Below are 144,179 nucleotides of genomic sequence, written 5' to 3' on the forward strand. Positions count from 1 at the left end.
GGCCTGACTGAGGTGGGCCCAGGGGTGGAGGGGCTGGAACTGGGCTGGCCCCTGCAGATGGAAGGGTGAGGGGGCCACAAGGTGCCCAGCCACCTGTGGGAGCTGGAGCCTGGGCATCGAGCCAGCCCTGGGAGTCGGGACTTTTAACCCTTCCTTGAGAAATGAAGGCTTTGTGAAATATTACTCCTCCTTGGTTTGAAGGAAAAAGAGACAGCCTGGGACCTGAGATTGTGAGGGAAAGAAGGTTGGGGGGAGATGATGGAATGGCTTTTGGCTGGACTTTTCCTTTGTAGCCACAGACTGAACCGATTTTCTCCTTCAAGAGAGACTGTATTTTAGGAGGATGCTGGTGAGCCAAAAAGACCATGCTTCAGCTAGGAAAAGACAGAAGTGGAGTGAACAGAGAAAAGTTAGGGAGGTTTGTGGTGGTGCCCCCTGTCTTCAAAGAAGAAGAGAAGAGAAGAAGATCTCTGTTCTTGGACCCTCGGCTCCAGCGGAAAATGGGGGGACTGTGGTCCCAAAAATGGAAAACTGAACTGTTGTTTTTTCCCTCTTGGCAGAGCATCCTTAAAAGGAAAAAAAGTCCTAAAAGCAGTCTGTCCATCCATGCATTCGTGGTGAGAGCACCGAGCATGGAAAGGAGAGGGTCACCATGGGAAACTTTTTCTCCGGGTGGTGCCATGCGTGACATGGAAACACAGGATGTGGCAGCTGTATTTCTTGGGGGTCTGTGGCATGGGAGGGACTCCTCTCTCCCTTGATGAACTGAGTATCAATTGTCTGGAGGGTGATTGGTGTCCAGGTTGTGTCTTGCTGTGGTTTGTTGGAGTTGGGTGGTGGGAGGAGGAGTGTTTTGAAAGGTTTTCATTTTGAATTTTGTGGTTGTTTTCCTTTCTTTTTTCTTTTATAATAGTATAGTAATAGTAGCTTAATAAAGTTTTTTCCCTTGTTATTAAGCTTGGGCCTGCTTTTGCTCTGTTCTCGATTGAATTTCACAGCATTCAATTGAGAGATTGCATTTTCATGGGGGCACTGGTATTGTGCCAGTGTCAAACCATGACACTGTCTCAAGCTTTGCACAGTGAACAGATATTGCAAAATTCATTCCAAAACAGATTCTGATTGTAAAATGCAGCTTTTTGGGTTGCAACTGTTGTAAGCCCAGAAAAACCCACCTGAACCAACATCTGGCTTGAGCAAATGCCATGAGAGAAGAGAGCACTTGGCTTGGGCGCTCCAACATTTTAAAGGGATTGGCACCACTCCCACCTGCCGTGCAATTCTGTTTCTGACTGTGGTGCTGGGCCTTAAAGCGTTAAACTATTTTAGGCACAGGCAGATCAGGAATCCACTAGCATTTTGGGTTACCCAGGACAGAGTATAGCTGTGGAAAATGAGTATTTTATGATTGGCTCTTTGCAAATATTAAATTGAATATTATATGTATTATGGAGGGTTATTTTGTAATACTGTATTAATCCTTTTTAAACAGTGTGTTAAATATAGTTTTAGGTTATAACACAATGTTAAAATAGAAACTCTGCAATGTAAGATACTTTTTACTAGCTCAAGAAAAAAGATAAGAAACTCTTTGCACAGAGATAACAGTGACACGGAACCTGAAGAGTTACGGCCTCCTTATTGGAAAAGACAAACATTCTTCCCCGTCTCTCAGTCTTAATGGAGCTACCAGGATTAAGGGGAAGAAGTTGACGAAAACCAGAAAAAAATCGTAATTTTCAAGGAATTTATGCATCATGTATGAGATATATGAATATGCAACAGGCTACTGATTTTAAGGGTTATTCCTTTGTTCACAATACATGTTTTTGGCAGCTTAGTGTCCAAAACCATCCAGACATCTGTAATTCTTTGCTTTTTATTGTCTTGTAATTGTCCTAACTCTACGTTTTTATTACTCTAATTATATGACTATTTTTATAACCATTTTATTAAACTTTTAAAATTCTAAAAACAAGTGATTGATGTTTTTCACAATAGCACAAATGTTATTTAAGTCTCAGGGAGGAATTCTCTACTTTCAAACTCCTGTTGGAATATGGCCACGTTTCTCACTTTTTTTTTTTCTGTTGCTTCTTAAGGCCAAGTCTATTTAATCAGACATTATCTTTTCAGATGTTCTGGCTGCAATGCTGACCATTTTGAAATTGATCCTACTGACTAAATTCCCTTCAGTTAATTGTGGCAAGATTTCAGCTTATATGTTTATAAAACATTTCTTCACAATACTCTCAAAAATTTCCAACCTTTTCTAACCTGTCTCTTGAGGTTCCAATAACTTATTACCATTTATTAACTTTGTGACATTTATTGACTTTGTAACTTTTAAACTTTTGCAGCCACATCCTGAAGTTTCCAAAAGACTTTTAATATTTTTGGTTGGCTTCCTAGGAAAACAGGCTTATGAAGTTATGCTGCCTGTTCCTGTGTTTGTTCACCTCAATGTCTTTGATCCTGTTTTTCAATTTCAGCCAAACCCAATGGAAAATAGAGGTCTCACAGACATTACTCCATTCAAGTGGAGTAGAAACACACAATTCAATGCTTGAAAGTTAATGGTTCTGTTAATTTAGCTTGAGAACCTTGTACTTGCCCTGAAACAAGGCACGGTGTGCTCTGTGTCTTATGCAGGGGAGTTCAATGGCGTGGGATGGGTTGGGACTTTGGGAGAATTACCTGGGCACAGGTTGTTTGGGGAAGGTGGGAATTCAGCTAGTCACTGTAGATTCCACATCCTCCAGAACAACTGGTTGTTGCTGTAAGGGTGGCAGCTGGCTTTGTCAAGTTCACGGCCTACAAACAAGGACCGTGATGACAGGTATTTTAGGGCTGACGGTGCACTCCCACACGGGAACAAACGTCCCTGCGGAGCCTGAGGGGCTGAACAGTACCACATGGTGACGGCTCAGAGACGAGACTCGAGGATGAGCAGTTGTCCCCGCTGCCTGCTGGTGTGCACCAGGGCGGCTCGGACCCGTCCCCGTCCCGGTCCCCGTCCCCGCCGGGGACTCAGCCGCAGCCCTGCCGCCGCCGCCGCCGCGGAGCCCCGCCGGGAGCGCGCCCAGCCCGCGCCGCGCCCTCCCCGCCGCGGGAGCCTCGGCACCTTCGCTCAGGCTGCCATCGGTGCGGCGAGAGGACACAGCCTCAAGCTGTGCCCAGCGAGGCTAAGGCTGGACCTAAGGAGGAATTTCTTCACAGAAAGCGTGATTAAACATTAGAATGAATTTCCTAGGCAGGTGGTAGAGTCACCGTCCCTGCGGGTGTGAGGAAAGACTGGACGTGACACTCCGGTACTGTAGACTAGCTGACATGGTGGGTTCCAGCCCGACGATGGGCTGGAACAGGACGATCCCAGATGTCTTTCTACACCAAGTTCATTCCGTGACTCTGCGGGTTTGCGCTGCCCTCTCTGAGAGCGGCGCGGCAGCGCTTGGCCTCGCCGGGCCGCCGTCGGGGGCGGGCCCGCGGCACAGCCATGGCGGCTCCCGTCGTGCCGCAGAGCAACAGGTACCGGCGCTGCGGCCGCCGGGCCGGGCCGGGCCCTGCGGAGCCAGGCGGGGCGGGGCGGGCACCGCCGGCACCGCCACGGTGCCGGGGCTCCGCGGGGCTCCGCGGGGCTCGGGTCCGTCTGACACCCCTCCCTCCTTCCTCCCAGCATCCGCAGGGCCGTGTCGCTGCTCAACGCCGTGGACCCAGGCCGGTTTCCGCGGCTCCTCTCCCGCCTTCTGCAGAAGCTGCACCTGAAGGTTGGCGGGGCGCGGGGAGTTGTCTGGGGGTTGTGTAACGCGGAGCCGGGCGGGGCGGGAGCGGGGCTTGGCGGTGCCGGAAGGACGCGGGCCCGGGCCCGGGCCCGGCCGGAGCTTGGGCAGCGCGGCTGCGCACCCTGAACACAAGCCCCGCTCCTTCTTGGGGGTTTTAGATCTGGATTTCGTTCATCACGAGATCTTCAGAGCTGTATCGGGGACGTGAAGTAAAAGCCGGTGTCGCATGTCGTGAGATCGATTGATGCTTGTTGTAGCCCGCTGCCTCCAAGTGCTGGTGCCTTCAACAGTGCTGTCAGAGGACCCGCGAGTTGCTTGGCCTTTTGCACAAAGTCCTCTTTTACGCTCACAAATGTTGTCCACAAAAATCGGATTTGATATCCGGTTTGTAAAAAGCCAGTGATTACACACTCGAGCGAGACATTGGTTATTTATTTCAGAATTGTGCAAGCCCGATTTTCAGTGGTGTTCCCCAAGGCAAGCACCCCCAGCGTCAGAACTTTTTACCGTTTATCCATTTTAGCAAACAAAGGCTTCAGTGTTAATTGACAACAAGTTACATAGTTTTTATTGGTTAATATTTTGTCTTCTACTGTTTAATGATTTTCTCACTTCCCATGCTAATTAGTCTGCATGCTCAGTCTTTCTCTTCCCTTGAGTCAGTGGGCTTCTTGGGTTTGTGGTCTGTGAGCTGGTGGTCACTGATTCCTCTGCAGGAATTACCTTTTACCCAGTTGGAGCTGATTGCAGCACAGTTGCTGAATTGGCTTTATCAGTTTCTCCCTTATCTTGTGAGTTCTGCCAAATGTCCTTGAGACCCATAAATTCTGCATTCTTTGCATTCAATATTGGTGGTACATCCTCCCCAGGTTTTGTTACCCTTCCCCTAGGTCTGAGGTCACTGATGCATGCCAAGACCAAAACCTTAACAAGGCAATTCTTCCAAGAAGTATTGTGTCTTTCTAAAATCTGCTCATCACAGCAGAGCTTGTTAGCTGCTCTCTGTTTCATGAATTAAGTCACCTTTCTTCCTGATTAGGCTTGAAAGTATACAAAGATTAACCATCAAAGAACATTCTTTCTTAAGAAAATGTTACATGTTCTGCGTTTTACAATACAAAGGAAGCACTAAATGGGTGTTTTATATATTTTTCTGCATTTGTGGATGTCCATCAATTAAAAACACCTGTGGAATTGAGGATAAAAGTTAAATCCAGAGCTCTTAGTGAATATTTCTGTCGTCTTTGCAGAAGATGATTACTGATTGCAGAATCAAAAGAAATAAAATAAATAACAAAAGAGAAAGTAAATCAGTATTCAGTTTCATTTCACAGTGCTCCAATGTCAAATGCAGGCTAACTCTAAACCTTGTACTAAATATTGAAGGGGAAACTGAAAAATGAATCTTACATCAGAAATTATTTTGTTAGTTTCATTGTCTTACAGTGTCAGATTTTGTTTATTCCATTGTTTTGTGTTTAGAAAAATGTAAGAAGAAATACAGAATCTGTTTTCTATACATATATATATAGACTAAATGGTAAAATATTACAGGAACAGCATGGAAAAACTTGCAAATATATTAAAGATTGTAAGTCTGACATTGTAAGGATTCATTTGATTCAACAGCTGAGTTTTTGTTGTTGTTGTTGTTGTTTTTTTCTAATAACATCACTAGCTTGGATGCCACTTATTGCAGAGAGTTTTCTCTGTTTTGCATGGATATTACCTGTTAGGTAATGGGAATGCATCACCAACTTTTTGTTTAGTTTGTTCTTTTTCACTACTCCATAGCATTTTAGTAGCTCTTCACAGTTTTAATTGGCATTTACATGAGCTGAAGTGTTTCTTGTAATTCAGCCCACTCAATATCATGAATAGTTTTACTTTCTAAAGTACCTAAGTAACTAGTTAAATTGCTGGAAGTTTGAAATGAACTTCATTGCCTTAACAAAGCAGACACTGGGAACTCTGTATTTCCTTTTAACAAATAATGATTCAGATAATGTTTCCATTTTGAGTCTCTTGTTATAAACGTTGTGATCGTTGAAAGTTTTGTGTAATTGCCTCATTTTTTTATTTGGACAGCTAAATTGTTTTGCTTGTCTAGCTTTGCAGTTTTGGATTACTAAGTGGTCTAAATGTGGTGTTTATTAGTAATTGGGTTTTAAAATAAGGCAATGTCTGCATTTTAAATTACTATTTAATTTGCTGTAGTATAGTAAGTACAAAAAACTGTATTTTTAAAGTACAGCACATTCTCAATTGTCTTCAGAAACTCAGGAGGCTATAGATTCAAATTTGACTTTCAAAATAAATATTCATTAGGCCTTTATTGCCTTTGCAACAACATGGGTGATTTTTTGAAGGGTATCCAGAATGGAAGCTGCATGCATGACTAACTTAACTACAGTTTTGCCTTCTGTTTTCTGGGATTTTAGTAATGCAGTTTGTATTTGCCTTATTTTTATTTATAAAAGTTTGTTGGAGATTATCTGATAATTGGAAGAATAATATTTCTGTAGTGTCTATGAGGCACAAAGAGAAAGCTTTTTCTTTTGATGTATGTCAGATAATCCTGTGGTACTGGGTTGGCTTTTAATTTTGATTTTCAGTGAGAAGAATTGCATCTGCTTTGTAATTTCTATTTAGAAACAACTGGATAGCGGTTGTGTTTATAAAGATGAGGAGAAAATTTTTACTTCGAAAATATGTTCTTGGTTCTTAAATAAAATGTTAGGACTAACCATTTTTGTGCTTCAGGCTGAAAGTACCTTCAGTGAAGAGGAGGAAGAAAAACTTCAAATAGCTTTTTCATTGGAAAAACAGGATCTTCATCTAGTTCTTGAAACTATATCATTCATTTTGGAACAGGTATTTTGTTTTCACCATTTGGCAGTAATAAATGTATTTTTTTATCCAGCTATAGATTTGAAAAATAGGACAGTGAAGTTAAAAAGGAAGTAGTGAAAATATATCTATATATATATATATATATCTGTATATTTTGTATGTTTTGGGTTTATGATTTAACTGCTTATTGTTTCTTGCCTTTCTGATTTGGATGGGACTAGGTGCCTTTGTGCAGTGATTGTACAGCTAGTGTAAATATTAATAATATAAGTGAGGTCTGCAATACTCCAAGGGAACTCTTGATAATTATGAGATATAGTATTCTCTATTATTCATTGTATCAAGCAGCCATGCATTTTTTAAGTTTTTGTGAGGAAAGTCCTAGATAACATTACTGAGCACAGTTTAACTTACGTTAGGATTCAGTTATGGAAAATTTTCATGCACAGAAGCAGTCTGTACTGAGGTGAACAGGCACAACTAATATAGGTCAAGAATTTGGAGAAGTGGATGACTGCATGGTGCAGTCATGTTGTAAACAGAGTAAGTTTTCTGATTTGGTGGTCTATCTCTACTAAAGCTGGGAAGCTTATATTAACCAGTAAATATGGTAACTTTTAAAAATTGTTAAGCTCATGCTATTATCCATCCATTTAATGCAACTATGGAAAGTTGAGTCTTGTGCAGAGGGCGTGCATAGTGGTGGTCTTTTAGAGGATTTAAATCTGGTTCTTTCTTACACGTCAGTTTACGATCAGTTCACTTAATTAACACAATCCGCTGCATTAGAAATAAAACAAACAGTCCTCCTTGTGGCTTCTATCCACCAAAAAATGAAAATGAAACCTGAGGTCACCTCCAGACTGCAATTTTTAATTTTCATCTCAGCAAAACAGGAGAATTGCTTGTTTACTCCCTTTTCCTGATTTTGTCCAACTGCTTAATTTATAATTATTGAAGATGAACAGGAAAAGCAGTTAATTCTCTTCATGCTTCTTTTGCATTAGAAAAAAAAAAGAGGGAAGAATATTAATATCTACCAAAAAAAAAGAATCCAAGATGGACTACATATTGTATGAGAACTCTTTGTTTTCCTGCTGATAGCTGGCTTCTTGGAGCAGCTGTTTATTCTGTCAGATAATAACTGTTTTAACAGCACTTTGGTCTGTAGAGGCATTATAAAGAAAAAGACTGCCATACAGTCTTTGCCTTGCATGTTGTTTGATTTTTAACCAGACTTGGTGGTGACACAGTCCTGTTTTAAAAGTGGAGAACCATATAGAATGTCTTCCACAAAAAAATTGATGGTAATAGGGAGGTAATATTGAACTCATTCAGTTTAGGCAAACTGTTCTGGTCTTCCAGAATACTACCTTGTAGTTTAGTTTTTCTTGAATAGTGTGAATTTGGAAAAGTTCTTCTTTCTTGAATGGGCTTCAAAGCCCATCTGTTTTTCATGGATAGCTGCTTTGCCATTATATACAGTGGAAACCTGTACATACATTCAGATCTGACTTGTGTCTTCCTTTTTGTTTTAGTGTCTATCTCGAGAAGAGTAATTTGTAACACTGCATTTTGAGATTGTTACAGTTTTCCATTCACCAAGTAGGAGGATTAGGATGAAAAGGATGCAGTAGTTCCCCTAACAGAGTTGCTAGTAAAAATCTTGTGTGAACACAGTGGCCATTTGTGCTAGAATGTATCTGCTATGTCCTGTAGAACAGCACCTTGCAACAGCACTTAATTTTTCCTTTAACAGGCAGTTTATCACAATTTGAAGCCTGCTTCACTGCAACAGCAGCTACAAAGCATTAACCTGGATCAAGACAAAGCTGAAGCATTTACTAGTGTGTGGGCAGCTGCAGGTCAAGATACGATTGAAAAGTTCAGGCAGAGGGTTTTAACCCCTCAGAAGGTAATGTGACTTTTCTTCTGAGAGAGAATAAAGTTATAATAGTTCAGTTTAAAGCAAAGAGTTTTAAATTAAGGTGTAAAGTTTGTGACAAGCCAGGTCAAATTTGAACAGGACAGTTGAATTCTTTTGTTTTAAAGAGATGTTACATGTTAGCTGAGCTGCTGTAACTGCTGTTACCCAGCTATATATGCACTATTAGCATCCTGCATACTTTCGGTGAACAGGCTTTACAAAATGCCCAGAGGACAATGTGTTCATGAGCATTTGTGGAGATTGAGCACATCAGGTTGGTCATTCTCTGTGCTTGTGTCTGAGCTCCTGCCATCTTTAATTGTGTAAGCTGGTTGCATAGTGAATTTTGCAAGATACTTATTATAATTTTATGGTGTTTTTCTATGATGGCATATAATCTTGCTTCCTATGTGTGTATTGCCACTTAAAACTTGCTACATGCTTTGGAAGTCTCACTGTATCTCTAGACATAGATGTCTATATCTATAACAAGGTATAATATAGTTTTGTTGACTCATAATAACCCTTCAAATGCATAAGGAATTCTATATAGAACACACCAGTGTCAGCCAGGATCAAATTTTTAGAAAGACTTGTGAAACACAACTCGGTTATTCTTACTTTATTTTTATTGTTGCGTTATATTTTGTTGAGATAAGATTCGGTTTGTTAACTAATGATTTGATGACTAAGATAAACATAGAAAATAAATTGTATCTATTAAGTATACATGATGCACAGAGAGAACTATAACAGTGTAATTTGTACCAGCCTGCTTGCTCTTAAATAAATCTAGAATTTCACTTAGGTGTAAAATTCACATTTTGAGAATTTTGAGAAGATGAGGTATATCTATGGAACAAACTAAAGATACTCTGAATTGCATCGCAATTCATTTTTTTCAAAGTATTTAAACTTGATCCTTTGTAACACTGGGTAATTTTAGACACAAAACTTACAGGATTCTGATGTGCAAAATTATAATAACTCATGAATCTAACAGAGTAAATGACTGATAGTGTAAGTATACAAAAAAAGAAAATCAAGATATTTTGTGTTTCTGTTTTGTTTTTTTTTTAAATAATATTACTGATGCCAAGTGTACAAGTCCAGAGTTTAAATGGTCAGTGGGATGGTAAGTATAGAGGCAGGTATGACTGTCCATTGAAGGAGGTAAGTAATTTGAAAACCAATTGAAATAATGAAAGATTATAAGGTAAACTTTTCAATATACAGAATATATGTACAGAGTGGAAGGCAGTTCTGAATATAGCCTACAAAGCAGATGTCTTTAAAATTTTCTTCAGGCAGACTATGAATTAATACATGTTTTACTCCTGGCTCCTCAGCCTATGAGAAACTAGTAAAAACACCTTTCATCCTGTTACATTTCCAGTTTTTACCATATTACCAAGGTCCTTCTCTGATCTGGTTTGGGAATGACATTGCTCTGTTATTTGTCTTAAGTTTTGTCAGCCCTGCAACATACAATGTTTCTGGTGTATGTTACAGTTTTGTATGGTGCAGTTTTGGAGGTTCTTTCTAGCTTCAGCACCATCTGCTAAGGCAATGGTGTTTTCCTACTGTATTACATCCCATATAAAAAAGTTTTAAATGGTCTATTTAATTGAACTTGCAGGTAGGCAACTGCAGTAATATTGTTGTGTCATTTACTTGTTTTTTAGTGTGAAAGCAGGTTTAAATACAGGTGTGTGCTGCTACATATGCTTAAACCATCATTTCCCTCCTGCCTTTTTAATTTTTTGCCCAGATAACAGGCTGAGTTTCAATTTAAGTGTAAGTTGAACTTGAACATGAATTTGCTTTCTCAGTTTGTTTTGAAAGTCTCTGAAGTATTACTCCTGTAGACTTGAAGCTTATGATAGTTTTTCTTAAAGATTAAGTTCACAAAACTAATTGCTGAATAAAGAATTAATTCTGCTAGCAAGAAGTAAAATATTTTAAAAATTGGATCATAATGGAAGAACAACTTGCCATATCCTTATAATCTTCTGAATCTCTTTGTAATATCTTACAAGTGCAGTATGTGACTGCATTGTGTTGTTCACTATTGTGTGTAATTGCATATCTGCATGTATTTTCTGTATTAACTTTCTGTACCTTGAAAAACAGTGGGCAGAATATTCTCTTGTTGTACATTGATGTACTAGCCAATTTTTTGTAAAGTTCTTTATCATCTCTTCAACTGAAGTTAGAAAAAAGTTATAATCCTGACAAATGCTTGGAGAAGGATGATTGCTTTTTTGATTACAATAATATACAATCTAAAATTTACAATTTTAGATTACAATGATAGACAATTTAAGTATTTATATTGATTTAGAGATTATATTAACTTATTTATTTGTATAAAAATATGTGTAGTCAATTATTAATACCCTCTTCAACATGTAAATATGGGTGTAACATATTAAATAATTGATCCTATAAATATGCCCTCTATATCAGTATTTATTTATGTGGGCATATGTTAATTTTCAATTTACATTGTTCACTTCTCTTCCAGAAGCAATATTCTGTACAGAAAAAGAATGACATTTATATTATCACAGGTTCCAGCAACATAGTCAGAGAATAGTTGAAGCTGGGAGGTACCTCTGTAGTGTATCTGATCCAGCCCCTCTGCTCAAGCAGGGACATCTAAACCCAGTTGTTCAGGACCATGTCTAGACAGCACCTGAACATCTGTGAGGATGCAGATTCCACATTCTTCCTGGGCACTCTTTGTCAGCTCTGGGCCGCCCTTGAAGTGCCTAAATGTTTTCCTGTGTTCTAAGGGAGCCTCCCATATTTTAGTTTGTGCCTGTTGCCAACTGTCCTCTTACTGGGCCTCACTGTAAAGAGCCTGGCTCAGTCTTTTCAGCTTTTCTTCACATAAGGAGTTAAAAAGCTTTCTTGTGGCTTCTTCTCATATGTGAGGTACTCTTCCTTATCCGTTCCCTGCCCTTCCTATCTCTTCATGATCTTGATGGCCTTTGCTATACACTTTACAGTACCTACATGACTCCTATTCTGTGAGGCCCAGTGCTGATTATGCTATTCCGGGTGAGGCCTCACCATTCCTGAGTACAGGGGAAGGATCATTTTCTTCAGCCTGAGGCAATACTCCTCCTAGAGCAGTCCAGGATGTCTCATGATCAACTTGGTGTCCACCAGGAGCCTCAGATTCTTTTTCATAAGGCTTTTTTCCAGCTGGACAGCATCCAGCTTGTACTGGTGCTTGTTCTCTCCAGTGCAGGACATTTCACCTCCTCTTGTTGAACTGAGGTGTAAAATTCACATTTTGAGTATTTTGAGAATATGAGGTATATATATGGAACAGACTAAAGATACTCTGAATTTTAAAAGGTTATAAAAATGAGTACTGTCCTTGTCTTGTGTAACCTCCTGTGTAATAAAAACCGTAATTTTTCCTCAATATGTAAAAGAGCTTTTGGAACAGGAATCTGGTTGTGATTTCCAGGCTTGAAATGACAGGTAATGTCTGACTGGAGAGGTTCCTGTCAGACCATTTCTCCAGTTTGTCCAAGTCCCTCTGGATGGCAACACAACCCTTTGGTGTACCAACCACTTCTCTCAGCTCTTCTCAGACCTGAACTGGAGTATAGCATGAGTGGCTGGCTAAGGGGCTCCCAGCACCACACAGACACATCTGTTGAAATGAGTCCACAGGAGGGCCATTGAAGTGATTCAAGGACAGGAAGACCTTTGCTGTGAAGACAAATTGAGACAGTAGGGGTTGAGCAGCCTGCAGAAGAGAAGGCTTCGGAGAAACATTGTTGTAGCTACTCAGTACTTAAAGGGGGCTAATAAGAAAGATGGAGAGGGATGTTTTACCAGGGTATGTAGTGGCAGAACAAGGGGCAATGGTTTTAAATGGAAGGATTATGGATTTAGACTGGATTTAAGGGAGAAATTCTAGATGAGAGTGGTGAGACACTGGAGCAGGTTGCCCAGAGAGGTTGTGGATGCCCTGTCATTGGAAGTGTTCAGAAGATTGCATGAGGTGTTGATCAGCATGATCTAGTGATCAACATGTTCCCAGCCCATGGTGGGGAAATTGGACTAGATAATTTTTAGAGGTCTCTTCCAATCCAAACCATTCTATGAGTCTATGAATGCTAGTTGTTGTTTGGTTTTTCTTTTCCCTTTCATGTTCTTTTAAAAATACATACCTGCTTTTTGGTTATCATTGCGTATTTGGTATGGACTGTTGCTGACCTGTTGAGGTGGTGTGCAGTACTACATATGAATTCAGAATTTAGTTCATATGTGGTTCTTTCGTACTTTTGCTTACCATGTGCTTTCTGCACATTAGTAACTCTAAAATTTCTTTATTAGAAGGTTTAGTGGGTGTTTAAAGGGTTTGATTCTGTGGATCCAAGTGCGGAATCAGGGTCATGATTAATATTACTGAGGTCTCGATAGTTCTGTACCAACACATACACAGTGTCCCTGCACACATTCACGAGACAGAGTTTATCAAATAACTAAGATAGGTTTAGAATTTTACATTGTGTTTTATTAAAAGGTGTGGGACAAAATAATGCTAAGTCTTTCCTGACACATGGTACTTAGAGGTTGTCTGTTTTGGAAGTATTGAAATGCTAACAGTACAGTATTTTCTGTCATGTACACAAGAAGGACTGAGCTGTAATCTGTTTCTTTTTCAAAACAATAAAAATGACAATTTTTTTTATTAAGGGTGTGCTTTACACATTAAGAGGACATTGGAACTTGTGTGATTAATTAGCTTGTCACAAACTAGTGGGTAACTGAGTGTTCAAGTTTATTTCATAATAAAACAAAAAATTTGACTTCTGCTATTTTTGAGAGTAGGCCAGTGCATCGTTTGGCTTTCAGAAGTGTTCAGGTTTGGACTCAAGATCACTAGTTATGATAAATAATTTCTTGCAGGTAATTTTTCTTTATTGTTGTGGTATTTCTTTTAAACTAGATTATTTTCTTGCCTGCAAACTACAAGTTGTTAAAAAGTAGTATTCTGTGTTCTGGGTCTGTTGGTTCTGTGCAAGAGGTATAGGTGGTAATGTGCTGGTTGATATCTTCATTAGGATGACAAGTCAAATTGTGTTTCTTAGAGCAGCAGAACAAGTATTTCCTAGAATTCTGATTAGATGAAGTTTTCTGTGGCACATTAAACACTATTTCAAATTGTTTGAAAAAAAATTATTTTTTGAGCATATGTTTTTGAAATTTTTTGTGCAGACTGCTTAGTAGATTGGGATACTATTCACTTGAGAAATTAATAAAAACAGTTTAAATAAAGCTGTACTGTTTAATACTATTTCTCATTCCATCTTTTAATTTTTCTTTGTTGAATTATATACAGTCTTCAGCTGCACAAGGTTATTAATTATGTAAATTCTGCTGTTGAGTTAACTGGTTCTTTAGTCCTTACTCATATGGCAGTACCTTTATTATATTATTTCTGCTGATAATACAATCCCAGTCAATTAAAATTATGGTATTTGTATAATGTTTTTCTTTGAACGTATTCTTAATCTGGCCTTTAAAATGATACGCTGGTGATAATAATTTGTATCAATCTGATCCAGTTTTTAAGTCTCTTCTTGGTAATGTATAGGTTTGGAAATGAGGGCACACTGATCAGATTAAAATGTATTTTTTTCACCCTGCAAAGAAGAGCTAGATTTTTGATAGGGTTCACTATGAGTTCTCAAGGCAGTTTTACATCAGTTTTGTTGCTTTTCTCCACTTCTCCTCCCCCTAATATCATGTTCTCTATATATGTTTTGGTATTCTGTGCAAATCTTTGTTTTAAAGGCAGATCAAGCTAAGTGCTTCATAGCTTTCTAGTTTTGGAAAATTATTCAGGGTATCCAGGCGTTAAAATATATATAATGAAAAAGATAAAAGTCCTATGTTGCCAAGCAAGAAGAGTTTTTTATAGCTTTCAGACAGCATTGCTTAATATAATGATGCGTGGGAATGCAACTAGTGAAATTATGTACCTAAAATTCTTGACAGAACTGTCAGTTCTGTATCTTAAGTGCCTATTTGAAGCCATATGGGAAAAACTCTGAAAGTCATTTTCTCAGAAACTGGCCTTCTTGCTAATGGTGTAAATGTAATGTTAATGTGCTAAACTCCCTCTGCTAAATGCTGGCACATCTACAGAAATACTCTGAAACATATGCATCCTGTGGTTATGCCAAAAAAAAAGGAAGAGAATTGGTGTGCTCCGTATGTGTATGTCGTGGCAGAAATTTTTTTTTCTAATATCAGAAGAATGCAAAATAAGGAGGAATACAGCTGAAACTGTAAGAAATAATTTTACAGTTTCTCATTAGTATCTGATGAACTAACTGTTCTTACAGTGACAAGCTGAGGTCACAAAAACAGTGTTGTACATATGGGCATTGTCACAGTGAATTGTGAACCAGCTTGTATTATATGATGCCAGTACACTCACAAAGTGTATTAATAAAATGCAAAGTAAAACCACAGTTTTATACCTAATCAGCTGCTCCAGCAAAAGTGAGTCTTATTCTTTCACTCACTCAGCTTTGTTAGTAGGAATTTTAATTGTTTAGAGTTTTTGGGTACTGCTTCTTAAGGATTTTTAATGAGTTGCTTTCTGTCCGTGCCCTCTTCTGTCTTCTACCAAGAAATAATAAGCTATGAAGGTTGGAGGAAGGTACGTTTTGAGAATGTTTAGGAAGACCTGTAAGTTTTGTTCTGTTCCTACATGCAAAATAGCATTTTAAAAGGTTATACAATTGAGTACTGTCCTTGTTTTGTGTAACTTTCTGTGTAATACAAACCATAATTTTTCCTCAATATGTAGAAGAGGTTTTGGAACAGGAGACTGGTTGTGATTTCAAGGCTTGAAATTACAGGTAACATCTGAAGGTTTTTAATGGTTACTAAAAATGTTTGCCTTATCTCTAGTTAAAAAGTGTCCAACTTAATCTTTCCTCCATTGGATCTTGTTATATTTTCTGCTAGATAAAAACAACAGTCAGCCATGGCTTAATAAAAATGGTCACAGACTGGTGTACATTTTTACTGCAGCTGTGCCAACAAATTTGCCATAGATGGAGCACAACAGCACATTTGACTTTTGCACTAAATGCTATGGTTTTTGAAACCGGAATGCTGTTTCTAATGTTTGTCATATAGTCTCTTTCTGTTTGCTTTCAAGCTAGCTGTTTATCAGTAAAAAATCAGTGAAAGATGAAAACTCGCAGTAACTTCAAATATGCTAAAGTCTTTTGTTGCTGCAGTTTATCACTAGTTTTACTCTACCAATGTCATGTCATATTATTTCTTTTGTATCCTTCCTTTTGAAGCATACTGGTTCTTTTCGGAGTGTGTCTTTTTCCTGATTTTCCTAAAGAGATGCGGGGGTTTGATTTGAATATTGAACAAAGAAGTCTGAAAATACCACTTTTCTTGGTATATATGCTAAGTAAAATTTGTTGATGAGAAAAATGATTTTATTCTTGAAGACAAAAATGGGAAATCAGAAGAAATTAATCTCCAGCAAGTCTTGGATGAAAAATCTAGTTAAACTTAAATATTCACTAATAAGGTGGATTTAGGTGCATAATTTGTGCATATTTTCCTCTTAGAGTTAAATCCTAGTTTCTCCTATTTTTAATATGCTCTTAATGTCTTCTCTGAGAGTTAAGTGAGGTACTGGCTCTTTGTTTTGCTCCTGTTGCTTTTTCAATTAATTACAAGCCAAAACTAACAGTTTACAGAGTTAAAAAAGCTTACTGCTCTTCATTTTAATTTTTTTGCTGCCTTCTTAAGTTACTGATGTTCTTTGGGAAAGTTATGCTGAGGCGTCCAAGAGTTGTGCAGCAAACACAATGTGTTTGTTCACATTAGTGGAGATTCTTCACATTCAGTGCCTCTAACTCACTTGTATGGTTTAATCACTTGACAGAGTCTTTGACCTAACTTGTTTTCAATCTCTTGATCATAACAGTGCCTTCTTTTGAGGCCAAGATACTTTTCTTCCCTTTGGCAATTATGCTCCATTTGATCAATATTTTACATGATTCTGTAAATTCACTCTCTGTCTGCCTAGCCCAGTCCAATTCTTTCCTTGCCTTTATACTACAGCTACATTTATTTCTAGCTATTCTTGTCTACTGGTGAAAAGTATAGTTTTTCCTTTCTTTTATATTTTTCTGTTTTCCTGTTGGAGATGGTCTCACAGTACCTACAAGATTAAGGCAGAATCTGGTTTAAATTGTATTCTAGTATTGTGTCTAGGTAGATAGGCTCCATTCAGTGATTCTTGCTTTCTTTTGCTTTCATGACTGAGAAGCATTGCAAAAATACCATTAAAGTTTCAAACTCCTGTCTTAAAAATTTTGTGTGAGTCACTGTAATTGACTGTGCCACTTCTGCTTAACTTGGCTGTGTGAATGTGTTATGACTAACTGTAACTACAGACTTGTAGTTCATAAAAATCTTCAGCCTATTGTACTGAATCTGTTATGTGACTGAGTAGTTGTACCTATGGTTTTGTTGACAGTTACATACCATTTTTATGGGGACTGCTCTAAGTCTTGTGTTTAATTTGAAGATTTGCATAATACTGTGAACTGAAGATGCTAGTAATTCATTTTGTAATTCATATATACAGGTAAAATATGCGTGTTACAAATTTTAAACCTGCTATGAAATAATACTTAACCACAAAATGCCTCAGTAACCTATTTATGAAATGGGAATGCTGAATTTTATTGCAGTTGAATATGTTTGTCCAGTAGAGGAACAGTTTTTTAACTACTGTATACTTTATTTTCTATTTTCTATTAAAAATATAAATCTTTTTCTATAGCTGTTAAAAATGTGGTAAAGGACTTCAGTCAGAAATTTCATGCAATCATATAAAAATCCAGCTGTTTCACTGTAGGATTCCTCACCTGAGGAGCAATTGTTCCAGTGAAACATGCTGAAAGGAAGCTGCAGCATCCAGAACTTCCTTCAAAGATATTCATGCCACCCGAGTTCAACTGATGTCAGTAGCAACAATGGAATAGAAATCATTGTGTTTGTGCAGTCGTCTCCCACACCAACAATGCTCAAGTTTCCCATCTGGAGAAAATTGTATTTGATCTGGGGCTTATCTTAAAGGAAGCACTCTCTTCCTGATTACAGATTACTTCTGTGATGAAGACCCTACCTGTGGTGGTTGGCAAATTTTGCCTTCTCTTAAAATTTTACCTCTTTTTTTCTGTTTTAATATTCATTTGCTATATTGAGTACACTTTTGGCTACGTCCTGCTTCTGTTTCCTCTGCAGTAATACTCTTTTCTTTGGATGGAGAGAGTTTTTGAAGAAGTTAATAGTCAGGCATGTTTTGTCACCCTTAAATTATTCCTAAATGATTTCCATCTCTACAGCAGGCAAAATTGGTATTTTCATGTATTTTTTTGATTTTTGATTCTGGAGTGCTGTGTTTGCTGATGAAAAGTGGAATTGGCACCTCCAGCTGCAAATTTGAGAGAGAAGAATTAAGAGTTTCCTCTGGTTTTATGCTGGTGTGATTACACAGGTATGAAGTTAGAGTAATGCGTTATAGATCAATGTTTTTTTTTTTAATATATAGTAGTCATTTAATCCTCTCCCATCATATAAAACTGATAGTTAATATATTAAAGCTATAGATACGTGTTGCAATACTTTCTTTAAGTGAAAATTATTAATTTATTTAACTGTTTCTTAGTGTATTTTGTCTAGTTGGTTACTGAAAGATGAGGGAAGAAATCCTCAAACTTTAAACATGAGTATTTTGATTTTCATTTTTTTACAATTAATTGAGGAATATTTTGTCTTCAGTGGAGGAAAAAAGTATGGCAGTTACTCTTTCAAGAATTAAAATAAGCGAAAGAATAGCCATAGTAGTTTTCTTCTAGTTATTTGCTTAGAACAATCAAAAAAATACACGTGAAAGAACTGCATAAGAAAATTTCTTACATTGTGGAGTATTTATTTCATCAAAATATTTTGTTGAGTGGAAAACATTTTAAAATGTTTTGTTGTCAGTGTGATATATACTACTGTAATAATATGAGAACAAGATTTCCTGAAGATGTCTTTCATATCCCATTGTCTCTTCACTGTTCATAACAGTTTCAGTTAGGATGGTATGGATGGCTTGAATTTCATTAACAGCTCTTTCAATTATTCCAGGAAGTGTTTCATTTTCCAAGTTCGACTGTTCCTCTCAAATTAGAGGGAAAAATAACTGAAGTTAATGAGTTAATATCGGAGATAAAATGACAAAATTCTGATTTGTTAAAATAAGATGCAGTTTCTCTCCTTTAATTGTTGTATTTCAGACATTATAGTCCCTTGCTAAAGTACATTGGGCAGAGACATCAAGTTGTTAATTTTCCCCATTACTTGAAGCAGTGAAATTATGTAGTGCACTTTTTCAGTTTGTCAGGTTTCATTTTCAAGGTATGGTTTTGCTCACACTGGGGCTATTCAAGGATAGTTCCTTTTTTATTCAGATGTGACAAATCTAATTTCTCAAGAATAGGCTTTTTGTGCACTCTTCCATGGTGTTAGTTACTCATTCTTAACACTAAAGTAATAGGTGGTTAGACTTCACAATCTTAAGATGTCAATATTTACTTTTAACTATGACTTAAGGTAGCCTATTAAGTAGGAAGCCTTGATGTTGTAAAGCTGAATTTACCTCCAGTGTAGCTGCTGTATGTAAACTGAAGATACACCACCAGATTTAGTAGAAATAGATTAAGAGTGTAACTTTGAAAAATACTCCGTGCACTTGTGCATTATTATGGTGTTTTTAATAGAAAGAGCTTCAAGCTTGTCAATTTCTTTTTCAGGCTATGAAAAGCATAATCTGATGTTCAGTAACACCAAGTTACCACAAATACCAGATCGTTTTGAACTAAATGGTCTCTCAAAATAAGGATTAAATTATTTGAAAATAAGAGGGTGAATCTATATGCCAGTGGAGCATGACACTAATTATTTATTGCTGTAACTGGCCTATTTTATCTGCAGTAGTTCATTAGGCTTGAGCCTATTGGAAGACTGTTTTTTGTGGTACCTGTAAAAAATGAGCCAGTAAGAAGTTATTGGCATTCTGTTCCTTTTATGCAGCTTTTAAAAATCTCAGAAAAAATGAAGTTAATTTCACTACTTCAGCATGTCCTCAAATTAATTAGACTGCCTGAGAATGGAAATAACTATGGATGCTCTTAAACTACCCTGAAATCAGTCTTTTGAGGATAGATGTGAAGTCAGGAGACCTGGATGTTATTTCTTAGCTACACAAGTCTACAGAAGCATTCTGTGGCGTAGAAAGCTGCTGGCAACAAAGAACAGGAGTGTTCATGTTAATCAAGTCCTTCAGCACCACCAGTACCTGGACCCCACAAGGAAAGCCTACAAGAGAGCTGGAGAAGAACTTTTTACAAGGACGTGTAGTGATGGAATGAAGGGAGCAGGCTAAAAACTAAAAAAGGACAGGTTTAATTTAGATGTTAGGAAGAAATTCTTTGTTGTGAGGGTGGTGAGGTGCAGCAACATGTGACCCAGAGGAGCTGTGGATGCCTTGTCCCTGGAAGTGTCTGAGGCCAGGCTGGATGTGGCTCTGCGTAACCTGGTCTAGTGGAAGGTGTTCAGGTGTGTGGGGGAGAGGGGAGTTGGAACTAGATAATTTTTAAGATTCCTTCCAAACCATGCTATGATTATAAGCACTTAGCACTTAGCTAAGGAATGGTAGTATTTATTTTCATTTGTGCTCATGTTATTGGCTTTTAATTCTGACTGTGGGCTACAAGCTCAGTTTGCTTTAAAATTTTCCTCAGTCATGTTAGGAGGCTTTAGCAGCTCCTTAGCAACTTTGTGGTGATGAAAACTTTTTGCTACCTAAAACGGCACATGTTGGGGAGTATTGTTGCTTTAAAAAAGTTCAAAGGACAAACTAAACATAGCCCATTGACAGTGGAAGAGATACTGAATAGAAATAATACTATTGAGAAACTGCATTATACAGCTGGTTTTCAATGACTACTATTATATGGTAATGTCATCACTTTTATTTACCAATTACCTTTAAGCTATACTGAAAACATTTGTTTGGTACTAGTAGTATACTTCTACGAATTGGATATGCTAGTTTGCCTATGCTATATGCTCCTTTCCCATTCAGGGCTTTCATAACCTTTTTTCCTTCATAAGCATAAAACTACAGGACACTTGCTGCTAGTTTAGAACTGCTTCCGCATTCTCTCCTCACCAGGCTTGTTAAGCAGTTCAGCCCAGAATTGTGTTTTTCTCCCTTTTTTAGGTTTTAAGATGAAACTGTGTCTGAGCATTCTTCTTGCCCTTTGCTAACTGCTAATCAGCATTTATTGCTCTGCCAGTAAAAATGCTCATGGTCATTTACTTGCCAGAGAGGCTAATACTGAATATGACAGGACCTTTATATCATTTTCCTGTAGCCTGGTTATCTGTAGTGGATTGTTAAGTAGCATTTAACCTGTAATGCTGATTAATTGTCCATGTATTTTGAATCAAGTGTGTTTTGTGAATGTAACATTTTATTCTATTTAGTGAAAGCTAGGTGTTCTAAAAACAGCAAATCTTGCCAAGAAAAGGGAGAGCAAGAACCTGAACAAAATAATTAGATCTCCTTAACAGGCTAAATTTGATCTGTAAAGTAATTGCCTGTTTCATAACTGTCTAAATGCCTGGTGGTTATAAAAAACCCCGGTTCTGTTGATTTTATGTGTCCAAGCAGTATTTCTGTAGTGTAGTTCTTGCAGGTTCATTGCTGTGTTGAGCAACTAATTGTTGCTTTTACTTTCTATGAGTCTGTGCTTAAAGCTTTCTAAGGGACAAACAGGTGCCAAATCATGGATGAGAAATAATGGTTTGCATGGTATTATGGTGTTACAGGGTGACGTTATGATGCTTATATGTGTAATAGTGGCTTCTATTATGGCGAGTATGTAGCGCTTGCCTTGGTGTGTTTGGGGTAGTGTGATGTGATCTTTCTGGTGTTTAATCTGGTAAGCTTTCTCTATACAGTCTGCAGTCTCTCTAGAATGAGGGCTGAGATTTCTAGAGGGGCTGATGAGACCGCTGACCCAGGAGTAGATCCAGGTGTGAGAAATCCTGAGTGGTGTGGGAAATGGGAGGATATGGGCCAAATCTTAATGGAATTTTCTGACCCTATAGCCTGGGACTTTCCAAGTGAACAAATTCAGAATCCAGCTGAGGTGGCAAAGTACCTGAAAGAGAAGTGCCATGATAAGTCTAAAGAGGAAAAGATCATTGCAGTGAGCTGGGCCCTGGCATATGCTTATCACACCCTGCTAGATACTGTAGGGCAGCAGACAGAGGAAGAGGGGCAGGGAGATAAATCAGCAGCTATCCCAGTCACTCAGGCTGCAGTCAACACCCCTGGCACAAAGCCAGCAGCTAAACTAGACAGTGAGCCTAAGCTAGCAGCTAAACCAGACTTTAAGCCTCAACCAATGGCTGTTGCTACTAGCACAAGAAGTGGAAGGTGCACAGAAGAGATTGACCGTCCAGTGGATGACGATGATTATAATGCAGGAGAAGGACCCTCAACACCTGCTGACATAAAATCAGGAGTCAAAGCAACTGGTATAAGATCAGAGGTTCTGGTACCCAATGCAGACGTTCCCCAGATGGGGAAAGAAGGTACACCCCACGAGCTGAGCTGTGGTTCTTCCTGCGCAATTGTGGAGAAAACATGAGGAAATGGGACGGAAAATCTACTGCTGCTCTGGCACAGTGGGTGCATGAATTGAAGGAAGGTAAGACTCAGAGAGGAAGTGCCACCAAAAGGAGAGCAGCTCCAGTTGCCCGTAGCCAAACTGCCAGGTATGATGATGATGATGGCATGTCCGATCCCCTTGAAGGAACCTCTAAGACACATGCCCATGGAAAGAAGGATAAACAGGCTTAGAGGGGACCTGCTTCTAGCCAGGTAGAGGCAAGGGAAAACCGTGTTTTCTGGACTTTGTGGATTTGCTAGCCTGGCACATCGAAACCACAAAGATATAAGGCTTTGGTTGATACTGGTGCACAATGCACATTAATTCCATTAGACATGTAGGGGCAGAATCTATCTCTATCCCTAGTGTGACAGGTGGATCACAAGACTTTACCTTGGTAGAAGCTGATGTAAGTCTGATGGGAAATGAGTGGAAAAAACACCCTATTGCGACAGGCCCAAAGGCCCCATACATTTTAAGATTACCTTCAAAAGAAGTATTTTAAAGACCCAAAGAAACTCAAGTAGACATTTAAGATAACAGCTGTAGTAACATGAACACCTTACCTAAACTGTCTGAGAATCCAACTACAGTAAGACTATTGAAGAGAGAAGAGCAAAAAGTACCAATTACCACTTCAACAGTGCATCGCCGACAGTACAGAGCAACTCGAGATGCTGTGGTTCCCATCCATAAGATAATCTGAGAGCTAGAGAACCAAAGAGTAGTAAACAAAACAGCCCCATTTAGCCTGTACATAAATCTAAAAGAAAATAAAGATGAACAGTAGACTACTGTACATTAAATGAAGTAACTCCACCACTGAGCACTGCTGTGCCAAACATGCTAAAACTCCAGTACTAGCTGGAGTCCAAAGCAGCAAAGTGGTATGCCACTATTAATATTACAAATGCATTTTTCTCCATTCCTCTGGCAGCAGAATGTAAGCCTCAATTTATGTAGGAAAGAGTACAATATACCTAAAACCGACTGCCCCAGGGGTAGAAACACACTCCTATCATCTGCCATAAACTAATCCAAACTTCACTAAAAAAGAGCGAGGCTCCAGAACATCTACAATATATTGATTATATCAATGAGTGGGGGAACACAGCAGCAAAGGTGTTTAAAAAAAGAAAAAGAAAAATCATCCAGATCCTCCTAAAAGCTAGTTTCACCATCAAAAACAGTAAAGCAAAGGGACCTGCTCGAGAGATCCAGTTCCTGAAAGTGAAGTAGCAAGAAAAACAGCATCAAATTCGTACAAATATCATCAACAAGGTCACAGCGATGTCTCCACCAACCAACAAGGAGACACAAGCTTTCTTAGGCGCTATTGGTTTTTGAAGAATGCATATTCCTGAGTACAGTCAGACTGTGGGCCCTCGTTACCTAATCACCCGCAAGAACAATTTCCATTGGAGCCCTGAGCAGCACAAACATTTGCCCAGATAAAACAAGAAATTACTCATACAGTAGCCCTTAACTCAGTCAAGACAAAACCAAATGTAAAAATCATGCTCTACTCTACAACCAAGAACCATAGTCTATCCTGGAGCCTTTGGCAGAAAGTGCCTGATAAAACAGAAAGCCGACCACTAGGGTTTTGGAGTCAGAGCTACAAAAAGTCTAAAGTTAACTACACTCTTAAAAAAAAAAAAAAATCTTAGCCACCTACAAAAAAGTCCAAGCCACTTTAGAAGTGATTAGTACAAAAACACAACTCCTCCTGGCACCCCAACTAGTGGTGCTGGGGTAGATGTTCAGAAGAAAAGTTCCCTCCACCCACCATACCACCAATACTGCATAAAACAAGTAGATTGCTCTCATCACACAGCACGCCCATATTAATAAACTAAATCACCCTAAAATTTAAAAATAATTACAAATTTACCTGAAAGTAAAAGTTTGAGTGTCACAAATAAAAAAAAACCAACAGTGACACAGGCTAAAAAAACACCACCATACAACCAATTACCAACAGAAAAAACATGTTACACTCTATTCACTGACAGTCACATCGTAGAGATGAATCAGAAGTAAAAAACAGTCATATAGAGTCCCACACAACAAGTTACAGAAACCACTGAAAGAGAAGGTAAATCAAACCAACTTACTAAACTCAAAGCTGTTCAGCTAGCCCTAGACATTACAAAAAGAGAGAAGTAATCAAAGCTCTACCTCTACACTGATTCATCATTAATAACCAGTGCTCTGTGGGGGTGGCTGGAGAAGTGAAAAGAAGCTAACCAGCAGTGTAGAAGAAAACCAATTTGAGGTACTGAAGAGTAAAAAGATATCGCTACCCAGGTAAAGAAGCTACCTGTAAAGTTCACCACGTAGATACCTATGTCCCCAAGAGCAGAGCTAATAAAAAGCAGCAAAACAATCAGCAAATAAATCAAGCTACAAAGATAAGGGTGTCAAAGATAAACCTTGATTCAGAACACAAAAAAGAGTTGTTGCTAGCACAATGAGCTCATAGTACCTCAGGCCATCAAAGTAGAAATACCACCTATAAGTGGGCATGAAACTGAGAAGTAATTTTAACCATAAACAGTATTTCTCAAGTTATCCATAACTATAAGATGTGTGCTGCCATCAAACAAGCCAAGCAAGTAAAGCCCCTCTAGTATGGTGGGCGGTGGTCCAAGTACAAGTATGGGGAGGCCTGGCAGATTGACTACATCACACTGCCCCAGACACGCCAAGGCAAGCGCTACATACTCACCATAATAGAAGCCATCACAGAATAGTCAAAAAACCTACCCTGTGTCTCATGCTACAGCCCATAACACCATCCTGAGCCTTAAAAAGCAAGTCCTTTGGAGGCATGGTACCCCTAAGAAGATTAAGTCAGACAATAAAACTCATTTCAAGAATAACATTATCAACACCTGAACTAAAGAACATAATATTGAGTGAGTATACCACATCCCCTACTGCACACCAGCTACAAACAAAGTAGAGAAGTACAATAGACTGTTAAAAACCACCTTAAAAGCATTAAGTGGGGGATCTTTCAAAAATTGAGAGCAACATTTAACAAAAGCCACCTAGTTAGCTAACAACCAAAGTTCCACAATTTGGGCAAGTCGTGCCCAGTCTGAGTCCCTGAATATAATAAACAGAGATAAAGTCCCAGTAGCACATGTCAGAAATTTATTAAAGAAATCAGTGTAAATCAATTCTACCTCAAGTACAGACAAACCCATTCCTGGGATTGTCTTTACTCAAGGACCTAGTTATACATAGTAAATAATGCAAAAAAAAACCCCAAAAAAATATATACCTCAGAGAAATTTAATTGTAAAGTAAAACTCATGTGCAAATATCACTGTTTACTAGATGTTACTACCAGTGTCTGTACATAAAAACACACAGACATAAAACAGAAAAAAATGTATAAGTATCAAAATTTGAACAAGTGAAAGAGAAGAAAATGTATAGGAGTAAGTAAAAGAGGAAAGTTTTTATATAATGAAGTTTTTACATTATGTTGACGATATAGAGATAAGAAGTGGAATGTCATAGGGTGACATTATGATGCTTGTATCCCCAGTTGTGTGTTCTGTTTATATTTGATAGTTTGTTCTGTGCTTTCAGAACTGACTCTGAAAGTGAAGGTTTGTTTTGTCTTGTTATCAGCCAGTTCACCTCCCTCCATATTCTGTTGTCTAGAAGAGGCTCTTGCTGGCTGGCTTTGCTTTACTTGCTTGCTTTGCTTGCTTACTTTGCTTTGCTTTACTTTGCTTTTGCTTGTTTGTTAGTTAAGCTAAGCAGTCCAATTTTTTTCCCTAGACTGTTTTTTTTCCCTTTCCCTTTCCTGAATACCATCCAACCTGCTCCAGACTGGTACCTGGGAACACTGAGGAGCACCGAGAGCCTGCGCTCTGTGATCTGCAGCAGCCATTCCCAGTGCCAGAGCAATCCCCAGCGCCCAGACCCGGGTAACCACTCCCAGGAAAGACTTTCTAGATTTGTCATCTCTTCAGAGTGGTGAAAGAGTTTTGTTGTCGTCTGGTGTTCATTTTTTTTTTTTTAGTACTGGAGGGTGTTTTGTTTGTTAGATAAACAGGTTCTTTTCCATTTCTCTCTGAGAAAATTCTTCCCAAATCAAGAGAGGGGCCATGGAAGTTTGTTTTCTGGGAGCTCCTTCCAAAAGTTTTTCTCCCAAATTTACCTCAAGCTAAAACATATGGCATCCTGCTGGCACTGTGGTAAGAAGTCAGCTGCCACATCAGTGAGTTCTGAGAGCCATATAATACTGGTTTTCTGTAGTTTCTGTACTGATTTGTTACAACCCTTTTAGAATCAGGTAGTTTACATGAAAATTGCAGTTTTCAGCTTTAAAATGAAACCAAACCTCCAGTTTTTATGAGTGTAGAGACAAACAGGAGATATGATGTCAGTTTATAAGCCAAGACCAACTGAAAACTATCCTCTTTTCCTCCTCTGGTACTGACTGAGTATTTAAGCCCCTTTTTTCCCTTGTCCTTTAAAAATAGTGAACTCCGCTCCAGAAGTTTGGCTGAAGTTGGAGGTATTAGGTAAGAAATTCTAGGTGGATACATATTTTCTGAAATTCTGTTCTAATTGTCTCTGTTTCACAATACTTCTACTTATTTTGTTTCTTCAAATTAGGTCCTTGCCAATTTTTTAGTGTCAGTTTCTTGCTCACTTGGGCTCTGTTCTTGCTGTTTCAGGTTGGAGCCCTATTATTAACATTTGTTCTGCTTTCCATCTCAAGGTTGTAGTCCTTCATTTTGAGTCTGGCAGCCTGGTTCTTGTATAGTTGAGATGATTAGTCTGAATTTCTTTGCTTAGAAATATTTATTTGATTTCTCATTGAAGAGTGTAAAATAAATGTGTAGTGTAGTTGAGTGTAGTTGAGAGAAGTATTTTTTGACAGCTACTGTAGAAACTTGTCCTGTTTGACAGACTACATGAATTTATTCTCAGATTTAATTTGTAATTATGTTTTTGGGCAACAAAAAGTGGAAGTAAGGAACTGTGGTGAAGATATGCTGGGAAAAGACAGTAGGGTATGTCAAAACACAGTGGACTGTAAGAGAAATGCTGGATTCTGGGTGTTATTTTTGACTGTGTTAACCTTGATTTAGCTGGAGATTGTGCTTGAGGTTTATATCAGCTGTAAAGGCTGCCTTGACATTTAATGCACTGAGCTTTTTCAAGTGAGTGACTTTCACACAAATGTTTTCCCATAGTTATGTTAGATTGGTGATGATCTTGTCTTACTGTGTAAAATGCTACGCTCTACTATTTAGCATATCTGCTGGATAATCCAGTGTTTTTTACTGGAAGAAAATTACTGTGGCCATCATGGACAGACCAGGTGATGTTTATATGTACCCATAAAGGTGCTGCTCATCTTCAGTTGAAGGGTCAAATCTTCTGACCCTAGCTGGGGAACTAGCTGCTTTCTAGTGTGGATCTGCCCTGGGATGGCTGTGGCCACTGAGAAGCACTGTGGATGAGGGAGTACAGAGCTAGTTCAGCATGCAATGACATCTCACCTCTTCTACAGCCAGCACAGAGTGAGTTCTGGAAGGGGGAGGTGCATGAGTTCTTCCATGTCTGTGAGTCCTGAGTGCCATGGTAATCTCTTCAGAAGCCTGAATGAAACAAAATGGACAGAACAACTGAAGATTTACAGGGGTTATTGAAAGCTTCCTCATATATTTATTGCCTGGGTTTATTTGCCAGAGGGTTCATAAAACAGATCCAAAGCATTTTCATATGTTCTTAGTATTGGTTTTGTTTAGTACTTATGTTTATTTCCCTTTCTTTTGTTTCCAGCTTGCACCTGTTTACTTTTTGTTGTGTTTCTTTTCTAAGCATAAACTTGAAGTTAAATAAGTGCCAGAGAGATCAGTGAGAATTTACAGCAATAAATAGTACATTTTCCAATTGTGTTTAGTATTGTAGTGACAAGGTAGCTTGCATATTTCTACCCTGCTGATAAGAAATTGTGAAAAGCTGCTAAAAGTCTACACTAACTGAAAACATGTCTGTGTTTTCATGCTAGGCATGGACAAATACTTCTCCTCTGCCCCAGGAAGTGCTTTGAAGTCAGTATATCACAGATTCTGGTGCCGTTCTTTCATCATTCTTTTTTCTGTAACAAGTTTTATACAAGAAGTAAAAATAATTTTATAGTCTTTTCAAATTTGAAAATAAATTGCCCTAAAGTATGTACCACCTTGTGGCTAGCAAATACTTTGCCTTGACACAAATGCTATGCAGAAATGTGTCACTACTATTAAAAGGTTAATTAACATTGCAGGATGTTGAATATCTTCTAAGTAAACAAACACAACCATTGCCAGATACATATTGCATTTTTCTTTCAGGAGAATGTACCATTTTGATGCCTTAGGTAGCATGCTGTTTATTTATTAAAACTTATTCCCATACAATTATGTTTAAAACAGAAAACAGACATGAATTGCACAGGAAAACAAAGTAATTTTTAAGGTAAAGCATTATAAAACAAGAGATAAAGCTGCTCCTCAGCTATGAACTCAGACCAGTGTGCTGTATTGTATTTGTTCTGAGCTCTCTACAGTATTCTGGGATACATGTGTATTAGAAGTGAAACAGACAACGCAAACTTGATTTTTTATTTTTGGTTGTTTTGTCTTCAGTCTACACAGAGTACATGGTATTTAACAGCTTCAGAAAAGTCTTAAAATTTAGGCTTCTTTGTATATGGTTTTTGTCTCTAGTGGCATTATCTTATGATCCTGGGTAAGCTGCTATCCTGTCTAAGGCTTGTTTTCTGTACTACAGTAATAAACTGTTTAAGTAGGTGATAGAAAGTCCTTTCTAACTTGAGGAACAGAGGGCTTGAACCATAGTGACTGTAGTATAAAGAGCTGTCACATTCCAGAGCTTGATGTCTCTGTTTTTGTCCTTAGTGGTTAGATGTTCTGTCAATAGGTGGTACTGTTACCAGTTGCCTGCTTTGGCTTCCTTCCACCCCTGTAACCCATAACTTAGGATCTGAATCCTTTTCTGTTGACAATTATCAATTTTCTTTCCTGAACTATACCTTTTTTTTCTTTATAAAAAGCCAAAAGTTATTTAGTTTGGTTTTTTATTTTTAATGTTTTATCTTTATGCTCCTGAAAGAGTCAGAGTTAGTTTCTTAATTTCATTGAAGTTTGTGGAGGAAAAAAAAAAATGTTTTCTAGTTGTATCATTCTGGTATAATTTCCTGGAAAACAGGGGCTAGCACAGGGACTTAGCAGAGTTGTCCATTGGTGTGATTGACTTGAGCATGTACGCAGAACCCACTACATATTGTTTTGTACTTTTTGGGTGGGATGGGCTATGCACTATTATTTTCATTAACCAAGATGTAATCATGTTAGAGAAAATCAGAGCAGAGTTATGATTAAAAATTCATCTCCTTTTATATGTCACATAACTTTTCTTTAAAGCATCTTCTAATTCTTAGGCTGTGGGCCTATTGTTATTAAAACTGTGGTCAAACTGAGGTGGACCAGACTTGGAACATCTTCACTGGGTCCCTTTGTGTGGTCTGCATGCTTTCATGGATTTTATTAAATGTAAACTTCCTTATTTGTATGACAAATTGAAGTTTGAATGGTGCAGAGCAGCTGACAGTCTGCAGGCTGACTTGCTGAAGTTCTTCCTGCTGTCTTGTTCCTATAACTGTGCACAAAGTCAGTTTGAGGTGTTGTGTTTCCCTTAGCTGTGCCCTTGACTAAACTCCTTAACAATCTTGTGCTGGCCTTGGTGGTTAAGATATATTGTGATACATAGTTTTCCTTCTGGTATGTTTAGTTACGTGGTAGCCAGTGGTTGTTACATAGTTCTGCTATTCATCCTATATCATCATTAGATAAATGCAGTATGACATACATTAGTTTGGAAGTGTAAGTCATATAGCTGCAAGAAATTTTGGAAGTTATGTATTTGAGCTATGTCCATGGGAGAAGCTTTTGCCACTGTTTTCTATCTTTCATCTAGAGATTACTGTCACTGTAGGGTGTAGGGCATGTATTGCTACAAGGCATTTGGCATGGCTTTATTCTTTTAATGATTTTAGCTGAATTTAGCTATTACATTGCTGAGAGATTATTGAAGATGTGGCAATCTTTCACTTTGCTAAGACAGGTACAATATTTACTAGAAGAGAGGAGACTAAATTAAACTAGACTAGATTAAAAAGAATTTGTGGGTAAATTATCTTGGCAGATGGTAAGACTGTATTTCCACTTCTTTTTTTCACTAAGGCCAGGAAGATAATTTTGGGGAAGCTTTGTGGTTCTGTTATTGTGTACTTTATTTGTGCATGAGCTGTACCTTAATAATGCTCTAATAAAACTTCAGATTAATGATGAAAAAAGAATTTGAACTGGATTTAAAAAAAAAAGCATTAAAAATTCAATTGCTCACATGCTTACCTGGATTTTGTCCTTTCAGCATTAATGATTCAAAAACCAAAATTATTTTTGTCATTAAGATCTGCATATGGTACAACACACATAAGTAGATCTGTGGATTAAGAAATCACCATTTTTGGGTGGTTTACTATTTATTGGGTTTTTTTCTTTTTCCTGAAAGTAAAATAAATATGAAATGAAATTGAGTCTGCAACTTTGCTTATAAACTTCCACAAGAAGAAGAAGCTACTGTACTCTGGATCTGTAGTTGTATTGTATGGATCGGGTCCATCAGATCTGAGACATAGGAAGTCGCTCTATTTGAGTGGGTGTAGGTAGTCTGAATGGTAATTTTGACAAGAGAAAAGCACATCTGTCCTGGAGTCCAGGATAATTTGAGGGAATTGCATTGTATACAAATACTTAATATTTGTAGAGTGTGACGCTGTGTTAACTGACCCAGACCACTGGCAGTTCTGAGAGTTGATTGTACCATCTGATTGTCATCTAAACTTGTGTTTTATAGCTTGAGACAGTTGGATGGCAGCTTAATCTTCAAATGGCAGAGTCAATGCAAGCAAAGCTGAAGTCTCCTCAAGCTGTGCTAGAGCTGGGAGTGAGCAATGAAGATTCAAAGGTAAGAAATATAAATCAGCAGAGCTGGAATGAGTTGTGGTGATGGCCGTGTGTTAAAGTTCTGTTAAAGGCATTAATTGGAACTCTTAATGTTATTATTGTCATTAGTTTTGTTTTTATATTATGAAATATAAGTTACAGTAGATACTTGGAATTGTGAAATACTGATATAATAGCATAAATGTTCAGCAGACTGAGAGCTTTATTACCAGCTCTTTAGGCTGCAACAGGAGAAATCGGGAATATGGTTATTTTAGGTCTCTAAAGTTTTTCTAGATAGCTTATTTTTATCACATAGCATGTGATCGTAGTTCTTATGCTTTTAATACATAGTAGGTTGCAGTCTTCTACCATGTGTGTAGTTATGTAAGACATTGCTCATCACTTGCAACTTTTTTGTGCTAGTGATGTATATAATTGAATACTGACACTATGTGAGGCCACAGAAACTCCGTATTTGGAGGTTTTAAGGTAGAGTCTTAAGTTCAAGGATTTTAGTGACTTGGTGTCATATGAGAACCCAAACTTACTAAAGAAGATAATTTTTTATTCATAAAATCTGTGTCTTTGGTTAGCCAGCATGTTTCAAATTAAACACATGATTTGCTTTTAACTTTATATTGCTAATGGTAATTGGAATTTAGTTCTGTGGTTTGTCTCAGAATGTTTACCTATGTCAGAATGTTTACCTATGAAAAATTCAGTATAAGGAGTTTGAGGGGAGAAATCAGAATTCAGTGCTGCTTTAGCATTGCATTTAATTCAGTAATTTTACTAATGTGAGTGGAATTTCTGATTTATGGTAAAATAAAAGAGAATATACAGCTTGTGTTTGTGCTTCTCACTAAGACTTGCAGCAGTTGTATTTTTTCAGCATTTCATTGCTGCAGCTACAGTAACTGGACAAAATTTTATGCCCAAGCTACATTGGTGAGCATTGAATATAAATTCAGTTCTTATGGCAAAACTATTAAAAATATAGACAGAAAAATGTCACTTTCATGTAAAACAGAAAGTTCTGTTTCTTGTACAAACAGAATTCAGATAGTGGACTTTTTCTACTGTTTCCTCTCTTACTTCTTTTTGTGGGTATGTTTAGATATGAAGATCAGAATTACTTTGAGATAATTACAAGCCTAGAATAAACTTGTGGTGAGCATTTAGATGAAACAATGCAACAAGAAAACTGATGCTCTCATAGTACAGACATCAAAATTTAACAATCTAGGTTGGTGTGAAGGTCACTACAGGATTACATCCTAGTACATAAGATTGACTTATATTTGCTTAGTGTGAGTAATTCTTCTTCTGTATCTTGCATCTTTGTGATCGCTTGATGCATTAAGTATTGTATCTGAAAATTATAGCTACTGGATATATCTTCATTTCCTTTATGAAATTATGTATGTGCCTTTTGTGCAGAAATATGGTGTGAATTTAAAATGTATATTCTTAATGATTGTATTATTTTCTCATTTTTTTCATAATTAATGGATATAATGACTTGATTTTTTTTCAGGAAAGACAAAATGCAGGGGAGCTTTTATAGTCTGGCTCATTAGGGGGCAGTAGTGCTCTTTGTCACCCTGGTTCTTTGTTTTTTTTTTGAGATAATACTCAGAATCAATTCTGAAGTCAGTCATTGTGGGAAGTGTTTAAGTGTTTACATTTCTAATCTGTATATGACAATAGAAGTTTGTCTTGTGTACAGAAAAAAATAAAGTCTATTAATAAAAAAACTGTACTGAGCAAGGCAAATGAAATGGGCTATTATTTTCACTTTTGCTAACTAAAATTAATTATACTAATGCGTTTGTGTTTACTACAAATCACACTACTTAAAGAACATTTAAACAGTTCTTATTTACAAGATGGCTTCTAAAATTAGTATTTAAATTAATCTCTTCAGGAGAGGTAATCATAAAACCTGTGGCTATATGGATGTTACTTGTGTGTTGAGAAATAAAAAGAAATCTGCTATATGCTATATAAATATTTATAGAGTACATTTTGTCAGCTTCAGATGAAATGCAGAGTCCTAGAGGAGTAAATCCATCATAATGCAAAAGTAAGGTGTTTGTTAGTTCTTTCAGGTGATTCAAGCTGCTAGTGACATTTGCATTTCCCAGGAAATACACTGCTTGTGACTAGCAAGAGTTGTGATCAGAGCTCATGATTTTTATTAAACTGTTTTTACTGGATTTTGTTACATATTGTCTGTTTGCTTATACTCAGACATGGAATTATGCTTGTGTTAGCCCCAGTGTGAGCAGGGGGGTGGATCAGGTGGGCTGCAGGACATGGCTTTCCAGCCCAAGTTGTCCTGTGATCTAGTCTGCTTTGGTTGCTGCTTATGTTTTGTATGACAAAGAGGAAAAAGGAGCTTCCAACTAGAAATCCAATTAACAGTGTTTATTACAATGATTAATTTTTTCAAATGTTTAATTTATCTCGGAATCTGAGGGAAGTGAAATGTCGATGGACTAGACACATGAAACAAACTGATATAATCGGAAGCATATTTTTGATTTGAAAGATTCCTTTGCTTCCATTATGACATTTTGAGGTCTTTAGGTGGCATTTGAGAACTAATGTGTAATTTATCAGCTGTATATAAGGGTTTTTTAATAGTAAATTTGGTTTCAGATTTTTGGACTGTTGATTGCAACATGACAATCTGGAGATTCTGTACAGAGTATCATTATTTTTATGGTCATAGGTTCAATTGACCTCTAGAAGGAACACAAATTAACAATCCTGACAATCTGTGTTGCTAATTTAGATTTTTGATCTGTAAACAAAGACTGATGCCCAAGAGTGCTGTGGTTTTTAGTATTTCTTACCTCCAGTAATCTATCCACATAGACACACACTCTCACATTCCTTCCCACTGTTAATAGCTGTAATTCCTTAGGCTATCTAATCCAGACTTTTTTAAACAACGGTGATGATTTTCTATAATCACAGGAGAAGCCACATAAATAAACAAATAAATAATATCAAAGTGTGTAGAAATATTGAAGACCTCCAGAAATGTCGCACAATTGGTGCTGAATATCTTCACAGAGGAATATGGGAAGTAGGAGTGTGTTCTTAAAGAGTTGTTGCTATTACTCATCATTAAGGTCATCCAGTAAGGCACATTGCTATATAAGGTATTTGTTACTGTGCATTTTCACACATAATCTGTAGTTACCAATTATGCTTGAAAATCGTTAGGATAAATAAATTAGTCTTGCCCAGTGATGTCTCTCAATAGTTATCCAATTTTATTCTGTAAATCTACTCCACAGATTTTATTAGATTCAGTTATCTAATTGCAATTTGTCCTGTGGAAGGCTTTGCTCTTTTCTTGTTTTCCTTCTCCTTATTTAATCTGTGAATTTATTCTTAATCATAAAGTACTTCTTGGGAGAGCTCTGTTTTTCAGTATAAATACTATGTAGAGGTTCCTTGTGAAAAATCAAAATTTTGCTTCTTTTGTTGCTTCTTTATAAATGTATTTGAAGATTTTTTTATGGGATTTTGTCTGCTAATGCAAGACAAAAAGTAACTAATAAATGTGGTGGTTTGTTGAATCTCCTAGTGTAATATTTTTGGTGAAAGACAATATTATTCTGATTTACTTTTATTTCCTTTTAAATAATTTTCCCTAATATCAAGATGCTTTAACAGGGGTTGTTCACCCAGGGGGTGGTTGGGCCCTGGCACACCAGGGAAGTGCCAGTCACAGCACCAGGAAGCTTTTGGACAATGTTCCCAGGCACATCAGGCACATGGTCTGACTCCTGGGCCTCTGAAGGGCCAGGAGTTGGAATTGGACTTTGATGATCATTGTGGGACACTTCTACCTCAGGGTATTCTGTGATTCTGTGAAAATCAAACTGCAGTTTGATTACGTTTGAAACGGAGCTGATACTACATAGTCATCATTCTACAGAGTAAGCAGAAATATAGAAATCTGGAATTATTATATTTTAGTTGTTAAAATAACAGCATATGTGTTGGGTTTTTTTTTCCTGTTTTTTACAGACTTTCCATATATTTCTGGACAGTGAACAAAATTTATATCTTTTTGCTCTATTTACTTCAACAAGTACACCATTCTGCTTTCTGAGTTTGCCATTGTGATTACTTTTCCCCAGCTCTTACAAAAAAAAACAAAGCAAAGTAAATGGGAAATCTTCAATCAGAGCTACATCAGTTACTTGATTCACACTATAGATTCTCTGCAGCCTGTATGGCATGTAGGCAGGACCTGCACATGGATCAGTGTTTAAAAGAAATATGGTGGTACTTCCCCTTCCACCTCAGTTTAGCCCTTTGTTTTGCTCTGAAAAGAATTTGTGTTTGTGGAATGGCACAACAGTGAGAGTTGGTGGATGCTAGTAATATGATCCCACTTCTGCGATGTAGGAGGTGGCAGAATTGTGCATGTTCCCCTTTCATTTGTCATTTCAGTCCTTTGGAGATGATGGACTTTTTTTTTTTCCAAAATAGAGGAGTAATTTTTATCTGTAGGGTGTTCAAAAAGAGGACACTTTAAAGTAATAATGCTGAAAGAACTATGATGAGTTCCAAAGATGAAACAATTGTAAATTGCTTCCCACCTTCATCAGCTCCCTTTCAACCACTTTCGTTTCTGATGAGAACATCGCCCTTTTCCTTTTCAGAGCACAAATAGCCTTGTATGTACACCCTGGAACTGAGCATAGTTTTTTCATCAAGTATATTTTTAAGTCTCTAACAATTCCAAAAAGAAAGTAGGACAGGCCTTGGATGAATTCAAAAATATTTAAGCATTAGATTGAGAGAAAAGGGTTTATTTATTTCTGTTTGGAAGAGTTAACTGGAGACCTGGATAGCCTCAGACAGCACGGTCCTGATTCAAGATTTTTCTGTGCTTCTGAATGGGCAATATTGCTGCTTTTGGCAAGGGGTACATCAGGAAATGAGTTTTATTCTGAGTGTTAAACCCTAATAAATAGTGCTGCTGTTAGGAAAGAAGAAATTTCCCTAGGAGGACATTTCAGAATATGAGAAATGTCCTCATATTTGTAGGAGTGGTAGTAAGAATGAGAGTATGATCTTAAGTGTGTGGAAAAACGAGCCTGAAATTTATAACTTGATTCCATAGCACTCAAATTGCTATGGAAAGATGACAAAAATTTAATTGCTCCACCATGAGTGACAGAAATTCTGCATTTATGATGAAGAGTAAATCTTGCATTGGATTGTTTGGTTTTGATCTATCATAGCTATTACCTCTGATTAAATTGATTTAAATAGAGGAAAAAATGAAGCTGTGGTCCAGAATTTATAAATGCTGGGAGGACTTTTTTGTTTTCTTACCAGCATACAAATGGATGCCTGTGTAACCTGTGTTCTCTAAGTTTGGAGTAATATGATGTTAGTAACGATTTATCAGCTGGTGTGACTCCAGGAGTATGCACTCACCTCTGGCAATTGTACTGCAGCATGTACTTAATTATCTGACTTCATTTATGATTTTATATTTTATTTATTATTCAGCTTATATGAAGGATCTCTTTTTGGTATACTTGCATTTCTTTCACCTGGCTATATGCAAAATTTAAGAATACAGACTATATATACACATTTTATAACTGGTTACAGTCTCTACTGCTCTGTTTATGGCAGAACATCCTTAGGACTTCCTCCCTGTCTCTTTGTGTCTTGGAACTAAAGAAGACATTGCCAGTTGACTGTTTATAGTTGGTTGCAGCCTTGGGCAACCTCATCCTCCAGTTAGAAATGGAGGCTTGTTTTGTGTAGGAGTAAATGTAATTGTAATGTGTAGCTGTACTGTTGTCAGTCCCAATAAACAGCAGAAAAGTAGTTCAAATACTGAGGTTTAAACTTGGCAACCCATTTCATTGCCAGGCAGAGTTAAACTTAGGGCCTTGAGGGAGTTTGAAAAACAGAAAGATCTGGTGCACTTTTCTTATTTGTTGTTCATAACATCTTTTTTCTTAGAAAACTTGCTTCCTGTTCATCCCAAACTGGTTTTGTAGGCTTGGTCCTTCAGTCTTTTCAGATGAAGAAGACAAATCCCTGGGATTCATGGCAAATTCTCAGACGTTTATATACTTTATTGCCTCTTATTCTCAGAAACTATGCAGTGCCTTAACAGCTGAACTCTTACTTTTATTTGTATGTAGCAATGGAAGATAACCCTATTAGTTTAGTTATTTTACTAAGCGTTTGCAAAACTTCTGGACATTATTTTCCCTCTGATTTTACTGAGAGAATAAGCTCTGTGGTACCTTCACAAATATGTTAAAACCAATCATCTCTCCCATGTGTGTTTTTTTACCAGCTCTATAGAAGAAAGATAAGGTAGTCTAAGAAATGGATGAGGTTAGGTAGAGAGGAATGTGAAAGCTGGACTTTCTCTAACAGCAAACCTATGGTTACCAATATTGCTTTTCTACCTTTTCCTCTGTCACACTGATGTTGACTGCTGTCATTGAGAATTGAAGGCTGAGGCAGAAGTGGACAAGGTATAACAAAAAGAAAGACAGTGAAGCTGGTGAAGGGTCTGAAGTCTGATGAGAAGGGCCTGAGGGATCTGGGGATCTTCAGCCTGAAGAAAAGGAAGTCAAAGTGAGGCCTGATGGCTCTCTATGATTGCCTGAAAGATGGTTGTAGCGAGGTGGGGGTCATTCTCTTCTCTCAGGCAAGATAGGAAAAGAAGAAATGGTCTCAGTTTGCACCAGGGGAGGTTTAGACTGGATATTAGGAAAAATACCTTCACTTAGAGGGTAGTCAGACATTGCATATGAAACTGCTTAATTTGGGTTAAGAAATTACTGATTCTATTACTGTATAAAATAAATACAGTATTTTTACTGTGCAGCTGAAAGGAGGAAACATGATCTGTGACAGAGCATTTGCATCTTGGAAGGATCTGGCCCCACAGCTGACTTTGGGACCACTTTGGGACTGTGCATCCTATACCTAGTCATGTTTCTTCCTCTGTACACAATCTGTCACATGTCTTGTGGAAAGATATGTGCTTATCTTTTCTTCCTGATAATGTCAATACTCACACCAGAAGAGGCTGTGAAAACAGTTGAATGGTTGACAAGGAGCAGCTGCCAAACCAATTCAATACAAGGTGCTGATCACACCTTGCTTTTTGTCATATACCTTTAAAAAACATTATGGTGAGAAGGACCATTTCCAGTTACTCTGTTGGTTTGTACCTTGCCAGCAGTTCTGTCTTGCTTAGACTATTACAAACTAGTTAGGTGGTTTATGTGACAGGCATCTCACCAGGTCTGTTCAGAAGAGTATAGAAAGAGCCCACACTTCATTTGCATTCAGTTTACATTTCTGTTCACCATTGTAATTCTCTCCTGTGCTTTATTTTTTCTTTGTCAGTTCTTCAAAGTCATTGTTTTGTGAGTTTTGGTACAAAATGGTACTGTCCATGAAAAGTAATCTTGTGGTAATGAGTTTCAAACCATGCAAGCAAGGGGTTAATAGCATGGTTTTGAATTTAAAATCAATTTTAGTGCCCACTTTGCAGAATTGCTGGACTTGTGTTCCTGTTACTTTTGCTAATTTTTTTGTCAGTTTGCAGCTAATGTAATTGCCAAATATGGCTTTCTGGAGAAATTGTATGTCTGTTCTTGAAAGAGTAGAAAGTTAGCATCTCCTGTGTTGCTAACATCTGTGCTTCTCAAGGCAATAAATATGCAGTACATGCTGTCAAACAGTATCAACGCTGAGAATTTGACATCAAGCAGGTGTCTAACTATGTAACAAAGGGTGTTAGACACCCTTTCCAGTCCCTCTTCAGGTGGAAGAAGGTAGGTCATCATCTCAATCACATGCAAGGGAGACAAATTTCACTTGCCTTGTTTCCTGTTGTTTATCAGGGACAGGAGTCTGGTACCTAAAACTGTGTGGCATCTCAGTTTGTGCCACTTGGCTTTGTATGAATGTTTAAAAACTTTAAAAGCTGTTATGTCAAGTGACCTTTTTCACTGGTTAAAATACATGTAATATGACTTCTTTCACAGGAAAACCACAACCCACAGCATGGTCTACATCCTCTGAGAAAATCTTGTTCAGTATGATTGTATAAAATTACTACTAATGAAATAAAACATATTTCTAGAAGTGTACACTCAGTGGCAAGACAGTAAGAGAAAGAGATTTCAAGGGAGAGAGGAAAAACATTTTTTTCCATATTGAGACTGATACTGTAACTAAGAATACATTTTGAGGTATTGGAGTAATGAAAGGATAATACAAAAGGCAAAAGAGAGCCAAAGCTACTGAAAATGCTTGTCTCTCTTTTTTAGTAATGCCCAATTTACAACTTTTTGTATTACCTCTGGTGTATAGAGGTAGGCAGCAGATTTTTAACAGGGTTAAAAATACTAGATTATTTCTCTGTCCTCTTTTGCAATGTCAACAAAAACAAGAAGTTGGGAGATACCTATGCTTGGAAATAAGTTATGTTATGAGACTGGGAATTTGACAGCAAAGCAACTTGCCAATATCTAGATTACTATGGAGCTCTATTACTACTACGTCTGTCCTTTTGGTGTACAGTTCTTTGATGAGGTACTTCAGAACTAAAGGGTTGACTTGCCTGCTTCTTGAGTTGGAGTAATGTAAAGGATCATAGAATCCTTAAGGCAGGAGAAGACCTTCAAGATCATCAAATCCAACCAATAAGTTAGCTTTGCTAACCTGTATCCCCAGTGCCACATCCACATGCTATTTGAACACTTTGGGGATGGTGATTCCACCATTTCTGTAGGCAGCCCATTCCAATGCCTGATCATGTCAGTGAAGAAATTTTTCCTTTATATATCTTAAGGAGAGGCACAGGAAGATGGACACAGTACCTCAGGAGCTGCCAACAGGCAGTTTGGATGTGCCATCATACCTTGTAGTTCTGGAAGTTTTGCAGGCTGCAACTGAATATAGGATTCAAGTAACTGCACAGAGGAGTTCAAATTCCTGTCATCTTTATTCCTCTATTCTGAATTCTAAATAAAGGAATTTCAAAATCTAACCATACACATGTGAAAACAAATACATCTTGTGTTCAGGAGCAAGTGTATTTTTAGGCAAACACTGCCTGAAAATACCTGAACTTACTACTAGAAAGGAAGTGCCTTTTATTAGAAGATCTTAAGAATAGTCAGGAGGAGAAGGTTTATTTGAAGATGCAGTTAGAACCAGGAAGAAAACCTTCTGTAAATTCAGGAAGGCCCTTCTGGCTACAGAGGAACAATTCTTGAGCTGTTTTCTTCCTTGTTGTCATTTCTAGATCACTTTGCCTCTTCACATTCCCAATCCTATTCTGTCATCTCATCTTCATAGGAGCAGATGCACTGTTCTCTTATCAAAGAAATGTAACAGATTCCAAAACATTTTTGAAATTCCTCAAAAATCAAAGTTGATATTCAAGTGGGACAGAATTCCTAAATTTGACACTATGTCTAATAAATTCAATACAAGCTCTCAAGGGCTGCCACATATAACTACTAACTTTTTTTTTATGGTTGTTTTGTTTCTTTTATTGTTGAACAATGGTTGATTAAGTAATATATCATTATAATATTTTATAAGATTGGTTTCATTTGTGGTTGAGGCCTTAGAGGCCTTCTTATGCTATAGGGTATCTTTTAGTCCAAAAGGATGTGAAAGACAGTGTTACATAAATGCACAATTTTTACAGGCAGTTTTTACACAGTTTTAGAGTTCATGGGTGGCAGTATATTCCTGTTGTACTTTTGAATGCTAAAATCAACCAGGTTCTTGAGTGAACATTTTAGTTTCCTCTTTCTGAATTTGCATCCTGTTTAGTGAAACTGAAAGTCTTTCTTGTGAGGACTGAAATGGTTGGTAATAATACTGATGAAATGAAGAAAAGCCAGGTTTTAGTATTGAAATTGATTCCTTTGATTTCTTTCCTAGTGTGGATGTATTTGAGACACCATACAGGAAGAAAAGGTAAACCTTTTTCGGGAGAGCTATTTTGCTGTAGCAGCAAGGAGCTGCTCTGTTGGTGTGCATTGATTTGCCAAGGTTACTATAGCCAGGTAGATTCAGGCAAACTGGTGCAGTGATGTTTGAAAATGTAAATGTTTGAAATAGCACAGAGCAGAAATGCATGAAACAGACATGTGGAGGTGGAGACAGTAAGGGCAGTGACGAGCACAGAAATGCAAGAAAGTAATGTTCATTGAGAGCTGCCTGAAGTTGAATTGAGCCTGGAGAAGTTTTTTGGAGTAAAACTGAAGATAATTATCATGGAGGAAAATGATGACTCTGAGAAGGGTTATGCAGCATGATGCAGTGCTCTGTTTTCAAGCACTAAACAGTCATTCTGAAAACCTCTTGAAAATTCAACTTAATCGTAATTTGATTTTATTTTTTAGTGGAATTGCTTTAAAATTCACATTACCATTTCAAACTGCAGTTGTATGCTTTTGTGGCCTTCAGGAAGTCACAAAGCACTTGAAACCATCCTTGATTTTGACATTGAGGCATTTGATGCTTGTTTAGGATGATGTATAAGTAAATTGTGTTTGCTACTTTCAGAAGATAAGAACCTTTTTCCTCTGGGGGACTGCATTCCAACAGTGAACCACAGACCAACAACAGGTCTCTTGAGGAAGTGTGAAAATAGTAAGGCAGAAGAAAGATATGACAACAAAAAACTCCAAAAAAATCCAAAATTATCCAAAAAAGGCATCTAATGTGTTTGTTCTTTATGGATAGACAGATGAAACATATTTGTCAATGCAGAGCATGCAATATGAGGTGATGTAACTTAAAAACTACAATGAGGTATGAAATTATGGATAATGGTTCTAAACTCCTTTACAATAAAATAATTTGTTTTCAAAACATTCCAATACAACTTGAAAGACTGCTGGCTTTTTATGGTAATGTAGCTTTAGATGCTGGAAAAAAATTAAAAAGAAAATTCTGTTCTTCCCACTGTTTTATGAAGCAGTTCAGTAATGTGCTTTCATCATTAGCCTTTTTATTTTTCCCTTTTTCTTCTTTTTTTTTTTTTTTTAATTTAACAGAGATGGAAATGAAAATTGTACACCAAACATGGATCAGCCTATAAAACTGCAAAAATAGTTTTGCAAAGTGCTATTATTTTAGTATATGTCTTTATATGCAGATAAGCACATCCCATTTGCAGACTTACATGAAATTGATATGTATTTTATTCTTTCAAAAAGGGTTGCAAGAGTAGGGCAAGTTTAATTGTCAGGAAGACTGCACATTATTACTACTGGAAACAATGTCCAGTAGTGTGCTGTTCTAGCAATAGGTTTGGAACAAGTGCAAAAGTAATCTGCCATTGTATTTATATGTGGTTAATACCTTCATATTACCTCAGAGCTTGAAAAATTAGATTATTCTTTGGCTTTGTGGAAGCAAAGGTTTTTTTAGAAAAGTACCCATTTACATGGAATCACTGTTTCCTTATTTGCATCTAATTACTAAACTTCCAGTAGACTACTCTCTTCAGTTATGGGTTTGAGGTTTCTTGTTATGAGTGTTTTTTTGGTGTTTTATCTTTGTTTTATAGAACTTTTTTTGTAGGGGGAGATTGGATTTTTGGATTTGTTGTGTTTTTGTTTTTTTTTTAGTTAAAGAGTACTAGTATCCTTACTGAATGTAAACGTGTCGAGAAGAAAGCCTTTGTGGCTAGAAAAGTGTCTTGCAGTTTGTGCCACAAAATGCCTTTAAAGTTTAATTGACCTAAACTGTGTAAAAATTACCATTTGATTTCTGCCAGTGGTTTGTCATAGAACTCCTGGATTTTTACCCAAACACTATGTCATTATGAGCATTCTGAGTTAAGGTCAGGCTTTGATGTCATTAAGCATCACACTCTTGGCCCTGTGGGGAGTATAGAGTCCAGGTGTTGGAGATAATGTACCTTGGAGCAGAAGAGGGCTTGATGCTGCTTCCTTCCTGCCTTGAATCTTAGTACAGGGAGTTAACTGCCTTCTCTCCACTTTCTGGAGTTGGTATATAAAATAATGCAGATGATAGCTGATATTCCTACAGGTGGGTGAATGCTCTACAGAAAGTAAAAAACCCCACCATTTCCACAGAGTATAAAATATACTAGATATAAAATAGGACACACCCATACTAGCAGAAAGATGGGTGAGGTGACCAAAAGGATTCTCCGTGTAATTCTTTGATTGTAATAAAATAATTTCCTAACAAAAATTATATATATATATATGTATATATATTATAAAAATTATATATATATGTATATATATACACATATACATATACATATACATATACATATACATATACATATACATATACATATACATATACATATACATATACATGTAGTAAGGGACTGCATATGTTCTAGTGACAGTAAAATCTGTGTTGCTCTCAATTCTCTTCCTCTGTCTGTGGCCTGCATAGCACCTGGAAGCTAGTTCAAAATGGGTCAAGAAATTCTAGACTAATGAAGAGAAGATTACCTCTGGAACAGGTATCAAGGACAATAGCCTATCATGGGGGGTCCAGTTTTCTTGACTATTCTTGTTAGAATATTGGAGATGTTTTTAATCCTTAACGGTGCTTAATTTAATTGGTATTTTTTTGCATGTGACAGTAGATATCTTTGTCAGCAATTGTCAAGTATCCTTCACGACTAGCACAAAAGCAGTAGAACAAACTGTGATTGTAGATAGAAACCTTGGAAATAAAAACAAAGCCAAACCCCTTTCTCCTTCTGGCAGTTCAGAATTGTGGTGATTCTTCCTCTAAATACATCAAACCTCCAAGTGTATGGGTTTTTTTCTGTAGAGGGTAAATGAAGTTCACATTCTCATAGTTGCGCCTGTATATTTTTGTCAAGCTGTGGAAAATGGCACTGTGCAAAATGGAGCCCTGAAATTAATTAGAAAATGAAACAAAACTGATGGCATTAAGGGTTTTAGAAATTATGAGACTTTATGTTTCTGGTGGGATCTACAGAAAAATTGTACTGACACTGAAAGGAATAAACTGATTTGCAGGTAATTGTGAGTTGTTAGCCTGGAGACGGGTGTGACACAGCAAAGAAAATACAACTTTAAGCTGTGCCCTGTTTTTAACTGTTAACACTTCTTTTTCACAAACTAGCAGTCATGTCCCATACTTTAGTAGGCATATAAAGACTATCATTCTGCTTTACAGATGTAGATAAAAGTGAGGCTATTAAATAAGTCCCTTTAATATTGCTACTAATGCAAATATTAGGATTATTAAAACTTACTCTTTTCAGAGGCAGGAAAGATAAATTACTTGCATAGAATTTGTTAAAGTTGATGCATTGGCATCTATTTTTAATAAAATCAATTAGAAGGAGAGAAAACTAAATATTTTTAAAATTCCCACAAATTAAAAATGCAGGAAATTGCTTAGCACCCTTTTTTTTTTTTGTAATCATGTTTGTCCTTGTTTGTCTGAAATGCTATTTGATCAGATTGTTTCTCTGCTATTAGTAGTGTTGTTCATACGCTCAACTGTAAAATGATGTAATATTTTACCCTAAACAATTCACTTTAAAAGAGCTGTTGTATAAAATTTTAGAGATGAACGTATTTTGTGATACTTTAAAATAAGAGCTGTTTAAAATAATTTTCCATTGTGTCCAAACATAAGCCAAAGAATACAATAAGAAGAATTTGATATGTAAGTGAAGTATGTAGAACTAAAAGGTACAGGTATGAAATAGCAATGATAAGAATGAAAAGCTTATGTGGTTGTAAAAATCATGCATTATGAAAGAGAAAACAAGAGAGGAAGAAGAATGGGAATTAGGTAAATGTCAATATGGACCACATTTAGAGTAAATATTGGGCAAATTAGTAACAGATAAGATAAAATGAAGGCATAATACTTTGGTTAAAGGATTAAGAGTGATATGAAGTATATGAAATTGATCAAGGCAGGAAATGAATGGCTAAGAATCAAAACTCCTTTTTGAGCTGCAGGAATTAGGCTACCACTTTGTTTCCACAGCTAATAATTGGTGTGTATCTAAAGGAGCTAAGAAAATAATGGATGAGAGGGATATTGCTCGTAATATATCCAGTGATAAAAAAAAATAAAAACAAATTATAAAACTGCTCAAGAAAAGATTTGCAATGATCAGGGAAACTACAACTGAAATATAGAGATACTTGTCTATGATTACAGTGATTATTATAAAAAAAATTTCAATGTATTCCTTTAGTATTTTAAGTAACATTTTCAAGGAGGGGAAAAAAAACAGAGAACATCACTGGAAATGGCTTAGTATGGTTTGGAAGGAATGGTTTCAGACTTTTCAAACTTGAAATTTGAAATTTTCACACTGTGAAACTTCTGTCCTCAACTGACATGTGAGAAGTAGACATTTGTGGGGTGTATGTTGAAAATTCTCTGTAAAGCAATATACTTGGATTTGGAGAGGTATCCCTGCTTTGAGCAGGGAATGTAGGGATGGTTGGGCCAGATGGCTTCCTGAGGCATGTTTTCAAGGTAAATTATTCTGCAGTTATGCAGAGATTTCACTTATGAAAATGTAAATAGACTTCTAAAGAACCCTGAAAAAGACACTGCAGAGATTAATGCTAATTTTATATTTAATCTGCTCAGTTTGCATAAACAAGAAAAGTGAGAGTGTATGGGTTCCAAAGATGAACCTTTTGTGGAAGGTTCCTAGTTTGTTTTGACTCTTTGTAAAATCCATGCTGTACTAGTCAGTTGGTCACGTTTTCCATTTTGAGTTTCATGTTAAATGTCCAACTGAATTTTCATTAGGAATACTACTTAATGAGAGATGTAAAAAAAAACCCCAACCTGTAGCATTGCAGATGAGTTCTTCAATGTAATTGATTCTCATTAAAAATCACTCAGTCTTTATTACATAATGGAAAATAACAAGTAGCTTATAACCTGGCAGACTTGGGACCTATGTCAAACATTAATCAGTAGTATGATAGTTAGCATAGCCTGGCATTATTGTAATTATGTGAAACATGCAAAATAAGGAGCAGTTTGACAAGAATGAGGGCCAAAATTAGGTAGAACCTATTTACAGGATAAAGGACAAAGGTAATAGTTGTTCTGTGCTTAGAGTACAAATTCTGCACGGAGTAAAATATTAGCAAAGGATCATGCTACACTTTGGTTGTAAGTTCAGGAATAGAGCCCAAGCACTTTCTATTGGGAAGTGGGGTGCTTTAATTCTACTTCTTGTGAACAGAAGGGAACAAGGATATTTGTGATGTGTTTTGTAACAGTTGATGGACTCTGAACTATACTTACACTGTCAGATTCTTAGAAGTAGTAATTATGTCTGAGGCATGGCCGCTTAAAATAAGAAATTCACGCATGCTTTTATTGCCTTTAATCCTGTGCTGTACCATTTTGTAGTTCTTGACTGTATTATTGCAGCTTACTCATTTGTTTTACTTCTAGCAGTGCAAATATGACATGCAGAGCAACATGGTGGGGGAGTAATGGAGTGGATTTTGACAGGCATGATGTTTATGGCACAATTAAAACAGTGTAAATAAAACTCTAGATTTGCATCTCACTGGAGCTATATGTTGTAAGTAAGGTTTTATAGAAGTGGATAATCTGAAGTAATCTTAAAATCACTGGGGTGTGTTGCTTTGCTTTCTCTAAAATTTGCATTTACAGTGGCCATTTGTGCAGGAACTTTTTTACAGCTTCTTGTGGCATGTGAGTTGTGGTAACTCCTGACAAAAGTGAAAACTAGGCATAGTTTTTAGACTAGATTTAACCTAATAGTCCTGTCTTTCAGGTCTTTGACTTGTAGACATATTCATTATTATTTGAATAATTTATTACAGATACTCTTAACAGGATATGTTATGTATTATTCTAGTAATTTTTTTGACATCATAATTTGATGGATAGCTTGCTTGTTGAAAGTAAAAAGCATGTTATTTACTTTTTCTTGATTAATTTTTTTTATGAGCAAGGGATTAATAAATTCCTTATGCTTTATCAGTCCAACTGATCTAGTTTATTACATTATGTCCATGATACCCATGACCTTGGAAAAGCCATAAAATTTTAAATGACCTCTCCTGTTTGCCCATGTCACTGTAAAGGACAGTCCTTGTACAGTAAATGGCAGCAAGCAGAAAGAAATATATTGCGTGGAAAACAAATACCTTTTTCTTTCTTGCTTCTATATTTAGTTTGGAATACCTGATTTGTATTTTGAGAGGCCAGGTTTTTATAATCCAAATAACCTGAGTAAGCTGAATTCTGCATTTGACACGTCAGTTTTAATAATTGGCATTTATATTCATTTCTGGACCACATTTCAGCATCTTTGCAGGAATCTGAGAACTCAGTGCAACAGTTACTATGGACGTGGTACACAAGCTAAATATATTTGTGGAGGTGGTTTTATAGCTGTCTGTTGAGGAATACTGTATGGCTTTGTCCTGAAAGATACTTTTAAATTCGTGTTTAGAAGGAATAAGCCCTTGTTTCCCAAATTTCAATATTTGTGAACAGGACATTGTGATTTAGTGGAACTGTGAGTAATGTTGCAGGCACTAATATAAATTCTGGTCTAACAGGTATTTTTGCCTAAAGGATTTTTTTTAATAATACAGTTTGATAATCAATGAATCCTAAAACATGGGTGGAAGTTGGAGCAGAATTGTTGTGCACTATGGAGATACCTGAATAATGTTACTGCTGTCCAAAATCATAGGAGTAGTCCATTGAACAGAATAATTGCATGCAACACTGACTCTAAAGAAAACAGTTGTCTCTTGTTTATCTTTTTGCTGTGGCTTCTTTTTTTTCAGTAGCAATTAGAGAATGTGTTAAAATCAAGTGAAATGTATCACTGTAGGGCACATATGGAGTTTTTCTTTCCTAAATCAAATACTACAGCTTAGCAAATAAGGTTGCATAAAATATTTTATCATTACATTGTTTCAGAATTATATCTTAGTTTTTTCTGGTGTATGAGCATAAGGGTTTACACCATGTTTTTTTGTTTGTTTGTTTTTGTAGTAGTAGTGGTAATGTAAAAGGTTAGGGAGCATTTTACATCTAAAATTGTGTTTCTGATGAACTCCCATGTTCCCATAGCAATTTTAGTAACCACGCACTGTTTAACTGGAAGAGCAACTTGAGGATATTGCCTGGTTTCTCTTTACCTCCCATGGTAAGCCTTCTGTTTGTTTTGTGAATTTAGTAGTCAGAGATGCGTGGATAAAACTTGCCATCTCCTACTTAATGACATTTCACAGCCAGCAAGGCTGCCAAACTGCTATACAACTTTCCTTTTTCCTTTCTTAAGCAACACAGAGGAGCAGATCACAATTATTTTCTACCATAATGCCTCATGTTGACAGAAACATTTAAGTCTTAGAAATATAAAAGTACCATAAAATAAAAGGCTTAAATGGAAAATGGACATCTTCACAACTCCAAATAGGTCTAAGGGGAGAAAAAGTGCAGACATCCAGGTTAAGAAAATTTAGCTTTTTCACATGAGTGAAGCATGTGATGAAAATGGTGAGAAAAGGTCAAGCTATGCTTATCCTAGTATATTATATTAGAGATTGTCCTGGTTTGAAAGAAAAACCAGTGAGAGACTCCAAGTCAGAAATACAATTTATTGGGAAAAGGGGAAAAGGACAAAAAAATACATGCAATAATACAAAGGGAAAAGCTACTGACAAAGTCAGAATACAACCTGGCCAGCATGCTGGTAGCAGTCCAAATTGGAGTAGCTGCAGTCCTCTTGGGATGGCAGATGTAGTTGCTGTGTCTTCTCAGAGAACCTGTGGAAAGGCTCCCCTCTGTGTAGAAATCTCCAGTTTTATCCAGGTGGGAATGCCTAGCTCCTCCCCTTGGGCAGAGCATCTCACAATGGGTCATTATGAGTCACAAGGTGTGTCCTTAATCACCTCCTCCTCCTGGATGGTGTTATCTCTCAGGCCATTAACAACAGATAAGGAAAACTGCTCTAAGGCAATTCCTACTCAGATGGGAATTGGAAAACGTTTTTTTTTTTTGTTTTTTTTTTTTGTTTTTTTTTTTTAAACTTGGACAGAGATAAAATTTAAACTTCTTTTTTTTCAGCAAAAGCACACTGAAGGAACGAAATGGAGCTAAGTGTTTATGCTTTCCCTAGTGGCATCATTTGAACTTTAGTGATGCTTAAAATTATCTATGTGCTATTTTGCAAAGAAAATGACTGTATCAAAAGTTCTTTAGTACTGTCTGACCAATCTGCATCTGTGATGCTCTAATGGTAGAGCAACATTAGTCTGATAATCCTCATCAGATACCAAAGTGGCTTGCAATATGAATTGTTTACTTGTGGTTATGAAGTTTGTGACTTCATATGTGTGTTTTGGTTTTCAAGAGCTGTAATTTAAAAAAAAAAGAAAATATATTTCGTTCTTTCTCCCTGTCTTCTCTCCAAGAACAAAAAATTGGCCCCCCATTCATCTGTAATAGTGGTTTTGGAACATGATGTTTTGTTTGTTAAAAGGCAAATAGACTCAGTGCTTGTGTTAGCCTGCCTTCAGGGGTTTTTTCCTTGAAGCAGCAGATCAGACAAAATATTCAAGAAGAGAAGGTGAAGAGTGGACAGTAAATAAGTGTTCTGTATGCAGGCCACTGTATCCATTTAAAACACTTCTGTGGCCTTGGGAGAAGCCTGCAAGTCAGTTAGAATAAAATTTGATCTCTACAGTATATAATAGCAAATCGTTAGTACACATATGTGTTTTGAAAGTGTTTTTTCTGTGTTTTTTCTTGTGTTGTAGGTGGGCATAGATCACAGTTAATGGCTAGACTGTGGTAGTGGTGGTGTTAACTGAGATTGTGTCTTGAAGAGGAAGATTGTGAGTTGTGAGTTCAGACTTCACTGTGGCAATTGGGCAATAGTGATGATGCATTTGCAGAAGAAAAATTGCCACTTCAGTAGGCTTACAGTGTGACAAATTGTGGACAGCACTTGGGGAGGGCTGGGTGATAGTCTGCTATTGTTTAGTGGTTTTACATTGCATTGAGAATAGATAGATTGTTACAGCAGAGGATAGATATATAATGATGCTTTTTTTTTTCTGTCCTCTTGTCCTGTAAGGAGATTAGGTTCTGGAGCTTTGACCTTGTAATTTTTCATTGGTTGTAAACTTGTCTTACTCCTTAATTTACATATTGATGGCACCTCCCATCAGCTGCTTTAAGAGTTAAATCAGTAGCAAGCAGATTACTTTGATAATACTACCTGAAAATACTCCAGAACATGCTGCTGTGGGATAGAACACACTGAAATAATCTTGCACTGGAAAATTAGAGCTCTACAATTCTGATTGTTTCTGTCCTTCAGACAAAGCAGGACAAAGACAAAACAGGAGAACTGACTCTTAGAGAAAGCAATTTTGAATTGTTGTCCCAAATGTCTACTATTTATTTGTGTTTGTTATTTTAACCTGCTTATCACTTGAAATCTAGATGATGATTTCTAAAGTAGTGTCTAGGCTGTCAGATTCAGTTATGGCCTTTTGATAAAATAATTTTAGCTCTGAAAATTTGATATTTCATTGGGATTCTATTGCTTGTTCCAGCTTCATAAATTTTACCCTGAACCTCTGGCCATTTCAGCTTATTTTTCCAACACAAACCTGAAATAATGAAAACACTGAATTATTTGAATTGAGAATATCAAAATTGGTCTTTGTGCAGCAAGGTGAGCCATAACTTGATAAGTAATCAATTTCACTAATTATGCATTGAATTAATTGTAGAGGAAACCACTGGGAATTCTCTTCTGCTATATTTTAGGATTTTCCCTGCATGATTTTCTGTAAGGAGTCCACAGAGATCACTTTGTTGAATAATGGGTTAATGTAATTAGTTGAGTAGACATAAATTCTCATTCTGCATTTAAACTAATGAAACTGCAAAGAGGCTGACTGTATTCCCCTGCTGCAACAAGAGAAAACAGATTTTTTTAATGTGATTTTGAAGAAAATATGTAAGCACAAAAACTCATTTCTGTTACTATAATAAAGGCATTACAGATGCCAGCTCCTCATTAGGATGATACTCCATAAAGCATACAGGTCTGTACAAGGCTGTAATGTGTGCTGACTAACCCACTGATACCTTGAAGGACTCCTGCAGAGCTGTGGTGGATAGAGTGGAAGAACACACAAAGAGCAAAAGGGAGCAAGTTTTTGTAACAGATGACCTACAAAGCTTCTCCTGTTACAATACTGGGTGTCATTTGCCTACTGTGTGTCTTAATCCACTGCAAAATACTCAGTCATGCTTTTTAAGGAAACTAAAAGATGCCAAACCAGAATCAGGCATACCACTAAGCTTCAGCATTATTTTTATTTTCTCACTTCAGGAGGTTAAAAAAATAAGCTACTTCTCCACCAGGAAAGGAACCTATAGAAACAAGTATGCAAGAGCCAATAATAAAGGTTGGCAGTGCAGTCTGCTAAGTAACATGAGAGATGAGACTGAAAATGTTAAGCTTTTTAAATAGAACTTTTATTATCCCATTATCTTCTTAATTAGACTGTAAATCAGGAGTTGTTTTAATTACCACCAGAGGTTTTAAAGGAAAAGTATGAGCCGATACCTTATTGGTGTTACTGGGGTGGTTGACAAATCTAGAAGCACCAAGGACAAATTGTAGAACCCCATTCATTCTTAAAGACAAACTTAGTAGATTATAGGATACTGTAAACACACTACCAGTCAGTTTCATTTGTTGTAAAGTTCAGGTGTATCAATTGTGCATGTTAGAAGTGTCTTGACTTTGATTAACTCACCCTGTAGGGTGAAAAGAGCTGTAAGGTAAGAGGAACAGGTATACAAGTGGTTCCTCACAGTTGCCAAGTTTTTCTCTAAGTGCTAAAGCTTATTTTTGTATAAACTCATGGAATAATTATAAAACAAAGTCTAAAAATGAAGGCAGTAACGGTGTTTATGATCAGTCTTGGTCTTATGAATTTGTTATGCTGAGCTTGAAGTTTTTACAAGATAAAAGTATTTTTTTTCACATATTTGCTGTAATATTGCTTTATTGAAGAACTTAAAAATTAAAACAACCATATGAAAGGTGTTAGGACGTTGAGGACTAAAGCAACATTTGCATCAGTGGTCTTTTACTTCCTTTTGCTACATTTCGGTTTGGAGACATTTCTGAAAAACACTGTATCTGAGAATCCTGGAATATTTTGCCCTAATTTGATATTTGTTCAATGCTTGCACTTTACAGCTCAATGTGAGAAGACATGATTTTGGGAGACCATGCAATACTTGCATTAAGTGCTTATAGTGCTACAAGCCTTGGTGGATTTAACGTGAATTTTTCAATTTGCCTTTATTCTCACAGGTTTCGTGTGAGAATTTTAGATTTCATTTAGTCTGAAAAGGGGTGAGCTCCTTTTGAACTAAAACCTGAGTTCCTTTTCTTACTCAAAAGGAGAGCCTTTACCATGTTTGCCAGATAGAAAGATGACAACCTGCATACTTGTTTGCAGTGTTTCTTTTAATGTTGATATCCACATAGCTATAACTGGATTACTCATAAGGAGTAGTTATTTGCTGGGAAATACAGAATATTTTCTTTTATGAAGAGAATGGTGGATAAAAAATGGCAAAATTGAGATGATAATTAATTCCAGCTTTTTAAAAGGTTGAAACTTTTAGATCAGAGATTGTATTTGCATGTTGTCTCGGGAGGTGATTCAAGAAAGAAATAATGTGTGTATAACATCTATTAATAAATGTTTGATCAATTGAGCATTGTAATGTCTGGAAGTTGAATAAAATACTGAAACATAGCTGGATAGATATGCAACCATTCTTTATTTTTTATTTACAATTTTAAACAATGGTATTTAAAGTGCAAACAATCTACATGTAAAAATCTGTTCCTGTGGATAATGTAGTCTTTTTAAAATAAGTAAATTTATAGTAATGTGTCAAGACAGTATTGAGAAAATAGACCCCCGCCACCTTCCTTGAAAAATAAGTAATAAATCACTCAGTATTACCATTTTTTAGAAAGTGAAAACAAATCTTAAACAATGCTAATGTTCAGATCCAAGTGGGAGTTCACAGCATATGCAGCTGTCATAAACCCAACAAGTATCCATTGTCTGGTTTCTTCTACTTTCTTGTATTTGCATTTATTTGGGTTTAACCTTGTGAACTGTAAAACTGGTTTAGGTATGAGGGATTTCTTACATACTGTAATATTGAACTGCACATGGGAAGTACTGAACAACACATAAAGAAAACTGCACATTGACTTTAGTGTACCTAATTATTTGCAGATAAAAGGGGCAGTTTTAGTCTGGAAAACTGGTATTCATGCTTTCACCTTTGTGCAAGTGAAGAACTGTCTGCTGTTTCATTAATGCATTTTTCAGACAAATGTTTTTTCTCCTTGTTTCAGCCATTGCTGTCACAGCCCCACAGGTGGTAAAGCAGTGAAAGTGGACTTTTATTATCTAGAACCATTAAATATAGGAAAAAGCAAGAATGATGCATTTAAAATGCTTCTATTTAAGACATGTAAAGCAGAATTAAAATTTGGTTTCTTATCAAAGTAAAGCTTCAGTGTCTGCACTGACTCCAGAAGCAAAGCAGCAGTATATGAAGCAATGCCACTTTAAGCTGTGTGGTTTAGCAACACACACCTAAGCTTCTTATCTTCGTGTCTGCTTTTCACAAATGCATACAGTGGCCTACTTAATTCTTCCAATTATTTTAACAAATTTCTAAATGCCTGCAAGCAGTGGCTGCTATGTGGTAAAAAATATTCACCCACAGCAAACCCAGCAGAAATGCAGTTATAAGTTCATCAGCTTTTTCCTATTGTAGCATCTTTTACAGTGTTTCAGCTTAATTAGTTTCAGAACTCTGTTTGAAAGAACACAGCTATATTTCATGTCCATTGAAGCTTTCATATTTCTTTGAAGTTTTTACAGTGTCTATAAAGAGTGGGAGAGGAAATACTTAATGAAATTTTGCAACGAGAATAAAATATTAAAAATACTTCATAAGCTTAATAAACAATGGAAAAGAGCTTTTTTTTTTTTGTTTTTTTTTTTTTTACTTTCATGTGTACATTTTAGAATTATAGCTTTAACTTCCACAATGCTGTTATTAACAGTGTTACTAAGAATGTATAATAAACTATTAGATAGATTTCTGAAATGCAGCAAGAATACCCAATTTGCAATACAATACTGATTTTAATTATATAGTGTTCTTGTCATGCATCTTATTCCAGCCTATCTTCTTTTTAATGATGTATTTGTTGGAATTTAATACCATGGAACATGATTTTTATTTTAGAGGTTTTTTTTTTGTTCTCTAAGGAACAGTTTGGTGCTCCTAGTCAAATTTCATGGCTTCCAAGTTAAATTTCATATGAAATGTAGGGAGGAAAAATCATTTTGATGCTTATGTTTTTAAAAGGAAGAATAAAAGGAAGAATCGTAAGAGGGAAGACTTTCTTAGAAGCATCCAGAAAGCAGGGGGTATTGAATTCACTTGTTTTGTATTGTGCAGTATACCTTTGTTTTGGCATTTGTTATCACATGGCAGTAATCTCCATCAAGGGCTGTGATTTAAGGTTACTGGTCTGGATGCTGTTAGCAATGTGCTGTTCATCTCCATTCTCTGCTATCTCCAAAATATCACTCCAGTCCTTACCTCAGTGGGCTAGTCCTGGTCAGTCACTGTACGAAGCATCTTGCTGTCTACACAACTGCCTCATGCCAGTGAGAGAGATGTGCTGATGCTTCCTGTGCTTCCAGGTGATGTCTTGGGGGCCTACCCTGCCTAGTGATTTTCTGTGCTTTGAGCCAGTGCTGTTTGGAGTAGGTTTTCTGCTTCTGAGATGAGATTTTGTCCTTTTATATTCCAGTTGAGGAAAAGGAGTATTGCAAAGAAAGAGTGGAATTAATAGATGTTTTATTTCAAGCTAAATATTGGACTATGATCTATGTAGTAATTGCAAGTTGAACTCTACCGCAAGTATTCATGTGAATTCATTATGAATTTTTTGTGGTCATGGGCTTGTGCTAAGTTATTGAACAATTGCTTTGGGTAAAATAGCAGTAGATCAGGGCACTTTGCTGTGTGTTTCTATTGTTTGTAACAAATTGTCATTTAACCTATGCCATAACTTAATCTAAAAGTAATATTTATTTAAGCTGAGTATTGAAGTGGTATACATAATGTGGTATATACTCAGGTATCTTAAGGAAAGCACTGAAACTTGAAAATTGCAGTGCAATTGCAGATGTAGCCAGTTTCTCAGAACATTTTGCTGGAGTGTTTCAAATATGAGTTTTGGACAGAACAAATTACACTTAGAAAGAGAACAAAAAAAGGTAGTTGTCTTGGGGTGTGGATACATATTTTAGGCAGCTGGTTTGAGATTGTCCATATACAGTCACCAGTAGGTAGTGGATATTAATAACTTGGACAGTTTTAACAGATGTTGTGATAAGATAAAGCTGTCTTGTGGTTGTAGTACACAGTTTTTATGTCACTGAGAAATTGAAACACATGGAAGAAACCACCAGAGGGTGAATATTACAGCTTCTGATACCCGACAGACCCATACTGGGATTTAAATAATTGTAAGTGCCTAGCTGGATTTCCATAGAGCAGAGCACATGTATAACCTGTATTTTTAACCTTGTGGTTCTTCATCTTGTGTAAATACTAATTTTTTTAGTTGCATTCTCTTGTATTGGTATTTTCATGTTTTCTAGCCACAGATGCGGGATACGCTTTAGGTATTTAGGGAAAGAGCTACACAGAGAATCATTAGATTTTCAGTGTCACATTTGATTTAGAAGTTTGCTCTATTATTTTAGCCATTTTCCTCAATCATCACCTCTTTTTAAAGACTATACCATTAAAATAAAATCCCTTTTCTTGATCTGTTTCTAACCTGATGGACAAAACATACAATAGGAAAATCACATGTTGTCTTTTTGTAGCTCTTACACTAAAAGGAACGTCTTCCTCAGATTAGCAGCAGAAGGAAAAATGACAGTGAAATAGAAAATTAATAATGGTGTTACTTTTGAAAGGTAATTTTAAAGTGACAATTTCTAAGGAAAACATTTTAAATTATTATTATATCTTCATTTGTTGACATGGAATCCTTCATAATGTTAATGAAACAAATAACTTCAGTAATCAAATATTTGTTATCAAATGTGTGATTTTTAGAGAACCAGTGGAAATGCTGGTGTCTGCTGAGATTATTGTATACTTCCAAAGAAGATTAAATATGTTTAAGCAGAGAATGGTGTTTTACCTGAAAGGATAAATCTCTCAATGAAAGATTGTTGCCAAAGATTCCTCATATTCTGGTTATAGGTGAAGGTCTGCATGCTAGCAGAGTTGAAAAGGAATCCAGCATGTATGCTGCTCAGTCTAATTATAACATTACAGATGGCCATTACATAAGGAATGCCTCCAAATCAATATCATCCATGTAGAGAGACTTCTAAGTGTATACCTGATCCTTAAAGAGAAGCAACTTGGTACTTTTCCCCAGGAATGTAGCTCTTGAAGCAGCAAGGAAGACCTTCCCTTCCAAATTACCTTCTTGGTTGTGTTGACTTGGTATTTACATTCAATTTTCCCTTCCTGATTACCTTCCTTAACATGGTTTTCTTTTTATTGTATGCATGCATCAGGCTGAACCACATATTAGATGGAGAGAGTTATGCTTTATTAAAAATGAATGATGTGTACCCTGGTTAGGATTTTTTCATTAGAAGGAAGAGTATGAATTTAGAGACTGAATTTAGCTGAAAGGGGATAAACCAAGCTAGCAAGGGAATAGTGTACAGAAACCATAGTTGCCCAAGCTAAATTTGTCTTCAAGTGCCTACAGAAATGGGCAGTGAGCTTTCAATAGCAGCAGTAATTAACATTAGTGTGTTAGCACACTATCTGCTAGCACAAGCTCTAGCAAACTGGAAGGAAAAGTAACTGAGTAATATAACAATAATATAACAGTGGTGGGAATTGGGAAAACAAGTTGCACAATTTAAGTTATGTTTAGGCCTAATACAGGATTAGACATGAAATAATCTATCCTGTTTTCATACTGAATGAAAATACCGCCCCATCAGTAGGTAAAGAGCTCATCACCTTTCCTGATGGCCCTGGGCAGCACATAAAGAGGATTGTGTTTGCATTAGTGGTTCATATAGTTCACATTTGTAACTAAGCATACACTTCTGTGTTTAGTTATGTTCAATTCTATTGTCATCCACTTTTAAAATGCAAAAATACATGCTAGTTTGATGGTACAGTCTGCACAGTTTTAAGTAGTATAGTCTTCCACCTGTATCAGCATTGTCCTAGAATTGCTTTTCTACAAGTAAGTTCGTAGACAATTTTGAAGGGTCTGAACACCAGGGATTCAGGATTTGCCTACGCATCTGTCTTGCTGGATGCACGTTCATAAACTAGCCAGATGAATGCAAATAACTAAGGTGCTAGATGAATCAAGGTCATATTAGAGGAAGACCATTGCTAGTCTGCTTGGATTTCTGGACATTCTTTCATAGCAGAATACTCTTCATTAAGATAATGTGCAACTTCTGGGTAGAACAAATAGTATTTTTACCGTCTGCTGCCCCCCTGTTTGAAAAACATAGGTGCCCTGCTACGTTGCTATGTGTAGGTTCAAATAGGTATTACAGATCTAGCATATGGACTAAATTGAACATACTTCGACATGATACAGATTCCAAAAGCACATTTCAAGTTTTTGTCAGGTCCCTGCAATTGTTGGTTTGCATGATCTCAGCTACTTCTAATTGTGAAAAGTTACTAAACAGCTAGTACACTCTTTCCACGTGTTACAACTTCTATGAACCCTAATTTATTTTTTATCTTTAAATTGGGGCCTTATTTTAAAAATGCATTATCTTTTTAGCATTTAAATAATGACATTTATTATCAGTATGATGCAGTCTTTAACTGTAATGACACATTGCATGACGAAATTGCATTTCTTGAAAGATTGAAATCCTTACATAAGGTGCTTACATTGCCAGGCGCTTGCTTATATTAAATAGTGTGGTTAGAGTGCTTGACTTGTTGATTTAGTGTGTTCTACATTGCAGTACAGAGCAGCTGTTAGTTTATTACTGGCTTTCTCTGGGATTACAATATAAGGATGGGGAGAAGAAACTGGAATTGGCAAATTGGTTAATTATGCAAAACAGTACAAATTATAAAGTTGTCTGGTGCTGCTGCATTATGATGTCTTGCAGACATCAGAAATACTATAAGTTTTTGTTTACTGGAGAGCCTGACAAAACTGCCTCTCCACCTTTAGGTGCACTAGCAGGTCAGAAAACATTGGTATTTTAGCTTTTCAGCTGGAGTCTTCAGGCTGAGGAATACCTCAGAATAAGGAGGTTTTGTAGGCAAGTATGTGCAAGTGGTTTTCCACACTGTATGTATGAAAAGATAAGATGTGAAAGAAATGGTAGTCAAAAAAGTTGTATGTGAGCTTGGAATATGAGAAAGGCACAGGCCTATAGAATAAGAGGACTTCTGAGATCTTATGGCTTTCAGCAACAGATTACTGTTTATACTGTTTATAACCAAACAAAAAAAGCAACTTACTCCTGTGATGTTCCTTGCCTTGACTACTGCTAGCAAAAACCATTCAGCATATTGTCCACTTGGTGATGAAAGCTTCCAGCTCCCAGCACTGCTTGTTAATTCCCACTTCTTGTGTGCCAGTGTTGCCTATAGATTAAGAGTTTCTCCTACCCTTTTCTTACATCCCTGGTTTGTTTACAGAGTACTAACTACCTCTCAGCTTTCATTTTACTAGGCTAATTAAAGAAGCCTCCATTGGTATCCTCTTTATACTGTCCTCTCCTCACTTCTGTGGCTATTCTTGTAGCCTTCCCTTGCACATGTTGGAGCTTAAAGCATGAATTTTCTAAGACAGGTGACCAGAACTATTCACAGAGCTCTGGATGAGATTTTACCAGTTTCTTGTAAAACATCCCAATCTCTACTAAAATTTGTCCCTTGATATAGCCAGAATGCATATGCCTTTTTGACAGCTGTAGCTCTTTGACAGTTTGTATTCATCCCAATTGATTAATACATCCAAGTCATTCTCCTGCTCTGTTATTTTGACTTGATGATTCGCTAGTAGAATTACAGTAGAAATTTGTCCTCATCCCAGAATGCTTGACCATGTCTTTGTGCTATAGTGTTTTATCATTACTATCACTTTGGTTCTTGAAGCTATTCAATTCTTGTAATATAATATTCTAATTTTACTCTGTACTGATACTAGTTCCAATTTCATTATTTTTTTAACCAACATAAAGTATATTTATGATCCAGGGCTTTTTGTTTATTTTTGCTACAAGGTCATTTCTCACAGTGGTTTGAAAGGAACTCCAGTCTTAATCTCATTTTTAGTTCAATGGATTCCTTCCACGTTGTAGCCTCACTTTTTATAGTAAAATCTTTGCTGTTTTGCATTCAGTTGGGTTTTTTGTATCTTACTTACTTGTGTGCCTACAATTTGATATTGTGAGACTTAGTGAAGTACCTGTTTTTGTGAGGCACATTGATTTCAGTCATCTAAAATATTAGTTTCATCCACAACAAGTTACCCTGGGCTATTGTGCTTCTGTATGTAAACATAACTAAGTCCAGCCATTTTTGTTTGGGTGAGAATCTGTTCATTAAAATGCAATATGAAGTTCATGCAAATGCTCAGTGAAGAAAATTAGGTTCTTCAGTATCAGAAGAACCATTAGTCACTCTTAGCAGTCTGAATTTCTTATGAAGTTTTCTGAATGTAAAATATGCTTATTGATAAACTTGTCTTTGCCTTTTTATAAGACCTTTAGTTATAAGACTATCTAGGCAAACTTTTCAAAAGTGTATTAGGTAATTGGGAACCTTGGTGACACATCATTTTTGGATTATACAATTAATGTAGGCTCAGAAATATATTGAATTCCTGCTTGCTTCATGCTGTGAGAAAGAGGCAGAGCATTTTACAAAAATTTTTTTTTAAATCCTTTTTTATGATGAAAAGGAATACCAAGGATATGTAAAAAAAAATAATATTCCACTGGCAGGCCAGCCACAATATTACAGAACATCTTAATAAAATACGCTATTCAAGCCTGTCTTTCTTGAACGGAAACATACTATGCAAACCTGGTGCAAAAGGCCTGCATTAGAGTATGCCTGTCTTAACCAACATAACTGTTAGACATGATTGTTGGATCCTATCTGTGTCAATCTTGCTAGCCTTCATCTTGATAGTACCTGACTGTCTCCATTGTATTTAAAAATAGAAATGACAATCTCTCTTCCTCTTCCTTTTTAGCTTGATTAGTTCATAGTTGAAGATGTGAGACACTTGAGGGAAAAGCTAAATTGAAGGGTTGAGGCTTCCATTCTGCATGTGGTTAAGATGCATTGTTCTTCCAATTGCTGCTGTCTTGTCTTTTGTCACAGTCACATGGAAGTCTCCAATTTCAGTGCTTTCTATTGTTTGTCAGTTGTGCTAGTGTGGAAGATAAAGGCTGTTGTTCTGATGGAATAGGGAATGGAGAGGGGCCCAGCCTTTCAGCAGCCAGTGGTAAGAAACATTGTGAGATGCTTAAGGCTGTGCTCAGGGCACACCAAAAACCACACCAGAGCAATGGGTGCTCACCTTCCTGTCATACCGGCTTTCTAAACTCATTTATGTGTGAACTGTATTTCTGTTAATGTGCTTACAGTGTTTTTGCACCACGATGATTTAAAGAGTTCAAGGTGGAGGTCAGAGGTATGTGGTATGGTGTGATTTTTGTCTATCATAGGCAGTGATGGAATGAAAGGTTATTGTTTATCGATGACTGTGAGTTATCTTTCTCCTGTTTTTATATTAGTATTTAGTGACACTGACACTATCAGCAATGTGTGATGCTAAGCAGCAGCAAAGAAAACATGACTCTACATTCTTCTATGAAAAAGCTGTTTCAGTGGTTATACAACAGAAATTGATGGGATAGGCTTTGTACTAGGCAAAGAGACAGTGTTTGGACTGAATACTGTTCAAGGGGAAAAGGAATAGAACTTCCTTAAGGGGCATGAAAATATTTCTTCCTTCCCCATACTGTATAGATCCTATCCAAAGAAAACAAATGTGTGCTTAGTTCTTCCTCATGATTCCTCAAAATTATCTTAACACCGAAAATTACACTTCTCATTACTCTCTGTCTGGCTCTAGTCAACATTTGTATAATTACTTGATGTAATTAACGTTTTTTATGATTCTATAATTTTGTGCAAGAAGAATCCTGTTATTTACATAATATGAGTAGTATCTTATGAACAAAGAGAAAAAACATAAATTTATAGATAAACCTCATTAATGCACTTTGAGTTCGCTTTATTGCAGAAATGTAATTCAGGATTTTGTCTTTTTGGCAACTGAAGCTGTTTAAAAATATATGTTTTCACCTTGATAGCATCAGATGAGTTCAGGTGCACTAGGGTGAGTCTGGGGTTTTTTTGCAGCTTGGAGAACATGTTTAAAAACAAGAGAGGGAAATTGTTTAAAAACAAGATAGTTATGAGAAAGAAACACTAAGAAAATATGAATGTGTCACTTCAAACTATGTATAGACATACAGTCCATAGATATTCATTCCCTCCTTCAACCAAATACGCTTTTTTTCTTTTGCCAACAAGAGAGCCTTTAAGTAACTCTTTGTTGCTACATTTCTGTGTTGAAAATTATCCTACCCACTGGCAGGTTGTGATCCTTCAGCGCTGTGTTGGCAATTATGGAATGCAGGCCAAAGAGGGAGAAGATAAAAGAAGAGAACCTGGTACATTTTCTCATGGGAGATAGGACCCAGGGTACAATGGAAGAGACATTACAGTGATGCCAAACAAACTTCTGGAGCATTCAAGCTCAATTTGTCTCCTCTAGTAACCCTGCTTCTGTGAAAATACTCCCAAGTGTAGCAGGGAGGGAGCATGGCCAACTTTCTCTTCAGGCAAGTTTGGTTTAGCCACTGAATTAAATGTTAATATATTAATTTGGAAACATACTCCACCTGAAATTTCATCTAACAGAAAAAATGCAGAACTATAATATGACTGAAAATATTTTTTCTGATGAATTTTTGCAGATTGTTTCAGCTGCACTGAAATAACCCTCTGAAAATGATGTATTAAAGCCCTGTATACCCAGGTTTCAGACTGTCATAGACATTTAAGTAATAAGGCAGTCCTGTCCTACAGAAATACCCCTGTGTTGTTAGAAACACAAAATAAAAAAAAGAATTTTTTGAAGCCATAATAGCAGTGAGTTACCTCTGCCTTGTATAAACTAGAGAACTTTTTCTTAAAGGATTTTGGAAGGCATAGGAAGTTGATGCACAAAGATAAATATGGCCTTCTGTTTGTTTATTTATTTTGGGATTCTGGGCTTGGGATTTTTCTTCAAATGTGAAACTTGATGTCTGTTCCTTTACTTTTTTTTTTCCCCACCTGAAAAAAAAAGTCATAATCAACCTAATTTGTCAAAGATCTCTTATATTAAGAGTCTTTTGTGTTGTGGTGTGTTTGAAGGCTAATATTTTTATTATTAATAATTATCACAGTTATTATTCAGATATACTTGACCAACAAGAGGTTAGTTCATCCCATTTTGCAGCTACTACTGTTTGCACTTAAAACCAGAAGTGACTGTATATCCCTTTTTTAATACAGAAGCATCTTGAATCCTTCTACATTACACCTAGGTCATAAAATGAAACTTGTGAGAATCACACATAATGAAGAAAAAGGAAATTGCAAAAAGAGAGTTCAGCAATAAAAGAGGTGGATGTGTATAGGATAAGTCTGATGAGTAGGAAGGAATAGGTATGCCAGGACTCCAAGATTTGCTTCTCAAATCCCATGTACTTGGAAGAAAATAACTCAATGGGGGTAGGCTGCAAAATTCAGTAAGTTAGTGTGGACATCTAAGAAATATGAAAAGTATTTTAGTTCCCCAAAATCTTCTCATTGAAGAATACAACTAACATACTTGAGTTACTGTTGTGAGACTATTGTAGCTCAGAACAGGCCAGTTGTAGTTGTCTGTGAAATGAAAGGCTGGTAAGAAACTCTGAAGTGTTGTCACTCTTCATGTATCTAGGGAAGATAAGATTATGTTTCTGTCTAATGGTATACACATAGCAGAGTAAATAATTTAAAATATTGACCATCATAACTGTATTTATAAAAGCCACTTTAAAAAGCAGTACAGCACATACTTATATTTCTATTCCTATTTTGGCAGGTCCCAGGATCGGTATTGTCCTCGGTCTTGGTGTCCAGTCATCCTTGCAGTTGGTATTTAGGATATTCTTTTCAGAAATATTCTAGTTACCAATATAAATTGGTAACTAGAAATACATTTCAGTGAAATTGCAGAAATATGGCATTTAGAGTTAAGAGATGTAAAAATAGGTTTTAATTGGAGGTTTATTTCATTTTAGCTTAATCTAAATGTAATTCATTGTAAATTTAATATGCAGATAAAAGAATTCCTTACTTATACAGAAGATTTAATAAGCCTAGTGGCAATGTATTAATTTTCAGATAAGTGTTACAGGTATAAACTTGTGTATGCATTCTGAGTTGACCATATGGTTAAAGTATTCATGAGTATTTTATATATTTAAACACTTGGTACTTGTAGGCACTGTTAAGCATTCCAATATAAAAATCCTTTGTGTAAATGTAGATGGAAAAAAAAAGCTAGTTTCCATGTTGCTTACTAAATTATTGATATTAATCTAGCTATGTGCTGCTTGCTGATCCTGCATTGTACTGTAAAGTACCTGTCATGATTAGTCCCTGCCATTAGGTTGGAGCTGTTAGCAGTGATGTAATTTCATCTTTGTGTTGTGGAATTGGATGCAACTACTTATTTAAATTGCGGGGTTTTTCTTCTCCGTATAGCTGAAAACAGCTCCTAGTTTGATTGCAGGAAAATCCCTATGTTCTAACAGTTTACTTTACTGCTGTAAATTGGAAGTTTCTGTGCTAGTTAATTGAATTTGACCATACTGATATGGTTTGTTCATGAAGCTTGTGTTGCCTAACCCATGATTTGCACAAGTACTGCTCCAGTACGTCTTCCTGCTTCCTAGCTTTTTTAAGCATTCCTTTTAAAAATCAATATGAAGGATTTGCTTTAAACCTTCAAGGCTTCCAAATTTTAAGTTGTCTCTATGTTATTCACGAATTATCTAAATAACTTTGTCCGTTGCCTGTATTTGACACTAGAAGAAGAGTAACAGTGGGGACTTTTTATGGTTATAATTTATTTTTCTTTCCTTTTTTTCACTTCTCAATACAAAAATATTGGTAAACTTTCTCTCAGAGAGCACCAGCAGCCTTCTATTCTTAAGTACATTTCTAGAAAAATAGATGTACAGCAAAAATGGAGTCAAGAGTCAAGGATAGTACACTGACTATCAGTAAAAGGTGTGAATAGTCTGATGGTGAAAGACACCATTTTCAAGTGACTGGTCTAATGGTGAAAGAGACCACTTTTACCAGACATTAATTTGTCCTGTATTTTGTGATTTCGTCTGTGACATTTGTTACAGAGCTTTGTATATTTCTTACAGCATGATAGCAAATATTCAATAATCTGATCTGCGGTGTTTAGGCTCCCTGCTTACAGTTATCAGTTCAGAAAAATTGACTTTTAGTTTAGCAGTATTGGATTTCTTTGCTGCTATACCTTCATCCACAACACATATACAGAGGAAGTAAAGCTTAGTCTGTTATAATCCAGATTCATCGTTATTTGCAAACCAGTAGGAACCAGACATTGTGCTTGGCCAAAATAATTTACAAAACTCAAGATCCTTTTTCACCATGCTAATTTAATCTTATATAAATGTCACCAAAATAAATGACAAAATAAAATGCCACATGCAAGATGCACATATATGCAAAACTGCTGCAGATAGCACTGACTGCAGTTTTTTCACCACAGATGCTCAGCCTTGAGAGTCAGTGCACTTGTCAGAAACACAGAATCAGAAACACTTCATTTCTGTTTGTGAGAGGGAAGATTGAGCTGTCATTTCATTGAATATCTAATTGTGGATTGATGGAGGAGCAGTGTGTAGAATTGATGCATGTTTCATAAATGATCCTGATTTAATTACTTGTGTAGTGTTGTGGAGCTTAAGGTTGCAGACATTCGAGGGTACGTCTGTGTAACATTCTTTGACTAGAGGATAATGTGTTGTTTTTTCGTAACATTTCTCTCTTTTGTAGAAGATCTATAATGATGTAGGCAAAGTTATCAGGAAGGAGAATAACAGTCATGAGACAGAGAAACTGGGATATACCTTGAGAATTCTTGGAAAAGCAAAATGAGTGTTTGCCAAAAATTAATTAAGTGAATTTAAAAGTAAAGTCTGAGGCAGACAACTCCATGGAAAATCTTAGCCCAAGAATTGTTTGGGCAATGTTGCCAAAACTCTCCTTGAAAAACCCCAAAATCCTATGTATATTCTTATGCAAACTGGGATTGGACAAAGTAGTATAGTGTATATGAAGATATTAGATATCTTGAGTGTATGGACATAGTCTTAAAGAGAGCTGGCTTGTTTCTTTCAAAGCTCAGTAGATCTGTAGTAATTTTTAATGAATTCCTCATACCCTGGAAGTTTAAGTTGTGTGTAAGGCCTTAAATCTTAGTTAAAATGAAAATGTCTTACATTGCTGGTCCACTTCTGCTAAGTTTACTGTTGCATGTGTATGTGTTACTCTGACCATTTTTGTCAGTTAATATTTTAATCCATCTACTAAAGGAATTATCTTTGCATAGATGTCAGTAAGTGATAATCTGAAAATCAAACTAATTTGTCTCTCTCTGTAAAATACATATAGCTGACTTTTAAGTACAGTTGTCTTTTTGGAAACATATCATTTTTTATTTTTTCTTATTTATACCTTTTTCCAAAATTTACCAGTAAAATAAAATCTGCAATCTAATAATGAACATAAATCAGTTTTTTGAACCACCAAACTCTAGGGACAAAGGTGGGGAAATGCAAAAAATTAAATGAACTTTCTCTGTTTTCAGTGCAAACTCAGCAAGCTTCCTGCCCCTTAACTGATGCTGGTCTGTGTACACCACAAGGCAAAAGCTTTCTTGCAGAACTTTTTGGATACTTCTCCAAGGCTTATTATGATTTGACAAAATATGCAGTTTAGAGAGATAATCTGTTACTTGTTGGGGACAATACATCATATTCTGCTAAGATTTGGTCCCTTGTAGCTAGTGAATAATTTAAGGTACTTCCAAATTTATTCACAAAAAGTTTCAGAAATATTGACATCTTATTTTTATTACTCCAGACATGTTTTAAAAAAATTACGAAACACTTAAGTTTGAAACTGGGATCATGTTTTATTTTATCATATTTTTGAATACGTAGGATTAAAAAAAAATCTAATTGGATTTTTTTTTTTTTTTTGCCTACACAAAAAGAGTGCTAAGCACTAAACAGAGTCACAGGTTTTGTAAATTTGACTTAGTAGACAAGAGATTTTAGTTTGCACTGTGATTTATGGGATCTGGGATTTTAGTGTGGTAGTTGTGGACTAAGCATTTTAAATACAAGTCTAGAATGTATTTGAAGCTGATAGTGATAAAATACTGCCTGCTATTAAAACACTTCTTAATAGATATGTACCTATAAATACAGTTGCCTTTCATTTTTTATTTCATAACTATTGCATCATTCATTTTTGTGACTTTTATGCAACAATAAATTGCAAAAAGTTTATCACTGAAGTAAAATCTTCCTTTAAAACTCTCTCTGCATATTTTAAGATAATTTAATCTTTCTTCTTGTCATGTGCATTTTGAAATACTTTTTATGACTGCACCATTTGTTACATTATTTAAAAAAATACTAAATTTAATAAAAAGTGAAAGTCTCTCCCTGCAGAATTGAAACTCCAAATAAATTACAGATAGCATTTTATAGAGAACATAATTAATGACTCCTTTGTAATCTGTGAATTAGCATATTCTGACATTACCCTGTCTTTAGTTTGGATTTGAGACCAGTGCTTAGACCTAAATTGCATGACATTATTTATCATAATTTTGCAATTATATTGCACTGATAGACATACATAAAATATAAGTTGGCTAACCAAACATAATTTTATATTTTATATATAAGTTTATACTGTTGGATAAAAAAAAAATCCCCAGGTTTTCTGAAATGCTTAATAGATGGTGCCTGACTGCTGTGGTCTCATTGATTGTGTGGACAGCTCTTACATGTCTAAGGCACTGTTTATATGTTTAAATCACTTACAACAGAATGTGTAAATTGGATGGTAATTTAGACTAAAAATTTCACAATTTCAGCAGCTAGACAGTGGGATGTAGAAAGTCACGTTATAGGAGAGAGAGTAAAACATGTAGGGACATGCCTAGGTGGAGTAGTATTACAGAAGAATCAAAAATAGAAGCTAAGTGAATGAAGAAGCAGCTCAGCTGGATTGCAGATTGTATAGCAATGTGATAGAAATCCAAGCTATATTTTTGATCTCTTAAGTTATGGTTTATGCAGTCCATTGTGCTTGCAGTTTCTTAGTCCTGGGTAGATTTACAAAACATTATCTTTAGACTTCCCTCACTATGCAGTTGTAACCAGTTCTTGCAAAACCAAGATTTTTCTTTCCAGGAGCAGAGACTCCTTTGCTTAGGACAAAATGCTGTATACCAGAAAGATACAACACTTGCTGTTCAAGAAATAGTGAAAGTGCAAGACAGCTCTTCAACTTCACTCACTTACAACTAGAAAAGCCTTTAGAATATTATTTTTTTTTTAATTCTGTTATGGTTTTTTTTTTGTGGCCTGTGTATGATGTGTGGGAAATACTATCATGAACAAATCCCTAGTTAACACATTTATTTTTTGATCTGTTCATACGTTGCACCTTCCTATACTTGCAAGATGGGCTGGATAAGCTCAGATGGTTATTATGGTATTGGAACGATCTTGATGTTAAAAAACAGTTTGTGAAGACAACTGTTTGTGGTGCTGCTTTTTCACTGTGTTTTGTTGGAACATAAAGAAATGTATTGTTCAATTTTTTTCTTCCACTATGTATTACAACAGTATGGTTTTCTTTTCTTTCTTTTAGCTACTGGTAATTAATTTAATCAAATGCAGCTTAAAATTATGATAGATATGAAAATGTATACTGATTTGGGGAAGATAAATTTCTCATAATGGCTCAATTCTACATAAGGCATATTAATAAATAATTTCTAATTTATTAACTACATCTTTAATTTATTCAGCAAACATTTATTTTCTGTTCCCTTATGGTAGATCCAGATTTTCAGTGAAGTTGGGAGCAACCAAACTTGAACACACAGATCAAACAATTTTTTTGGTAGTGTAAAACCTTGAGTAGGGAGCTTTAACTGTATGTTCTTCAAAATTCCTTTCATCTTCACCCACTCTCTGAATCTGGAAAGGCTTCTTCTATTGTCTGCTTAGATGGAAAAGTGTAAGGGAGGAGATGCAAAACAGGATCCTGCTCAATGTTGCTGGATTTGCATTAATTCTTCCATACTGCAGAAAGTTTGCTGTTTCTCTAGATACAGGAGTAGCTGGCTGCACATGTTTTGGGTGCCACATTTCCTGGTCTGGCCTGAAGTGCAAAGCAACAAGGTAGAGTCTTTGGGCTGCATGTGAAAATACCTGTGGTAACTGCCCAAGCTACCCTATGTTTGCACACTTCTCTCAGTGAAATGGAGAAAGTGGCAGGTAGGAGGTGATTGCTGGAGAGCAAAAACAAATTCATGGAAATTCATGCTTAAGCCTTTTTCAGGAAATAATTCTTAACTGTTTGCATTTCTCAGTGGCAGAGATTCTTAAGTTTCCTCTATACATTCTACTGGGGCAAATTTTCTTTCTAGCTCCAGGGATATTAACATTAAATCTCTCTGACTGCAATTTGGTCTGTTTAGTAGTTTTATAATGAAAAAGGCCACAGACCACAGATCTCTCTTGTAACAGTTTTCTGAATGTATCAAATTGTGAAATATATGCCCTTGATAAATTATTTTATTATAAACAGATTATTTTTTCATTTTTTTAGTTCATTGTGTTCTCTGTTCATGAATGTTAATTCATGCTGGTGCTTTTCCCTGAATTCATTTCAGTTTGTGCACATTTGAAGTGAAGTAACTGAAATCAAACACATACTTCTTCTTCTTCTGCAAAGAAAAAACCCTAAACAATAAACCTCTTGTGTCTTGTATGCAACAGTTCTCTTAAAGCACTAGAGAGGGCACCATTCTCCCACTGTTGATTCAATGTGTGGCCTGAAGGAGGTTCAGGATCGTTTTCTACAGAAACGGCTCACCTCTGAACATTTAAGCATTAAATTTCTTTCAGTAATGATGGCATGGTTCCTTTGTTGGCAATGGCTTTGTTTTCTCTTTCCTCCAAATTTGGAACGATTTTTCATTCTGTAGCAAAAGAAAAGGAAGGAGAGTTATCTGCATTTGAAATACTTGATATCAGAGTTCCAAGAGGTTGATTGCTTTTTTTAAATTTTTCTTCCTGTTTCCACTCTTTTCCATCCCACTCATCCCTAGCTCCCAAAATCTGTGACACTGAAAGAGAGATCAAAGAATAGCATTACAGACTCTGCTGAGTCTGACTGCAGAGGTCACTCTTCTATAGAGAGAAAAATCTAAGAGCTTTTTTTTTTTTTTCCCAAGGAGAAAATGAAAAAGTTTCAGGAAAGAAGGCCGTAATGCAAATCTTTCCATTGGAAAGTGTCTGGAAAGAACAAAAGCTGGCTTAGGAAGATCAGAGAATTCTTCATTCATTTTTATGGGAGCAAGCATGACTCTTTACTCTTGGGGCCAGAGCTTATGGAGAAGAATACAGCTTTTTTCTTTTTTTCTTTTTTTTTTTTTTTTCCCTAGGAACATTTGAATCTATTCCTTCGGTTCTTTTTCAGACCCCATTTCCCAAAGAAACATGTGAAGAAGGATGAATGCATCTACACGTAAATCTACCATTCTTGTAACAAATTGTCATTAAAAAAATAGGAGAGTCAAGTCAACAGTTTCCAGAGCATCTAGTATTTTCTGCATCCTGTGCAGGTCTTGTCCACTCTGACTAAATGATGTTCTATGGCAGGAACCTTTGAAAAAATGAAAGCAATGAAACATTTGCATGTTATATGAATACTTCATGAAGGAGGGATAGAGCAGGGAGCATGAGGGAGAGCAGGGAAATTGCTTGTGTAAGTGTCTTGTCTGGATTGGACTTCAAATATACTGTAAGTCTAAAGCAAAAACAGTGATACAGATTTGTTAGTCATAGTAAAATTAATATGCAATTGACTTCACTTGTGTGTGGCATTGTATTAACTTTACAAGATGTTTTTCCATGGAGAAGTGATATTCATGAAACAGTGGTTACAAGGCACGTATCATTTTTAGCTACTCATGTTTGTACCAGTCAGATATCTGAGACATGTCAGTGTAAATATTATTCTGACTCCTCATCAGAAAGTTCTGTTGAAAAAGATCACTTCAACATCCTGTGTGGGTAGGTAAGGCACACTGTTACATATAGATTAATTTAGTCTGGATAAAACCAAAATGTGATTGTATTTGGAGTTTTCATTACAATTACAGTAAGATGCTATATTGCCTGATAGTTATCATGTTGCCTTGTCTGTGGCCATGTGCACAGGATTGTGTTAGGATATAAAATCGCTCTTTTTTTTTTTACTGGGAAAAAAAAGTCTCTGAAATAAGGCTGTTTGGTTTTTCAGTCTCTTACTGAAAAACCAAATAGCCTTATTTTTCTTCTCCTCTTAAAAATGCTTTGAATTTCCTATCCTTTAAAGCTTGTTATCTAGCTATAATCACTTTAGAGATTAGTACTGAGGGGAGGATAAAGAAACAATGGCATTGTTATATGAGTAAAATTGTGTTAAGAATAAGTATGGTATTTATTTCAAAAATAAACTCAGTTACTGGAAATTCTTCCTCCGTCCTGAAGCTTTTGTTGACATGCAAAATAGATTTTAAGTAAATAAATGAGTTAAAATACAAAGCAAGCAAACAAATTGACATATGCCTCTGGCCCACTTATAGTTTCAAATGGGTTCTGAAATTTGAGATTGAGTACACTTTCTTTCCCAGAAAATATCTAGGTATGTTGGTTTATAACTTATTATTTGTAGCACCTGCTAGGTTCTGAATTATCATCAGCCCTGAATGCCATGAATGGTGCAATTGTGGTTTTTTGAAGGTTAATAAGTGGCATTATTCTCTTCAATTTTCATATTCTTTCATTAAAGGCAATGAAAAAAACTAGCCTGAGAAGCCATATGGAGCACTGAAAACAATGGTGAACAGACTTATCCTCATGCTACTATTCTGTATGTTTAATTTGCACAATAGAGTCTCACTAGTCTGTCTCTCAAAGCAGTATCTGTTTTGAAAATTAGATCTTTGTTTTTTTAATTCTTGACTCTCTTCTATTATACAATGCTATTGGACATCACATCAGGATTGAGTTAAACACTTTACTGACAAAGCTGAAGACAAATACTGTCTTTCTTAAGTGTATTTAACGGTAAATATTTGTGGACTGATCTTATTCAACAGTGTAGGCTAATTCTGAAACAGACTAGAATTTCCACTTTTGGAGTAATCAGTGCACCATTGTTTTGTTTTTGTTTTCTGTTTTCCATGAGTCTTTGGATTCTACATATTTGTCTTCAAAATACATGAAGAACAGTACTGTCCTGATTTCCTCTTATTCAGCTTGAGTCCATTGTCATATCTTAAACTCGGATTCTGCTGTCACAAGAGCTTTTATTGCTGTTCCTGAAAACACAGAACTCCTGTAGTAAATCAGTAAAGCACAGCCTGGTGCCTCGGGAGGGGCTGCCACACATGGTACTGCTGCCTGTTGCTGCAGGCACGAGGGTTGTCGTGACCTTGCTGTATACTGTGCCAAGGCCAGCCAGCTGAATTCTGCTGAATGAGTAGTTGGCTTCTGCTGGCAAACAGGAATGCTTGCTCTCATCTACAGAGGTTGCTGTCACAGTCCCTTGTGTCTCTTCCCATAGCAGCACATAGGTTAAATACTCTACCAGTAGTAAACCCCTTCAGAAGCTGAATGGATTTCTGTTGTTTATTAGTAATTGTTTTGCAAAGATTTTTTTACCTCTTTCAGAAGTGAGTTGAAATATGCTCTTTTTTAGAATTGCTCAATCTTACAATTCAGAGTGTATATGATAGTCCAAATAATGAAATGATTCATGTGACAGCTCAAACCTTTGGTTTATGGAACTTACTTACATTACCAGCTACTGTGAGCACAAGTGTGAGAGAAAGAGTAATACCATTGTTACAGAGCAGGGAAATATACGCAGGAATTGGAGAGACAGGAATGGCTGAGAGAGTCCACAAGGTTATTATTCAAGTCCTGGTCTTGAAAGTTTGTATTTCTTCACAGAAACTGACAGCAAAGAGATTTCATAGAAGTTTCTATTATGACAGCTGCTACACTTGTGGTTTCATTTTGTGAAGCCTTGCTATTTTGAACAATATATTTTAGTTCTGGAAGTTTTACTCAACAGTGGATATTGAAGGAGATGTTCAGCTTTTTGTATGAATTGTGCCATTCCAAGAGGAGAAGTGTTGACTGGTATATCAACTCCTTATGTATTTAGCCTGCTGATTAATTAGATCTAAAATAGTTCAGATGTTGGAATAACACTTCTCATTGCTAATGGATATCTGTCCTGGCACCTAGTCTGAAAGGGAATCTTCTGGAGTTTTTGGCATATATTTAGGGGTTACTAAGTAGATCTCTCTAACCTTTTTCCATTTTCTGTGTTTAAAATATTAAAAGCTCATATCTTAAAATTCATTACCAATGTCAAGTTTTTCCCTCCTGCCCCTAGTTATTCATGACTTGTAATTTTTGTTACTGTTATTCTGCTTTTGTAATCAGATTCAAGAATTACTAAATCATATAGTGAACTAAGATCTTTTCATCTTAGGGGCTACTAGCATAGCATTTAATTACTTTCATAGCAAAATAATATACTATAATAATTAAGTTTAGTGTATTTACTGCTGCAACTGGTATGGCTAGGTGTTTGAATGTTTATGCTGATTACATGAATCTATTTTGGCAGATAAATACTTAGACATATAAATACCTAAGCACAAATACAGGCTGGGCAGAGGGTGGGTGGCAGAGGGTGGGTTGAAAGCAGCCCAGAGATGAAGGAATTGGGAGTGCTGGTAGATGAGAAGCTGGATGCAATCCAGAAAACCAACCATGTCCTGAGCTGCATCAAAATTAGTGTGGTCAGCAGGGCAAGGGAGGGCATTCTGTCCCTGTGCTCTGCTCTGTTCTGATGAGACCCCTCCTGCAACGCTGCATGCAGCTCTTGGATCCCCAGCACTGGAAGGACAAGGAACTGTTGGAGTGAGTGCAGAGGAGAGTCACAAAAATTGTCATAGGACTGGAGCATCTTTTCTATGAAGAAAGGCTGAGAAATCTGGAAATGTTCAGCCTGGAAAAGAGCAGAGTCCAGGGAGACTTTATTGTAGCTTTCCAGTACCCAAACTGGGCTTTTCAGAAAGCCAGAGAAAGACTTTTGACAAAGGCATGTATTGACAGGACAAGTGGCGATGGTTTTTCAATGGAATGGAGGTAGATTTATGTAAGATATTATCAAGACATTCTTTACTATGAGGGTGATGAGGCAATGGCACAGGTGGATGTCCCATCTCTGGAGGTGTTCAGGGTCAGGTTGGGTGGGGCTTTGAGCAGCCTGGGCTAGTGGGGGGTTCCTTCCCATGCCAGGGGACTTGGAACTAGATAATCTTTTAGAGTCCCTTCCAAGCCATACCATTTTAGGATTTGATATTGTAAACAAAGTGTCCTCTAAGGGGAAAAATTAATAGGTGCAGAATGAAACTGAAAGATATCTGGAGCTGTGTGATTGTTATATGCAGCTTTATTGTACTTGGGTGGTTTATCTTTGCTATTGCAACTAAGTTTTTGACCAGTATCCACGCTCTGAGAACAGTGAGCTTTTTTAATTTGGTCTCTTTTCAAAGTCTTCTCTCCTTATTTTTGTCTGCGTGTGTAAGAGTTATCTTTCATCCTGAGACTTTTCTGTAATGCTTCCTCTGACATTTAAAGAGCAATTTTATTCCTTAATTGCCATTGTATTGCAATCCTATGCAAGCCCGGCTACTTTTGTTGCTCATATAAATAAGCTTTCCATTCCCAGAAATTCCTAGCATCCTTTTCCTGTTCTTCTGCCAACTCGAATAATATCTTTTTGCAAATGGTTCACCGGATTTGCCTGTCTCAGTTCTGATGAGGTCTTACTGGTACCCTGTACTGTGGTTTGCAGGCTGTTCCAGCAATTTAATGGCTGGGTTCCTGCTCTTGTCCTGTACTTTACACGATAGTAAACCTTGTGTCATCTGTGCAGTCAATGTTTGTGTTCTCATCCCCTAGCAATCTGAATCTCTTATTCATTTCCTTCTAACTTTGGAAAAAAGGGCAGAGGTATCAAAGATAATTTATTTCCTGCTAATCTTGAGATCAGGATGTAGAGCATTCTGTAAATCCATGACTAGATAAAAAGCTACAGAATGAGTTTATATACCATCTGGCAAAGAGAGTACATGTAAGAAAGAGAAGTCATAAATGCCTAATCTTACTTGGACCACACAAGTGTGTGCACACAGGTGCATAACCTATTAAGGATCTCACTTAATTGTTATCAGTTCATTAGCTTTCCAAGTTTTGTTTTGTTTTCTTCTCCAAGAAAATTGCATACTCACTCAGCAATATGAAAGATCTGTTTCCTTTGATTGCCATACAAGTTCTCAGATTTTTTGGTTGTTCTCCAGGTATGTTTTAAAAAAATGTCAAGGTCTTGCCTTTCAAGTCCTGAACCATTCAATAAGATTTCACTGTTGTTCTTACATGGTACTGTGTGGAAGCTCTAATCCAACAGACCACTTATATGTGGTACAAATTGTACCTGCGATATTTCTGTTTCCTTTCATGGGACTACTCAGATATTTGAAAATTACTGGATTTGTATATTCTGTTGAGTTGGAGCAGCTGGGGTCAAAAGATAAGAATTACTGCATCTGCCTCAAAATTACATGGGGGATTTTTGTTCATATTGTCTTAAACAAGGTTAATCCATTCATCACTTCAATGGAGTACTGAGAAAAATTACTTACGCTTTCTGGGTTGTTAAGTTTTGTTTGCTTGTGGTTTTGTTTTGATTTGTTGATTGGTTATTTTTTTTTTGTATGCTTGTTGGATGGTGAGATTACTTCCATGCCTGAAAGCAAGGTAGTCTTGGATGCTAAGTGCATATACTTCAGAGCACTCTAGGGTCACTTGAATGGTTAGTTTAAACAAATGACAATATTAAATGGGTACATACTATGATAAAAGTGGTTTATTAGCTGTTAGAAGTGTTGGAGTGTTGAAATCTGTAGTCAGTATACAATAATACTGCAGCAACAGAAACTGTATCTGTTGATTTCTTGCACATTTTGTCACCTTTTAAAATGTTCTTCTGAAATTATGAATTTGCTATATTTTCAGAAAAAATTATCTAGAAGTAACATCTTTCTTGATAAAATTCTATTTGTGTGTGAGCTTATATTGACTTGTCAGAGATGTATAGAGACTCAGTTCTTCTCTCTGAAATTACTGATTAGGTGAACATTAATAGATGACTGTTGTTGTTTAGGATTTTTTTCATCTTTAGTAAATGGGTCAGTATGCAAAGTCCACTTGAAATATATTGAAAAAGCAGTCTAAATAAATAAGTCAAGCTATTTAACTGAAATGTGATTGAAACTCATCAAGCTATTTAACTGAAATGTGATTGAAACTCATTACTTCAGGAATAGACAAAAGAAGTTATTTTTGTTCTCAGGAAGATAGGCTGTATGTGAAGCTGGTGATTTTATGGAAGTGACATTTGTGAACAATAGTGTTACAAGAACTCTTACAAAATAAAGACATGCTAGCACATGTGTGTCTAATGAATATCATAGTGTTTAGGGAATGCTTAAGCGTAAGTGTACAATCAGTGTTTCAGATCTGTTCTACCATCTTACTGAGAGGAATATATATATAAATATATATATTTAAAAATATATACAATGTCCTCTGAATGGCTTCCTTTTTTTATTCTGAGCATTACTTTGTATTCTTTATTCTTGGCATTTTGTATATTGACATGATATTATGGCTATTAAGAGCTGGATTATTAAGAAGCAAAAACTTAGCTTTATGAAGCTGTTATGTTCAGAAATAAAGCCTTTCTTTAATATCTATAAAACTCAAGATCACTTTTTCACCTAATTTGTAGCACTTAAATTAGCTTTCATTGTGCACTTCAACATGCTGTAGGTCCCATGATTCTCATGACATTTTTGTTTTATTTAAATCTGAACAGAGGCTAGAGGGCAAAACTATAAATTAACTTTATGGGGTAATCTTAAAAGAAGCTGAAGCAGACTGAGTAGATGAAGTACTATTGCTGTTTGTTCTTGAAAAGGATACCTCTTTAGTTTTGAAGATAAAAAATACAACAGGGTGCAAATCCAAAGAAATTTACCTGTATGGAATGAATGATTGTTGTCTGTTATCATTTAACTTTTCCTTGGATACTGAGCACCCTTATAAGAATGTTTTATGAGAAGGGCTAGAAGTAATGTGATAAAATGAAAATGGAGAGCCAAGAAATGCTACGTTTAGTATCCCTTGCTGAAGTGTGAAACTGTTTCTGAATTCATTTGGAATCCCCATTGTGGTTTGCCCAAGTAGCTAGAGAGGTGCATGGTTGGTGGCATAATATTTAATAAATACAGTGCTGTTCCTGCCTCAGCAAGCCTGAGTGTCCCTTTCTGTGAGATTCTTTACTCCTTCTTAACCACCTAGCAGCTCTCAAGCCTCCACTGAGTAAACTCAGGCTCTGGGATTTTCATCTTCCTCCAAGCTATATGTTGCTTTATAGTGCTATAAATGATGAATTAAATCTTATTGATGGAAGCTTTTTAATAAAGGTGAATTTTAGACTGTTACTGACATGCTGAAATTTAGTGACCAATCTGAGAATTGGGTAAGACTGAGTGATACACAGCCAGGACAATAGGGATGGCCCTAAAAGACATATTTACTTAAGCAGTTAGTACTGTGAAGTAAAAGAAAAGTTTCTGGGAAAATAAAAATTTCCCCAAATTGATTGAAAGAATAAGGGAGTGAGAAAACTAATGAACATCTTCTTAATTAATTGCATTTTGATGGAAGGTTTTGCATTTGTATGTGTCTCATGTGACTAAGAAAAGGACAGATCTTCACAAGAGATGAGGTTTGGTGGGTGCCATTGTGTGGAATCTATTTCTAGAATTGTGCCCCTTATGCTGAGCAAGTGGAATACTGCTTTCCCTAAAGCCATGTAATGGTAATTATAAAAGTTTTCTGGAAACTGTTTAAAGTAAGTTATCATTTGGATAAATGAAAGTTATGAAAGTGCCATATTTTACAGGAATTATTCTTTCTTAAGTATTCTAGTTTGAAAATTCAAGGATGCTGTATCCTGCTAAGCCACTGGTGTTTCTATTTTCAGTACTTTGTGTGCTTCTTGAGTCATATTGATTTCCAAATACTTTTGTAATGTACAAAACAGGAAGAATGTAATAGCCTCATACAGCAACTGAGATGTTGGTGGTATTTTTCCCTAATTAAAGTATTTATTAAAATTGCAACAGGAATTGCTCAATGTAACAAGATGCTGCATTTTCTCTGTTTGCAACCCAAGCTACTGTTTGAACTGATTCCAGCTGTTTCTTGTTATTGTTCAAGTGCAAGCATTATCTGCTATGGACTAAAAGTAAGAGATACACTTTTTTTTAATATCTTTTCTAAATGTAGGAATACACAATTTGCAGATCAGAAGTGATGAAGTCTAACAAAACCAAATTACTGATGAAATTATAGTTTTTCCTGTGTCTGTGTTATCATTGATCTATTTATTTGAATGTCATTATAATAATTACTATTGTGGAGCACCAGCTTGCTGTGATTAGGGTACTTCTTGTTTCCCTTACCCTGAATATTCTAAAATGAACAACCTGGATAGAATTTTAGTTGTGAAATAGTGTTTACAGTTCACATTTACATGTGAGTTTTGTTTTGTTCTTTTTAGTGAGAATGCTTGCAATATTTTTACTTCTAAAGTAAGTTGCAAAATTCAGGAACAGTGTTAGTGTTTTCTGCTTCTAATACATATGGGTACCAAATACTTCCCCTTTTTTCAGACAGAAGAAATCCCTAGAGCATCTGTTTGATTCCTCTCAGGAGGTTTTAAGTTCTGGGATTTGATGGTTCCACATAGCTGGTCATGTCCTAAGAGTGATCAGCAGTCTGCCAGATTTCCTGCACAGACATTAACAAGTCTGGTGGAAATCATCCGGTAGGATTTATTTTTGTGCTCTTAAGAGACTTGATTCATTTTTTCCCCTCTACATGTTGGTAATTTCTCTGAAGGACAGGGACAAATACCAGAGGCTGAAGCCATCACCATCAATGTGCACCTTCCTCCTGGAATACAGAAAGCTTGCCTTTTGCTGGTTGCGTGATCCCCATACAGAGAGGGAGAAGTGGGTTCCCATGTGATGCTCAGTGTTTTGGCTAACAGCACTTTACAACTGTGCACTCAGCCTCTGGTTTTCACATACAACTCATACACTGAGTCACGTGTGGTTAGGCATGTCTGTTTCATCTGAAGAAGAGCATCTGCCTGTTATAAACTTAGGTCCCACATAGCATATCCTTTATTATTACTGGTGGAATTCTTGGTTCAAAGAAGGAAGAAATCTGTGATAATGTTACATTTGTCAATATAGAGGCTTCCTGAATCTGAGGAGTGCAGGGTAGTTTGGGCCTTCTCCAAAGCTTGATGAGGTGACTGGATTATTTCTGTAGCTGCTTATGAACTGTAACAATAGCAGCTTAAACACAGGAAAATCACAGGATAATTTTGAGCATCGGTGAGTTTTAAGCATTTTGCCCCAAACTGCATAATGAACTTGTAAGAGCAGAATATGAAGTCCAAATTTCATAAGGCACAACCCCTGCCTTTATCCATCTTACTCTTGTACTTCTGATCCCTGCTTTTTCACAATATTTTAAATACAGCCTTTTTGTAAGCTGGTCCTTTGCTATTCTTGCATCCTCTGCTTTTCAGTTTTCCATACCTTTACTAAGATTTCTCTTTCTGGGAGAATACCTCAAGAGTGTGAACCAGGCTATGCTGAACACAGACAATTGGGAGGATGATGTAAGGGCAAAGAAAAAGGTAATTAGAGCATTCTGTATTCAAAAGTATCTCCTCAAAGAATTCACATAAATGAAAGGAAGGATTAGACCTCTGAATTAAGGGTCTGCCAGGAAATCTGTTGCTTTGAAGACGAAGGAAATAAATGAATAGAAACTTCACTAACATGGGGTTAAGATTATTCATTGGTGCTCTGTAGTTTTTGAGGATGTAGAGAATAGCTAATACAAAGAGTCTAGAAACCAGAAAGTGTATGATTTAATGTGCTGGGCTTCCACTACAGGATTTTAATTCTGAATTTCTGGAATCATGCCTTGATATATCTTTACATGCTCTACACAGCCCTCTGCAGGTACTCTAACAGCTCTGGGCATAGAATACCTAGGCTCTTTGCCTGGCAAAATTTGAATTTTTAAATAGGTATGGTAAGTAGGGGCTTTTCCCAGCACTGAGGATTGTCTTCACAAATTATACCCGACTTGCCTGGGGTTTCATTCTGAGATACTCCTTTCATTTACCCATTACTATACTTTCAGGATTCATTGTCATATATGCCAGTAGGCTATTAGTAATTCCATGACACGGAGGCATTTTTGTTCATCTCTAGGGAACTTTTCCCACACAATCAATTCACTTCAGCCCTGAAAGGAGGCATTCTTGATTCTTTGGGATAAATATATACTCTTTTCAAATCACAAGATGCAGCTCCTCCAGGCTGCTCTCACTAACAACTCCACTGGTTGCCACACTGAGTGTTAACATAGTGAATGTAGCTGGAGTGTTTGCAAATATGTGCTGGAATGTAAATGTGTGAATACAGCATAAACAATAACACATTGTTCTAGTTCATTCACATTTCTATTCATGTATCTTGTAGCAATTTTCAGGCCCCTGAGAACCATCATCTAGTCTGGCCTCTTGGCTATCCTTTCTGTATGGATTTCTCAGACAGTAGCTTTCTTCAGGAGTTCATCTTCAAGCTCCAAAGAAATCAAAAGATGGACAATCTCTACTAATTGCAGAGGTTTTCCTATCCACAAATACTTGTCACTGAACGATTTCAAGAGACTGTTGGCAGCTTCCTGACTTTGTAACTAAGATCCCATTGCTGAGGTGATAAGTACATTATTTTTCATTGCCTAAGGCACAGTCTAAAAGCATCTGGGGCACCAGTGGCACATTTGAACTGCATTAATTTAGCTTTGTGAAAATTCAAAACATACAGAGTTAAAGAGTGGTTTTTTTGTTATATTTCTTTCCATCTTAACTTTTCATATGAAAATGTGGAAGAGAGCACTAGGCTTCTTAAAGTACACCGTTTAGGTCCAGGTATAAGATTGCTGAAGTTCTCTCGCTTCATTCCTGTGTACATGGCTCAGCAAGTCCATACAGGATGTAAGTCAGATGAAGAAGAGTTAGCACATGAGTTGCCCTAAGGGGAGATCTTAAGAGGATCCAGCTGATAAACAATACTTTTGTTGAACTTGAGTTTTGAGTACTCACTAACACCAAAATGTAACAAGGGTTTGCATATTAACTTGTGGACTGTGTTTTCTCAGAGTGTTGGCAATGCTCTTCTTCTGTTAATTTTCTGTATGTGATTGAGCTGTGTTTTGGGAGAGCCATAGCCTCTAAAGCCTTAATGTTTTGTATTAATTTATCTGTAGTACTTTGCTGGCATTTTATGAGAATGACGCTTGCCAATGCTCTCTATTAACTTTCATAGTTATCCTTGCAAACAGTAATTGATTTTTTGGTGAATTTAAATATCCTTCTTCAAAGGCATGCTGGGAGATTTTTTTTTTCTGTGGCTGAGCGATAATCTTTATTATATTTACAACTTCTAACGAAGCTCTGGTTTCTCAGCTAATTAAATTGTGCAAGGTTTCTTTCTTTTTTCTTTTAATAGAAATACTTTCATCTTCACTGCTTTTTTACCTCTTGAGATATTTTTAAAATTAAAATGATAATATGAAAAAGCCACAAGGCATATGTTATCCAGTCTTGGTTTAGACATTTGTAATGGATTCTTGAGCCTCAAGTGAAAATGTATCAAGAAAAGTTTAATTTACTTAACCAGAATCATGGAGGAATAGCTGTAGATACAAAAGTAGTCAAATTTTAATAGAATTAACTCATGATCTGTTGCTTTTGTGTTAAGACTGTATTAATTTCCATTTCTTCTATTTGCTGTATTTCAAATATACCTTTTAAAAATCGGCTGTTGATGGGTCTTACATCATGCTCCTTTTCTTTTATCCTGCATATATGCTGCAATATAGGTTACATTAGTAGAACTTACTATATTTGAAGTAGTGTCTGAAAAGCTATAGTAGCATATATGTGTTTCAGAATGCATATTTTTCTATATACACATATATTTTTACTTTACTTTTAAATCATTGCAATGTTCACTACTGCCAAACCAGGTTATGTCAGTAAAAGCTTTTTAAACTTGGTCTGGGAAGAATAAGGAATTAATTATATATTTTTTCTGGATCAGGAAGCTTTCTTAGTGCAAATGTGAGTTCTGTCTCACTAACATCAGTATTTTTATATCAGTTTTACATGGATTCAGCAATCTAAATGCTTTCTTCAGTAAAAGAAATCAAAGTCTTTTAATTAATAGTCTTTAGGGCCTTTTCAATATTCTGTCCTCAGAGTTGTAAAGTGGAAGGTTTTTATTGGGGTATTTTAATTAAGAAAATTAATTTTGTCTTTATCTTACAATGTATTTTTCCTATGACATACTGATGAAAATGCTATTTTTTCCCCTCTGATATGTGAAGTCTTCTAGAACTTTCTTAAGTAGAGTAATTTGCTTTGTTAAACAAATACTTTGAACATGTGAGTATGTGCTTTGTTTTCCTTGATGTTCTGTGCTTTGAGAGGTTCAGCAACTAAGGCATCTATGGGCTTCACAAAGTAGAGACAGTTTTTTTCAGATTTTTCCATGCTGGGTAGGGTGTCATGAGTTTGGTTTAACCATTTGGAATGCTTTAATTTCAAGGGTTACATTTTGGGGGATTTTTAATGAATTTTTACATGAGCTGGATAAACAATAAAAGGATGGTGGTATTCCCTTTCTGGAAGCTGCATTTGAGAAATCTAATGAAAAGATGGTAGCTTTATAAATTTGAGCCAAGTCTACTTATGTTGGGAATGGGGGAATTAGACTTTTTTTGTGAGCTGCATTAGTAAGGGATAGAGAAAGGTTGTGTCATTTAATGAGTGCCAGAAATTGGAGTTTTTTCTATTTGGGTGAAATCATATTTATGAGGACTAGGCTGTAGATTAAAAGAAGGGACCCAATTTTGAAATGCTTGAAATAAGTTGCTTTTTACTATCATGTTCCTGATAAGCATGCTTGCTAAGGACAATAACCCTTGTGGTATAAATGAATGTGTATTGTAATTAGAGATGCAGTAGGGGCTTTGGACTCTACAGTTAGTATCAATAAATATGCTTTTCCTGATCACAGGACAGTGGTAAGGTGTAAAAGCTACTTTCCTTACAGAGCAAATTCTTTTATAACTAGTTAGAATTTATTGTTCTTCTGCAGCATTGCATGGGTCTCTGAGTAACCTGATCTAGCTGGAGATGTCTGTGCTAATTTCCAGGGGGCTGGACTATATGACACTTAAAACTCCCTTTCAGCACAAACTGTTTCATGATTCTATGATTTCTTCTCATCAATAAGGCTAGAATTGAAAATATTTAAAAATCAAACTTAACCAGTCTGACTACAGTATATGAATTTCATCCAAAAGAAGCCTGGAGAAGGAATGAAGAGACCACTGCTGCTGTTGTTTGGTTGGTTTTTTTAATTCTAGATGGTTAATACTTAAAGACTGCGTTATGATACAGGCTATGCATAGGCTACTGAGGACAGAATGTATGGCTTGTGGGGTAAGCAAGTGTGTCTGATCTCAGGCCCTGATTGTACTTCACAGCATGTGTGGAGAACATACTGTCTCAGTGTGAACATGTGTGATGCTTTAGCAGTTGTGTTTTGTGTTTGTTGGGTTTTCTTAGAGAAAGAAAAAAGCATCTTACCATTTTTAGTCTTTATTCAGGAATATTTTGAGGGAAAATATATTCTCTGATCAGCTCTCACCTAGGCAGTGTACTGGAATGTTCTCACTGATTTTATGGATTTAGAAGTGAAGGAACTGAAACTGAGGGAGACTTTGAATTTTATCACTGCAAAAATATTCAGCAGTTTTTAGCCAGTGTACTCTTTTGAGCTGCTTTGCTCCATTTGATAAATTATTCACAGATGACTGCAAATTCTAGCCAAATTGCTTATTTAAATTCATTATTACTGGACACCTCACCAGCTTCTCATCCATTTTCAGCACAGTGTACTTCTACTTCATTTCAAAGCTTATTTTGCTTAAGAAACCACTCTATTTTTCCTGATTTACTGGCTTTGCTCAGAAACTTATGATTTTACTATTCTTTTTAAGCTGTTAATGTGTTGCTCACATTGCAACAGATACAACGCTTGACTGTAAGGCTTTTTGCATCCTTATTTGGGCCACTTTATATGATAATTTGTAAAGTAATCTGTTATTTAATGAACAGTTGTTTATTCAATTTTACCATTCAGATTTGGTTGGTTCATACAGAATGGATCAGGATTTCTGGATCCAAGATGTCATAGTATATGTAGCTTTTTGCTATTCAAATGTTTTAGCTGAAGTGTAAATGAAAACAGCCTATGTCCAAATGCAAATTTTACGGGGCAGACTGGTTCTCTTGGATGATACCACAAATGTGGTTAAATCAGTAGCCTTACAGAGTATAAAATTAAGACCTAGTGAAGGGAAAGAAAAGATTAATTTATTATATTTCCTTTAATATTGTTTGAAACCCCACCAGCAACACAAATGAAGACCAGATACTTACTGTGTTTTGTCCTTTGCAACAAAAAGCCATTGCTTTTATCAAGCAGGCAGAGGCTGTAATAACAACAAAGCCTTCCCACACCTAACAGTAGGTTAGTGTGGGAAAGCCGTATACAGATAGAGATCTTGGTTTCTTACAAAGGAACTTATCAGATGCCAAGATAACCCTAATGACTTTGTAAGCTACTCTGTATGACAGACTGGCAGGCGTTTGGCCAGCTGCCACCGAGAAGCACTGGTAGCCTTGGGGGTTGGGCTGGCCACAGACAGCCTATTGGCCGGAGCTTCCAGCAGGTCCTGGAGGTGCTGCCTGCAGGTCTGGAGCTCAGAAACCCCAGTATCTTCATTGTCCAGAAGCCAGGGCTGGCACTGGTTTGGAAATCCCAGCTTGTGGCTGTCTCAGTATTCTTTTCTCTGCAGCAGCCCTCTGGGCAGATTGGTAGGAAATGTGGGAACTCTTGTGTTCTTCCCAGTTTTCAGGCCCAGAGAAGCAGACAGAAGAGAGGCATGTTTCTAGCTAGTCTTTTGTTAGAATTAGAATTTTTTTCAGGGACATGTTAAATTCAGCATCTTCTATCCAAAAGTTACTGTACTGAAACATTCTTTACTGGCTGTATTGAATCCTTGAATTGTTTCAGCCTGAAAAAGAAAAAAAAATTAGGAGGTTGGAAGTTGGTGATATCTTGCATATATGTCTACAATAATACTGTTTATGAAGTCAGGTCAGCAAACTAAAATATCCATAAGAGATAAGGATTTGAATGTTTGGTTTCCAGGAAGGACCTTGAAACAGTATAAAATGTTTTAAAGTTAATTTAGATTTTTATTTTTTTTAATTTGAGGAAGAAGAAAGATATTAGGCATAAGAAAGAGGCTATAAATAATTTCTAATTCTTCTCACACTTTAATTCTGATTTACCCTGTGACAGATTACAATCAACAGTTTGCAAGGCAGTGTGTCACCCAAGTTTTCCTATATTTAATAGTTAAAATCTCAAAACATTTTCATGCTTGTGTTTCTATTCTTGAGTATTTGTTCAACTTCTAAGTTTCTGGTTTAGTTTTATAAAACTACAGAGCTTAATAGCAAACATTTGATCTCAATTAAATATTTTTATTTTAATTGCTAGCATACCAGAGAAGGGGAGAACAGTTTGTCCTGTTTTCAAATACATTTTAAAGCTTGATGAGACTTACTGGCAATCCAAGCATGATCAATGTGCATGTTCCTGACTGAACTTTTGCAAAGATTACCTTGAGCACAGTTGTTGTCTTTGTCTAATATTAATTAAACAATATATCCCAAAGCACATCAATAATGAACAAATAAAACCCAGGTGGATTGCTACTCTCCTTAGATGATCTTCTTTTCTTTCTCTTCCCTAATCTGCCTAGAATTGATATTTTATTTGAAAATGCTAAATCTTAACGTGGATATATTGAAAAGTTACTGCTGTTAATGTGGCAAAGCAGATTTATCATTTGGGGAAGATAGTTGAAAGGAGGCAAGAAAAGCAGGTGGCCAGAGGCCCCTTTTCTGTTGTGCTTCATTCTTGTGTGTCTCTGTGCAAATCCAGTACTTTAGTACTGAGACTGTAATACTACATCATCCATTGTCTTGGGGCTATGGTAGTTATGCAGACAGAAGGACAGTGTTGAAATGTCAGTTATAGAAAAGTAAAAATAATAACATAATAAAATTTTGGAAATCCTTCACCACCAACTGCTTGAAAAGACTGACCATTTCAAGACACGTTCAGATTTTTTAAACTTTGTGTTGTTCTTACATGCTGGAACAGCGCCTTAATTCTGTATCAAATCTATAATGTATGTTTTATACATTGCCTCTTTTTAATCTCTTGTTCTCAACAGAGAGATCATTGAAAGTAGCATGTAAAGTGGCTTTATATTGTGGTAGCTATTGACTTGTGCTGAGAAACACTGCTCTTTTTCAAATATTTCAGATAAAAAGTATAATCTCCCTTTTCTTTTTCACCATCATAAAATAAGTTATTCAGACATGATCCTACACTATGGCTTCTATGAACCACTCAGCTTGAATTTACATAGTCTTTTATTAAATTTTTCTTAGTGCTCATGGTCTCTGATGTGTGAATTTGCTATTTATTCGGTGTTTGCTTTGTTAATGTTTTGTTTATAGCACCTCTTTCTTCTAAATAAAAAAACCCAAACCAAAACAAAAAAACACCAAGCAAAAAACCTAAAGATGAAAAAGATACTACATGTTATTTTTTTTACAAATTTGCTTTTAGAAATCAGAATGTACCTCACACAGGTCCTCAGTTTTCAAAGCAATTTTTGAGGAATGGGATACTTTTCTTACTATTTGAGGAAACTTTCATTAAAAACATTAAATTTGTTTTCACTCAAGTGCAGATCATTTAGTTATATGCAATTATTGAAGTGTGACAGGATCCTTTTACAAAATCTCCTAAATTCACCTTTGCAGTTTAAATGTTCTTTTTATATCCCTTAGCTGAATGAAAGCACAAGAAGAAAATAAAAATTAGTTTCTATTGTGTATCTGAAAAAAGCATCAGAAGACTGCATTTAAAGACAAATTCAAATGAAGAAAGCTTCCGGTTATTTTGGTGCAGAAGCAATTGGCTGTAGGAGATGAGATTATATGGAAACGGATAGGAAGACTGGAGATTTTCAATTTGGACAAGAGCTGACTGAGAATGGTTTTTTTCTGTTGTGTGGAAATCAGTGCTATAATAGCAAAATTAAATATTCTGCGTGTGTTCATTTAGCTACTTGATTGGCCCTTTTGGGACTCATCTCTAATGGAGGAGTAAAAAAAACTGCTTCTGAGAGTTTTGAAGACTTTCTTTCCTCTGTGCCCAAGAGAATGAAAGGGAAAAAGAAGTAAAACATGGATCAATGAACTCCTTTTCAATTATTTTACAAAACAATACAGATTGCAAGGAATGAATCATCTAATGATATTTCACATCTTAAAATTTTAATGAAAGAGATTATTCTCTGAAGAAACCTGCTGTGCCTTTTTCACAGTGACAATATACAATATTCCCTGAAGCTATTTCTGACATCACTGAGTCTAATATGGTTTAGGATGTTTAATGGAAAATGTGGGAGAGATGCTGTTTATAGTACCCAGTATCTCAGGGATGGTACACAAAACTGACGGTCTGCGCAGAGTGGATTTTTATCTTACAAACTGTCATGTATACTGAAGTAAAATAAACAAATGGACTGACAATCTGATATGCTATTCTGTCACTTCACAGTGGTAGAAAGCCTCCTTCTGAGATTTTGTGAGTGTGACAAAGTTAAGTTGAATGTTGCTATTCATGATGTGTTGGAAGTAGAACTGAAAGCTTTAAGTCATGTTGGGTCATACTAGCAACAGTATTGCAATCAATGGGCAAGAGAGTAAGGTATGTGGGTGGCTGCTTCTTTGTTTTGAGCTTCATGATTTTAAGGTTCAGTGGAGGTTTGTGGCACTAGCTGATCTTAGCTGTCAATATCCAGTGGATTTTTGATTTACTTTTAATGTGGCTTAATATTTAGCATGCTTTGAGAAACTAATATTCTCTAATACCTTTGAATTTACTTTGTTGTAATATATTTAGTGGTATAGATACCTTCTGATTTAAAGAGTGCATCACTCTTTAAATGAGAATTTAGGAATCTGTAGCTAAAATTCTGCTGTTATTTCATTAGATTTCTCTGTCATATGGCACCTTTGTAAGGTTTCTGATCTTCATTATAAAACTGATTCATATTTTTTCCCCATTACTTTAATGGCAAGACTCTTTCAGGCTTATCTGTCACAGTGTTTAGGAACCTTCATTTCAATTTGAAATGAATATTTGTCTAATTTATGTCCATTTGTTTTCATTTCAATGTTCTTTTACCCTCTTCTTTCTCTCTGTTGTATTTATGCTCAGTAATAAACTTAAGGAATCGTGCACTGTGAAAGAATTTGAAGGAGCTGAGGTTAACTCTCTTTAAGCATCTCAGTAATTAATTACTTCTAATTTTCTCCCTGCCTTTATACTGGTCACTCTTGTCTATATTTAGTGGTGTAGCATTATACCACTGACATGGTTTTAAATGCTAAGTGTCCAGTACTCCTTATGACCTGTATTCCCTTTCTCTTTCTAGATGCCCTGTACACTTCATGCTTGATGATGTAGAATACTGTGTATAATATTTCCTGCATATATTTGTGCTAGATTTGCTGAACTTTCTAAATATTCAAACTAACTATTGCAATATAATTTTAGCATGATATCTGTGCAGCATTTTGTTTTCCAGCAATGATTACATTAGTGTCATCAGCACAGATTGCTTTTGTTCAGTTCCTTTTATTTGGATGAACCTCAGAAAAGTATATATTATGTATGACCTCTGCAGATGCACTGTGAAATCATAAACTGTACAAATGTTGACCTGCTTTTTTGTTGCAAAGTGCCAGTAAATTTACAGAGTTATCAAATACTAAATACTAAACTAGTTCTGTACAGAAGGACCAAGGCAGTAATGTGCATTCAACAAGTTCTTTATTTTGTTCATTGCTGTAAAGACAGAGATCAGAAAACATATTGTCAACAAGGAAAACTGGCTAAATGAAAAACCGAGTTTGTGTCTGCAGCCTGTATTTGAGATTTGTACAAAGGGACCTGAAGAGACACAGCAAGATCTTCAGCTAGAATTGTACTGCTGTTGTGCTGAATTTTGTAAGCATAACAGGCTTGATCAGAAATGAATTCAAATAACTGTTAGGCTAATCTTAAGAATTGCTTAGGTGTACATACTGTTTCTGAAAAATGCTGTGACACATATTCTGAGAGAGAAAATCACTTTCAGCATCTTTAAATATTTCCCTATATGTAGAGTATGTCTTGTCAACTTTTTCCTCTTTTGTATCTAATTTCTCTGCTTTCCTGCAGAACACTAAACATTGAGTATTATTTTAAGACTCAAGATTCTTCAAGTCATTACAGTAAATTATGGCTTTACAGTGTTCTTTTTTTATATTATGAGAATAATAAGCTTGCCTATTGTTTACTTCTGTAAAAAAAGCAGTGGGCATAAGTATATGTGACTGTTAAAAACCTTAGTATTAATTAGAGTTATATTAATACAATCGCCTACAAAAATTACAGAATTCTGTTAAAGGTGATGAAAATATTTTTTTGTTCTTATTAGAGGTTTTACATGATAAGCAGAAGCCTTGGTGAAAGACATCACACTCTTATGGTGGAGAAAAAGATAAGCCTTATAAAGTAAATAGTTTAAATATTGACATATGTGAATGCAACAATGTTATTCTTATTTAGTTTACAGTAGACTCCAACTAAGATTAAGAAATTTGAAGGGTCTACCCATGTGCCCTTTAGGTAAAATTTTAGCTGCTTAGGTCCTAAAACAAAGAATCGAACAAACAAAAGGAACCCCAACAACAAACAAAACAACCCCCAATCCAGTAAATAAAGTGTTCTTGATTGTTGCAAAACCACAAAGCAATATAATGGGTACTAATGCTCCAAAAAGTATTTCCTGTGCTATAAAGGGTATTTGGGATTAAATACTTTTCAAGAAATATTAATTATTTTACCTACTGAATTCAGACAAGTTGTTGATTTATTATTGAAAAAAACCCACTGAAATCTTGGCAGAAGAAGGGAAATCTGCTGCATGTTCAATTTTGGGGTGGCTCGCGCTTCTTACTGTGCGGTTGCATACCAACTGTGCAATGGCTTGAAGCGGCCTAAGCTATTATGGGAATGTAATATCTAACTTCATTCTTCTGCCTGAAAGTCTTTGTGGATTTGAAAAGTTGACTCATACTACCCAGTTTGCTCCTTATGGATAAAAGTACGTCAGCTGAACTTTCCTGAACTGTGCTGCTTTAACCAGCTGCATATACATAGAAGTCAGCTGTCTTTTAACATAAGCAGATAAACAGTTGACAACTATAGCAAGTCATTATCATATTTGTCTGTGGAAATACTTTTTTACGTTAATGTGCTGTCACCTAAAGCTGTATGAAATCTTAAAGTATATTTAGACATGTTTAGGCAGAGTCTAGTGTTCAGCAGTATAAAAATATTTTACCGTCTAGAGAAGCAATAGGTCCTTTGGCAGGAAAAAAATTAATCAACTACATACTTTTTGTAGTCTGAATAAGTTTTTTAGTATTTTTACTGTAAATTTGATGTCCATTAATAGTTAATATTTTTATCCAACATTTGAAAGAAAGTGGGCTCATTGGGTTCTTAAATTTGAAAAGTGTGAGTGTAAAGGAAACAACATATACTAAATCTACAGAAAGAATTAAATAAATTACTGTACTTTGTCTTTACTTAAAAAATAATATAATATTCTGTAATAATAATCCTAATTCTAAAGGACAGCAGCCATTTCATTAAAAAGGGGGCTTTAGGAATGGGAATGTAAAATTGAAGGAATTATCCAGGTGTTTAAAAAAATATTTTGGGAAAAAAATGCATGTTTGCAAGAGGGTTGATGATGAGCAGTAATTCTGCTTCATTACCAATGTAATTTCATAGTAATAATAATGATACTATATTTTTTCAGAATCCAATAAAACTGAAAGCAAGACATCATGCTTTTCTGAGTTCATTTACATTTCAAAGTCATATTTGGCCGATTCCTGGGGTTAAGCATGGGATTTTTTTTCCTGAAAGGAAGTGAAGACCTCACAAACTGTGAGTTCTGGGTATAGAGTGAAAACTAGATTCTCAGGAAAGAGAAACTGGAATAAAGGTAGAAAAAAAAATGGAACTGAGAGTTAAGGTGCTTTGGGAGTTAAAGCAATTTCCTTCTTATTGCATTATAAAATATATCTTTCTAAAGCTGAGTGGATAAAATGCAGTATGACCTTTAAGCAGCAAATTAATATATTCTTTTCAATTTGACAGTAGCATGACAATTAACAGACGAAGGGAAGGCATTTACTGAGATTAGCAATACAACTGTCATTGACTCATACTAACTTTATAAACTGGGCTGATACATCAGGAAGTGTTTTTAATTGAAACAAAAGTGTTGGTATGGTCATGGAAGTAATAATCCCTTGCGAAGCTGTGCTCAAAAATGTGGTTACAAAGTTTTTATGTCTGTTTAAGGAAGGATGGAACAAGTCTACGAATAGAGGTTGAAGGTTATTAGGCAAATCAATTCACATGAGACTGAAGAAATCTAGGTGAATTCTGAAAGGGTGTCTGATGGGAATGCATGAATACTGCCTTTAAAGCCATTGGTTTCAGAGTGTGCACAGTGAAACAGAAAAAATATGAAAATATTATATATTTTTTAATATATAAAGCTGATTATTTGTTAAGGGAAGCTCTGTCTGCACAGTTCCTTTATCTTTTTCATTCCAAGTCTTTGTTCCATAATTGTTCCATGGGGTGACTTGCTTGAGAATTTTTCAGGTTTTGTGTTGTGACACAAAATTGAAGTGCCATTTGGTCTAATTCTGTAACACTAAACAAAAAATGTAATGACCAAGACTGTATTTCCAAGTTTATTTTGCCAATTAAACCTATGCACAGAAGGGTTATTTTGATAATGTAAGTAGATTTGTGGAAAATAAATGAGCATTTGATGACTTTTGAGGGCCAGACACATGGTTGCAGGAACTAGTTTCAAGGAGCATTGACAGCAATACCAAAGTGTTAGAAATAGTTACCCTGCAAATGCATGAAGGGAGAAGAGAAAGTCTGAAGAGCATTTACCAATTGAAATTGGTGGAATTAAATGATGTTGCAGTTCTGGTTAGGAGAACATGACAGAATGTGTTTCTTTCTGGACCATTGAATTGATTTCAAGTTTGAAAAGTTTGTTGAGGGCTTTAGGATCAACTTGGATCAGGAATGGCGTCAAGTATCAAATATGACTTTGATTTTCAGAATTCTTTGATTTTCTGATATTGCAAAATAAATTCTGTTGCACTTTCCATCCCCAAAAGTGTTCAAGGCAAGGTTGGATGGATTCCTTAGAAACCTATTTAGTGAATAGCATCCTTGTCCACTGCGGAAGGGTTGGAAGTAGATGATCTTTAAGGCCCTTCCAACACAAGTCAGTCTGTGATTCTACAGTGAAAATAGCTTCCTTCTCCAAGATTGAGTCTCTGGTTTCCATGGTATTACTAGATATTCCTGTAATGTGCTTCAAAGTCTCTTGTTGAAATAATTTCTAACACAGGAAAAAATGCATTTTCTATCTTTGTTTTGTTTAATGGCAATTTTTTCCCCATTTATTTTTTCTCTCCTCTGCCAGTTCTACTTGGGCAAAACCAAATACAGGTATACATTTTAAAAATAATGACACTTAGTTTATCCTCACTATATAAAATTTTCAGAAAAGTAATTTGGGACAAAAGGCTTGCATATTGAGAAAATTTTTATTGTCAGTCTCCTTGCTGTACAGACATGTGACCTGCTCATGTTAAAACTGGCATTCTGATTCCATGCTAATAGGCCCATTGTTATTAATATATGCTGCCTGCTTCTGATTTGCTCTGCTTAGAATTCACGTGGGTTTTCAGTGTGTGTAACATTTAAGGGTTATGGATTAAAAAAATTAAATTTTCCAAGAAAAAAATATCTCATACATTTTTAAGAGTTTATGAAAGAGCTATTCTACATTTTCCCCTCTAACAAGATGGTACAGTATTAAATTAAGTGTTGGTATTTGTATGGCCATGTAAGACTTAATGTTTTGGGCAAAGATATTGTATTTTGAGATGGACAGATGGTTTTGCCTAAAACCTGCTTGTGAATTAACTGGATTTTTGAAAAATAATTTTCAAACAAGATTTGAGTCTCAATTTTTTGATAAGAGACTTTTTTGTATTGTAGGCATGACGGCTTTTTTAAGAAGTACATTGTGTGATGTAACATTTTCTGTTGCATTGTGAAAGTAGAATCTAGGTAGGAGAGGAGTTCACATCATCACTTGTGCAAAAGATGTTAAACCTGGATTGAAAATAAATAAAAATTACTCAAGAGTCAAGGTGTTACAGCTCTTCATTACAACATGAGGAAACTGAATTTACTGATTTATACACATCTGCAATTTACTCTTAGTAAAAAATATAAACTGCTAGTAGGAAATGATGTATGAAACAAGTTACCACTCTTAGAGTCTCCTAAGCTTTTTCAGAAGTGCCATTTTTAAAACTTCAGTTGTTAGTGTTGAGGATCAAGAAGAAAATGAAGTTAGCAGAAGTGTTTGCAAGTCATTTAATCTTTCTGCAAAAGGGAGAACTGAACGTCAGAGCTGTGGCTAGGTAAACTTATCAAGAAACCATTAGACTGTATAGCTGGTCTAATCTCATGCTGTGCTGCAGATGACACACAAACCTGTGAACAAATGTAGTATATCTTTGGTAAATTCTTGGGGATGCTAGAGAGCTCACTTATGTGCATTTTTATACACTTGTGTACACCTTTGCAGTTCTTTTACTCTAAACTGGTGTAGTATTAATTCAGTGAACACAACAAAAACTGGTACTTTTACCCTGTTCCATTCCCCCATTTTGTCCACTGATATTTATCTTAACTATAATAAAATGATTTAATGCTAAGCATTTACATAAGATGTGGGTGGCCTTGAGCATATTTCATTTTTGTTAGAAATTATCTGTAAAATGAGTTTATTTCAGGTGCATTTTTCTCCCTGTTATTCAAAAAAGCTTGAAGTGAAAAAAAATGTTTTAAAGAACAGAATACAAGATTTTAAGTCACAATTGCTGTATATAAGCACCTAATATTTGTTCCACAGGTTTTAGGGCAAGATTTTTATACTAGAAAATTGTAGCGCAGAAGGAACCGTGGATAGGCTTCATTATAGGGGGTCCAAATAAAATTAAAAGGCCCAAATAACATGTTCACTGCAGTTCACTGGAAAGCAGCTACAAAAAAACAAACAAACAAATTAAATAATAAAGCATTTACTACAGTTCACTGAGAAGCAGCTATACTGGCAAAAATATTGGGCATACTTTGAGACTTTGACATTAAATGAATTAAAGATTCTTAAAATTTGCATAATTAAAGGTGTTAAAAATTTATTGCACTGATGGAGCAGAAACTTTTTCTCACTGCAAAACTTAATAATTTTACTTGACTTTATAAAAATATATTTTTTTTTAAATTCTCTGTTACTAATGAAGCACTGTAGTTAAATCCTTATTCAATAGGAGCAAGTTGATTGTAGATACATTTTTAAATAGATGGTCTGTTAGTCTGTAACTGTGGTCTCTTGAAATTGCTTTTTGCCATGGAAATACAGGGACAGATTGTTACTGAAGCCCAGGTATCTTCTAAATTGGGTGTTACAGGAATGGCAAAAGAAGGACTGTCTTTCCCTCCTCACTCCTAGAATATGGAGTGATGGCAGGGCTGGACAGAAGCCACTCTTGCAGAGCCTTGATCCTGAGGTCCCCTTTTCCAAGGTCTGTGTTGATTTCTAGATTGATCTCCATGAACTAGTTACTTTTTTTGTAATCCCCAGTCACAACTGATTTCACACATTTTCTTGATTGTGAAGCTATTTAAACCACCATGATCACAGTGGAAAGCATTATTTGTGAAAAAGTTCAATTTTAGTTTAAAATCCTTGCATTATTTTGTGCTTTCAACTGTAGCCATTCAACTAGAGAAGATATTGGAGCTTTTTGTTGTCAACTAGAAACAGTGGGATGCTGGGATATTATATTATATTATATTATATTATATTATATTATATTATATTATATTATATTATATTATATTATATTATATTATATTATATTATATTATATTATATTATATTATATTATATTATATTATATTATATTATATTATATTATATTATATTATATTATATTATATTATATTATATTATATTATATTATATTATATTATATTATTATCATACTTTGTAGTCAACTAGAAATAATGGAATGCTGGGATTTTATGAAGTAACTAAAGTAAATTGCCTTAAAATTTCATTAATTTGTGTAGGTTTTGATTGTGAGTCTTTGTCAGTGTTTCTTGGTTTCCATAAAACAGTGTTAGGAAAACATATTATACTGGAAACTGCAACACTAGGGTGATGATACCATTCTGCATTAGAGAATAGTGTAGAAAATACAGCATTTTCTAGTAGCCAATGTTATTATTATAATCTGAATAATGGCCTGTGAGGTTCATTCTGGTATAGCTTCAGAGTAGTGAAATATTCTAGGCAACTTTTGAGTAAGAGCATTCAGCAAGGTAATTTACAGACCCATTTTGATATCTGTCTTCACCTCTTCAGTCTCTTGTTTGCTTGGCAGTATTGCGACGTACTGGCCTGTAAATAGCATTTTCAGTTCAATTCATAGCCAGTCAGTACCCAGCTGTGAAATAAAACAAAGTCGAATTTCACAATTAGGCTAGCGCCATGGAGTCAAGGCGTGATTTCACAATCATTAATACTATATCTCCGCACTGCTGGATTGCTCACAGTAGAATTGTAATGTTGGGTACAAGATAGCCATTCTGTCACATTAACTGGAATATATACAGCTAATACAGTGTTTATGCCAGCCTTGCGTTTTTATGCTGTCTTAGATTCTGACGGAATGTGCTATGGAACCACTAATGCAAAATTAACGTATTGACTTTCTATTAAGCACATTTTAAGGGTTGGAGGAAATCTAGCTCCTTATGTTATTTGACTACAAATGTTATTTGTAGCATTTTGCCTCTACACCAAGAGCCCTATGGCCCAGTGGTGCTCTGAATGGTAGTATCTAGAGAGATGCAGCTGACTAATAGCTGCAATTTTTTATTCAAGAGCTCCGGACCCTTTGGTTATTCACTCTTATACTTGCTCTTTATGGATGTTTTATACTCTCTTTAAAGTTTCAAAGTTACTGAAGTTTGTGCTGGAATTCTTTAATCACCCTCCAGTTGCAGGATTTTCAAACTGCTGGTGATAAACAAACTGGCCTCCCAGTAAGTCCTCAGATCCCAAGATTGATTGTTCAACAGCCTTGTCTCTTGTGAACTTCAGTGGCCTCCTACCAAGTTATCTAGATCATCCTTCTAGCTACTCTCACTGCTTATCAGTCAGTATCTATTGAATTTACTTCTGCATCCAGACCTAGGTCTTTTAAGAGTGAAGAACTGTGGCCACCTAAAAGGTGCAGTCACCAAGCTTTAGGGATTTTATTTGGATCAGCTCCCTGTGAGAATTATTTGGAGAAATTGAATGGTCATAAATAGATTGAAAATGTATTCCTTTCCTCCTGTATTCAATTCTTCAGCTAATGCATGGTTATTATTTCTTGACAAACATGATTCTTTGTTATGAGCTGAACTCCACAAACAGATGAGGTCTCTAGTATTTAACAGAACAAAGTAAAATCACCTGTCAGAGGTACGATTTAATGCTCCAATTGTTACATATAGGTGTATAGATTTGAGACAGTTTAAAGAGGTGGGCAGTTTGAAATGAGCAATTTCCTCCTTGATTCCAACTTCCAATCCCTTCCCACCAGTAATGAATAAGATACCAACAGATGTAAGTGAAAAAATAACAAAGTGGCAACAGGCAAGAATAAAAAAGGTAAGATTACATAACAGCTGGATAGCAAACTGCTGCAAACTCACAATCTGCTGCAACAAAAAAGATCTGAAATGCTGAAGATGTCCTTCCTGAGACCATGTCCAACAGGGAAGGCCTTGGGCTTGTAGGACAGAGGGACAGATGGCAACAGATCCCTCCCGGAAGGCAGAGCTCACGGGGCAGGTGCAGCAGCAGATGGAGACCTGATGGCTCCTCAGGGCCACCACCTTCCCCAGGGGCCTGGCAGGACTGGGGGCACTCGGTGTTCCCTGTCCCCTCTGGCCCAGGACACTCGGTGTTCCCTGTCCCCTCTGGCCCGGGACACTCGGTGTTCCCTGTCCCCAGCCAGGTACTGCCACTGAGCCACTGGTGGCTTGGCTGGAGCGGGGTCATTGCGGGCCAGTGCCTTGGCTGTGACAGGCACCTGCAGAATCCTCCCCAGCCCAAAATCCCTGCTTTAGCCTCTCTAAGATGAAAAAAAAAAAAAAAAAAAAAAAAAAAAAAAAAAAAAAAAAAAAAAAAAGGAGAAAATCTCTGCTGAAGCAAAGACCAAAGAGCCAGTGAAGCAGATACCATGTGGCAAAATCCAGGAAATCTCATACAAGAGATTATTATGATATCACACTTCCCACCAGGGTTCTCGTTTGTAGGGTCTCAAAGATACAATGAGAATTTTTTGGGCATAGATAGACATGAAATACAATAACATTAAGCATTACTTCAGGACGATAGGAGTGCACATAGATTCCCTATTCTTAATCCTTTTACAAATCCAGCATATCTTGATATATCAGATGTGAAAAGATACTTGTAATATCTCTCACATCTGGTATATCTGGATGTTAAACCTTCAGATCAACTCACCCCAGTTCCCAAACATGTAATCTGTACTGGGGCTGTGCAGGACTGGAAGGAGTATCTCAGATGAAGCCTTACAAGTGCTGCACAGAGGAGAATCACTCACTGTGTGTGATGGATTCCTTTTTGCTAGTGGAGGTAAACACTCTCTTTCCTTCTTACAATGGAATATGTTTGAAGATTAGAATATCTTGTCATTTGTGTATTAATCTTGAAGAGTGTATTTCAGAAAGGAAAGTTTTAGTTCCCAGAAGAAAAAAGAAATGGAAAGTCTTTCTGGATCTTCCATATTCTGAATCTTCATTCACTGTTGTACCAAGAATAGCTATTGTTAAATGGCTTGTAGCTTTTGAATTCCCAGATGTTTATTTTCACGTTTCAGTATTTTCAACATACAGAAAATATGAACAACTACTGGAGAAACATTTTAGTTCAAATACTAAACCTCATTTTGAGTATTTATCAAACTTCTTGCTGAAACACACATGCAGTTTATTCAGTTGACCCTTTATGTTGTAATATCAGGCTTTGTTACTGCATTCTAGAATCTCATATCTCTGTAGACTTCAGCTTTACAAGGATATTATATAGAAGGATTTAGAGGATATTAGCAATGCCACAAAACCCCAGGTACTGTGTTTATAATTTTGAAAAGTAGATTGCCAACTGGCAAATCAGCTGTTGTATTCCTTCCTTAGGTAGCCACTGAGCCATAGAATCCTGCCTAGTTTATGGTTGTAAACCAGTCAACCTATTTATCTCCAAAATAAACAAAACAGTCCAAATAGCATTACTTCTCTTTCAAAATAGTGTTTTAATCCTTTCAAAATAATGCTCCCAAGTATGTTAGACTGTTGTTCTCATTAAAGAAACTGGTTTGCAATTTGGATAGTTCAGTCTTCTGTGCAGGGTTTTGGAATTACTTTCTTCAACAGATACAAAGCATTTCTCATGCCTGGAATCCAGTGGCATCTCCCTTTAGTGTGTGTTCAGCTGTTAATTCTGTCACACCAGTGAGAAATCACAGATACTCTTAATATGCTCATTTATAAAGACTGCTGTCACCCTGATCCTGACTAGGATCATCAGGCTATCTTTCTGGGTCACCAGTTCAGCTGTCACCCATTCATTCTTATTCATTTTTCTGCTGCTCAGAGACCAGTTCTGCACTTCAAATGCAACTGGATACTCCCTTGATACTAACAGGTATCTCAAAGGAGGTTGTGGAAAGGTAGGGAACTAGCAGCAGGACAAGAGGAAATGGCCTCAAGCTGCTCTGGGGGTGTTCATGTTGGACGTCAGGAAGAAATTCTTCCTGGAAGGGATTGTTAAACACTGGAATGGACTGCCCAGGAAGGTGGTAGAGGAAGTGTTCAAGACATGACTGGGTGTGGCATTTAGTGCTGTGGTTTAGTTGGCATGGTGGTGTTGGCCAAACCACCATGTTTTCCAACCTTAATGATGTGTGATTCTAAGAGCAGGATTTTTAAACTGACCTGTATCATCTTATTATTCCATTTTTCCCTTTGAAGGACTCATATGTGAAAAAGATAAAAAAGACATTGAGTTTAAATATTAATTTCATGTCTTTGTAAAAAGATGACACCACATGCACTTTTTATTATATGTTTCTTATTGCTTGCTCTACTATTTTAGTTTTGGGTCATGCAGTACTGCCTTGAAAGAGAAAAATAATTAATTGGGAGCTAAATGGGTTAGTTTTGAGAGAGAAGCATAAAAAGTATCTTGGTTTTAATACTTACTGAAATCATTGCAGCCAGCCTGAGTATTGTGGATTGTGCTCCTGCTGTCTGTAAAAGAATCTGAATTTACTACTATATTACTTCATATTACTGTCTTTTAAAGCAATCTTTATGAACTGTAATTCAATAGCACACAGACTTTAATAAAATAAAAAAGGATTTGAATTCCTCTTTTGAGTTGCTTACATTAGCCAAAAATTGTTTTTTTCTTTCCTGAGAGGATATTACTTAAACACTTATGTTCATAGTCTGGCTTTGAAGGAAACTGTGGGTGAGAGATCTCATTTCATCTTTGGCGTATGTGAAAACACACAGAATTTGTACTTTCAGTCCTTAGCACTTTGTCCAGTTTTCAGTAAGCAGGGAGAATTCACACCACTCCACTGCATCAAGCTTTAAATAATTTGTCAGCAAAAGTAGTAAAGCAAAATCACTGAAATTCCATTGTCTGAAATCCAAAATAGCTAATTTTGTGTCATTAGAATGTGTGTAACCTTCAGTGACAAATGAGAAAGTTGTTGCTTGGTTGCTTTGTAGTATAGGGGTTGTTTCCACATTCGTTTTAATTTTGTGGAGTTGTAATGAAAAGACCATGTAATCTATTTGTAATTCTTGTAAAAAGGCAAAGTTTTTTTGTCTAATTTGAGAAGCTTTGGTTTTAATAACCTCTTCTGGTTTTACAATGTGTTCTGTTGTCTGAGAAATGTCAGTGTTTACTTAGTCAGACTAGTGATGCAATGTAATTTTGTTCACACTCTGACATCAGTGTGTCCTTGATACAACAGGTCGCTCTGGTTCAAGGCTTTGCTGGATTGGTTATGGCAAGGAAGAGATACCACCACTTATTTGTAAATTATGAGCATTGTAGCAAAAGCTGTAGATACATTTACCTTTAGGATGCATTAAAAATAGTAAGTAGGTGACTTCCTCATAAAAATAAGTAAATTTAAGAAAGGATAATATATGCATTACTTTACAAACCACCTTATTACCTAAGAGTTTTGCCTTTGATGCTGCTTGGGACTAGATTTGTAGTTAACATCCCTCATTCCTGTACTATTTCCCTGTCTTTCAGCAGCTGAGAATTTTGTGAAGCCCCCAGCTACTAGCTGCTGGAATGATTTGCCCGCTGGAGAAAAAAAAAAATATTTGCTGACAGCCACTAGCATCTCTTTAGCACAGAAAAAAAAAGCCCCAAACATTTTATCTTTGCTGATCTGCCTAAAAAAATCCAAACTTGTGATACTCCAGGTCAGGTGACCCATTTTAAACAAAAAAACCCCAACCAAACAACAACAACAACAGCAACAACAACAAAGAACAAAACAAAACAAACAAACAAACAAACCCAAAACAAAACAACAAAAAACCAAAACAAATTTACAGATTATCTAATCTCGACATTTTGTAAATAAACAGATTTATGAAATGTGTTTTCACATCAGTTACATTGATTTCATGTGATCTGACCTTCCTTAGGTCTTTCCTCTTATTGCTGGCATCTTTTATCCAGCTGCTTTTCTTGTGCCTTGCAGAAACAATAGATACTTTCAGGTATTCCAGTGATGAAGGCTCTTTGTGGTAGAACAATACAGCATTGCAGTTTCTTACTGAATAGGTAAGAAAGTAGGTAGGCTGGTAGGTGGTAGGCTCAGAAGGTAATAATTCAAAAAGATGCCAGCTTCCTCCATTCCTAAATGGAGGTATAAATCCTTCTTAAAAAGTCATCTGCATGGCATCACCATATAATATTTCTGCCGGATCTGTAGCTCTAGATGTGGATGCAGATGATAACAGCCCAGGTTTCTTCTCTAGACAGAGGAGATTTTATCTGTCTCTTTGACAAGAACAAAGGGGTGGTTTCCTAAGTGATTTGGATGAGAGTTTGAGCTTCCTTTAAATCCAGCTTCAGACCCAGCATTGGATATGTAACTGATTAGAACATAAAATATGTGTAACTCTAAGTTAATTAAACCAGCTGCAAGCAAGCTGTGTGAGAAGCTCTTTAGAACACTTGGTGCATGGTGTTGCGCTGCTCTTCTTGCTAATAGGGGGTTTTGACCATTGTATATCTAGATGTAAAGAGTTTTCAGTCTGCCTTTGATGATGTAAGCTGAGCTTTGCTGTTGCAAGACACTTACCCAAGGTGCATTGTTTGCCATTTAAGCTCGTAATCTTAAATTGGTGGATGACAATACTGGGCACTTAATATTTATACTCAGTTCTGTCAGTTTCCTAGAATTTTATTATTTTCTGGTCGCAGTCATGAAAGTATTTCACAACTATACCTAAGTGACATCTTTTTGATGTATAGTTCGTAAAATTTAATGAGGCATCAAATCAAAATGGCATCAGCTGTGGTCAAATCTGGTGAACATGTGAGGTCAGAAAAGCTTGAAAGCATTTCTGGTGCCAGCATGCCTAGGCTTGCTGTTTCTTCAGCAGAGGTTATCTGTGAATACAATAATAAGAAGAAAACTGAATTCCTTATTATTTGAGGTGAATATAAGACTGTTCTGTCAGTTTTGATGTGAGCTATCTTTAGAATGGAAATGTGAACTCACTGGTCTTCATGGCTCTGAAGACTTATACAAGCTAGCCCTGGTGTAAATAAAAGAAACACAGAATCACAACTGCCTGGTTTTCCTTGCAGTGTTCCTGAACTTAATTTTTTAAATGTCATAAGTTCTGTGACAAGTGAGGCATACCAAAATGGGAGAGATAAAAATTTAATTTCTTCTGAGGAATAAAACCACTTATCACAGTATAGTTTTGATTACAGAAGAAAATTGTATTTTGATAGTTACAGACAGTATAAGCAGTATGCAACAATTAGGGTGTGTATGATGTCCTGTGAACTCTTTAATCCAAACTTGATATAGTGAAATTTAATAGGAAGAATGGCTGTTTGGGTGGGGTTGTTTTATTTTTTATTTTGTTTTGGTTTTTTGTTTTTGTTTGTTTGGTTGGTTGGTTTTTTGTGGGTTTCCTTTTAAAATGTTTAGTAAAACTGCTTCTTCTGAGAGCTTTCTGCAGTATTTGGAGTACAGTAGAATTTGCAAAATTAGGTGAGAGATGAAACAAGAAAATAATAATTATTAAGACCTTTGTTTCTCAGATTAGTCTGTGATGTTCTTAGTATTTGTAGCAGTCTTTCACTGAATGAACCAATTTTTAAACATGTTTTGTTGGATATACTGTTTTTGGAAATTTTGCATGTTTTGCTATTTAATCCTGAAAATACAACATTCATGTGGATGGAGATTTGCTGCTTGTAGTGATTGAATCCATGTGGAGTCTAGTGAGGAACCAATCAGGAGCTTGTGCAGTGTGTATAGTTAGCAAAACAAAAGGCATGTGACGACAAATACAAATACAGAACAGACATAAAGCAAGTCAGCCTTTCAACAGCTCTTCTATGAGCCATTTTCTGTACCTGCAACATACAGGGAAGTATCAATATAAAAGACATGCTTTTAAGTGATAGGCATACACTGATAACATGTCTACCACCCATTTCTCCAAAAAGCATGTTTGTTCACTGTGATGTTTTTCTAAGTGTTAACCCTTATCTCAAGATTTATGGTTTTTAGAGGTTTTCCATGCAAAAGTATCATTGAAAGGGCAACCAATATAATGATAGTACTTATAAGAATGCAAATTGCTAGGAACACTTTGCTTGGATACAGCTATTGGAAAAAAATAATTTTCAATCTCTTTTCTTTAGCAAGATGGTAGTTACTTTGACACAATGTACTGAGGTGAAAACTGTAGTTTTGGTTTTTTTTTCCCTCAGATATTCTCTCTGTTTTAAAAGCATTTTTCTTACCTACTGTGAAAAAAGTGACCTGTCTGCCTCTAATGTCCTGTGATCTTCCCAGCCTATGTTGTCTTTTTAGTAGTTATGTCCCATTTCCTGTCTATAGTTTTGCATCAGTTCATTCAGCCAGCAATGGATATTTTTGTGAGGATGGAGAGGAACAAGAGTAATGAAAATGGTAGTAACTGACAATTCTTATTGCAGTTTGGGAGTATGTCAAGTCTTCTCTAGGTCTCCAATTGCCTGTAGAATCTGTTGCCTTATTACCAGATTGGACAATACACTCATTCTTGCAAACATGTTTATTCATTCCATGCAAAGATATTTAAATTATCCTGGATCTGCTGGAGTGAGATTCAAGATTTATCTGTATGTATCTGCATAAGTCCCAGTAACACATTGGTTAGATCTCAGGAATCAACACAGACTTTTGGTTAGGATGCTTACATATAGATTGCAAAGAGGGGGATAGACATCTTTAGTATTATGCAGATCTTGATCTCCCTGAATCCACAAAGAATTTGAATTTCTTAAGCTGATATGAAAAAGAAATGCAACTTTGAAGGGTAGAATGCAGTATGTTTATGAACTAGATGTTAATATGTTGGTCAGGAAGAGTGGGTTAGTATCTTACATTTTATAGCAGTTACACACTGTAGCTTTAAATGCATGTAATTCAGTTATAAAACACTATTTTTTTTCTCTTCAAAAATAGTAATTTGGTATTGCAAATGGAGTTAAGCTTGGAAAACGATTAAAGGTCACATTTTTTGATCATGTGAAAGAAGTTTAATTAGGAATATATTACTCTGTATTTAACTCCCAGTGTTTTGATGAATCCCTGAGCTGAATTACATCCATCTATGGCTATAAGAGTGTGAAGAAGTTTTAATTAATGTCTCTTATATGCAGAGAGTTAACAAACAGGTGTGCCTCTAAGAGATGCTGGTCTGTTTTAATGCATATGCTCTTAAAATTGATCTTAGTGACCAAACAACAGATTTTTTTTTAAATTCTGTGAGATACAAGTAGACAAAGGGCTGTAAGTTGTAAGTGCCTAGGTGAATGCATAGTTCTCTGGGGTCCAAGCAAGCTTAAAGGAAGTCTGAATTAATGTAGCACAAAAATTGATAGGCCCAGAGGGACATGTATGCTAGTAAGAATCAACTGTGGTCTGTTTAGGAATGAAGCTTAATTTGTCCATAAACTGATTGGCTTAGTTATACATATAATTCTGTTATATTTGAGATTTTAAGGATGTCTCATAGCAATAAATTGGAGAATGGATAGCAAGGGCTACTCTCTCAAACATAATGGAGATGTGGCTCAAGATAGTATTAAAGGTTATATTGGAATATGAAGACTGGATGAATGTTATTTCAGTTAGTTGCTATTAAAAACCTTTGCTGAATATACTGTATTTTTTTTACATGTGCTCAGTCACAGAACCTTATCATTATCAGTAGACATTTAGCTTATAAATATATAATTCAGCTTATCTCTCCATTTGCTTCAAAATACTTAGCATTTATTTGTTCAAAGTCATTGAAGTAGTTATAGCTTTGCAGTTGAGAACAGTAGTATCAGTTTTTTATATCCAAGTTAGCTTTAAACCAGAAGTTTAGCTTTCATTTATAACTTCTAGTGCATTACTCTATGCTTACATACAGGGTTGGGAACTTAAAAGTGTGGAATAGCTGTGTAGTATGTAAGGTTGCAAAACTCTGTCATTAGTAATAAGGCTTTCCACAGTAGCATGTTAAAATATGAATATTTAGAGCACTGTATTAAAAAAAACCCAACAAACCACTACAATAAACATCCCTACTGTAAAACAGATCAACCAACCAACCCCCTAAAAGCAAAATCCAGTCCTTTGGTTATAACCAAAAATTTACCTCTGTTTTCTGAAGTATTTTAAGGAGACAATTTTTGCTTGGTTTCCACAGAAACATTTTGCTGCAAGAAGGTATTTGTGTTTAAAATAGTTAGCCAAGATAATGGGAAATTAGAGACTCTTACATATATTTGTATCTTCATCATTTTATGCTGATGATCATGATCAGGTATGAAATTTGCCTGTTAGGTGGTGGCTGTAAACTAAGTGTATATTAAAGGACTGTGGCTATTTTGAAGAATTAGCCAGACATTCAGAATGGCTGTTTTGGTTAGGATAACATAATAGTATTGACAGCGAATACAAAGGTTTTATCTTCATTTTCCTCTCATTTCTCTTTCCTCTTCCCTGCCCCCCTTCCGCCCCAAAGGAAATTTGGTTTTAGACATTGATGAAGATATTATGTTTTTTAAAATAATAGCAGACAGTAAGTGAGAAGATACTTAAGAGTAGAAAACAACCCAAATCAGTTAAACTCATTAGAATTTCATAGTTCTCAGGAGGCTGTAAGTTGTAAATTGATACAATACAACCCTGGGGTGAGAGAAGAGGTGGAATGAAATCAGATTTCATCTAGATGTATGAAGGCACTAAAATCTAATTCTTACACTTAAAATACATTCACTAGTGATACATGGTCAAACATGTTAAACCACACATTTCAGAAAGCTTATTACCGTATTCCTTGCAGTGAATTCAGAGTGTTTTAAAGATTTTTCTTAGTGACATCTGCAATTCACTCATACCTTTCTGGTAGTAAATGCAATGCTTTTTCATGTTTTACAACAGATGAACATACTGAACTTAACAGGAACTTTATTTAGCTAATGTGCTGCACGCACTCTTTAGCTACACTCATTGACCATATTGCTGCAGTGCAGTCCCTGCCACCCTTCATGGATATTTGTATCAGCCAAAAAGCCTGTGTCCTTATTTTCAAAGCAGCCCAAAGAATGAAAGTTTGGTACTTTAGAGATTTCTTTGTCTTCATAAGAATATCATGTTCAGCCATGTTTCTCTGATGCTATGAAACTGTCACATTCAATGCTAAAACACTTAAAAGTAGGAGCTAGGAGTTAAATAGTGGCACAGCAGCAAAATTTGGGATGTAATTAGAAAAACTGTTGGACTGACAAAGTGTGACAATGGGAATAAATTCAGTTTAGTTTTCTGGTTTCTCAATTTAGTTTTCTTTCACATGAAGATGATAAAAAGAAAGAGAAAAGGAGATGCCAAAAATGATGGGGAGAGGAGTGTGAAGGTGAGGGATGGGAAGATATTTATAAGGAAAGAGGAAAAAAGAATGATACATTTGATAAAAAGAAGTAGTTAGACATCCAGGAAATTGCTGTTTTCTTATTTATGTCAGGGAAACACATACTAGATCAGAGGCAACATCTGAAAACTTGTATGTGCAGATAAAAGAAGTCAGCTTAGCTGTACTTTTCATAAATAGGTTAAGACTTTGTCTGCACACAGTGACATTTAATTAAGTAAGCTGAAAGTGATTTTTTTCATCCTGTGTTTTAGTTAAGGTTGAAATATTATTGGGGTTTTTAATTTTGTATTCTTATCTGAGTAAAATTCCATTAAGTATATGAGGAGTTTGCCTGCTCTGGGGGTTTAGCAATATTCTATCTATACAGTCATTTTTAAGGCAATTTTACTGAGTAATTGAAAAACTGGATGGTAGCCTAGTCCTGTGGCACACAGTTTTAATTGCACTTGTTTATATTCACACAGAATAAAGCAAATAAGTAAATAATGGATATCTCAACTAGAAATGGGGGGCCATCAGCTACCTGGGACATAGCGGTTTTTTGTACGGATCTAGTTACGATACAATGTTTTTGTAATTTGTATAGGAACTCCTGACCACATAATAATGATAATTTGCCACCATCCTTAACAGACTCATGCTAGTGAGAAATTTAATATAGTAAAGTAACATTTTTAACTGGTGCCATATTTCTGCATAGGTTTTTTTGTACACCACTCTCTGTTGAAGTGGTGTAATAGATGTACCAGGTTTTTACACATAGAAACAAATATGTTTTAGCAGACGATTAAGTGCAGATAAACAACATATTTTATACAATATTGTTATACCTCTCTCCCATTGACACTCTTACTCCCACCCCAGATCAGAAATACAGCCTGGCATGCGAGGCATGCTTTCTTCTAGATCTCCACAGACATTTGCCTGCCAAAATCCAACATAAATTTTGTCCTAGTTATCAGAGTATGATTATTAAATAATAATGGGAAGAGATCTCATTCATTTCATAAAGCAGAGTGTTTTGTGAGTTTTTTTAAGTGTAAAGAGAATCTGAATTCAAGGGTCTATGCTTCTTTTCATTTGCGTACTCTATCTTCTAACTAACAGTAACTAATGTAGTTAGAAAATATGAAAGACTAGTGAGAGATAGAGAGAATTGATTGTGCTTGCTGATCTGAAGAAGTACTAGAAGATGCCCAACTTGAATGAGACACAGAGATTGGAGAAATAAGATCTGATGATCAGAGGTCATTCTCTGCCCCTCTCTGGAGGCATTGCATAACTGTCATATCAAAATGCAGCAGACACCCCTTCCAGAAATCATTCAAGAAATGATCCGAGCTATTAATTGTGACTGATAAACTTTTAAGATACAAGATATCTTCCTTTTGCTGAACCTTCTCTTTGCAGTTCTGATTCCTTCCATTCAGTTACCAAAATCCTTCTAGGAAGGCAAATGCCAAGCAAACATCTCAGCTGAAATGGTAGATCCCTTTCCTATTAGTGTATCTTCTTTCTTTCCTCTACCCACTTTCTCTTGTGAAAAAACCCTTGTTTGCTTTCTTTTTTGTTTCTTAGCTGTTAGAAAGCCTTTAAAAATGCTTTCACTTCCCTGTCATGGCATTATGCTCTTTGGAGGGAGGATCAGCTGGAGTCATGGCAAAGAAAACTGCTGTCCTGGTAGTTTTATTTTGTATTCACCATACGATTCACAGTATTGCATTGTTCCTTCCCAGAGGGGGAAGATTGGTCTCTCATGCAAATCACTGGTCCTTTTCTAGGCTTTTGTAGCCGCCCTAAAATTGTTGGAAGGGATCCTTCTTTCTGCAGAGTGAGAAGGAGGAATTGCACCAGACAGGCTGGCCCCAGTTATTTTATCTCTTTCCTGTGTCTTTTACAGCTCCTTTTAAGGAGCAGGCACCAGGCAGTACCTATACTGTGTTCCCAGGGCTTCTGCTGGTGTTTTGCATTTGGTGCGCCAAATTCAGTGACATTGCTAAGATTGGAATTGTTAAATTAATGAATGGAAATACCAGCTCTATGCCTCTGCAGTACATTAATAGCTGTGCCAGTTCAATCAAATACACTACTGACTACCATTTGTGAAATGGTATTTACCGGATCTTAGATGGACTGCTGAGAAAGATGAATGTAATCTTTCATTTTAGTCTGACTTAAAAATAAGCTAACTAAATTCTTTACATAGATTATTTTATTACTGTTCTTCACAGGAGGAGAATAAATATACTGGTAGATTTGAATTCTTCACTTAAATAAAGTATACATATATGAAGAACATAGTAGTAATTAGAAGGAAAGTAACCATAATCTTTCATATAGCTTAATCTTATATTCTAATTTAATAGAGTTAACGTTGAAAAGAGAGATGAAGTAAAAAGAGAAGAGAAGAGAAGAGAAGAGAAGAGAAGAGAAGAGAAGAGAAGAGAAGAGAAGAGAAGAGAAGAGAAGAGAAGAGAAGAGAAGAGAAAGGAGTATGCTTATTCCTTATTTTTTTTTAATTTGTTTTTTCTTCCTTCTTTACAGAACCTGAAGAAGGTGTTTGTAGAATTTAGCCATCAGGAGCTGTTTGAGTTCTACAACAAGGTCTGTAGATTTTACAATACTATAGTTTCTTTGTAAACACCTTATGCTACTCAGCAGGAAATGTTGCCTATATGAATTAAATCTAATAAAACTGGAAAAAAGGGATCCAACTGAAATTAAGGCTGTTGGATTCCTTTGATCACATAAGCCATTTTCAAGAAGAGCCTGTGCATTCAACTTTGGAATGGGCAGGGCTTGGGTCACTGTAAGTGTACCTGGCAGCTATATCATGAGGAGTAGCTGATGACTGACAGTGGAGATCTCTCTGGAAACAACATCTTCGTGTTGCATCTTCAGTCAAGAGATGCTAGACTCGTAATCCAGTCAAAATGACTCTATCTTTTGTTTTCCTTGTTATTATGCATTGGAAATTCACAGAAAAACATCTGTGCATGCTAAAGAGGTAATATTTAGACAACTGTTTCTTTAAAATTTGAATATTTAAACAGCTGCAATGAATTCTAATAGCTTCATGTAAAAACAAATATTCATGAGGATTTTTATATTGTATACAAATATATTTGGTATGCATAGTTGAAGATATTGGATATTTCTGTTTGCATGTTTCTAAACAACACTTTATGAGTGGAGGGTTTTTTCTCTCTTTTTCTTTCCTTTAAATAGCTGGAAACTATACAAGCACAGCTGGATTCCCTTACATGATGTTTTTGAAGACTTATTTCTCCATTACTCTCCTGCCATCTCATTATTTTGAACTGAAGATAGATTGCCAAGCTGTGTTTCCTGAAGGATTCAGCACAGGTTGTTTCTTGTAAAATTATGTGGCTTACCTGCTTTTCAGATCAGTACCACAAGCTAAGAGTCTGTGTCAAGGGTCTGAAGATTCTAATGGACTTTCTCTTGTTTGCTTAACAGCTGTGAAAAATGTCCTCTTTACTTACAGTGGGGAAACACTCTGCCCAATTCCTCTGCCCCACAAATAATGCTACCCTGCTTCAGAAATATTTTTTTCATTTTATTATGCATGTTACTTGGTTCTGGTAGAAACATACATGTTAGTGAGAGACCAGTAAAAAAACCCCTCTTTTGCAGACATAATTATAGAAGTTGCTTACAACTTCTATACACAGCTAATAAAGTCTCTATCCTTTTAAAACAATATTCACACAATTGATAATGCTTGTTGCAGATTTGTCAAATTCAGAATTTTGAAAGTTTATTTTGGGGCTAGTCACACTTCATTTCATTATCTTTGTTCTGTTTTGGTTTGGTAGGGTTTTTTCTTTGAAATAATCAAAAACATCTCTGATTTCAGTGTTTACTCTTGGCACTAAAAATAAACATGGTTTCTTAGCACTGCGTGTCCACTAATGAATCTAAGAAGTGTGGTGTATAACTGAGGGGAGAAATCTCAGAGTATAAAACAAAAAATACTGAAATGATCTGACAGATTTCTGAAAGCGATGTTGATTCTTCCTCATGCTCTTTTTACCATCAGCATTTTTACATTGAACAGGAAAAATTGAAGTATAGTGATTAAAGGCCAACTTAGTCATACTTTCACCCATTAGTTCTAGATGATTCATGAGCAGCTGGAGAAAGGTGAAAGTTGTCTTAGTTCTTGTTGCCATTTGTTGACAGGCAGCTTCTTGCTACACAGTATATAACTTTGGGCCTATAGAAGGTGAGAGGAAATTTGCCTGTTTGGAGATTTAAGAATTTTTTTCCTCCTGATGCCTACATCAGGAATGGTTAATACTAGCTTTCAGTTTCCTTCTGTAGCTTATTTGCTCATGACTGTAGCTATAAGTATAACCAAAGTATATGTTTTGAATAGCTGATTCTCCTGAATAGTTTAGGTCCTCTTGATAGGAAAAGGGTTTTAAAATCGTGGAAATTTAGAGTTAGAAGGAAAATTAAGCTTAGTAGGCCCTGAAAAAAAATACCCTGAGTACATGTAGGCCTTGTACCTTGCTAGAACTGCATCTGTGTAGCTAGTACATGATAAATTATATAATTGTTATATGTGATGATTGTTTAGTAATTAAATACAATTACTGTTTAATTTTAAGAATAATCATGAGAAACTGTGGTCAGGGGCCTAAGAAAGACCACGAGAAACTCATGCTTGAATAAAGTCAATGTATACAAATAGAACAATATAAGTTTAATAATTAATATGTAAGTTATGTAACGACATAATATAAAATATGTTCAGCTCAAAAGCCATGTCGGAGTCAGATTTGGGTCTGTACCTCTGATTCCCAGAGCTCTCAATAAAAGCACCTGTTTATAATCATATCCCATGATTATGTGTGTTCCTGAACGCTGACACTCGTGTGCCAGATTTCCCAGTTTGTTGCTTTTTTGTGCCTTTTTGTTGCTTTGTTGCTGTCAACTCTGGAATACCGTGAGGTTTTCAGAAGTTGTCCAAGCTGAAAAATACTAGATTCAGATGATAAAGACATTAACAGCCTATGTATGAATAAAGGGCATTGAAGAGAAAACACATATTTACCATAGTTCTTAGCTCTTAAAGGAAATGCCAAATGATACTCTACTGCTCTGGTACAGTATCACTGTTACTGTAGAAGAAATTAGTCACTGGAAGAAGAAATGAGTCACCATTGACCGGCAGAATATCCTCAGCTATCCACTATAGCTTGGGAGGATGGTTGCCAAAATCACGTTGTGTCATAAGCCCCTGGCACATTTGCCATATCTTCTGGAGGTGCAGATGTCACTTCCTTGGTCTGACTGTTTAACAAGAGCTTGGCAGCTTGCTCATCTCACCCTGACTGGTGAGATGTCTGCAGGTGGACATATCCCCACCATTCCATCTGCTTGCAGCCAGGAGCAGTGCTTTGTAGTTAGTGCAGCTGGGGGAATCCCCTTCTGCATGACGTGTATTCTCTACCAGTCTTGTGGCACAGTATGCTTTGTGCAAGAACACTGCTCTTGAGCCTTTTCTCGGAGTTTCCAGAGCTTACGTTCTGGAAGTCAGGTCTGAAGTGAGTTCAGACTTTCCTGTGTGGATATGGGAGTGGATACAGGACATACTAAGGCAGTTGTGTGAGGGGTTTCAGTTATCTTTGTGAATGTAGGCAGTGATTGATGAATCCTGGAGGAGGAGGTGAAGGCTGAAGTCTGGAGAGCAAGAGGCACTGGAGAAAAGAGCAGGCACATCTTAGAAAAAGAAGTCAGGGTAGGAAGAAATGGGGCACAAGGCGAAGATAGAGAAATGGATATTCCCAAGTATGGAACTGGGTGTTGGAAAATACCAGGAGAGAGCAGAAACACTGGGAAAGATGACAAAAGTATTTAATGTTTATCTTCGTTTGCAGATGACTGAAAAGATTTATGATTTCTTTACAGCGGCTGCCTTTTATTTTTTACTAACTGTACTGAATTCTTAGTGTCAAAAGATTTATTGTAAGAAATACAGTGGTTACCTTTAGTCAAGGACCTCTGAGAAATAAACATTTAGTTTAAAAAGACTTTTCTGTATGTAATGGGAAGCTTTGGGGTTGTACATTGTTATGGAGCAAGGGCATAACCTGTACCATCTTAAAGAGGAACACTGCCACTTAAATTTAAGTGCTATTGACTGAGGAGAGAAAATTGGCTAACTGAGAAAGAGCAGAAGACTTTGTGACATTTTGTTAGGTCTTGCAGAAAAGAAGGCTTTTATCCTGGTTGCTTCTCTCTGGGTGTGAGTGGACCTGGAGAGGGGAAGATTATTCTTCTCCTCGAGAAGCTGTCTCTGCTTGGTTTGTATAAAGTCCTGGTGTCTCAGAAATGTCAGTGAACAAGGGGGAAAATAAGCACTGGCACAGACTGGGTCATTGGTGGGTAGATCTGCCTGAAGCAGGGACTCAACCCAGTGCCTTAGGGGTGTCAGAAAGAAAAACACTTCTGGGAGGAAGGCATCATGTACACTACACAAAATGACCACACCAGGCTGGTGTGAGAGCCTAGAGAGGTGTGTGCATTCTGAAGTTGTTCAAGCTTTGGTTATGGGTACTGGTGAAAAACAGAACAGTGAATCTCAGTGCTATTTTGAATAGCCCTGACAAAAATTTTGATTTTTTTTTTACTGCAGAAAACAAAAGGGATGCATCCCATGCCCTTTCCAGTTTAGGATCCTATCATACTAGCCTTATTATTCTTGGACATGATCCAGATATAAAATTACCAAGGCTTTACGTAGTGTTGAAGGAAGATATTTGCAGAGATTTATTGAACTCTAAAACTGGAAATTGGAATGAATAAGAATAACTAAATCTTCTTTCAGATATTTCCGTGCATTTTAAAATCATTTGTTTCATCTTTGTTCAGACATCAAAGGCAGCATTTTCTGTCACTATACTTCTTTCAAACCTATAATGTCAAAATTTGCCTCAAATGGACTATTGGCAAAAGAGGAAATATTTTGATTCAGGTGTAGCAGATGACAGTAATATTTTGATGTGAAGATTTGGAGTTCTGGACATAAGGGAAAACCAGTTCTCAAACTGCCTCAAAAACACCAAATTACTGGTGAAGAGCAACACTTGTACATCACTGAGGAAAACCAACACTAATGGCACATTAATGCTTGTTGAGTACAAATGCATTAGATTATCTTTGTCCAGTTCAGACTCGGACTTGTAGTTCCTGTTTTTTAAGCAAATACAAAATTTCTGTAAGTTTTTGCATTTTATTTTTGAGCTACTGTACTGTGTGGAAGTTCCTTTTCTAGGGAGCCCAAATGAATAACAGTGATTTTGAGTAGGTGTGTGAACTACAGTGCTTGTGACTGGTACACTATTGATGGTGTCTCATTAAAATAAACCAATAAGATCCTTTTATCTGCAATGGCATAAGTTGATTTCTAATTTCTATAGAAATTAATCAGTTTTGTTAGATCTTCCCTTGGTCTCTTTAATTGTTGATCAAACCAAATAATATGCTGTGATTTTAACTGAAATAAAAGTGTTTAGACCATCCCTTCATCCCCTCATTATTTTATTTTTCAAGAGATAAAAACTACTGGTCTGTTACAAATCAGATAGTATTTGTCTGTGTTCAGCTATGCATCCAGGAAGCACTTGCTCCTCTCACTTAGAGGGATTAGTTTTTTTTCTATTGAAGTCAAAATATATTTCATGGTTATCTAATGTTTTCTCCAATTATTGAAATCATAAGAAGGCAATTTGGAGTCCTACACATGCTGGAAGCATAACTGTCTTGTCCAGCTGTTCTAATAAGATGATCACCTTTTTAGAGTACTTTCAACTTCTTTTAATTGGCGTTAAACATTAATTGCCCCTTTATGGTAATATAAAACATGTATTCAAGAAAATGTGGATGCATGTAGTACCTGTCTCGGAGATGGCTGTGCAGATCCACACAGGGCAGCATAGGCAGCTGTGGAGTACTACTTCTGGGACTGGACACATTGGAGTGGCAGATTAGTTTGTTTGGAATTCACCCTCTGGTCATTCAGAACAAGAGAAGGGAGGAGGAAGCAGCACTCTCTGGACAGTGCTAAGAAGATTCCTCACACCTGCACCGTGTTGGAAGGATCATCCCCACAAGGGTTAATATGAAGAGCTCTGTATATGGGTGAGCTGCCTTTATTTCATTTAGTTCTCATCCATGGTTTCAGTAAGTAGGGTAGCTCTTTAATAAATTGCATTTCATGGGCAGCATGAGAACACTGTGCTTTTTCTGTCATGTGCTTGTCTGTTTTTCTGCTTCCAGGGTTAAGAAATGCTTCTTTGTTAAAAAAAGAAAAAATAAGTTTAAGAAATTATGCAGTTAACAGTATAGTAAGTATTTAAAATAATATTTGCATTCTTGTATTTTTTTCTGATTTCAAAGTGTTTGTTGTAGCCAATATCCTTGCTGGCAGCAGAGAATGAATGTCAGTGAGGTCAGTGAATCCCAGGGACTGAGGAAAGGACCATGTCTCCTGTTCCTTGCACTCCTCCATTTTTGAGCCCGTTGGGGCTTTGTTTTCACCTCAGACTGCCAGTTAAGTTGTTGCTACCTCTTTCCTGAATAACAGTGCATCAGAAAATCTGACTGCATTGGGGAAAAACTTAAGTCAGACTGTGTGTTGTTAGCTTAGCTCTTTACTCTGGAAGGGATGAGAATATTTTCTTCATGCAAGCTGCAGTTCTGCCCAGGTCTTCTCTCTGTAGGGAATGAGGTCAGGGTAGTGCTTTGCACATCAGACAAATCACTGATATCTCTGTTTGGAGCCATGCCTTGTGATGGTAGATCTCCATCATCTGCTCTTCTAATTCCTAAAATTTCTTCCTGCTTCTAGCTCATACACAGTGTGGAAAGAGGCACCACAGGTCTCAAGAACAGAAAAGGATCTTTCTCTACACTCCCAAGACGATCCCTACTCCTTTTTCAGGTCTGTGTTCAGTACAGTTCCAGGTAGTAGCCTACCTACGAGCTTTTGTTGAGGTTTTCTCATCACCCCAAGTTTGAAACTGACTTTGAGAAATGTCCAGAAAAGATCTGTATGAAAAGTCAAACAAGACCAGCCTTTCAGAATACTCCCTTTCAGGGATATTATTCACTATTTGGCCATTTCTGGAACAAACTCTGTGTACAACTAATCAATGATAAAATTTATGCTTTGCAGCCAAACTACCTTACTTGAATAAAATTATCATTGTTTCCCCACATCATCCTTATGGATTGCATCAAACTAAAATATCCTTGGAATTGGATTTAGGGCAACAGAAGTGAAGTACGTCAGATAAATGTAGAAAAAAATGAAACCTATAAGTATGAGCTGATACCTTCAGAGCTGTGTTCACTCACTGTCTGACAGGATGAATGGCTGTGATCCCAGTTTTTTAGGTAATCTGATAGTAATAATAAAAAAATACAATAAAAAGATATAATGAGATATATAAATATAAAAATATATATAATATATATATGATATAATAAAAAAACCACCCTAGTTAAAATATATATAAAGACCAAAAAGTACACAAATAACCAAAGCAGAGTCTCTTTTAATCAAAAGAACATAGTATGTCACTGAGGATACTTGAAGTGAGAAGTTTTCTCAGGTCTTACTTGGAACAGCAAAGACTGTGTGTAATCCTCATTGCAGTACCCAGTAAGTGACTTGGAGTGCTTTTAATGTCCTCCTGCAACTGAGCTGCATCGCCGCATATCATGTCAAATGTCACCCCTGCATCTACCCATTAAAATCTATTTGGCAGCCTACTGATTGACTTCTTTGAGTCTTTAGTCAAAAGAAGGACAGTCTGGGTGCTCTTCTCTATGTCAGAAGATACAAGGTCATGAATTACCTCAAGCACTGCTGGGCAGTACTGCTCTTAACTGTTTCTGCAAACAGCACCCAAATGGGAATGCAAAGCATCTCAACTAATTTTAGTGTCTTTCTATCTGAACAGGCTGTGTTTGCTAGGGTTGATAGAAAAGGTTTTGGGTGGGCGAGTATCTCTCTCAGCACTGAAGTTGGTAAGTTTTAAGATCCATTCTCTGTCTGAGAACAGAGAAGTTCTAAATGAATATTTAGTTGAAATACTCAATATGAAAGAGAAGCCAAAGGTGGAGCTTAATCTGCTGCCTGGAGCTAAGTTCATGCTTTGACTACTAGGTTAGATGAATAAAATCTACCCTTGAGTTCCTTCCAGATGGGTCTGCATATGAATGTGTAAAATTATCTGAGCAAGAGGTCGTATCCCACTAGTATAATGATTTCAGCATGTTGGAAGAAATGAAATCTCCTATTAATCAACCTTATTCCAGTGTGCAAGGTCACAAAGCATGAACTTGGTACCTTATTCTGCATTTCGTAGTCCTGCCTAAATCAAACCCAGGCTGCAGACATGGCTACTTTTTACTTGCCAGAGTAGCCCCATTGTCGTAACTATCTTCAGGCAGGTGATTTTGGTGGTTTCAAATCAGACAGAGCATTCAGCTGCCATGTTAGCCCACTTCTGCCTCCAAGGTATTAGTCCTTGAAAATTCAGCCCTTGAGAGTTCTGTCAACCTCCACCTAAAACAACCATATCTCTTGTATAAAAAGATACAAGGGATCTTCTTACCACTTGTATGAAGATCTACTCCACCTCTTGGCTATCAATCTATATGTGTGTATATATATGTATGTATATACGTATGTATGTGTATACACACACACATCTTTTCAGAAGACTACTGATGACTTGATGACCAGTCAAAGATTCTACAGCTTTCGTTGCATAATCTTTTCTCCTTATTTCTCCCTTTCTGCTTATATTTCTCCTGTATTTAAAAGCCTTTTTTCACCCAGTCTGGGAATACAGTACAGCAGTAATCCCCTGGTATATGGACATAAGGATGAGGAAGAATAGGAAAACACAACTGTGACAGCTTTTAAGACACTTTGTCTTCTAGAAGAGCCTGCTTGGAGGAAAAAAACAAAACAAAAAAAAAAGAGTTGATTTCCATAGATTTATATTAGCTTAGTATAAATTGAATGGTTGTCCATGCCTCTCCCCAGGTACAAGTTAGCTGAAATCTTGTTATTATGCATCATGCTAACAGCACATTATCTGAAAAATGCAGATACCTATCTGTAGTCACTAGTTTTTAATCCTTCAGATTTCATAAACATCATCTCTGAGGACAGTTATAAGCCCCAGTCATAAAAATTATGCATCCCACTAAATCATGAACTGGAATTCTGTTTTTCCTTTGGATTTTGTGAAAACCTTCCTCCAAACTCACCAGTTTCTTCTTTGACCTCTTTGCTGATAGATTCTATCTTTTATTGATTTTACCTTAGCTCACTTAGCTAACTAGTTTTGGTCACAATTTTCCCTACACTTTTTAAGTTGAAATTAATGTTTTGCCATGTTCTTTCCCTATTTGCTACATATGTACTTTGTCGACTTTTCAAAAGAAGGGTCAGGAGTTGCCATTTTTCTGTCAACAGTCCTCTGCTGGTGTGCACTTTTGAAGGACTTAGTACAGATCTTAAAGTCAATAAAAATCATCCACAAATAGATTAGACTGTATAAAATTGCACTATTCATCACAGTGACACTCAAGGTCACTACTGGTGATATGGGGAAGTGGTGAAATAAACCAGCTAAACAACTGAGAAGATTAGAAAACAGTAAAATACAGAAAAGAGGAAAGTTCAGTACAATTCAGTTCAGTTTAGTTCGGGAAAGGAAAACATTGCTGGACATTTGGACACATAGGGCACATACCACCTTTATTAGATAATTGGTCCTACTACAAAACTAATGTTTCCCTTGCTTCTTTAAGTGATCGTGTAACCTTTTACTCTACAGATGTTTTGCTGCATTAGCAAGAAGATCTTATCTGTAAGTACAGTCTGTTTATGTGAGTACACAGTGGTTTTCAGTCACAGGCAAGTAAATAGGTCTGATAATGTCTGAGACAATGTGGCATAGCCTTATAAATTAATTTTACTATCTATAAGGAATGATGAGAGTATTATGTTCAAAAGTACAGAAGGTTGAAAACACTAATGCTTCAGAAATACAAATATTTGAAGCATTTTTATAATCAGAAGGGCAGCGTGAAACACAGCATGGCAAAAACCACTCAGAATCTTGTCTACAAGCCTGATGAGATTTATGATCCATGGTCCTGGCCCATGCATTTTGCCATGCTGAAAAAGCAAACACAAGGTAATGGAAAACAATTATGAGTCATTCGTTTACTTCAGAGGTGATTAATATGACATGGTCAAGTTAAATCCTCTGAAGTGACAGCATCTATATTTTCCATTGATGGGTTTTGTAAGCATGGGATTGATACTCATCCACAGGAGATTTTAATTTCCTGCTGAAAGATATAGTTCATGATCAAAACAAGGTATACATAAATACTGACTGCTCAGCTTGTAAGACTGATGGTCTTCTTATCAGCAAATGATAAGAACACAGAACATCTTTAGTTTTATTATATAAACAATTCTGAAGAAAAAGTATGCAGAAGTGAATTGAAATATTCTAATGGACTAGGCTGCAAAGCATATAATAGCATCTCATCAGATCACCATATTCCTGGTCTGTGTTTACTCACATTTAAAATCATAAAATATTTGTTGCTCTAAGTGAAAGAAAGAGTGGCACGCAGAAACATAGGCAACAAAAAGGATGAGCTCAAAAACTACAGAGGTCCTTGGAAATGCTGCCAAATAAAACTATCTAAAGCCCACATCCGCACAATTGGATTGTCGCTTTGTCACTGTGCTTGCAAGCACCCTGATCTGGCTTCCTGTGCATATTTGCAAGCCTATTGGTGTGACTGCACAAACTTACATTAGTCCCTCAGTAGCTTCCCTTGACGTGTGTCACTTAAGGTAAGCTTAAGAGCTTAAGAGTGTTTTTCATCCAGTTTGTTTCCAGTTTCTGATGGGAAACATATCCTAGGGATGCTTTGCCACTACCCGCAGCACTTCAGTCCTAAAAGGCGTCCATTCAGACCTTTGATTCCACTTTTGTGTGTGCTAAGTTAGCCCAGCTCTTGTATTGCCTTTCTCAGTTTCAGCAAATCCTTAGCTGTATGGGAGCTGAGCCCAGAGTTCCCCTCCAGTGTAACTGAGCCTAGTTTTGTGGCTAGGCTAGATGGAAGTGTTATGCAGAAGTTATTTCAAATTTTGTCTACTCTTACCTGTCATCAGGATGTCAACTCTCAACTCACATCCCATTTCCATGCTTAGAAAGATACTAAACTAATTTTTGGTTTGAGTGCAGTTGTATCCTAAGTTCGTTCACAAGTTCAAGTATTGTCCTACCACTCAAAGCTTGATGTGAATGTGTTCCTTGGAATATGAATGCCACCCAGACAAAGTCTGTTCACTCCTTGTTTCACTCCATTTTCTTAATCTCAGAGACAGATGAACTCAGGGTTATGTACATCCACAAACACAGATGTGTCTTGGTTCACCATGTTACTGTAGAGGGATACATCTGTATTGAATTAACCATTTGCAGACCTATTTAGCAATTTTATGGCAAGTTTTTTCCTCTGAAAATATTGGAAAAGCTCAGTGATCTCAGTGTTTACTTGACAGTTTTTGGCTACTATAATTCTGGCATTTGGAAATGGATGACTCATTTCTAATAAATTTTTAGGGGCACTTCAGCAGCTTGTTCCCACCCCATCAGCTCTGATTTTATCATTCTTTTCATCTTTGCCCCCTCCACTTTTTCCGCAGTTCTTTTTTTTTTTTTTTCCCCAGACTTCACCCATAGCTACTTTTATCCATATTCACCATATAGATATGTGTAGTGGTTGCTTGGGTTTCAAAGGGTCAATGCTGCTTCATTCTGTGTGGCAAATGAGCTGTTGGTGGCACTTCAGGATCTGGATTTAGGGTTGGTGGCTGTGGAAAGGTGAGAGCTGAGTAAGCAGGTGGGGCTCAGCTGATTCTGGCATCATTCTGCCATGTGGACTACAGTACGACTCCTCCTTAAACCCCTACTAAAAGCCTGTGTTTATTCTGTAGGTAAATTCGTTTTCCAAGTCACCATTTCTCAGATTGCTCTCTGACACCTACTTGTTGTTCCCCATGGAGAGCTTCTGATACCAAATTTCTTTCAGTCAAGTCATATAATTTAGTGCATTCTTTACACAAGCCCTGAGTTTATTGTGTCTTCACTTTGTCTTGTTCTCGGATTACTCACTTACAGAGATAGTTCTTATTTTCTATACAAATTATTTTTCAGGAACACACAGTGTGACAGATCTGAGGATTAAATTCCTTGATAGTTTTCCAAGGTTTCCTGGTTTTCCAGTTCACTGTTGCAGATAAGGATCAAGATGCGAATCAGATTTTTTTCTCAGGTCCATGTTAATCTCAGCTCTTGGGCACTGATTTCTTGCTTTGTTGGAAAGTCTGAGGTGAGTGAGTATATCCTCCTTTATTCACCTAACTATTTTGCTTATCTGGTATTTTTAGCATCCAGACAGTATAATTTGAGTTTTTTCCTGTCCTCATTTCTCTTTGTTGTGTTTCTGTTTTGTTTTGTGATGTGGGTCCTTGTTTCTGTGGTGACTTTTTTTTTTCTTCCTCGTTTGTTTGTTTGTTTGTGGCTTTTTTACCAGTTTTCAGTGTTACTATTTATGCAACCTTTATTCTTAACTTTGATCTGATTGTTAGGAAGTTTGCTCTATTTTTGCAGGATGCTAAATATCGTATTTTAGACTATCCTCTAGTACTGCTCTGTTACTCTCACAGTCCATAGAAGAATTGCTTTAAATGCGCTACCCACTAAAGATAAATATAGCTCTTAATTCACCTTTTTCCCAAGAGATATCTTCAGGCTTTACAGAGACATAAAGTGATAGGGAGTTTCTCATAAAAGAGAGGCCAAAGGCTGCTTGAACTAAACCAAAGCGACATGGCATTTCAGTCCCAAAGATTTTTGCTTCTCCTTGTTGCAAAGACCTGAAATGAAGTCAAAGGACAAAACTGAATCTTGAATTTGTAGACACATGGTTACGCACAACTTGCAGACAGCACTAACGAATATGGCCTTGCTGATGAAGTGTGAAGATAGCCAAGAAGCATCCCTCTGATGTGATGCCCCAGAGGGATAGCTTTTATGCTTCAGGAGTGTGTGAAAGAACTTTGGCGCTTCTGTCTTTTTCTGAAGGACAGATAGTTTTTTATGGTCACCTAAATTGTTTTTTATATCTTTTCAAATTGATATGAATCCATAACCTTAGTCCTTGGGGTCTGTTGCTGATTTGGAGTTGGGACCAGGGTCACAGGTGAGAGGATGGAGAAATTTTATCTGAGTGCAGTTCATTTCATCACAAAGTACTATCAAATTATTTATCAAGTATCACATATATGAAATGAAGGGAAAAGAACTGTAGTGTTTCAGGGATCTGGCAATATCTCAGAGGGTCACAGAAAAGTAATAAATTGGACAGAAGCTAAACTATTACAGAATACTGTCTACTGCCTCTGTTAAGATCCATTCTAAAGGTATTACATCAGCTTAAATAGAGGGAGTACTTGCTCACATCCCCTGTTGGGTCTAGAAAGTTAAATGGTCAGGAGGCAGGAGGCAGATGAAAAATTATTTGCTTCTTTGAATTCCACCAACCTTCATCTGTGGAGTTATCTTAACCCATTGTAAAAACCTTAAAAAGTCAGTATGTGACAGTGTTGTCTAGTAATTTAAGTAAAAAAGAAGAAGACTATCTATTTTCTGACAGGAATAAAATTCACATACAGGCAGTTTTTATTCTTTGATCCATAAACGCCCGGTATTCAAAGTACAACTTCAGTGTCTGTCTCATTAGCTAAAATGGAGCCTAAATTGAAAGAGAAACAAAGTATTTGTGTATTTTAGTACATCTTTTAATTGTTATTAATATAGCTAATCTATTCAAGGGAAATCAATCAAGCAGGCTGGCTCTTGGAGAGTGGATGTCTGAAATGAATAGCACTCACTTCCCAAGACTTCTATTTTATAATCATACCCCTCCGTGAATACTAAAGATGTAGCTAACTGTGATAGTAAAAATAAATAATTGTGTAAGAATTAACATGGTTAAAATATGAATAATAAGATTATGCCCTTAAATTCAGTTGAGATATGGATTTGTTATGTAGAGTTATTTTTAATAGTGTTTGTTATGTCTTTTGAATCCAGTTTTGTCCTCATTAGGGAACCTGGGGTGCTGCCACATAGGATTTCTTGAGGAAGAGATATCCAATGTCAGTTCCACAGCAAATGAAAATAGAAAATGGGAACACAGGCAGGTCAAAGCAGTGACATGCAGAGATACCTCGGCTAGGTGGGGTGCTGAAGGAGCTGCAGAAGATCAACACAGGATAATATATTTTGCTTCTCAGCAGAGTTGTGTAAACAGAAGCAGAAGCAGGTAAAGGTAGCTCTGAATAGGCCTGCAGTGAACCATAAGGATGTTTCTCACTATTGCAATTGTTTCCTCTTCTGTGTTGATGTAGGGTTCTCTTAGTCTTGGCAGTCTGGAAGATGTTGAAACAAGAATATTATTTTAGCTAAAATAATGGTTTAAGATCACAAATTTTTGGAGACCAGTGGTGACAAATTATTAATTTAGAAATTTATTAATTATTAATTTATTAATAATTAATAATGAAAGAATAAAAATAATTTGTGTTCTTCTTCTACTCCTCTACTGGCCTCACCTTCTAGTACTTTGTAAGTAATTTTAAAACAATTTCCATTTGCTTTTCTTATATTGCTGGATTCAGGATTCTCTGTGAAGCAGTTTTTATTTGCACTTGATTTTATCTGAATTGTATCTGACTTTTTATACTTTAACTTTTTGAATAGGATAGCTTGTACAATGACAAGAGTAAGGCAGTCCAGATTCTGAAAGGGGCCTGTGGGTACTACTCTCCTGTGAACAGAAATAATTCTGGTTTGAACTGAGACTGCTTACTTATTTGTCAAGCTTCCAGGAGGAAAGTGGCAGAAGCAAATGCTCTGACTGCTAAACTTCAGCTGGGCACTATTCATCAGGATAATGTCATGCTAAGAACACAAAGCCACAAAGCTCATTCTTAAGGTGACTCCTATACCTACTTTTTCCAAAACTACCACTGTCATCATTTCTGTCTGGACCATACATATGCCAAAGAATAACTAAGGTGTGTGTCAGCTATCAGAAGACTTTTAAGTATCTCTAAAATGTACCTAAAGAAGAAAACCTTCAGATGTTTCAGACTTCCACTGGCTGTGTTTATATATCTGCATGCTAGATTTTGCCCACACTAGACAGCAACTTAGAAACCATCTATTTTAAGGCTGTAAGGCAAAAGAGAAATCTCCAGCAGAAGTGACTGAAGTCCCCACCAGACTTTATTTCCAGGTGCCTGGGCTGATGGAACTTGCTTTTCCTCGGAGGGAATCTGAAAGGCAGTTACCTGGTTTATAGACCAGTATAAGATAAGTCTGCAATGTTCAGCAGATATGGTGTCTGGAAGTAAAGACTCCTTGCTGTGATATCTGGTTAGTCACTGTACATTTAACCAGCAATCTGTAGGGTGCTTGCATAACTTCTTATGCTTATCTTTAATGGGAGGAATAAAAGCTCTATTTCTTCTCACTCTTACCTGCTATCTCTGTGTAAACCTAGTATGTAGAAAGAAGCTAAGTTAGGAATGCAGGTGAAAAAGTACAGCAGTTCTTCCAAAAGGCTTTTTTTTCCCCTCTCAATCTATTTTTTGAAAACTTTTTTTTCTGGAGAGGGGCTGATGTGCATTGTCAATAAAATTGCACCTTTCAGCATTGAACAGGTACATGGAGGAGGCTCATGTGTCATGTCCCCCAAACATCACAATGAAAAGATGATGAACTTTTGCCTTCACCATCAAAGGGAAGGGATGTTTTCATGCTGTGTAACTCATGGGCAGCTGACAAAGTTAAAAACATGGTTTCAAATCTGCCAAGTTAGATTACAGATTCAATATTCACTTTTTAACTTTTAGTCCAGAGTTTTCAGGGAACTTTCTTCAGTAACTTTGCTGTGAACATCCTTCAGACTCTTTACACAGTCTGGCAGCTTGAGTGAGACAGTGTCACTTGAGGTCATAAGTACATTAGGCAGAACAAGGAAAGACTATATATATTTTTTTTTTTTGGTCTGTATTTACTCTGTTGGGATGTTTGCTTTCTGTTCTATAAGCATTCTTTTGTTCAGTCTCAGCTACATTTTCTTGTAAAATATAAAGATCAGAAAGCTGACTCGTACTCAGATTCTTTGCTGAAATGAGATTACCCAGGTTGTTTCAGAATTTCCAGAAATTAGACAGAATCCATTTGTTTCTTCTCAGAACAGATGGTAGAGTAGAATTTGAATCACTGAAGTGATAGTGGGAGAGAAGTTGCAGTGGGGAAAAAAAGGGAATTTAAGTGAAACTTTTCACACTTTCCTTTTTTTTTTTTTTTTTGCTGATTCCCAGCTTTTGTTTTTTTATGTGAAGAGTTTAATAGATCCAGCTTCAGATTTGCCTCCATTGTTCAGAGAACTAAAAAATCAGATGGATAGAATCTAGAATATTCTGTACATTCACTAGATACTAAATGGATACTCATAAAGAGTTAGACTTTCACCTCATGAGTTAAGTTATGGTCTATTTTAGTGGGCTGTTTCCTTCTTCATTCCTTGAAGTGACAGAGCTAAAATCAGGATTAATTCTCCCACTCTTTAAAATGAGATGGATGTATGAATTTAGCATGGAGTCTGAAGAAGGCACATCAAAGCCATCATCACTATCAAAACTGAAGCCCTGGATGAAAACTCACTCTATTTCTAGATCATCCCTTTAAATTATTTCTGTGGAGATATTCTTTATTTACGCTTCTGTATTGTCTTTGTTGTGACAGTTGTGGGATCACAGGCCAGTGATCCCACCACTCAAAGAAATAGCTGGCATAATGCAGTCACAGCAATGCAGGACTGTACTCTGGATACCAGCAGAAGAGGCAAAACTGAACCCTAAGCTGCTCTCTGTTGGGTTTGATTTCTTTTTATCAGTGGCTCTTGTACATGGCACAGATGATCCTGAGAGAACGCATGAATCAGTGTGCCTTGAGTCTCTGTATCAGTAGCTCTTTTACTGACACCAGCAAAATCCCAGAAATGCCTTGCTGCAGATGAGATGAATGAGAGATTTCCACACTCCACACTCCATAAGCCAGTAAATGCAGCAAGGGTTTTATTATTGGTTTCTAGCATTTCTGTTTTATTGAATGGCTCCTCTTAACATTCCATGCACAGAGCTGCAAAAGGCTGGGAGCTTATGTGCTCTGTGCAGGGGGCTACAAGCTCCTGCCTTCCACAGGCTTCCCTTAAACACATTGTGGGTGGGCTTTGCAGGCTGACCAGACATTCACTTCATGTTTAATGTTTTCTTCCTTTTTCGTTCATATCTCAGTCTGCGCTCTCTGCTATTATGTGCCCAACCTCAGTTCCTTAGGCTCCTGATAAATGTCACCTCACTCCTGCAAGGGTCTCTAAAGAAGCTGGGTGGGATACTTGTGGCATAGGCACTTGGATACAAGGTTAGAGTTTCACTCTTGGAGTTTTTATCTTTTTTCACTTGATCTGTCTTGACTTCCATCTGTGCTTTAAACTGTGCTTCTGGGTCACTTAAGTGGCACTTGGGTTGTTAATTAAACTTGTCAAATTATTGTGTGGGGTAAGAGGTCTACGTCTACATATGGTTAAAAAAAATAAAAAATCTATAAACTTCCAGGGACAGATTCAGCAAAGTACCTACATTAAGTGCCTAAATGGAGAGATGTGAATAGCCCGGCAGACTTCAGTGGGATTAGGGATGCAATTAAAATTATACTTGCGATAAAATACCTGGCTGCACTGAAGTCTAGTAAGGGATTTCTCAGAGCTTCACCTGTCTTTCTGCAGCCCAAAGCCCTGGGTGGTTTCCAGGGGCTCATCTGCAGCCCCAGTGTAGTGCAAATACTAACGGCCATGCTGTGCCATCGGCCTCCCCAACAGCCAAATTTCATTTCAGAAACCACAGATCTAGGCTGGGAAGCAGACAGAGGTGAGAGTATGCTTTTGCACATCTCTTCTCTTTTCTGGTGAATGAACAGCACTGCCAGTGTCGGTGGCTCTTTGACCTGCAATGCACTGGGAGATGCAGCCTCAGGGCTTCAGATCTGAGCCAGCCATGCTCGTCCCTTGCTGCTTTCCCCAGTGATTTTCTGGTAGGGAAGAAAAGCAAATTAGATTGATAAACTTTTAGGCAGCATTCACTGTAGTTTCAGGAAACATGGTTGTCAGTCAGTTTTATCTCAGTGCCATCCAGTACATGAAATAGCATAAAAAAAAGAAGGACAAAAATGCAGAATCATAAGAGGAAAAGGAGGGCAGAATTCAGAGAAGGACTATAATAGTAGTATTAGAAAATAAAAAGAAAGGTATCACAGTTCATCACTGTGAGGATAAAAGGTGAAATTATTTAGTTTAGCCCATTGCATATTGCTCACATGATTTTCTACCTCTCAGATGCTTCAAATTGTGTTTCAATCTTTTCTCAAGCACTTTTAATGATAAAACATTAATTATAAGGCTGTTGTCACATTGCCTTTATGGTTAAACTTTCTGACTGCATTATTGAAATGTTTCAGCCTGCCATTGTCACCTAAGATACCCATGATGCATTATACTGTAGGTGTTTGTGGGTTAGTGTAAATGTCTCTGCACATATAGGCATAATCAACTCTCTGTTGATTCCTTAATTTATTCCTTAATTTATTCCTTAAGTTATCAGAAACCACTGCCTCCTCCTGTCTCTGATCTCTCTGATTCCACACAGCCTCATTAGTTACTAACCTTTAAATGCTTCCCCCACCCCTTCAGGTCCTGGCTGCTCTCCACTGAAAGAGACAGAGCATACAATTTGAAGCTTTTTTGCAAGAGTTGAAATTATACCCTCAACTCCTCTTGGTTTCACTTCCACTCAAGAAAAAAAGCAGCCTGAAGACACTGGTGTCACCAGGGATCTGCTGTGAGCAGTGGTGGCATCTTAGGTGCCTGTGGTTGGACTGTGAATGACAATCCCAGATGGTCATTTAGGAGACCCAGGGCTTGGCTTTTCCACTGAACAACTCAGTACTTCTGAGTATCCTGTCTGCTCCTCTGTTCAGAGCTGTGAATTATCTCTGAGGAGACTGATCTGAGACTCCCGTTTCACAGGCATTTCCTCAACATCTAAGGCAAGGACTTAGTCCTACTTGATATTTTTTAAATCAATATTTCATTAAGCAATGCTTTTATGGCATTTCAGTATCATCTATAGTAATTACTATAAGCCTTTTATCTGTGTAAATCAAAACAGTTCAGGAAAGCTGAAGTGCATGAAAACTCTGTATTAAAAGATGAAGAAATATAAATCATGCAGAGGGATTATGTACTTTGCCCAATTGCCCAGCCAATTAACAGATTAATTCTTAATCCATTTCCATATCCACGGGGCCATGCAGCCAGATTTTATCTCCTGAATGTAAAATATTCTGAAAAATACAAATCAAGTTAATGTTACAGTCACTTTGCAATTCAAGTAATACTCTATTTTTAATGAACTTAATGAAAAAAAGTGTTTGATTAGGGTGTTCTTCTGAATTTTCTGCATTTCAACTCAGTGTAAGATTTTCAGTTAACGATGTGTTCAGCACTCAACTGTTTGGCAACATGTTTAATTTTCCTTATTTTAATGTTTCACTCTGGTTGCCTGCACGTGCAACTGGGAGAGAAGTCTGTGTCAGAGAGAAATCTTATTTCTAAGGTGTTTCATCACCAAGACTTAGGTGAAGAGCACAAGTGGAAAGAAGTGTTTAAACAAACTTGATGTTCTCTGGTTTCCCTGTGCTTTTTTTTTTTCCAAGGGACTAGCAGCTTTCCATTTCATAGCACGAAAATAACTAAACCAGGGGGATTTCACCTACACAAATGCATTCTGTGAGATAATTATTTGACTGACATTACAGAGCTTAAAATCTCTCAGACTTCATGGTCTCTGAAGACTGAATTCACTATATCTTAAACAGGACAAGATTCTCCTTTGGGAATTTTCTGTCTGTCTGCTTTTCTTATATATATAGTTCATCTGCTTAGGAATGAGGCAAGGAGAATAGTTCACCTCAAATTCATTGATACTATTCACTTTTTTTTTTCCTAAAAAAAAAGAAAAATAAAAAAGTTGTGTGTTATTAGAAACATAAACTACTTCTCCTTATGTAGGCAGGCACATGCTGCTCTCCTCAGCTGAGACACAAGGCCCTATTCTTAGCTCCACTTTCATTTACATTGTGCCTTGAGGCAAGATGCACAGGATATTACAGCTCTGCAGTTAGGACTGGTTTAAACTATGCAAAATTAGAGCCCTCTCTAACATTACAGGCAATTTTAAGGGTATGTAAAAGGATGCTAAAAACTTGTTATAGAAATCCTATCCAAGGATATGTAACCCTGACAAGCAAGAAAGAAACATTAAAGGTATTTGGAAATATTTTAATGCAGTCACTCAGATGGGTATAGAACCAGCCTCCTGTTTCATCCCCATGGCAGCTGAGAACCAGGAAATGTCTGTAGTAAAGGGTCAGCTCCTCAGTGGATGAAGCTTACTCGGCTTCACTGATGTTGATTTGCACAAACTGACAAACTAGACAGATGTGACAAATTGACAGACTCAGAGTATGTACTTGTGGTGGATGCACTCAACCTCCTCAACCAAACTAGCAGCAGTCTGGTACAAACTCCAAAGAAGGTAAAGACCTGGGCCATATGCAAGGCAGAATCTCCCCAGGGAAGCCACAAAGGGGCAGACGACCCAGGGAACATCGATGCATGTGGACTTGCAACACCAAGCATGCTGTTAATGCAAGGAGAGCTGGTGGTTTTGCCAAGACTCATATGTGTGGGTACAAGGAGTCTCATGCTTACCTTTCTCATTGTATGCACTTGAACTGTGGGCTAACTGCTTTATCCCATAAATATGACAGCCTAATTGAGCTCTCCCTGCTAGGCAGTGTGGCTGCAGAAGTGTGATCTCCACTGCAGCTGGGATGCCTCTCGAAGTTTGAGATTCTTTACCTGAGGTCAAGACATCCTTCCTTACCCAAGGCAGAAAGATACCTTCTTTGCAACAAATCATCTGTAAATAGCTGACAGCATGCTAAATTAATGCTAATGCAATAATGTAATTGATTCCTTTACAAACAAATTGATTCCTTTGATACAAACAATTGTACAAGTCTGAGACTAAAACTGGCCCTAGGTGCAGCTAGGCTTCATCATGAGTTTAGAAAGCAAGGGGGTTCTGAGCCTCACAACTCAAGGGGAGAATCTCCCATACTCTGTTGGATCTTTGGTCTCTGTCATTCTAAATAGATTCTAACTTAATTTGCCTTTGTATGTTTTGTCCATGTAGTAGGTAATAGAGTGAACCTTACCACTGAATCTGTTAATGCACATTTTTATAAAGATGTATTAAATCTATATTTGCCAATATCTTTGATGGTGATTCCTTGAGTAACTCAAAAGTATTGATTTGTGACATCACTATTTGTAATTTCTCCACTGTTGCTTCAGCACTATCTATTACCCCTTTCTTTAAGATCTGCACCTTACCTATCCCTCCTGCCTCTGTACCTGGATGAAAGGAGAACGAACTAAAAACTGTCCTTGGAATATGGCCTTCATTATCCCAAATCAGGTTACAAACATCATAGAGTATTTGGTAAAAGACTCAATCTACCCAATAAAAATTCAACCCACAAAGTGTTGAGCAGAAGAAACAGTATGGAGACAGTTCTTATTCAAATCCTGAAAAGTAGGTGCCAGCTTGGCTGGTCATGGCTTTGCAGTCCATCCCACAATATCCAAACCAGGAGTTTGCTTCCACAGAAACTTTGCTAGTTACTGGTTGCGTTTGGGAAGTGCTCTTGGGAGGTAATGTCCAGGGTGCTTCGACCTGGGATATGTGCAGGAGATACATTGCCCTGCTGGTGGCAAGGCCAGGCTGCACTGTGGAGGTGCCATCTGTTCCACCTAACACCACAGTGGACATCCATTGGCTTTGGAAGCTTGTATATCTTCCTATCCCAAAATGTGTAGCAAGATCCCTCTCCCTGGTCATGAACTTCTTGAAGCTTCCCTAGAAGCTCCTGAGCAGAGGAGTAGCTGGTCCAGGTGCCTTGAGAGGGCCTCACCCCATTTTGAAGGAAAGACAAGAAGTGAGAGGAAAGTATTTATTTCTCTTTCTCCCTCACTACCTCTCCAAGTATGCTGGGGAGGGCATGGATGGACTGGCATCACTTCCCTCAGACACAGCTGCTGCAGAGTTTGGCACAAGGCTGAGCGCAGTGGCCATGGCTTGAAATACTGACTTGTATTATACTGACACTGGTGCCAACAGCAGCTATCCTGGTTCCTAGCTTAGGGATTTGGAAATAATATGCCCCAAGTGACGAATCTGGCAAAAATGTTTTTAAGCTTTCAAATTATGGGCATCTGTATTTTGAGTGTTGGGTGTGTAAAGAGTTAGAAAGGACTTGATCCATGACCACATATATCAGAGGCCTTATTAAGCCAGTTACTGCAGGAGCATGTGTCTCCATGAGGAAAGATACTGGCTTCAAATCAGTATCCTGGCTGTTACTGAGAGTGAAGATAAAGCATCAATTTCATCACTACAACAAGGTTTTCAGCAATTAGAGGCATTGGCATGTCTTGTAGCTGGTGCTGCAGCAATACTGCCAGAGATCTGGACATTTCCCTCAGCTGGGTAACAATGATAGATAAATGTGTAACTTCATAATAAAGGTGGAAATTTATATGCTTACTGGTCTTTGTTCACCATGTTTCCTTGCATAGCACAAAATCATCATCTGTTCTCTGCTTGCTTGTTCCCTTGTTATACCTGAAGATCTGTCAATGCATACAAATAACCCTGCACTAAAAAGAAGCAAACAGAACCAGTCCCATTTTGCTGCCAGGGCATATGCACAGAGCCTGGAGCTCTACTTGGGCCAAGTTGATGACATGACATGGCTGTGTGATGACAAAGACATCATCAGACCTTCCTTCCCCCAGACTTCATTCCTTCATCTCTTACTGAAAGCCTGTCTGCTGTGGTGTTTTGTATTCATCAAGTAGCTCTTCTATGTTAGCTCTGTGCCAAGGCTGCTGAATGGTGTTGGAGGAACCGGTCCACTAGAAATTAATTGTTTGGGATTTTCTCTGAGAGATCAGATAGGCTGAAAGACCCTTTGGTAGCATAGGTACAGAGTCAAAGTTGAGGATGTCAGATAAACTGGTATTGATGCACTTCACAGTTTTTGTAGGTTGGTGGTTCCAACCTATGAAAAAAAAAGGTTGTCTGGTTGCTAAAAATAGTTGTGCTGCTGCAGAAATGCAGTCTTCAGAAAGTAATTTTATAAAGAAGTAGAGTGGCTCTGCTCTGAAAAATAAGCCAGGAGAAAGTGTGGTATAGGGGTCTGTATTTATTGTTTTTCATAACTGGTTGGGATCCGTACATGAAGCCATGTCTTCTGCATCATTCTGCACTGTCCCTGGTAAAGGAAATGTGAAAGCTGATGAAATAGAGAAAACCTTATTCTCTTTCTCTTGCTCTCAATGATGTCAGTTTTATGCAACTAGAAAGCAGAAGGTAGTAAAAATCTATTTCAGTCACCTGAAATCAGCAAAATTGACAATTCACAGAGTAAGCAGGTTATGTGAGAAGGTGCTGCATTTGCAGTCAGTTTTCAATGTGGAACTTCGTCATAATTTCTCACTCATGGAACACATGATGATTTGGAAGAAAGACATGCATTTTCTCCCTCAGGAGTAACAGCTGCCCAGACACAGGTAGGTAACTGCTGACTGCTGGTCTCTGGTGTTTTTTAGGTAAGGACCATTAGTGCTTGCTAATCCTCCCAAACTGGAACTCAGTTCCCAGACTTGGCTGGCCAGACATTGTCTCTGGTATGAGCATTCCCTGAAAGCTGTAAGTGAGATGCCAGCAGAACAGTGCGACATCTTTCCCATTGTGACCCATCCCTGCATGCCCCTGATCAGTAAGAAGACTCTCCATCTTCCTTGCATGTCTTGTCTCAAATATGAATTTGCTTGCATGATGGAACTCATCAGTTTTCAAAGAGGGAAACTCCAAGATAGTCTTTATTAATTTGGGGCAGCCAGAAAGAGTGGAAGAGGTCAGTAAGAGCAGCTGTAATTAGCCTGAATCAGAAGCTGAAACAAAAGACAGCAATACATTTAATGGCAACCTCTGTTTTTCAGTGGTCACTCTGCCTCCAAAACAATATGATCTACAGGCAGAAGTGGAGATTTGACACCTGTGCTGTGTTCATGCTCTGTCCTCTGACCCACCAACACCCTGTTCAGTCCTTAGGACCAGACTCCAGCCTGGACTTCAGCGATGTGGGCTCCCTCCTCTCTCCTACTCACAACTGAAGTGTCATTCCCCTGGTCATATCCATTCTGCAACAGTGGTGATCACTGGGGAGCACAAATGTATCATTGTTTCCATAGAGCTATGGGGCCATGGGATGCTCCAGGAAAATAGAAACCCTAGGCTGGTACCCTGGGAAAAATTTCCAAATTAGATTTCAAAGCTGGATTGGGTAGGGCTGCTGGCAATGACAACTGGAAAAAAAAAATATGCTCTTTTTCCCTGTATGTGTAGCTCAAAGTCCTGCCTCTTGGATAGTAATTATATTCATCCAAGTTATTTTACTATTCCTCAGGAAAAAAAAAAAATTAAAATACCTTAAAAATATGTTTCGTATGCTAATCTGGCACTGTGGCTTTCCTGAAAAGAAGCAGTTAGCTCCAATTTATTTTCAGCAATGGACTGTAAAACAGTAGTAGGGTTTTTTCCCCTGACAATCAAGCAAAGTGGTCAAAAAATAAGTTAGTCCTTGGAATTAGTTATTGGAATTATTCTTGACTTTACATTTTATTAAGCCTAATTAAATATTCATATTAGGTCATTCTTAATTGTCATTTTGTCATCATTAAAAAAAGCTAAGGTTTAGTAAGTGATTTTTTTATTAACTATTCTATGCAAATGCTTCTGTCAAAACTTAATTGTAATTTTGATGGTAGTTTATTTAAGGCATAAATATAGTGCTGACTATTACATCTGAATTGAGCAGTCTTTATATTTGTTCTTGTAATTCATCATAGAATCATGGGATGGTTGGGAGGGACTTTAAAGATTACTTTGTTCCAATACCTCTGCCATTGACAGGTAGACCTCACACTAGACATGGTTGCTCACAGCTCCATCCAGCCTGGCCTTGAACACTGCCAGAGGTGTCCACAGCTTCTCTGGGTGACCTGTACCAGTGTCCTACCACCCTCACAGTAAAGAATTGCTTCTTAATATCTAACCTAAACTTCACCTCTTTCAATTTGTACCCATTATTCCTTGTCAAGTCACTGCAGTTCCTGATGAAGAGTCCCTCTCCAGCTTCTCTGAAGGCCCCTTCAGATCCTGCAAGGTCCATGAGGTCTCCAAACACCCTTCCCTTCCCCAGGCTGGACAGCCCCAACTGTCTCAGCCTGGCTTTGTAGGGGACGTGCTCCTGTCCCTTTATCGACTTCATGACCCTCCTCTGGACTTCCTCCTACAGCTTCACATCCTCTTTATGCTGGGGACACCAGCACTGAACACAGCACTGCAGTGGGGTCTCACCAGAGCAGAGCAGAGGGGCAGAATCTCCACCCTAGCCTTGCTGGCCACGCTGCTTTTGGTGCAGCCCAGGACACATCTGGCTTTCCAGGCTCTCTGGGCTGCCCCTCAGGCCCTCATCCACTAGCAACCCCAAGTCCTTGTCTGCAGGGCTGTTCTTAATTACTTCTTCACCCAACCTGTAGGTGGGCCTGGGACTGCCAGATGCTATTATACCTTGGTAATAAGCCTGGTGAGAAAGCCTGGCAAATATGGGATAAACAGGTCATGTACATATTGTCATAGCTGAAGCTGAGAAATAGCTAATTAGACTTCTCCTTTGCTAAGAATTGCTAAATTCGTTGCAATGTCCTGGACAACAGCTGGTACTCTTCTTAAAAACAGTGCTAGATGAACTCAGTATAGGATCACTTTGTGAAGAAATAGAATATAGGGTGTTCTGAAAGAAAAACTTACAAAACTTGAAGCATTCTTTAGCTTGATAGGAAAGTGAAAGGCTGTGTTGCAGTGCACCGTGCGGGGCAGCTGTGGCAGGGGCGCGACCCTGCGAGCTCTGCAATTCCTGGTAACTGTGGGTCTGGTGCAGGGACAGATAACAACGACACAGGGCAAGGGCACCCCAAAGCAGGTTTATTAGGTGGACCCAAGACCAGTTTGGGAGGGCAAACAAAGGTTTTATACAGGAACTCAGGAGGAGGGGAGTAGGAACAATAACCAGTGAGGGTAGAGCTGGGGAGGGGTCTAAGGCAGGACTAACAGATCATAAACCTATCAGGGGAAATAGGGGTGTGGAATAACACAAAGTAACCATTAGGGTGTTGAGCGTAAGTAAATGGACAGGGACCACTCTGGAAGAAGGGGAGGGTACTAGAAGGAGTGACAGGGAATGCTCTAGGGAAGGGGCAGGGAAAGGGAGGATTAACAACTTGGAGGGGAGGAGGTTAGGGAAGAACTTGGGAAGATTGACAGCTGGGGAGGGGAGGAGATTAGGAAGGAGAATAGGGGGCAAACCTGAACTCTAAAACAAAACACACCACAACAAGGCTGCATAATTTATAGTACTAAATTGACCATGCTCCACTGCTGCTTCATTCATAAGTACCTATATTCAGTGTGGTTTTCAAGCAGAAACAAACCTTTGCATGAGTGAGATCTCACTGGATGAGCAACCAAATTAATTTTAGAGTTCTCAGACCAAAACAAATTATTTTTTGAAGGAAGCTGAGGAAAATGTACTACTTATTGCCATTGAGCCTCTTGACACCAGTTTAGATTTCAAGCCGACTATACACTCAGCATGAGATATATTTGTTTAAAATTAAACATGCCAAGAATCAGACTTGAAGGGGAAACAAGGTGAGTTCATTGTTTCCACACTGGAAATCTCTATGTCTGCATCAGTGAATTTTGGCTCCTGTGGGAACCCCAGCCTTACTCTGGGGTCCCATATGGTGGTGAAATTTCTCCTCCAACCCGTGATTCCAAAGAAAAACTGCACAGGCTCTTGCTGTTCAGTCTCAAGGCAGTTTATTGTGAGTTATCTAAAAGATTGTCTTCTCAGACTGCGGCTGCTTGGTCAGTGGCCTGGGCAGAGACACACACACACACACTGACATCCTCTCTGTCTGTTGTCTTCTTCTTCTCTCTCCCCACCCAGGGCTGCTGCTATCTTTTATATGTTATATTACATAATACATGTTTATAGTTTTCCCCCAATACCTACTACCTATATTACAAAGTGCTTTTCTATCTAAACCAATCTGTGAGTGCCAACATCACCAAGAACATGGAGGCAAGGAAAAAGAAGGAGGAAGAACAGGATCAGCCCACTTTCCTCCATCTTAGAACTTCTGACCCCCATGTACAAAGTAAAAACCCCCCTGTAGAGGTGCTAAAACCTCCCTGTACAATACTAAAAAAAATTCCCCTCTACTTTGTAATTACTTTTACTATACTATCTAACCTTTTGTGACTGCTTGTTCCACCTCCAAAGTTGGTAACTCATTCAATGGCTCAAACTCAAAATCACAGCTGTTTCCAGCTGCCTGCCAGGGTCTAAAATGCTTCTGACCAAGGCCTAGAACCTCCAAAAATGTCTGAGAGACATTTTGAGTTCCAACAGGCTCCCTGTTTTTCCTACTTAAATTAATTGCTAACCATGCTAAAATAGAGCAGATAGGGCCTGAAAGATCTGTTACAGTGGTTCTTGGTGAGGGAACTGGGGAGTGGAACAGGGGAGGGAAGGGTAGCTAGTGGCAAACCAGCTTTCTTCAGGGGTAGAAAAATAACAGGAATGCAAGAGCTTGGGAAAATGAGGTCTAGTCTTTTAGTGAACAGACTGTTGGGCTCATACGCAAAAGTTTACTGTGTGAAAACCTGGGATTATGCTGTGGGATGAGGGAGACGAGCCTTGCCCCAGCACGTCTCTTGCAGCTGCGATGGACATTGCAGCTCGAGAGGGATCTGCCAGGATGGTATCTGTCATGTCTGTGTTTACAACAGGATTAGAAACACCCATTACAAGGGGTCTGCAAATCAACTGGAAAAATTGGCTAAGGTCAGGAGCCTGGCTGACAAAGCTATGGTCTCAAAGCAATTGTAAAAAAACCAGATCATCTGCTTTTCAAATCACAGCAGGAAAGCAAACAAGTGGGCCTATTTTATTTCCCTGGTTGTGTTTGCATAACACAGGATATCTTTTATATTTTAAATTAAACTATTGGTTGTTGTTAACTAAAATTTGAGATGTGTGAGAAAGAAGTGTGAATGTATTTAGTAAAAAGTAAACTGATTAATACTACAGTGTAAGCTTTTATAAATGTGGAGCTATATTTTGATGTTATAGCCAGATTGCAATACAGTATCAAGGTCATCATAATTTGAAAACATCCAGATAAATTTGGAGTAGGAATTAGTGAGTGAAGTAATATTCCCAGGGTGTTTGGAAGATCACACTCTATTTTATGATGGTCTCTCTGGCCTTTAAATGCACATTCTTTGAAGTTTGCCTTCCCCTGCAGAGAGCCTCAAAGGCCCAGCATCTCTGCATCACCAAAGGGGCTGGATGTGCCCCTCAGGAGGTCCTTATCACTGACGTTATCTTTCCTGAGCATGCACTGGGCTGGGCAGTGAGGTGGGATCCGTACAAAGTGCTGCCCAGCTGGCATTACAGCTCCTGCTGTACATCACTGCATTACTTCACCTGGAGCAAATGCCCCTATGAATATGCATTTGTTTTTCCAGCACAATGGATATCTGTAGTGGGGTTGTTTGTGGATGAGTAACCTCTTTGTTCATTTAAATTCTCTGTGTGAGACTTCAGGTGGGCTCTGGTGGGATGTCTGAATTCAGAGTCTCATGACTCAAGCGGCTGAGTGCCTGCAGATGGATTTACTTGCAGGGGAGGTCTCCTAGCAGTCTAGCAGGTCACTCAGCTCTTTAGTTTGGTTGCCTTTGGCAAAGTGGAACTGCCTTTGGCAGGAGGCTGCAGCTTGTGCTGTAGCAATAGTAAGAAAGTTTTCAGAGGGCGACTCATCTGTGAACTCAGCATAACTTGTGCCATTACAAACAGCAGTAAAATCTGGGACCTCGAAACAAGCCAGCTGTTTCTCCCCATTGTTGGCTGACACCTGCTTGTATAGGGAGAAGAATGGCAGCATAAAATGAGCAGAATTATTGAGGAAAAAAACATAGCAACAGCACAGCCTTGTCACTTAGTAACAGTAGAATTACGATGAAGAAGGAGGGAACATAAATAAATAAAATATTCAGGAATATACATATTCATTAAAATGATACCCAGAAAACAGAAAGAAGAAGGGAAATAGCTAAGCATCTAAAAATATTCTTTAATGAAAAAGAATTTTAAATATCTGTCTCTGCTGCTCAGAGCTCTGTGATGATCTTACCTTCCCACATGACACTATGCTATTTCAGGTTCCCCTGGTTTCCTTCCCCCTTCTCCTCACTTCAAGTACGTGAGAAGTCTGACAGATAAGCTTGAAAGTGTTGCTTTTTTGTTACCAGACATGTGTTGCTTTTTTATTATCCTTATTGTGTCTATGTGAGTAATGTTCTTTATGTGTCACCATGCTCAGTGCTGATGAATACACAGTGATATATTTCAGCTCTGAATAGCATCCCAATTAATTTGCCTGCTGCAAGAGGCAAATTTGCTGTGGGACCAAGAGCATGTTCCTCATTGTTTTGATTGCTTTCCTTACCTCCCGGATCAGGTGAAGAGCAGAAGAAAAAGCAATGCTAGTAACCAAATAAACTCTTTCTGTCCTTTCCACACCTCTACACTTAAATGTATTTATGTCATCTTTAATTCAGAAAAAAAAAAAAAAGCCAAAAAAGAAAAACCAAACTCAAAATGAAAGCCCCAATAATATAAACTTCAAACCACTTTCATAGAAGGAACATTGAGAGCTTGGAAGCTGTTGCAAAACAAGGTTTTGTGTTATTAGATGTTGTTCTTCTACCTTGAATATTTAATCAAATGCCCAGTAAAGTGGAAGATTAATAATTTCCCTTATAAATCATTCTCCTCATCTCCCTTTCACTTGCACTGAAGGTGCTCTCTTGTCTTTCCTTCAGTGCTGTAGAAGCTGCTACCCCTTATCGCCAGCTTCACTTTTTCTAAGGGCTTCAGCTGGGATTGTTAAATAAATGTTAAACAGTCACCTTTATTGCTCATTTTATGTATGGTAAACTGATTGCAAGGCTTTTGTCTTCAATACACTACTTTTAATAAATATTTTATCTTCCACTGCTGAAACACTAGTTATGAATTTTCATGAGCAAGTTCACATAAATCTTCTTAACAACTCTCCACATGAAGAGAGACTTCAAAAGCACTGTGCTGGCCAGGCAAGGGTCATCTTGTATTTGGTTTCTCTCTCTCCAATAGAGTACTTTCAGGTATTCAGTGGAACATTTAACACAAAGAAAGGTTTTGTTCCAGGCTTCGTTCATCTCTGTTGATAAAAAAATGTTTGACATGACTGGAGGCTACACAGTGTGCTTGTGTAGCAGTTAGTTTTGGAAGATCCCTAAGATAAAAATTGCTTCTGTTTGGGAAATTCTCAAAAGAATTCACATTTATATTTGGATGTGTACCAAGATCACATTTGGTGTTTTCCATCTGAAATAGTAAACTTAGCAGCATGTATTTGAAGTATAGATGCATTTAAAGTTTATCTGATATATAAATATTAATATGAACAGTTTGTCTGTGCAGCACCTGTCCATGGTTCATAGAGATGATGAGGAGCTACTGGGGCCAATAAATGACCCCTGTGTAAAAAGATCTACTGGCAGACAGCAGTGGCATTGTCAAAAATCTGAACAAATTTTTTGCATGCATTGGCATTCACTGTGATAGTGACACCATGAATGGGGAGGGAGTCAGAGGAACCACCTCAAATGGAGGTGGTGGGAAAAAGCATGTTAGGACAAATTGATAAACTAAACATTAACAAATTCTCAGCGCCAGATGGTGTTTACACAGGAGTCCTGGAAAAACACACACCACAAATAAGAATTTTCTGAATTGCTAACTATGTGTGATCTGGCACTACTATCAGCTCTGGGTTTAGAGGGATTCAAGTGGGAACATGATGCCAAGTTTTGAACAGGGCTTCAGGAGCGATTCTGAAAAGTAATGGTCAGTCAAAGATTTCATTTGCAGTGGTCAGATTTGGTTAGAGGTTTGAGAAGAAACATGGGTTTGGAGAGGAAGGTCAGGCTTGAAAGCCATAAGAACTCTTGGAAGGACACCATGAGCATACATATTGTGCTTGTTCAGGCTATGTAGCTTTCAACAGAAGCTTAGGGAAGCCATGGCTCATAACAAGTGACACTTACTATCAGGAACAGAAAACGTTACTTATGGGTTAGCCCCCAGAAAAAGGAGAGTTGGAAGAAACAGGCACCTCATACATCAACAGGAGGTCCAATAGACACAAAATCTGGGTGTGGTGTTCAGCATCTTCCTAAGATGGAGAAGGTGGTGCAAGCAAATAGTGACAATGTTTACAACTGATGAAATATAGGATAACCAAAACTAGTCTTGACTCTGAAAAACTGCTGAAATTGTTCACTGTGCTATAACGAAATTCTGTGTTAGGGGAAAAGTGACTACTTATATAAACTCATGATCTCTTAGCTCAGGAAAAAGTGGATGACAGCTTGAATCATTGCAGAATGTTTGCTAAAAGCATCCAAGCACTGCTCAGTGGGCAAGCTGGTGGTTGGATTTGGAGTGGAGGCAAAGAAGCACTTTTTCTTGTGGTGCAAAATAGGACTTTTGCTTCTGCATACTGGTGATGCCAGAGTACCAATGGGGTGTGGGGGAGCAGGTAATCTGAAGGATGAAGACTGTGGGGACCAAGTTAAACCAGGCAGCATGGCTACACCTTCTGGCACAGCTGTGTCCCAGACTAGCAGCAGCAAAGGGGCGAGGGAAACACACTTGCCTTGTTTCACATAGCCCCTCTGAAACCCACACTGCAAGTCTTGGATGGCTCTGGTTTTTGGGCTAAATGGAACTTTGGTATGTCATTTCTCAAGGCAAGCCCAAGTTAGTAGGCTTGCAAGGGTTTGAGTTATTACACCCAGGAGAACAGAAGCAAATTAGTGATGGGTAGCAGGATGTCTGTCACAGCTTACATTTGTAGCTGGGCAGTTACGATTGAGACACACCTACACAGCTGCTAGTCAGAGGGGTTTTTGCCAGGACTTGTTTTATGTGCTGGTATTTGAACCTTGATTAGGTATACTTAAAGTTGTCCTGTCTTATCTTACTCCCTTCCCTGTCTGAAAATAACATTGTTTTTTTCCCCTGGAGAAGTAAGACTTGGCTCTCTGCTGTCCTAGAATTGCCCACAAGAAGAAAAAAATAACAACCAAAATGAAGAATGAATGTAGCTGTTTTCCCCAATTATTCTGTATATGATTTATTGCTTTATTTTCAAGATATGAAGAATGTTGTTAATGCAAATATATTGAATGGAACACCTTATTGTTTATATCACAGTGACTTTCTCTTTTTATCATGTGGGAGAACAGTAGATTTGCATCAATTTGACATTTGAAATGTTCTGCCTTTGGCTGATCTGCAGTTCTGTGCAGCATGATCCTGACTAAGAACAGCTCATTTCAGTTCTTAGGACAGGTGCAAGATTAAGCATCAAGCACCTTGCTTCTGAAATTGCTTGTGGTTATTTTTTCTTCCACAAATGTCTGCATAGCTAGCAATTAACTGCATCCAGAGATCAAAGCTAAATTGTTTCAGACAGAAATTGCCATATCAGAGCTTAGTGCTACTTGCACTGTACTTTAACAACCAGGAAGTTCCACTGATCTTTCTTCACTTGAAGATGAAACTGCCTGATCCCAGGCAGTCTGTGCTTGCTCTGCAGCCAGGGAGAACAGAAAGGGAAAGAAAGGACTACATGATGAGCTGGAGAGAAGCACACGTAACACCACAGAAAAACATTTTTGTTTCCTCTGTAGGGCTAGAAGAGTGAGAGAGGGCTCCTCACTGGACTTGCAGACCAAAGTGCCACAGATGCCTCCTGCAGGGGGGAGCCCTGCACTGGCCCCACTCGGGCATGGCATGGAGCCTGGGGCTGGTCATCTTGGAAGACAGGAGGTGACAGCTCCATTCACCCAGCTGGGGTAAGGCAGGACCCAGCAGGGAGAGGAGGCCTGAGAGTGGCTCCCCTCACGCTACAGTCAACGCGTGCTCAGGGAATGAGAGGGCTTGATGCCTTGGCAACTTTTTTTTCTGTGATTTGTAGAGAAGCTCCTGATGCCTTCACCCTTAATTGCCTTAATTAGTCCATTATCGTCCTCTAGGGGAATTTTCTACAGAAAGAGAGAAGATGTCACTCCTTGAAATGTTTGACTGGTAGACCAAAAATTCCACTGTCAGCCTTTTTTTTTTATTTTTACTATAGTCTAAGTTGAGCTTTTGTATTGACAATTTAGCATCTAATCCTATTGCTCTAATTCAGTCATTTTCCTGTGCATCAGGATAAAAATGATTTGCATAACAGCCTTCAGTCTTCTGTTTAGCAACAAAATATTCTGATTTTTTAAGTGGGATCTAACTGTGAACAGGCTGGAGAGTGATGTCAGGGGACCTGCACTGATTCTAGCACTGCTGGGGAAGGTGTGTCTGCTCCATTTTCTTGCAGGTTGACTTGCAGGGAGATTGGGCCTGCTGGCAAATGTCCCTTCTTGGGAAATTTGAAAAAAGAATAGGAAAAGGTCTTTCTTGCCCCAGTCATGAGCTGTTAGATTCCACTTGCCTGTATTATCACTTTCTGTACCACTGATAAGGGTTGTTTTAGCAAGTTGGCCTTTATATGCTGTTTTCCTTCCTTGGAGCAGAAAAGGTTTGTAATTGGGTTATAAACCTTCACTGGAGTGGCAGGACTGATAGTTTTTTGCTTTCAAGCAGACAGTCCCCAAAGAGATTTTATGCATCAGATTTTCCTGGTGAGAGCTAGAAGTGTTCATTCCCTGTTTGAAGACTGGAGGGCTTGACATGGTTAGAGTTGCTGTAGGTGTCCCCTGTTACCAAGCTGTGGATGCCCCTGCCCAATTGCCCAAACAATCCTGCTCCCTCACACATGCTGAAGCACAGCCCTCACCCTACATTCCCTGTACAGCACTTTGTAATTCTGAGATTTCATTCTTACAATTCACCTGAATTTTCAGTTTCTTCTGCTAGGCATTTTTATTTTGTTTAGTGGCTAGATTTTATACATGGACTGCTCTGAAGAAGTTTTACATTCATTTTCTGTGGCTGGCAGATAATATTTTCCCAATTGATTAAGTATCCAGACTTACAAAGGTAGAACTGCATATGTTACTGCAGGCACCTGAAAAGTTGTAACCCCCTGTGGCAGATCATTAACTTCAGATCAATAGGAAAATAATTTTTTTCCTTGCCTTTTTTGTAATACCTTTTTTTTTCCCAGTGTCCAGATGCTTCTCAGGGAGGTGTTTTCAGAGAGAGCTGTCATTCCTCTAACACAAAATTGTACTATCAAAGACCTTCTGCTAGTACTACAAAAATACTGAAATGAAATGCAAATCTAGACATTAAAGACAACTTCCTTAATAACTGAGGTAGATTTCTTCAAGCTTTCCTCTTTTGAATG

General features: G+C 37.0%; 1 protein-coding gene across 4 annotated transcripts; it reads left to right on the forward strand.

Annotated features, from left to right (window-relative positions):
* The first annotated feature begins 3,467 nt into the window (after positions 1–3,467).
* Positions 3,468–112,043, forward strand: COMMD10 (COMM domain containing 10). 4 transcript variants are annotated; one of them, XM_021546223.3, is made up of 7 exons: positions 3,468–3,528; positions 3,677–3,767; positions 6,546–6,656; positions 8,395–8,550; positions 31,338–31,448; positions 109,722–109,781; positions 110,406–112,043. In XM_021546223.3, the coding sequence occupies exons 1-7, from the start codon at positions 3,497–3,499 to the stop codon at positions 110,442–110,444; spliced, it is 600 nt and encodes a 199-aa protein (XP_021401898.1). In that variant the 5' UTR covers positions 3,468–3,496; the 3' UTR covers positions 110,445–112,043. The 4 variants fall into 4 exon arrangements, with proteins under 4 accessions (XP_021401898.1, XP_085422749.1, XP_085422748.1 ...); XM_085566623.1 differs by lacking the exon at positions 31,338–31,448; XM_085566622.1 differs by lacking the exons at positions 109,722–109,781; positions 110,406–112,043 and adding an exon at positions 109,544–109,655.
* The last annotated feature ends 32,136 nt before the right edge of the window (positions 112,044–144,179 follow it).

This window comes from Lonchura striata, chromosome Z, assembly GCF_050655825.1.
Source record: "Lonchura striata isolate lonStrDom1 chromosome Z, ASM5065582v1, whole genome shotgun sequence".
In the NCBI taxonomy this organism is placed as follows: Eukaryota; Metazoa; Chordata; class Aves; order Passeriformes; family Estrildidae; genus Lonchura; species Lonchura striata.

Coding starts and splice junctions, on each gene's coding strand:
- COMMD10 (XM_085566621.1), top strand. CDS start 3,497: ATGGCGGCTCCCGTCGTGCCGCAGAGCAACAG. Junction 3,529..3,676: donor GTCGTGCCGCAGAGCAACAG/GTACCGGCGCTG, acceptor CCTTCCTCCCAG/CATCCGCAGGGCCGTGTCGC. Junction 31,449..63,884: donor TGAGCAATGAAGATTCAAAG/GTAAGAAATATA, acceptor CTATTTTGGCAG/GTCCCAGGATCGGTATTGTC.